Raw genomic sequence first — 144,179 nt, forward strand, 5'->3', positions numbered from 1 at the left:
TTCGTTCATACCCCCAACTTCCTGCATGGAAACTCTGGCGGATATCAAGTCGAATGACCTTGTTGCTTACGCACACCACAAATCAATGCCTGCGCTTAATTTAAGATGGGGCCGGAGAAAATTTTTTGTTCGAGACAACTACTAGTTGGCCTTAAAGCTAAAGTAAGCTCAAGACGAAAACGATACGTCTCGGCGGTCGGTCTGTATATACGCACGTCTGAATGCACGTATACACCGACCCGCGTAGTTGCATTTTCGACTCTACGAAGAGAAATAAGAAATAACAGTACTAAATAGATCCATCTACTTAATTCGCTCCAACCAGCCAATTTGTGGTGGAAATCTACCAAACAATTTACCCGATGTCAGTTTATATAGTTGCAAGAAGTCGACCCAAAGCGTCAAACGTACGAAAAAGGAAGTCTTTTGTAAGAACTACAAAGTGTCGTTGTGTATGTTTAGCTAGTATGACTGAATAAATCGTTTCTTTCGTTACCTTTCAAAAAATTCGGAGATAGACGCGCTGCCGAATTTAAATGCTCATACGTTTCCGCTAAATACGTCTGTCAGTGTTTTTATTGCCGCCTCTTACGGTGGCAATGCTCACTGAAACAGTTTCTATTTTTCTGGCCATTACGTGCAAACTCGTTTCGATGGTAACAACTACAATTTCAAGAAGCAGACACGAACGCTAATGTCCCCACGATTATTAATGTTCCTTCGACTGGTATTGCCAATTGCGCGCTTGTTATGTTTACAGTAAAGATATAGATATATAACGAGCCGTTGAAAATGGTTACGTTGGCCATCTTTTAGGTTCACGCCACAATTAGGGCTCGCACAATCGATTGCACCTAATAGTGACAATAGAACTCATAATTAGTGTAAATTCAAATATGAAAAGATGACCCTAAGAAAGGTTCGACCAACCACACCATCTGGTGCACAAGTAGAACTTGACAAAAAAAAAAGTTCGTCAATAGGATCGTCGAAAGCAGTTAAGGACATTTATACGAAGAACAGTCTACTGGGTCCTCTGTTTCGAGCCAAAAACGTTAAGTAACAGCAACGTCTTCCTGTATCGCCGTAAAAGCTAGGTGACACGTTGATTTTTGATGGACTGCTGTGGTAAAATATCAACAGACTAAGCGATAAACTGGAGACACTTCGAGAAGTGTCTAAACTTAGGATACTTCATATACTTTTTTCGTCTACACTAATTGTATACAATTTGTGATCGGCCAGGCGTAAAGCAGCAGCTCCTAGTCTCTATCCACCAAATGCTTGGTCCTTTAAACCACCGCGTCGAATTTTACATATTGGCGTGATCTTTTCTAGCTGATTCTTTTTTTTAAAAATGACACTTTTATATTTCTTTCGGTTCTTGTATAATTTTGTATATACACTTTTTATATAATTTTGTTTTTCATTCGTTGTTATTGGCCTGTTGATGGGGTTTACTTACGTGTGGTACCCGATTAGACGATATCCGTTAACACGTAACGTTCAGTGTTTTGTGAATTAGCGCACATACATGCCCTTATAACCATTGAAAGGCAAGAAGCTAAGCGAGCTATGATAAGAAGCGAGTTCATATGGGCAATATGATTAGAAGAATGTAGGATATCGGTTGAAGAACTTTGCTTGAAAAGTCTATGATTGATACGAAATTTGTGTGAGAATTGAAACGATGGATTAATCCAGCGAAAACTGAAAGCGGAACTAGTCCTAATAACTATTTAGCATCATTTGTTCTATTTACCGAGTCACGGCTAAAAAGCGTTCTAGAACTAACATGGCTGCTCACAAGCTATAATGTTCAGACCAGTAATCTGGTATACACTAACGGCGCATCCCGGTCTCGCAGCTTCATTAAACTGTCAAAACAAAATGCGACTAACGAAGGATCTGCAGATTCCAGGACTTTCACGTAGCTAGGCAAATAAAACGGCGAGACGGACCATCAATTCAACGTCATCAGCAGATAACATTTTTATTTACTTGCTCGTTCTCGGTGGCGTGTCAGGTATACGCCATTTGGGCTCGATGAACTGGCACAGTGTATACTAAATGTCCCTTATATATAGATTGATCGTATATCAATTCACTGTTCAGTACTGCCTTTTTTTTACGTTCCGATGCAAAATACTTGTAGCTAAAAACTCTGTCGAATTGACATGATTTCTCATGATATCTTACGCTTGCCAGGAAATAAGTAGTCCAGTTATGAACACAGTTGTTATATACTTTCAATGAGGTCATATGAGTAGTTCACAGTGAATCAAGCATGAGTTTTTTTAATACTGTACATCGAACCGACGTCTGCTTTGGTTTAGTAAACCTACCATAATTGAATTTCGATAGCAGGAACAGTCAATGAACTAAGAACGCACGAAATTCTCCTTCGATAATGCTGCCTGTTGGACCCATTGCGACATGAATTAAAACAGTGACCATATTGGTATAAGTATATATATATATATATATATATATATATATATATATATATATATATACAAATTTCCTTTCGATTTATCAAATATACCCTTGGTAGTTATGCACGCGCCACGTGAAGCCTACTATGATCCAAACATGCTGCATAGCTTTGGCAGAAGTATATCTCTTTTGTGCTCAACTATACACTCAGTTAACACGGGTGCAAAGTTAAACACACGGGCGCTAAACTTTTCGTAGACGTACTATTTGATCACGCTTTTATGACGTTTTCTACGAAGCTGCTGCACAAAGGCACTATAGCTGGCCACACTTCAATAGGGAACAGAGAACATACAATGATAAACCAAAATGAGAACTCGAGCTACCGTCACAAAGGTGGCAGATACATAGTGTCACGAAAAGACAACGTAAATTTAGACGGCCAGCCTATCCTTCTTTTTGCACTCCTACGCCGATGTGGGCGCTTGTCTCGCGTGGCAACTAAGCAACGTGTGTGAGTCAGCGGCGGTAGCTATAACGGCAATAACAGCTGAAGCAAGTACAGGCCAATAGTGCATCGTGTTTGTTTGTCTGTACTCTCCGATCTTGTCTCGTCATCGGCCTCTTCTGAAGAGGCCGCCACATGAAGCTGCCTTTATGACAAAGAACCCGTTATAGCAGAGCCCTTTAACCAAAAGAACCAAGTGCGTCAGAAGGAAAGCGAGAGCTAGGTCAAATGATTGGATGACAACCGCATAAATGGTACGTCGACGACTAGTGCGCTCCCTATTTAAGCGCCACTCCGTTTTACCAATAATTTGCGAACGGGATGGATATGCGTGATAAATAAGCCTATTTACTGATGTCGGCGAAGTGCTTAGACAAATCGAAATGTCATGAGCGCTTCAATGTTTCGTAGTGCCGGCGTTTGCGGTCGCAACCGATCGGTAAACCATACAGCCAGATCTGTTGAGTTATTAAAATAACAATAATAGAAATAAGAATCACTATTACTTCATTTAAACTACAGTTTATTTGTAAAAGCAGCTGTTGCAATCAAAACTACAACTTTCGTGAACTTAGTAGAGTAATATTGTTAATCACAAAGCTAAAAATTAAAACAATTACTGAGTAACACTAACGACAATAAACACTTTTCCATCTAAAAATATTGAAAAGAAATTTAGGTTTATTGAAACCAAGAAGTGCATAGTTTCCTACTGAAGTTTCAGGAAGCTCACTTTTTTTTTACCCCCATTTTTAATATCACTAAAACTACAGCGGTGCATTCCATTTTGTAACAGTTTTTCTTCTGTCGACAAAGACTTGTCCTTCGAAGGTCTGATGTCTTCGAACACGCTTCCGTTGGCGGCATAGACGTAACATCGTCGGGTCACATTTCTTCTATACGATTACATTTTATTTCCTCGTTTCATTGGAAAGCGTTAAAACTAAGGTCAACTGGCCTAAACCCTAACTTTTTTACCTTAATACCAAATACCGTCATTTGTGCTTAACTATAATCAGATTTGCTAATGACAAATATAAACAAAATAGGCGCATTACTATATTTACCATGGCGAGACTCCCGATCTACGCCTGATAGCCAGCCAGACAATGTATTCGCAAAATCTACCTAGCGACCTGCTTCGTTTTATAGTGGCCTGTTCCGGATTAGCTACTTTAGGCAGTGGGCTACTAGCTTTTGTTATGGCTAGCGCAGCTACTCTTGATAGTGCGCGCTGACGTACTTACTGATGGCATTAACGAGAGACGAAATAGGTTCAGAAGTGATGCCAGTTTCCGTTGGTATCGTTGCACATAGTATCCTTTGACATAGACGGACGAAAGCACAAACACATCTCGCTTAGGTAGACATGGCGGTGATTAGCACTCGTAGAGCATGTATGTAAAGCATCACCCCGCTTTAGCACTCCACAGCACGCACTGCTCGAGAATCTTTCTTCCGCACAGATGATCTGACCGGCGGCAATGTATTTCGTTTGTCTGAGCTAGGCAGTAGAGATTGTAGCGTAGAGTTGAAAATAGCGTATAGCCACATCGACTCACTGATTCTCACCGACGAAAAGAGCTATCGCACATGAAAACGGCATAGATGATGGTCTCTTAACGGCAGTTAATAGTCGTAATTGTAGTTTGCTTGCCTAGAACAACCTATTTGTCAGTTCGGCAACGGCTGACGTCATCTTAATAACTGTTTTTGTTTTTACTCTACCTAGCCTAGAGGAAAACATCACCACACGAAAAAGGCCAACGAATGTTGTCGCTCGCCGTGCAACTGTCCACAGCTTCACACCACTAATGCAAATGCAAAGACACTATCGGATGAGAAGTGAACGGCCGACGAAGGTGTGGCGCTTGATGAAGTGTCACTGTGGTCCGCTATTATTTTCTGTATGACGTGCGCTAACGACAACCTCACAAACTACTCGGCTAGCCATTTGCTTCTCGTACAACTTTTTTTCAAAGGTTTCTCAAAAGATCCGAGAATCGTCAGATGGTGTAGCACGGATGGAGTGATGGAGACAGCAGCAGCAGCAGCAGCAGCAACAACAGTATCCGTTGTGGTCGTTTCTTTTCCGGGTTATAACAATATTATTTCGTTAGTAGTACATATTACTAGTTACAGTATGAACAGCGTTGTTGTTGGATCGGTGGTAACAGCAGTGCCAGTGACCGTTATACTGAGAAAAAATTCTATTTATTATTAGTGGCGAACAATCGCCCGTCAATAACTGCTGACCGCTTTCGAACCGAAAAACAAGAAAGAAGTGATTTTGCCTTGTTCTTTTCAGCTGATCCTTTAGGCTTTCGTCTCATATCATGGCCACCACTCACTCACTCACTCACAGACAGACAGAGGCTATCCGTTCATTCATTAGCGCCCGGCCTTTCTGTACGTTGTCGGTCGTATTCCGCCGTGCGCTCTACCTTGCGTGAATCTTGTACTGCGGTTCCGCTGAAAAACCCAACTGTTTTATCTCTCCTCGTTCGCCGATGAACTTGTTCCACACACCCACTAGACGCATTCTATAATACAATACAATACACTTAGAATCATGTTAACAACAATCAACAGTGGTGGGATGATGATAATAATAGCTCAAACATTGGGGTACTGCCCCTTCTAGCTCTGTGGCACGACTAGGAGATCGCTACCAGCAACACCAGCGCCTCCACTAACCACCAGCAAAAACGACGACAAATACAGACAGGCTAAGAGTGACCATCACGGGGCGGCCCAGTTATGGATGAATGAGCACAGGCAACAAAACACGAACCGACTGTCTCTGCATATGTCTTTTCCTACGGTAGTGTACAACGAGCGATCGCTCTAGTAGCTGTGGTGCTGGCCACCGTCGTTACCGTCGCCGCCGCCGCCGCCGCCGCCGTCGCCGTCGCCGCCGCTGCCGCTGCCGCCGCCGCCGCCGCCGCCGTCATCATCGCAGCCATCGTCGTAGATGTCTCAGTTGTTTCTAGTTGTACGAATAGTAGCTTCAGTAGTTGCGGTAGAAACGATAGTATCGTGTTCGTAGTTGTAGTCGCAGCAGAAATTGCAGGCGACAGGGTCCGTTGAGTGGAGGCAACAACTGGATGATATGTCCAGTTGCCGCAGTTGCACCGACCCGTGTGAGGCAAGCAGCAGCACTCAGCCCCTTCCTTCTCTACTCCAGAAAGGCTCTCCGCTCCTCGACGACGATCGCGGACGACTGCGACTTCGTCTTCCTCATCGTCGTCGTAGTAGTTGGGAAAGAACGGCAGGAGCGGCACACGCTGACAAGCACAGCAGGGTCGCTAGGCCGAGCAGCGAACATCGCAGTTAGCCGGCAGCCCGGCAAGACACAGACGACATCGAATAAGAAACGACGGGGAGAGATGTAGAAGGAGGGACGGACCGATCGACTATAGCAGAGGCCTGTACTAATGCAGCTACTGCCGTGGTGCTCCTTTCCCTAAGCCTGCAACAGCAGTAATGGCAGCGGCGACGGAGCTGCCGGCTGCAGTAGCGGCCCCCGCGCCGTTTATTTCCTCGTGTGCTCGTTCTAGTGCGGTCTACTAGTAGAAGTAGTAGCATAGCTTGTTTCAGCCGCTATAACTGATGCTGAGAGCTGAGTAAGACCCAGCAGTAGTGACCGCCTCCTCTCTTCGAGTGCTCCCCCCAGCCGACATAGCGATGTACACAGCTTTCTATCGGTTTCGGCCTGCTGCGGTAATGCTGGTGCTCCGAGAGCATAAGGTACGAACAAACGGCTGCAGAGGCATACGCGCACGGCTGACCCGAGCTTTTCTACCTTTCCTTCTGGGCATGCGCGTCAAACAAGATCATCATAATCATTTCATTTTACCTCTCTTCATGTCGATATCCACACTTATAGGCACACGGATAGAGAGCTAGACATAGAGATAGGTACACGCGATATTGGGGAACCTTCAAGCAAGCTAACTCGACGGGAAGTACATCTACCCCTCAGCCACTGCCGCCGTGCACTTTCTCTCGCTTGCTTCACCACCAAACACTGCCATCGGTACACACAGTTGTCATGGAGCGCTGCTGAACCTCCACATTTTGACGCGCGGCCGCCAATCGACAGAACGAGGTCCGGTCGAACACAGCGACAGCGGTACGAACATCGAAACGCTAAAATCGCGCGGTCGAATCGAGATGGATCCATCATTTTCGAAAACCACGAAACTAAGATTATCCGGCTTTTTTCTACTAAACGTATTGAGGAATCGTGCAAAGCACGCATTCATGCCATTTTTATCTATCGGACGAAGCAGTACGAAACGTGCTGAATCACGATTTATTTAATTGAAGAAAGCTTACACTTCCTGTCTAAGATGGTCAGGTTCAGAACTGACACAGGATCAACATCAGCATCGATGGCGGGCGAGGAGGTGCTGTTTTGAATGTGTCGAACAGCTGATTCATTAAGGCCACAGTTTTTATGTGTATGCCTGTCGTAGGCAGAGCTGTAAGAGGAAGGGACAACATACAGATTTTGGGGTGTGTTCACTTATTCGTATGGGTGGCAGAATCGAATACTAAATTTCTAATACTATAATGTTCCGTCCAACTGATTTGCTATACATATTTATCGCACCTGATACTCTTCGAAACAACGACGTGTCTCTAAATGAAACGTATTATATTGATGGAATCAGCTGGCTGCAATCATGATGGTGACGACGGTTACAGTTTTAAACGATAAGTACTTATGTGAAAGTGACAAGCAAAAAAAGTCAGTTTTGTTGAATTCTGTGATGGGGCGGTATATAAACCTCGCACCGGTTAGGTCTTTCTGAATAAGCACGATGTCAACCCAGACAGGCAGGTACCGTTTGTACTTACGTTTAAGCGCAAATCATATGTAATAAGAAGATAGACTTATATTCGGGTGGCAGTAATGTGAGATCTGTAGTAATTAAATGTCATACATGTAACGCGATGTAAGAGGCTCAACTTGGCATTCAACTCGTGAAGTGTCGTGTAATGGACGTCCGCGAAGTTCACATTATACTTTATGTTGCATCTATTATATTTCTTCGCTTGAATTTCCTAATCTTTAATCCAGATGCTATTAATTGTCATTCATTTCAAATAGCATAACTATTGTTCCAAATTAATCTGTACCTTGACTCTTATTCAGCCTATTTCAACATAAGCCAGGGTCCCTGAAAACTGCGAATCCGCTCTGCCGTCTGCTTTGCATAAACAAGAAAATATGCTTTTTCCGTGATATATTTTCAGTCGCTTTTTTAAAATGCTCGTCAAATACGGGACGATTTTTTTAGGCGGCGTATCAATGCATAAGTAGTTTTCTTTTTCTCCCCAAATCCGCAAACTTTTTTTTTAATGCACCATGCCGAAGATTATAAAATTATTTGTCTGAGAAGGCTGGGATATAAGTAATACCGGCGAAATGGACAGCAATCTTTTGTTTATCACAAAATGCCAGTAATTTGTTGTTATAGTCAAGGCTCGAACTTTCCTATCGCTCTTGCAGAGGGTTATTGCCTTTCTTTGGAAGAAGATCTTTATAAACTTGAGTTCAAGTACTACAAAGCCCGGCAAAGCCCTCCCGATTTATCACAAGTACTCGACGTCGGAAAAGACGCGGCAAACTTCACATGGAGACAAATTGAAATCGGCGACAACGATTCGGGGATAAACTCTACTGTAAAGGTGAGTCGACTGTTGCAAAATGGAAATAATTATAATTGTTGATCGGGATTCTGATTGTTGTTATCAGAGTAGTATATGCCATGGTAGAAACAAAAATACTTTAATACGCTACTTTTTGATTATACATCCTTCAGTCGCAAACCATCTGAGCTGCGTATTTAAAGATTTAGAAACCGGTTTTATAATTTATGTCAAAGCGATACCTAAGTATATTCAGGTGCTGTTTTAAGCGAATGATATAGCTTGTTTAATTGTAACAATTTAGCTTATGATGTTGCGTGCCGAGAAAGTTAAGCATGCTGCCCGTATTAAGTAAATCTGAAAGATAATTAATTACCGAAACACTGATATCCTCGAAAGGAGTCCCAAGCAGATAGTGCTTATAACGCTGTTACAAATGCCCTTCAATAAATCCATATAGGTGTGCGAAGTGGTTAGTGTGCCGGGTCTTCTTCTGGTTCCTAAAGCATTTACACCAGAAGGTCTTCATCGATGGACTCACCGGTCTCTTTTGGATTTCCCTGAAAGGCCAAATGTAACCAATCTAGAAACTCTGCCGGCCTCCGTCACGAGACGCATAGGGGAGAGCAGGGTATTAAACGTACAGTTTTTTTTTTACCTATTTATTTTTAACCTTATAGTAATGCCTGATGACACCTATTTAGTTTTTCAAAGCTGTATCCTATAATGTACTAATGTGTAATGCAGTTGCCCCAAAATAAGTTATTGTATGCAACGGAGAAATTATATTCAAGGTCTCCATTCAAGAATGGTATCGAGCATGTTCAACCATTCTTAAGGCCCTGCACTACGTATAGTAAAAATCTATTTGTGTGAGCTAGGAAACCCCTACCCTCTAGCCCAGCATTAGATTGAGCATAATGAAATGATAAAAATAAGTTTACTGCCGCGCTTTTTAAAATACATTTCAGGTAGTTCTTGACGTCGAATTGCGCAAGAAGCTCCGCTGGACAACGCTGGGATATCATCACGACTGGAACTCGAAGGTACGAAAATGAAATTACATAATAGTGTATAATCTCATGTTTCAGTTCCTTTACACATCTGAGTCAGATTCAACAATAGCGTTATATTTGTGCTATTAGCAAAATGCAAGGAGACGCTTCCGATGCTTGCTATCGATTCTGAGGTCAGTACGCAGCATGAACAACTATATATTTCTTATAACCTAGTTAATGTGCTCTCTGCATTCCATTATGCTTTCATTCTATGCAATGTTTTCTCTTGATGTACGATAAAGAGGCGCAGGTTTCCTTGTAGCCATGGCCTTTTTATGAAAAAAGGATGCTTTTTAACTTTTTTTTTCTTCAAAAAAGGGAAAAAAAGGTTGTTATAGTTTATAATTACTTGCAAGTCACTGATATATTTCGACTAATATTTGATTCGGGTTTTATTATAATTATTATTATATTTCGAAAGCCTGCATTGAATCGTGTTCAAAAAACATACATGTCGCATTCTGTTCTATTTCCATGTTGTAGTGTTGGCATTGAATGCTAGCAGTAGGCAGCAATGTAAGTTAAATCACGCTTTTTAATTTTCTTATTTGACATGTTTCTGTAATTCCGGTGCGTAGGTTTTATATAAATGGTTACTTAGACACGATTCTCTCATTGACAGGTATACGACTTAGCGAATTATACCACTTTCCCATCGGATTTGGCACGCTGTGCGGCTGTCTTTGCTGAACAGGTGGCTGGGTACGCCTATGAATATCAGGCAGAGGCGGCAATAGTCAATTACTACCCTGTTGGTACCACCTTATCAGGTAACGGTTTATTCGTTGGTCAAAACGTTTATACGAACATAAAGGGCTATTACCTGAACACACATGTGGAAATACTATGTGATCGACTCTTCACGTGGTACTTTTCTGTTTTACTTTAAGCACATTTATGCTAATGCTAAATGGCACAGATGTATAATAAGGTGCTCTTAAAGCGCACATAATAATGTTACGATTCACTGCTACAATTAACAGCAGGTAAACAACAGCGTTCACATGGTTAAGATATGTACACGTGTGTATCGCTGAACATGAGAGCAGTATTTTTATGTATTGCTCTCAACAGAATGCCGACAGTTTGGAATAAGCGGTGATAAACAAAATTATCACATAAGTGACCCCCTAATAATCTACAATCGACTAATACAACGTTTCTATCCATTGTAAGCTTGTTCTCTCTGTTTGGCCTACTTTGTCAATATAGGTCACGTTGACCATTCGGAAGAAGATCTGTCTGCCCCGTTGGTATCCATCTCGCTCGGCTGCACGGCCATTTTCCTGATTGGGGGTACAGAGCGCTCAACTCGGCCTACGCCAATCTTCTTGCGACACGGAGATGTAGCTCTTATGACAGGGGCTTCCAGACTTGCATATCACGGCGTTCCAAGAGTGTTTATAGAAAAGGGATCGTTTCGAAACCGTCATTTTGATGATTCTTCCCAATGTCCTACTACAGGAAAATGGGAAACTGATGCGGAGCATACAAGTGATGAAGATGAACAATTAGATCAATCAGTAGAATGCAAGGAATCCATCTGCTTTTCATATTTAAAAAAAAACCGAATTAATATTAATATTCGACAAGTTCACAAACCCGACATCTAGCGACTCAAGTAGGGATTTGGTTTCAAACCTAGATGGTTCTCTAACTGCGTTTGATGTCGGGAACTACTTGTGGTTTTGCCACGTATTTGGTTATCAGGAACATACACCTTTTTAATCGTAAAGCAAACGTCTTGGTACAAACTTCAATGTCATGCAAACAAAGCAAACCTGCCTGTTAGACAATTGCTAGCGCCATACGTGGATATAGTTATCAAACGATGGAGAGTCTACCTCGGTAGCCCTAATATTAGATAGGACTCTGGCATATCACTCTTCTTTGATAACTCAGTAGGGTAGAACGTTGCTGAATTCCTTATACAGAAATACTGGAACGAACTTTGTCACGACAGATACGGTGTGCTTTATGTAAATCTAAGCACTTTTGTGTATAAAGTGACTCGGTAGTGACCAGTCTTAGACCCTGTATTGAGAAATTATTAGGTTAGGAACTTTACGATAAGCTAAGCTACTTGATGTCGGATTGCTGTTTATTTTTGCACATACTGTCGTTCAAGTTATGTAATGAAGTTGCTGCCCAATAATGTTTGCCGTTTTAGTTAAGTGAAATGGCCGCCATTTAGTGAGAAGGTAATGCCCATGCTTGTTCGTAACATCGGAACTAAACCTCTCAAGCAAATAAAAAAAAAAAAAAAACAATAAAATGAATGCTCACCGAGACTCGCATAACACAATAATAAATCATTCAATCATCATTGCTATCATATAAATTTTCTTCCAGTCATATCGAAATGCTGCTTTCAAATGCGTGTTATAGTTTAGATAATAAAAAAAATCACTTGCATTATCTGACCTACATATATGTTATCGTCATCTTATAAAGAGGCTAAAAATGTTTTGGCAGATTAGCAATTTTCACATAAATAATAAAATATAGTATACCTACAATTTTATTGTACTTGATAGAATGAAGTAAAATTTCCGATGTAATCTATTGGATGCATTAAACTGTTCGATTTTTACGTCCAGTATTGCTTTTAAGTATTATTTCGGATGGCTGACTTCTAGTACGATTAGGAAATTGATTTATGCACGGTTTCGAACTTCGATCATCTCACGTGTTCCTACGATTAGGAAGCAAAGATGTTACTCAGCACCGCCACGGGAACCTCTGGATTGACTTCCTGTTTGCTTAAGGAAGCAAAGATGTTACTCAGCACCGCCACGGGAACCTCTGGATTGACTTCCTCTTTGCTTAGACTCATTCCGCAAGTGTGTTCAACGTCAAACATCAGGCTTTTAAGTTCAGAGTCTTTTTGGGTTTGTCGTGCTTAATATAAACATCTAAGGGTAGTTCTGAATTTCCTAAACTGCTTGTTTGCACGCAAAACTGCGTACACATTAGAAAAAGGATTCTATGGGCGCTCTAATTGGAAGGACGTAGTTCGATATTGGGTGCCAGCATCATTGGGTCGCAGGTTGCGGACTAAAAAGGCAGACAAACGTTTTATGGTCCACTTGGCTCCCTCGAGTTATTTACCCTCGAGTATTTAACCCTTAGAAAAAAATAACGTTTGTCAATAATTCTGGGGAGTCTAGCCCGAGGTCAACAGCCCTTGCATCGTTCACGTGCTTGCGTAACACGTAGTAACATACTTGGGAGTAATTTTTTTTCGAATTCCAACAAGAAAGGGTGAATTAATGTTAATTTCGGGTAAAGTCTGTTGCTATACACATACATATAGACATAATACCAAGCAAAAACATTGCGACTTTGGGTTTGTACAAATAATTCTAGATCTTCAACTATAATGGAAAGAAACTTTTATTTCAATGCTGAAATATTGAACGTTGTAAATTCATTGTTATTATATACAATTATATTAGACCAGCATTTGCTCATATTTCAAAAAAATATCGGTAAGATATTTCGCGACATTGTTTTTTGTAGTTGTGATGCGCTAGTACTTTTTGAAAGCTAAGACCGTTTACGAATTGAATGTCGTTACGCTGGCTTTTCACAGTTGAGTTGTAATGACAGATGGGAACTTAGAAAATTCGAATGGTAAGCTCCATCTTATCTTAGACTTACAGCACAGGAAACAGCTCGCCTTATAAACCTCGTATTCGATGATGGTTTTATTGTTAAAAACACTCTGAGCCATTGGTTCAAATAGTTCTGGTATGTGAATTTTGAACACGATCATATAACTTTTCTCGAAGACACCTTATGAAGGCTAATAATGAGAAATTGAGTTATTTCTTAGTGCGCGGGTGTTATCACACACGTTCGTTCATTGTTAGACATTCCCAAGAGGAAACAAAGTGTTTCCACGTTTCGAACCCAGACCGCTACGCGTCCCTACTGTGCTACTCACTACGCCGCCACCGTGACAGGTTAAATATACCTATAAACACCATACTCGTCCACCTAATCGTCTATCACTATTGATCGAATCAATAAGTAGAATGGTTGGGCAAATGAGTGCAGTGTGATTTGACCGAGGATCAAAATCAAAAATAGATTATCATATTTTCAAAACTTTGACAACCTCTCTATAGAAAAAATTATCAAATCTCAACATGTCTAAGTTGCGTTTCGATATTGTAGACTCTTGTATCACGCAGGCTTTTACAGCGGTGAAATATATATATCATTCCAATGGCGGAGGGTTATAGATCATATTTCGATCGAAACTAAAGAAAAAGCTAAGCTAGTGGAAAATGTTTGCAAAGTTAGAGTTCACTATATCATATTTCCTACCAAACAGCATGCGATATTACTGCTATTTATTATTAATTAACTGAGTTGTGATAGGAATGGTTTCTTCTACGATCGCGCTTTAATTTCTTAGTCGAAGAGATAGTTCTCACACGATCATTAACTTTTCAAGGTTACGTCTGCCCTTAAGGGGATGAAGTTACGTCAATTTGATATAAATTTCATAATTAGATAGTTGCCAATAATGGTGTCATGGCGCTCTATGCTCTTGTAAGCAAGCAGGTTCTTACTGATTTTCACCGCTCTCTTTTTTCTAAGATTTTGGAGGCGCCCTCTGTAGGTATGTCGCCCTGTAAGGGCTACTCGCGTCAGCGTAGCGACGTAACATTAACGAAATCATTAATATTTTTTTTTTTTTCAATACATACTAAATAAACTTTAGTGGTCAACGTCTAAATAAATGCCATATGTGTGGTTTGTTACTCTTATTCCATCGAAATGAGTGGTTACTCAAATTTGTTCTGATTCAGGAGATACATTATCTTAAATTACGTTTTAGTCAAGCCACACAACTTAATACGAATTGGATTTACGTTGATTGTCTATGACTGTCTTGATATCCGATAAGGACATCAGACCGCAAGCACTCTCTAAGCCCACTAATATCTGGTATCGAGCATGACTGGAAAATGAATAATTACGCAATTGGCGAACCAGCAGCAACAGCCAGCACGAGGTGTTAAGATGTATTGTAAAACCTATTCTAACTTTTCTCTATGAGCACAGCGATTCCTTAATCACATTATGGTTGATCGGTTGAAACTATACTGTATTTGGCAGTGCTGAATATTTACACATTGTTATATCATGGCAGTTTAAATCAGGTGTCTCTCAATGCTGAAATGCAAACTTCGGAACTTCTGGTATATGACACCATCTAAATGATTTGCCATAATAAACTCAACTAGCATAAAATCTATACTATATCAAAATGCCTTTTCTATAAGAATTAAAGAAAATTAAATATTTTATTGAAAGAAAAGCTACCTAAAGTCTTCTGCTGACTCTCGTGACTGCGTCGATACGGTGACATTTTCCACTTCAAATGGTCTTCCGATCGTTTCGCCCGAGCTGACGAAAGCCGTCAGAAAGATATTTGCCACAGCGACAAGGAAAACACCGGTGAGAACAAGGTTATTCACCAACTCTGCTGGTCTTTGTTGTACTGCACGATTAATGTTGAATCTACAAGTTAAAAAGAATTGAAATTTATGAGACTAATATGTTAATATTCCATTCTAAAAGACCTGTTGCGGGCCGTTACCTTCTACTGAATATATTCCAGCTAAAGATTATTTTTCTCCTAAATTCGACTGTTAACTTGTTGAAAGAATTACTATGCGACAAACCTGCTATGCTAAATTTATGTGTTTAAATAACAAAGCAGAAGCTAATTGGTTCAAAACAACGGAATTCTTTTGAATAAATGCTCGTTACACATCGCAATTCTGAAAAACATTGGACACTAACACTCACGCGCTTTATTCACTTCAACGCATTCGTAGAAATGGCCAGAGACTAATCCAGATCCGCCTTTTATCCCTTTGCTCAACGTCATATACAAGGTAAATCATTTGGAGAAAGGCAAAGGAAGTGGGAATAAAATTTCGGAAAATTGACACTGTGACTGTAAAACGAAGGTAAGGATTGTTTAAAATGTAGGCTGCATAATTCTGACGACAGCGTCGATCTAGGTCGATCTACCGATTTAGGGTAATGAAGACAACTATAAACTGCGAGAGTGCACGACGAGAAATGTGTAGCGATAGAAACTACTAGAGATTGAAAATCAAGTGCTCAATATATTGCTGAAGCGTTAACATATAATGGCACGCAGATTTTGAATGCACGACGCGAAAAGTGTTCACCCGAACGAACTGTGGCGGTCAGTTGTATATGATTTTGGTGAATATGAGAAACTAAAAGAAACAGCTGGAGTTCCCAATAATACAGAAAATCAAATATCAGGATAATTGGAAGAGCGTTAAGTGGTCCTAGCTAGAACATCTAGAATTTACTCGTTCGCACAGTTGCCAATTCCAGCCTCTTGTTTAGGTTCTGTATGTCTACGCAATGTTTTGTACTGTCAAAAGTCGAAATGCTGCAATTCCTCACTGCTATCAAGGGCTTCCTTAGCTTAAATCTGCCTTATTAAGAGATCTTACTGTAAATAATCTATAATGTTTTACCTTCGTTATATAGCTGCAAGTGTTAGTTAAACTTCGCAGAGGGTTTTGGCTTTTTTGCCCTTCTCTTCACAAATTTGTCTGAGAAAAAAAGCAGGTGGGACAAACAGTTAATCTACATGCATACGTTTTCTCAAATGTATGGAAGCGAATGGGGTCATTGTATTATATGCAATATATGAATGTATGAGCCAACACCTTGACCCTACTAAATGAATATAGCCTTGCAAGCTTTTTAAGATTTCGTCTTGGATTTTCTATAAAAAAATTACTATCGGCTCAATTTTTGTTTTCTAAATATGTAGCCTATAATATTGCTACTTTGAAAAGTATGCTCTATTTTTCTAACTAATCACCTTCTGTTTCGTTAGTCAGGCAACTATGTATGATATAACTGAGTGACTGAAGCCTTTCGGAAGCCATCGGCGCGTCTCTACGCTAGCTATGGCTGAGCAGATAAATTTGCAGAATATATTAATACTAGAAGAAGAGTGCACCTTCCTTTGATGATGAGAAGAATGCCCACAGTGACTTGGAGAGTAAGAGCCGTGCCGACAGCAGAGAGGCAAATGAGATAGAAACGGTTGGCCCTAGGACCGTTTTGCAGGATGCTTCGGAGCTGAGATGCATTTGATGTGAGCAGCGCCAGGGTCAGCAGGCCTAAATTGCCAATAGTGACAAACGTTATCTTTGGATTCTATCAGTTTGGATGATCGTCTAGAAACGAGGGCGCATGTCTCTATCAGAAATTTGGTCATATATCCCTGGTGTAAAGTAAGGGTGGCTATTAGGTGAGCACGCGAGCGAAATTAGAATTAGAGACATTTATGTAACCTATATTCGCGCGCCAGGTCATAGCTAGCTTCTGTTTTCTTTTTTAATTCATTTATGCCTGTTTATGCAAGTCTTTATGTGCATAAAAAAAAACGTAAATTCAGCTTGAACGAAATTAATATCAACATCGTTTGATATCTGGACTGCACTTGCCTGTTTACAGTTCGTGTTATTGAGGGGGGTATGATTCTATGTTAATTATTAATTATTTTATTAATCTATTTAACCTTGTGAAATCGCATTTTTCGTTGAATAGAGGTTCATATCCATCCAGGAATGAGTGCCTGCGCCCGAAGAAGCCTCAGCTGCCAGCGAACGGTCCATGTCCAATCGAAGCTCGTCAGAGTTTATTCCGCCTCCGCCATCCAGACCGTTCTGAAAATGATTGTGAAAAATCCACTATTGTATTAATAAAGAAAATAATTTATTTATAGACGCCATATAGTAATGCATTGGATCGCGTAGTTACCGCGAATGTCTTACTCAGCAAATGAAAGAAGGACTATCGATATTTGTGAGATCTGCTCAATGAAACGAGTTCGCGGAATTTATTTACTTTTGATATCAGTATATTTTGTTATACACTAGCAAAAGGTAAAAGCTCATTAACGACAAATATACATACCGTTTTCTTTAGGTTTTTGACACTAAAATATTAGTTCTAGAGTACGGATGAATGCGTCGTTGTTCGTGGCTATTGTGTATTGCTGAATAATTGATTTTTAAGTAATGTTCTTCCGCAATTCAAGCTGTCTTAAATGGCAGATCATAGCTCGAGTTGAAAAAACGATTTGTGTTTGTTAATGCTAGGCAACATCGACGATACTGACAAGGAGCAACTCCGCCCCCTAGTTGTACTAATGGCACACAATAGTCGCTGTATGTAAATGCATATTAGTGGTGCCCACTATTTCGCAACACCTATATCGTATGAAGATATCTTAGTTCAACAAGGATCATTCGCACAAAGTAACAACGTGTGTCAATATGTTGTCAAATTGAATTTTTCTTTCTTTTTTTCCACCAGACTGTCACTGTTTTTATATGTAGAATTATGTTGCTTCTAAGTACACATATACAAGCCAAAGAAGTGTGTGGGCGACCCCGCTATCGAACTGTACGCAATATGGCCACTGGGCAGTCGGGCACAGAGAGCAACGTCACGCCTGGCAGCAGCAAACCTTCTGTTGCTGCTGATAACTGCGATATCTTCGAAACTCAACTAATATATTAAAATTCACTAAAGCGATCGAACTTTGTGAAACTGAAATTACTGAGTATCACCAAACTGGGGCAGAAGTACAATTTTGATCGTCATGGAAACGAAGATTCGGGTTGAAATCTTTTTTAGCGTCGCATTTCATGTTCTAAATGACTGATCTTAGAGTGTATAACGTAAATGCCTATTTTTTAATTCCCGCACATCCAATGAAAAACATGCCTTTGAATCTTTACAGGGAATAGGATAGGTTACGTGTTAAAATAGTCCAATTGTCAATAGCCTTTTGTTTTTATATGTAGAAACCTAATTATTGGGCCTATAAAACAGTACGTTAGAGTAAAGGTAATAATCATGTCTCATTGGGAGCAGATTTCGTGTAAATATATCCTTACAGGAAATCGGTTTATCGCAAGCACACCTGAGGATAAAATCAATATAGCCTAACAAAGTACCATATAACAATAATAAAGCGTTCTACGGAAGATAATCGGGCTGAAGAATTTCCACTTTAGCAAGTTGCACACAAACCGGTCACCGTAATCGAAAGGCTGTCATCTTAACGTCACGTAGATGAACTTACCTGAATATATTCGTCGGTAAACCTCACAAAAACTATTTGATGTTGCTTTTTCTTATCATGACTATCTACTAGATATAAATGTTAGTTCAGGTGAAATTTGGCAGTTGTTCACCCCATGTGTAATCCATGTTGTACTAGCAGGCTGGCACATCTATAGAAATCTCAGAACTAGACATGGCCTATTTCGCGCTAACTGGCTTTACATGCTTCATCTACGATATGTCGCTCCATCTTTGTTGCTCACGATCTAACGCTCAAATTCTTGCTGTTGTTACCGCAATCAACAGTTGAGCACTACTTACAGTACGGACTGGTCAGCCACTTCACTGCGCGGTTCTATAAGAAAAACTACGAGTCAGGTACATCGTTGCTGTACGCTTGTAAATGAATGTCCACCATCATCTAAGCAGCAGCAGCACTCACCTCATCCTTGTCGAAGATGAGTCGGTCGGGGCCTGGTGGCCTGTTCAGCTCGCGTAGCTCTTCAACTTCGAGTCCCAGAAGGTGTTTGTGCGATCGGTGGAATTTGGTGTCGAGCGAAGAGCACCTGCCAACGCTTTTGTTCATCGGCGTCACACACGGAATAAGCGGCGGCCGATCGAGTGAAGCGACGAACAAAACGTCCAAAGTAGCGTTAAGCGATTGAGGTCGCAACAGCAGTAATACAACGCGGCGGGACACCGCAGGACACGGGAACAAATAATGAGTAGCCACAAGACACCCAAGGACAATACAGACACAAACAATCGTAACGAGCTACAGTCACAATAACCGATAACGACACTTCACAGCCGCAAGAACAGTAAACAGGTAGGCAAACGTAAGGCCAGACAAGGACCGGCAGGCCGCGAGTGGGCCAGCGGAACTCAATGAATTCGACAGTTGTTGTAAGTTGATAGTTGATTCACAATTACCGATTACTAAGTTTAATTACCACTAGCAGTAACAAAATCGGAACAATGCTACTTATTGGAAATGCTTAATATTTTATGGTACCAGTTGTGTCCGACGACATCGTAATGTCGCATATTGAGAAAGAGTCCTGTGAAAGTCTTATGTGGTCATATCTGCGACGTTCGTTTACTTGCTAACTTCTAATACGGGATCCATAGAAACGTCTAATACCCTAAGAAAAATTATAATTATGGAGCTTTGCTTCGATGTGATATGGTGATCATTTGTCAAGGGTCATTGGGTCTTTAGCATCCATATATAGCACTTCAACTATATATAGTGTGAAACACAACCGTGCACGGATGGATTTGAATTTTTGCGTGTTTGTGCTGCGTGTATTCCACCTTAGTGACGCGGCAATTTTGACATAGCAAAGCGCAAGACACAGTGTTGATATCGTTTCGCGGAAATAATAACCCAGCGGAAAGTATTGTCACGCATCTTAATGCACGCATTTAGCTTTGGTTCAATAATGCCAATTCCGCCCAATTGACAACAGTGAATTTTTCAAGCGCAAAAATCAAGATTCAGATACGTTGTTATCTTTTTACTTAACGCTTTGTAAGCGTAAAATGAGCTTTACTAGACCACGTTCACACTGAGAATCGAAAGATTATACTGCAGCGCACAGATTAGGATAACTCACGTTGGATAAACGGCACGAAAAACAGAGTGTTCACGTCTACACACAAACACACTCCTACAGTTCGCACTGCAAACCATCGTTTGGCTCAAGGAAATCGCTCGTGAACGAAATAGAACTATGAAAGAATTGAGTGTAGCATAAGCAAACGTTCACTATTGCCGCTAAGCATTGGCTCTTCGTAGAGTGGCTAAATAGGCTTAAAGTGGTATTAGACAGGATATGATTGCTTGCAAATAACAAATGAAGGGTGCGTCAAAGTAAGAATCACTTTCCCCCGCAAAAATATTGACAAGAGACGAAATCAAGTTCTTATGGTGGCTTGGAATATCATTGTGCTTTCAATGTCTCCTTACCTGGATAATTGTCTTCTCAGCGGGGTGATTTGGGCGGCATTGAGAATGGATCCTCCCGGGTGCTCATGGTCCCTCGGGGCTGGGCTGGGCGCCATGATTCGCCCGATCGATACACCCTCGCCGCCTGCGATCTTGCACATGCGAGCCTCACGTGCCAAGCCAGAATTTCGTCGGTGCACGTGCGATGTGCCGCACTCCTTGCGTCTAGCCACCAAATATTGTACTCCTTGATCTCCACCTAACTTTATGAACAAGCCAAAACATCTGCAAATAGACGGTCTGAATGCTGCAGTTCGATGAAATTACGCGGAAGCAAGCTATAATGCTCACATGGTCCTCATACCGATCGTCTATAGAGTACCTCTTTATTTACCTAATTATTATGTATGAGCAATACATAGAATTCATTCCGCGATCTCCATACTAACTCCACTAACTTCAATCGCATAAACAACGTATCCGCCACATATAGCTATCCTTTTACACTCTGACTGGTTTATCACTAACATCAAAAACCATTCTGAAGTGAACTTCTGCCACAGTTTACAGCGAGTGTACTCTTCATGAAAGCTATTTTGGCCGAAGCAAATTCATAGTGTAGAGAAAACGTACGATTTCATGCTACTGTTTTGACCATATCGATCATTGAACGTCAGTCGCGACTGTTCTACTCTGAATTGTGAGCTGTAGTAAGTGTGTCTTATGTAAAATGCTGCGCTATCGAAGTACGTCACCGGACTGCCAAGACGACCGTTCGAAGACAAAGAGTCACCGAAGCAAGCCATCGCATGGCAGAGTCATCTTTCGTTCACCGAACCAGGCATTTTATTGTTTATCTGCTAACAATGTTTTCCTGCCCACACGGTGCACACACATCGACCCACTCGGCACGACCGTCAGCGACCCTTACCCATCCCGCTATATGCCAAGATACTCCGGCCCAGCTGATCTTAGTCGCAAAGATTAGACCGGTCAGTCATTCCTCGTTTCTTTATATCGCTGGCTTACGTCTTCTCGCCGGCCCTTTTCTGACTTAATGTTTCTGACCGATACGTGCCTCACATGTACCGAAAAAGACTTCGCCGCACCGAATTGGCAGCTACTGTGGCCTAGAGTGCTTTCGCTACTCGAAGTCGGACCAATGGAGAGCTTGTGCTGTCTTCCCTATGCGATGCTTCCACTACTATAAATAGTGATGAATAATGATGGGAACTTCAGTTGGCTGGCAGCAGCAGCGAACACGTACCACGATTACTTCATTCACAAAGGCATCTGCTATCACTACCATCTTAAGCAGTTACCTGTCTCTATAAAAACAAAATTAGTTTTCAACTGTAGATAACTGAATGGAGCCGCGGCTTACCTCTACGCTCCCATTTTATCACCGTCGGCATTATGCCTACCTCATATCAGTCAACAGCGATATGGCCTTTAGCATATGATATGTATATGCATATACGAAAGATCAGTGAGTCTCGGAACGCGCAGGAGAACGCCGCTTGCTATACGACGATATCCTGACAAAAACCTGATAGGCTAGTAAAAAGGAAACTGGCTAGAAATGCTTTATAACTATAAATTACGTCTGTTCTGAACTATTGTTTGTGAAGGATCATTCGAATTGGTCGGGCGTCACGATCTGGCTAACAACTAACACTTATACTGATTAAACGAAAGAAAAGACATTTTTCTAACTGTATGAGTAAGAATATCAATGAGCTTCAAGTTTTCATTGAGGCAATGCGTATACTTTTTACAGGTAAACTTTTATTTTTTTAATGCACTACATATATGGAATATTTAGTCAACAGCCAGACGAGCCCGCCGCAGCCGCTAACTTCACTTATACTGCGAGAAATATCGTACCGCGTTAGTGCATAGCTGAGGCGTGTTGGTAAAGTGGTATTGTGACAAACTAATTATCTTAGGCCAATATTCGATTTCAAACACAAAGAGAGCATAATAGCAAGCTAATGAGAACTTCGCGAAAAAAACGCGTCGGACTTCACACAATGCTATCCTAACGACGGTTCTCGAGTGGAAAAAACAGCTTTTCGATTTTGTCTTCATGTTACATGCCGAACATAAAAAATGCGTTGCCACTAGTGCTTTCGTTTGCTACTTCGTAGCTGGATTTGTACATAAATCTCATTGTGATTGCAGCAGATGTAATAAGCTTAACAAAAATGATGACATTGATTGCGCTGTCCGAGTCGTAACTATGAGATAAAATTATAGGTTCCATCACGACCTAAACTCTGGTGGAGTTAGATCGATGCTGATCATGTGAATAAGTTGCCAGTAGAGAACAGTTCGGTTACGAGAGCTGGTCTTGGTATTTAGAACTTAAGGTCAATGGCGTACGTTTATAGCGCCTCCATGTCGACAATATTTAAAGTAACACTTTCATTTTTGCTTCGTAAAGCTAACTAATTCTTACTGCTGTGCCTTCATATGCACAGACTCAGCTACAATTGACTCCTTGGCAAAAGGGAAGCAATGTTCTCCTTTAATAGAAAATCTGCATTTCAGAATGATGGCCAAACTTGACCAATAGACTCACTAAGCGTCGCAAATATGTTTACCTCATTTTGACTGTCCCTTAATTACATAGTAAGATAAACTTTCAAATTGTAATGCATGCACAGTCTTCGGGTGAGCCTATTTTCAGTAATGCGGATCCCGCGCACGTCTATGCCACGTACGTTTTACAAGTCAGAAATTCGCCTTTTTTCTCTTCTAGACTTCAAGTGATGTCAAGTCATGCAAAAACGAACTTGTCACGTGCTCAAAGAGATAGGGCTTTCATGTCATTAGTTCATTTGCAGTGGAAAATAAAATTACGCCATTGCATACGCCTCGTCCCCTGGCCACCAAGTGTTACTGATGGTCACCACTAATCACCGCGATGACAGCCGCAGCGAGCAGCGGGCGTCTCCGCTCTCTTCTTTTTCCCCATGCCCTATCCCAAGCAGAAAAAAATTTAACATCGTATCGTACTATCGTTGCTGCTGCTTCTTATTTACATTTTTGGTCTCCGCTTGTTTCCTTCTTAGGCTGGTGCCAGCGTCAGCAGCTGCTTCTGCTCTTGGTCAAATTGGTTGTTTGGCCGCCTAGGCTCCGAGCACCGTTCAGGGCGGTACGATGCTATGTCGACCTGAGTACACTGTCGTTGCCTTAGCAGTCGGCCATGAAACAGAGGCTACCAACAGCAGGACAGGGAAGATTCCTGATGTGTGCTGGACCTGCTAGCATCAGCGCGGTGGTCTTCTGTAAATGACGCGCATTGGGCGACGGTGAAGCAAGAACGCGGGAAGCACGCGCCGCAAAAGCAGAAGCAGCGGAAGCAGCCTGCCAATCAGCTGCGGCGTCATTTATCACTAGGCGAGAACGCAGACCGCCAGGATCAGTATACCCACTAGGCCCGTAGAATACTTGCCAACAGAGTGATCCGATAAAAACTCTCTCTGAGTTATCTGCACTATTCCACCGGCACTCAGGCTACGGAGCTACGAAATTTTATTTATGAAGAGCGATTATGTAAGAATAGTAATTATGTCAGAAGCATTTTATCCCAGCTTCGCAAACAGAGAAAGTCTCGTTTATTCAACGTAACCACCATTCCTCACGATTACAGCTCCAATTCAACTTCCGAACTACTCACAAGCTTTTCGTTTAAGCGATTCCAGGAGTAAGCGAATCGACGTTGTTGTATCGAGGCTTGTTGTTATTGGCTCTCACTCAATAGCGTTACTTATATACTAAAGGTTTCAGATCTGGGCCGCTCGCCAGCTATGTATTGATTCCACCATGTGCTCGTATGTTCAAGTAGCCGGTCCTACACTATTTGACTTGTACAAATCGATGCACGATTTTGTTAAAGGACGTATGATTCGACGGTCACCTGAGGTATCCACGGTTGCTTTGCTTAACACCTGGTCGATCATGCAGATATAACTTTTTAGTTATGCGCCCACCTTGCTGGAAGAAAAAAGCTGGTATAACGTCTCTTTCACTGGACGCTATCCTCAGAACATGAACTTCCCGTCAGAGAGAAATCAACGAGAGTTGACCAGCAAACAACACCGAATTTTATTGTTCTCAGAGAGCATATGTCTGACCTTCACGACATGTGACATCTACTTATGTGAGATGTAAATAATTTGTGACACCGAACGTTTACTCACGTTAAATTTCCTCACTAGAACCCCGTTTGAAACAGAGCTATCATTAGAAATGCACCTTTGGCTGGCAACAATCGACTTTGAAGTTCGCACTGTTTGTTTTTTTGCTGTCGTGGACTTTCTGTTGCGATGCGTTAATACTTGCTTCTGTTCCTTCTGAAAACGCATACGTTTTAGCTACACGGCAGACTGTCAATTCGGTACGGTCTAAAAAGTTCATTTTTTTGGTGGCGGTTTGTCTGACGCATACCGATTGGATCATTGCTGATCTTCCCTCGAACGACGCACTATTGTTCGCTACGATAAATTTACTTTTTTGTAGTAGAAATAATTAATTTTTGCCTGGTACTAGAAGTAGCCAATGAACGCATGCCTGTTACGGCAATCACATTTACTATAGAAGTCAAATACACTTAGCTACCGTAAGAAATTCTATAGGGGGTTGTTTGAATGAATGGGATATTACTTGAGTAGCGTCTCCGATGGCTTACGGGCCTTATTTGCTAGCCACTAGGCCATAAAATCCCGGAATAGCTTAGTGAGTAACGTACTTGCCCGCTAATCTTAGCGACACGTGGTCCAGATTTACACCTGAGCATAGACGCACAGTTCGTTCCGTGCTGAGAGCCAGTCAAGCTGATGGAGTGTTTAATGGCGATACCGGATGTAAAAGTCGAAACATGGAACCAAGGTCCATTGAGCGCAGGTGGACCTTAGCTCCGGTGCTTGCCTGGTTTTTGTTGTCGTCCTATTTAACGCATCTACGTCACTGGCAATGAATATGTATGATGTTCTGCCAGACGACTACGTATATCAAGACATGTAGGCAGTCTCAAGAGGTGCGCGTCAGGATCAGGTCATAGATAAGGTGGATTGACGCACTCTTCTTGATTGAATAGTAGAGCTGGAATAGGCAAACGATAACAATTGAATTTGCAACGAATTCAATCACTATCGTATTGTCGGTTGAATAATACTGTGTAATGTCGCTCTCTTACCGTTTTCACTGCGACTCCGCAGTCTATCGCCAAGCTCGCAAAACAATCTTCTTCGAGATGACAGTACAATTGCATTCATTGCTGCTAATCTTTTTCTCGCCTTTCGATGTCAGCGTCATTTTATGGTCTCATTGTTTCAATTCATACGAAACTATTATTAAGTAACGAATGTAGTCGATCATGATGCGGTGTGTTATGCTGCGATCCTTCGTTACTTGATTTTTTGCTTTTCTATCAATGCTTCACACATATTTACCATAGATATTGATACGGATTTAACACCATTCCCATCACCAAATTTTAAGCATGTTTTCTTATATACAGCAGTAGGCACTCGCACACGACGAGCTTTGCTACATGTTTTTCTCTGTAGACAGGGCTCTTCGTATAAATCTTGACAAGAGACAAGCTATAATAGCCGTTGGTCATCAGTAGCGCGTCCTGATCATTGGTGTCCATTTGCGACAATACCACGGCACATCTTTAACTGGCTTGATGGTTTCATAAGATATGGGCCTGTTGCATTTGTCGATGTTGACAAATGCAACAGGCCCATCTTCGGCTTGGGTTTGTTGACGGCTTCATTCTACCACTATTTTTTCCCTATTTAATACACTGTATACTAACGTTCTTTCCTGTATACTACGAGTTTAGATATTCTCGTCATATCCGAATCGTTCTGTCGATTTTTTCCGCTTCCTTAGTTGTCGTAGAACCATTATCTTTCTCTGCTTTATCTTGCGTCGTGTATTTTCGCCATCTAAGCAGTTCTATACAGGGCTTCTGCAAGCTAGATGTCAAAAAGGGACCGGGCGTGACGGTGGCTAAATGTGAACAGACCTTTTGAAAGAAAAATACGTTTGGGCTTAATGTTTATAACCAATCATACAGCAGACGAAATAGGGAGTGGATTTAGCCTGCCACAGTATGACTGCGATTCATAATCTTGATCCGTAAATGATTTTCTTGGAGGTGTAATTATCATCACTAATGTTTTGTTCGGTAATACAGCTAGGCGTGCATGCACACACGAACATAACGCTTTTATATGTTATGCATAGATGTATATATATCCATTGAGAATCTAGCACTATCATCAATCCTGAAATCACTTTTACTACAATTAACGATACGGCTTTTGCTCTAATTGCCATGGATACCGTCTTATCTTGTTTACCAACATTAACAGTGTCATGTTATCGTCTGTTAGCAGCCGATCTTAATATTTTTTTCATGGTGTTTCGTATCGGCAATAGCATAGCTCAGCTGCCTATCTGCAGCATGAATAGTTCGTAGGCAATTTTACTCATATTACTAATTATAGCAATACTCGAATGGTGTATTGACATTTTCTAACGCTTGAGGGCATTGTTCGTCTATTTTGCGGCTGTCCTATTATATTTTTTCCGTGTAAGGAAAAAAAAAGGAAATTTAGACGAAAGCACATGTTCTGTCTGTAGGCCGTATAAATGTGTGTATAACTAGGAGGGATATGCTTTTGAATGTAGATATAAGCTATTGTTGTATTTCATTTTTTTTTTTGTATATATTTATCTATCTCGACATTGATTAGAATTGAACATAATAATTACTAGTGCTGTAAATATCATGCTATGTCTCGACGCGATTTCTTTGCACGCTTTGGTTCAGCATCGTCATCATTATATCATATTAAGCCACCATTAAGCAAAGGTGATCGGTTATATGCACTTAACACTTATTTCCTTCCTCCGCTTTGTTCGGTGCGTTTATGACAGACGTTTGCACTATTTTAATGTGTTATGTAAATTTTCTCTGGGTGTGAAGACTGGCTTCGTCTTTGAAGCCAACATCGCTCTATTTTGCTCTTGTTTGTAATACAACAATAATGTACACATATAAAACATGTATATACATATATATATAAACATTGTTGTTTTTAATCGTCATAGATTATGCCTGTTAAACCCAAAAACTAAGAGTGCTAGCTTTCGTCTGTGAACGATTGCGATTAGAAAAAAAAATTTCTTGTGGTCCAACTGTCGAGGCAATCTGCTGTAGGCTAGCCATGTATTCATGGATTGATGATATACTATCATTGTGCCGTTCCAACTTGATGAATGTGATCAAAGTCCGGCTGGTAGCCATAAATACGATGGGTGACTACAGTGTTTTCCGAGATGAGGTGTGTTCCGAGATGTTGGAGCAGTGAAGACGTTAATGATGAAAGAGTGAAGCGTGTCTAGTGTTGTACTCACTTGTAGCCGGAACATAAGCGGAAAATACCAACGTAACATTCGATTCTATAACCTTGAACAAAGACATTGGTAGAGCTGTTGAACTACCGTGGATGTTCAATTCAGTTAATTAACAACAGCAACGACCGTCATTGTTTATTTATACTGTTTTCCAAACAATCATAAAATCGTATATGTTGAACTCACTAACTGAAATTTACGGATTGGGCTGTCTAACTGTCGATAATTATTTGGCTAACTATCGATAATTATTAGATTTTGATTTCGAGTACGAATTAAAAATACTGCTAACGCGTACAACAACCATCTATGTAGGAACGGGCAGGTAAAGATTAGCAAAGAAGCATATTGTACAAAGGCGCAAACGCAACACAGATTTGTTGTACCCGCGTTTTGGACTGAGGCGTTTTTCTCGATGCTCCAAAAAATCGTATAACTCGTTGAGCCTAGAGAACCTTTTTGCCTGCGCACGAAAGATAGGACGGAAAAGAGCGGAAAATCTTCGTCGTTACGTCGACAATGCACAGTTCAACGAAAGTAGAACCCTGACTACACGAAAGCTTGTCGATAATTTTCTATTTATATGCGTATGAGAGTGTAGAAAGAGGGACTTGGCAGGAGGTCTGAGTCGTGGGCAGCACTAGTTGTAGTTAGCAAGGTTACCCGCAATATACATGTTGACAGAAAGGAGGAGTCTCCCCTATGTATATCAACATTGCTACGACCCTAAGCCTCGTTGCTTCGGACAATGACGGTGGTAGCTCTAATTAACAAGTAGAATTGTTTTACTCTGATTTCTTCTATTCTCCGCTCCGCAGTTGCCTCGTGGCAAGGCGACTGAACAAGCAAAGGCAGTCCGTAGAAGATTCCTAGTTAGGAAAGTTAGCGCTAGTTAGAAAAGAGAACGATTTAGCTAACGACATAACGGCTACAGCACGCGCCACAAAAGATCCATGTGAAATTGCATGAGAAGTGAAAAAAAAATCGTTAAGCCCGATTGTCTCGGCTTTTCGTAGTAGTTGATGCAGACTTTCGCTGTGAACTGTTCTCCTCCCGAAACTCCAATTGACGAACTATTTGTTCGAGCCCATAAATGTGTAGAGTAAAATCTAAAAGTTTACAAACGAAAAGTTGCAAAGGTGATTCTCATACACCTAGCTGAAAGACAGCTGTTGTGCTATCGCAATGATAGAGTCGATAATCAAAGTAGGTTTTAGGATTTTTTCGTGACACGGTGTACTTCACCATCGTATCATGCTAATTAAGGCATCTTATAAAGTAGGTGGTGAAGTACGCGCGGAATTATTTCAGACAAACTAACATTATTCACGTGTGTGCAATGCAAACCGATCATAACGTAGCTGATGTCGGCGTAATGATTATCAAGCCCATAAATAGAGTCCGCCGTTCATCACAGCCAGCAATGCTAAGGTATATAGTATACTTTAATAATAATGAAGCATACTTTAATAAATATAAAGTATAAACATAAAGTATACTTTAATAAATATAAAGTATATAGTATACTGCCCCATTGTTAAGTTTAGTGTCCTGGAGATCCCGGCAAGGCTTCCTATAAAACGTACTCTCTATATAATAGTAAAACATAAAAAAAATTAGTAATGTAATATTAACCTTATGTCTAAATTGCACAAACTTCATCTTAAGTAGAATATAAGAATGAAATATTTCAAACATTCAGCACAGCAACCGTATGAATCACGTAATTAGTATGGACGAAACACGTTCTGACATATCGCTCTTAGTATCCTAGGTAGAAAGAAATCAAAATAACTGCTAATTTAATGATGACACATTTTAGTTCTATTAATAGCAATTCAAGTTGACCCACTGCTATCCGACACGATGCCCAGGAATTAAGGGCATTACAACTACTTTCTAAATAAGTGGACTCTCAAAAAGTCAGGGGTATTTGTACGGAGAGCAATGTTCGTTTTTGAGCTTTTGAGAACCTTCATAGAGCAAATTCACGTGCGGTCATCGTGGGTCGTCATCCGATCAGGGGAGTGAAAAAACCGACGTCGAAGGATATCAATAGGCTCAACTGTGGCGCATCGGTAAAATTCATCCCGGTAGTCAGCGTTCGTATCATTAGTCAAGTAAACTTTTTTCCGTATAAGGACAATCTCTCTGTGTTATTCGATTATTTGCTTGTGAAGCGGCATTTTCTCGTGAGAAAGGCTGATGCCGATACCGATTTCATGCCTCAGGATGAACTCAATTCATCATGGATTTGGAGAGATACATCCATGAGGAATAACAGCTGTACGCCATACTGAATTTGCTAATGAAGTACGTTCTAAATAAAACTTATTTTTCTAAGCTGCTAAACCAGATTTGCGAGCATGAGGTTGAGGATTCAATTTTTATCTAAGCTTTATGGACTATTTAAAATTGATCGATTTTTTGGTATTCGCAGATTTCGCGTTTGACTGTTTTTAACAAGGTCATATTCGCTCTGTGTCTAAAATGATTTTCGAAAGAGTAAATTACCAAAAAAATCATTTGTATGGCACAATCTGGCTTCACGGAAAAACGCTAACTGAGCCTGAATGATCGGAACTTAATTATCATAATGGCTCACAAGCGAATCCGCCTTTTGTGATATTGTTTTTCTAAAAAAATATCCGCTACACGATTGCCCTGATACACACACAGCATGCTCCAGCTTACGCCATTATGCGGCTATTAATGTTCCCCACTGTCAACCGATCTGAAGAGCTTCGGTGGTGGCTCGCATTCATTATCATATTTAGGCCATTGCGTTCATACCGTACCTTTAGCGTAAAAGAGTGGGATCTATCACCTACAAAATGTCCGAATCTAGTTATCGTTGGTTTTTTCATGATTCTCTTTCGTATGATCGACCAGTACAAAAAATACTCTAGACTAACAACGTTGCTCTCGTTCTAGATGTAGATCTGATCGACGTCTTACTCTGCTTCTTAAGTAATATAGAGGTGCACTACCTTCCAGCAATACATATAATTGAGAATTTTAAGACCATTTTAAAGTGTAGTATAGAAGCCAACTGCGCTCGTTAAAGCCCTGAATAATCTATCGAATATATTAGGTTGATTTGTGACCTCAGTAATGTGCGGATGGAGTCCTGCAAATAATCTGCCTAGTGAAAGCGTTTTCGAAACAAAGCATTAATACGCGGGCCTGCACAGAGTCTTCGCAACGTCCTTGGCGGATAGTTAACCTACCGAATTGGGCCTCTTGTTAGCCCTAACTTTTAACTGTCTACCATACAGACAGTCAAACAGCGAAATATTTAGTTATCGATTTTGTAACTATATAATTTCAGTATTAGCCTTGGAGGGGAAACGTAGAGAAGCCCAAACATACGTATTCAGAATAACGCGTTGACTCGTCGTACGTAACATGCAGTAAGCAAATTGCGTCATGCTGAATAGTGAGGGCGTGCTATTCATCACCTAACAGCCCTTTCAGAGCGAGGTAGATGAATGAGATCAACTATAATCTTCTCGAAAAAAACGCGCGTGGTCGTCTTCTGAGCGACAGGCACACAGCAATCAATGTTTAGCTTCGTATGCGGAAAACTCTTGGGTTTGTTGGGCAACTTATAGGCTATGAACGCTTCATTCTGAAAATTCCAGCGGTTACCAGCGGATGATTCGAGAATAATGCTACCGCCCTGTCATTTCGAGTGTAGAGGTCGGGCAATGACAGCCATAGGTTCGAGAAGAAAATCATACAAAAACTTTTACGGTTCGAGAAAACATCGTGCGTCAAGAAACGTTTGTATTACGATTTGCTAAGTTTCGTTCACTTAGAGTCCTTAGTTCTGGGAAAGTTCATTGCCGAATTTTCTGAAGGGCTCACTGAACTCTTTCCTGGACGATGCTAAAGATTATCCTTGGGAGATAGGCGGAACAAATGATCAGTAGCAAACATACTCTAACGCTAATGATAACAACAAGGTCAATTTCTAACGAATTGTTTAAAAAAATATTGCTTCACTGGTAATTCTCGGAGGAGGACAATTCATCTTGTTCCAACACGAATCGGTACATAAAATCCTTTATGAAGGCGTCTTTCGTCAGGAGAAAAGAAGAAGCTGTTTCTCCTTTTTTGAATGATACCGTCGGAACACTAGGGCCAGCCCATAACGTTGAAATCTTTAGTGGACGTTCCTGTGAAATCCTGAAGAAAGCGATGATATATCCGTCTACCAAACGGAAACAATCAGATGAATTTCACGCTTGCTATAGATAACGCCCCTCTGAGTCAGCGTACTTCAGCCGTTAGGCTCTTAGTCTAACCGTACGGGACTGTTGTGGTCAGGAGTATTTAACGACTACGTATTACTATGCGATGAACGCAATTTGACGCTCTAAACATTTTGGCAGTGAATTATTTCGGGAAGGGTAAAAATCGCAAAAAAAAACGGCGAATTCCATGAGTATAGCTCGATTTTGAGGGATTTATGAATACTCGAATGAAATAACTAGCAGTCAACAGAGATACAACAAATGCGTTTCAGGTGTGTATCTCCCGCTCTGTTGGAAAGTACCCATATGATTATATAAGACAACAATGATTACTATAATTTGAAGTCAGTAGTATTCACTGTGAGATCCTGGCAAACATAATTTTTTCAACTCTTTCTCTGGAAAAGCCATATTGTAAATATGAATTTAATTCAGCGGAGCGACTAGATATAACAGAGGTAGGTGATTACTATAATAATTATCATAAACGTACGCATTCCTTGTATGCCGTATATACTGCAAAGCTATCTGTTGCACATTGAGAGATTACATCCCAGGATAAAAATACACGGTTATGACGACACATAGATATCTGACCTATCACTAAAACCCTTATCGCGTCGCAGCTAATAAACAGATATCTGGGAAAGAGGTGGACTGTGAAAGAATGTGCTTGTGTCTCAATGCTTGCGTACAAGCAGCGTTTAAGGTGGAGTATGCGGTGCACTTCACATTGTCATTGAATCTAATTATCCAGCTTCTTGGTTTGCATTGGAAACCCTGCAAGGATCATTCGTACCCAATCATGGGGTCCCATAAGTGCCTCTCTCAGTAGACGATTCGAATTGCCAAGGTTCTGGATGGGTCCTTTTGCAAGTCTGACAAAAATAGGATAGGGGTTAGCATTTGTAAGTTGAGCAGCTAATGTGAGATTTACACTGGCCGTAAGTCGTGCGGTCACGCGTCATTGTCCTCGCCTTCGGAAGCTGAAATAGAGAGGCAACTAAATCGGACGTGGGTCTTGGTGATGGATAACGCGAGGGTGGGGCGAGGCTACACGGCTAGCAATGTGAGCTTCGATATGATAGGGCTCGTAAAAGACTCCCAGTTTAGCGGCGACGGGACCCAGTAGAACAGCACCGGTGGGCTTGGCTGAGCTTATGGCAGTAGCGGGTAACAGAAAGGAAAAACGCAGTGAAGGAAATGTGACGGGGGCGAGCAAGCCAAAGGCTGTCTAGAAATAGGAGGCTTAGTTGTCTGCTTGTCTGCGACTAGCGCTGCTTGCTATTGATGCTCTTATCCACAGCGGTCTTCCTCAGTCCAGCTCTAATGTGCTGATGTTGTTCAGGCCATAGGGACGTCACGAATAGGCGACAACTGTATGTGACCTACTATATCCTTCTATAGATATGAGGAGGCTGATGTTTGTAGACGTCGACAGTTATAGCACGTTAACGATCGCATGACACCTCGTATGCTGTCACAGGGTGACGTGGGATAAAGAATTTCACCCGTGTCTAGAACTATGGAGATGTGTCGTCCTTTTTGCTCTGATATCTACGGAGTACGGAGTCACCCGTACGGAAATAGAGGGTAGCTTCTACGAATTGATAAATCAGTATTTCACTAACTCAATGGAAGCCATTTTTCTGTTAAATTGATTTATAGATGCATTGCAATGTTTCGCAATATATTGGGCTCGCGCTGTGCGTTGCTGCTAAATCATAGTCTGTTCTTCATAGGATATCGAATTATTCAATACAATGTCTTGTTGGATGACTTACTAACAAAAATTCTTAGAAGATAAAAACACATGACACAGTACACATACATGCGCATGTAGGAAAAGTATAAGCGTGATTAGTTGATGTGTATAGTGTATCGGTTTTGTTAAAGGAGATCTTTAGTTCTAGGGCATCGTGCACCGTGCATCGGGCTATTACCTACAGTTAGTGGTACTTATTTTCTTATTTGCTACTACTTGGACACCGCAGAATCAAATGGCAATTTTCCGAAAATCGACTAGTTCAGGTTTCTCAATGGCCAGCAAGTTACCACGGGATCGATGTCGTGTGCTAATGAAAACGATGTCCTAATGTTCTTCAGCGTCATCTCGCTAAGGACATCGTGTCGTTGTGGTCGTAATTGTCGACTGTTAGGTAGGGGCTGTCGGTGATCGATAACGAAAGAATGAACATAAACTATCAGCAAACGCTCGTCTCACACGGCACAACGGCATTCAGCATAGACGAGTCCCGTGGCGAACACTAATGAGAAGGAACAATATAGGACCCAACAATCCAAGAAGGATATCTCATAAATAATGAAGTCGTCATTGCTCAACGTGTCGGGGAACTTACATTGGTAACCATCGGTGCCAAATGCGGGACTGATTAGAAAATTGCGACATCGTTCAAACAATATCTTCTTGTGATGTATTCGATCAAGTACATCGTTTGGTTCTCCTAATCTTGGAAACGTTGATGTTATCCTTCGAGCGTTGTGTAGCAGGAAACTGAAATCCTTGATAGAAACGTTGTTATCTGTAGTAAGCTTGCGTTAAATATGTTCGCCATACATCTATTTATCATCAGAGTAATTAAAAATAGGACCAAAGCACATAACATAATAACTCTTAATTAAACAAGAAAATGGTAAACAGGAAAGAAAAAGAACGGTTGAAAAACACGTATATTAATCGGCGGCTACCACTGGCTATATTCTGTGACCTCGTCTTATCCGATGTTTGCACACTCTAACAGTACACCTGTCGTAAACGATCGACGAGACTCGATGAACGTTTATCAACAATGAAAAACCTAGAACATATGCAATATCTGATTTTTAAAAAAATGCCATTAAAAAGCGTCTTAATATATATATATATATATATATATATATATATATATATATTAAAAAAATAAAAAGCAATATCGCTATGACTTCTGTATCTCAAGCTGTCTTGTCGCCTGCGTAGTGTTCAGCTACGGTAAAACGCGTGGCCGTCTGTCGAAGAACTCTACTGGCATATTTGTCATTTCCATATTGCCCAGCTAGATTAATCTGGTTGAATATTTACTATTTACTGCATCAGTATTTGCGGTATAATGGTAGTTGGCAGCAGTCACCTATTCAAGTTTACCTGTCTAATATGTATCTGGTTCTCTTGGTTCGTCTGTGTGCGTGTGCATTAGCATTTGCCGTCCTATCCGAGAATTAGCCTCCGGCAACCGTTAGTTAAAGCGAGCATAGGTTGGCGGGCCATCCTCTCAGGACAAGTGTTGAATGATGCCTCCTATTCGGTGCCTGAAGCGTTACCACGAATGTGCGATCGGAGGGAAAGAAAAACGAAGCCTATAATTGGAACGAAAAGAGAATGTGAGTAAACTAGCTCGTCCCGATTGTTGCGTCAGACATTCCAGCAAGACATCAATAGATCGTAACTTGCTCACAAGAGGGGGAATGCTTAGTTGAGAAGCTCGATATTCCGTTCGGTTCTGGCCTAAAGACAAGTCGTAGGGTGATCGATGCTAACCAACAAAATAGAAAGTTGCGGCTATAAGGGCAAAGAATAAGCTTACGGTTAATTTATTTTGGACCAGATCAAAGAGTTGTTTGCCAAATTAGAAACCATTTTGTGAAAGAGGATTTTGACAGCTGATTTGCCTCCAACAATTAGGTGACTGTCTGTGTGTGTGTGCCAATTTTCCACGTTTGCAAATTTTTTCTATTTTTCTTTGTATTAGGCAACCGAGCTTTCCTTTTAAGATAGCATGTCGCAAAACAACAGGTTACACTTTGTACCGCCAGTTTTGCCCTGCTCCCATCTTCACAGGCCTGGGTAAGCTGCAGAAACGCAACAACTCGAGAGAAGCTCGGTGAGCCTTTCGTCTAGACACTTCCCTTCGAGTTGTTGCGTGTTGTAATGTTGTTGCATAGCATTGCATTGCTCAGTAACAAGCTTTGCGTGGCAATGGCTTCTTGTGCATCCACGGCGCGTCTTTGTTACGTTGTAATTGAAAGACTCATTTATCAAGAACTTTTTCCCAGTAGCACTTTACCATCCGAGGACTCAGTTGGTATCCTATCCTGTGTCAGGACATACAACATTGTACCTACCGGATGCCTTTGAGGCTCTACGAACCTTCGCGGTAAACGACTGCACTCGCGACGAACAGCAGGAAAATACTAGAGAACTTGCAAGACACCGGCGTTTTGGTTGTCCCCGTTTCGACTTTTGCTTGCGATCTTGAAGCGTGGAAAATTGTATACTAGATATGTGGATGCGATGCTGCTAAATTTACGTGAGAAGACGGATAATAAAGTTGAAGGAGCAAGTGCGACAGGAGTTGTATTGTCAACTTCTATATGGATTATTAAGTAGATTCCCACACGTGAGCGTCTGTTTCTACCGAACATGTCATCCGACTGCACGGGCATTACTGTTTTCGGAACATAAACAGCATGTAAATGGGAACGTGTTGATGTGTGACCTGGCCTACCCATGTAGAATCATCATTTCATGATCGGATATCATAACCCTGAATGGGCTTGGCCAATTGATGACAACAACATTAGTTTAGAAAGCGAAAAAGTTATTGCGTATCAAGGTATTTGTAGGCCAATTATACACCTTTTCTTTTTAACAAAGGACTAATGCTAATTCCTGACGGTGGGCTCTTTTCAAGAATATTTCTTTCAATTATTATATAACTATATAATAAAATATAAAAAAGAAAATATTATATATAAAAAATAACAGATATTAGCTGACTAGGCAAATTATTATGCACATATCAGCTGAGCGTTGATATGACGTTCTATCGGTTGATCCGAAGCCTACATTTATCTACAATTTTATATTTACATTCTTTATTTATATAATTAAATATATTATTCTTATATTTACAATTATTATACTACTAGATTTATGTAGCGCACTTGTGCTAAGATATTTGTCACCATAACAGCTGTACAGCCAGTAAAAATCCTGTTACCATTTAGCTCGAATTATCAGGTGGCTATTAAGCAGCATTCGTCTAATTACGTAAATAGGTGAGCTTTTTGCTTTAGGGTCCACCGTGTGCATGTTGACATTTTCCGTGTACAGGGACATTTCCCTTCATCTGAAGAACGGTATTTATTTCAGGTTTAGTCTTTTGATAAGCTCAGGTAAGATCCGATTTCTTTCCACTTCGGATTTCATCTATATTTTTATTTACGCGTGAGGAACGTGATATCCGTACAAATAAGCTATCAAGAGTTCTTCGACTAAGAATATAATTTTATCGATAATAAATAATTGTAGTTTTAAAAATATGTGTTTAGCTTTGATCAATGCACAGCTTGATAAGACTGAAGTGTTTTGTCCAGTGCATCTTGAGTGCACTTTGTCGCTCTATTCGAACACAGATAGCGTGGAATAGATATAATATGTAGAGTAATAATATATCGAAGCTTTTTAGAAACCGTCGGAAAAGGTTCATCGTGCTTGTCATGATATATGGACAAAGCGATATTGTTAGAGGGCACCCCAGAGGGCAAGAAGTTCTAGCACTGTCTGATCCGATCGATAGAGCCATCCAGTTCACTTGGATTGAATGCTTCTTATGAAAGTAGATGTATAAAGGAAAGTTTCTATACCGTATGTTCGGCTTGGGACCTGTTGAGCCATTTGCGGTTTTTGCCTAACGATGATGTGATCTACAAAGTCGACGAGAACATCTTCCATGGATCTGGAAGAGCTCGTAACCGCAGTCACTGAAACACTGAAATGTTAACAAGGTTTGTTTTTTATATTTACAGTAGTTAGAAGAAGCCAGTTGGTCTTTTTTGCTTTGTCAAAGCTACCTACGATGTGTAGAAGCTCCTAGAAGTAGAAGATCCTAAAATACTTGCTTCTATATATTCTCCTATTGTCTGGTCTGTATTGTCTATACCGGTACGTCTTGATCTATCAAGTGTGTACGCGATCAGACGGGACCAACCTAAAAGGATTTGGTTGTTCAGTCGCTTACGAGAGTTTGTTTGTAGAGACAAGTGCGTAAAGGATCCTCAAATATTCTGTAAAAAAACAAAGTAAAACATTCACTGATGTCCATCGAAGCTCACACTTCTTAATACTTTTGCCTTCCCTCTGACCACGTTTCCCTTCTAAAATGCAAAATAAACACGAGCGTTGTGTATAAAGCACTTTAAACAAACAAAGATTGTATTTAAAATGAACACAAATACAATAGCTTATAGTTAAATATGCTTTATTCATATCGTTTGGCTGCTATATAAGAAATATTATCATATAATGTCGCGTTTTCGGCATTTTTACTGCTCTCCATGGCGAAAAGTTCCATAATGAAGCTTTTGAGATAAGTTTTGTATTGTAAAAATAAAAAAAAATGTCGGTTTAGACTAAATGTGGGCAAACCGACGATGTTATTGGTATGTACGTTAGTGTGTAAAAAGCATTTTTTTAACAATTTTTAATACTAATTCAGTTTATAATGTTTTGTTAAACATGTAAACAAATATTTGTAAACCGTTATTTGCACATAAGACGCGACCTAAAGCGACCGCGTTCGCCCATTAAAAATTTTGAAATTCATTACGCAAGAAGAAAAGAGTGTTGATTAAAAGGAGTCAATCAAAAGGATATATATATTTGAAACTCTTGTTTTTTTTTTTGGCTTCCGGAAAGCTAGAAACGTCAGCGAAATAATGCATGATAAAAGCTGTTGAAAGTTCTAGCAGGAAGTAGAAGGCACAAAACAATGTAACAAAGCTACAGTTGACCTTTAGCGCGACAGCAAATAGCATGGGGATTTTCTGATCCCTTCCTATACATACACTGACAGGAACAGCTAGTTAAGGACACACATAAGGTCATTTTACTTATAAGAGATGTTGAGAGTGAATTTCTGTCTTATTAGTGTCGTCCTTGTTCCACATGATCTTTGGAAAGAAAGCCTTTAATTACGATAACGGCGGGGTAGATGAAATGTCAATGAAGTAAGTTCTCGCAGGTTGTTCGTCAAAGGCAAAAGGTATACTGTAGAACAGCAAAAGGGTCGTCTGCTCCGAATATGAACTGACGGCATAAAAACGACAGCTACCAGCTAGAGGGCTATCAACTCCTTGGAAGGTCGCCAATTCGATCTGTAAGCCAGACTACCCCTGAAATATTCTCCAGGATCTCTAATGCACCTTAAAGGTGACGGCCAGATAAATCAATTTAGCAGTAATGTGAAAAAAGTGAAGGTAATACCATGACGATTATATCAACAAGTTGGCAGGTAAACTATTAGAACAAAGACGCATACTTTGGATAATTAATTAAAATAGGATAAAAATTAAGAAGTAACTGCGGCTGTACATTACAGTACTTTTGCACTAAATAAAACAGGTAGATTCAATAAAAACAATAATGTGAAAAAGGTGCTTTCAGCATATTTATACGCGTTGTATATTCGGAATTTGCTTGTGCGTAGCTACCCGATCCATCATTTTTCTCGGGATCCGTTCCGCTCTTCGGCGTCGCTTACATCGCTTATGCGATGTGAAAACCTGCAGCTGGCTTGAGCGCCGTAATACGGTGTAGCAAATGAAGTAGCTCGGAGACGAGGTGCCTGTCGCTACCGGTGTCTGTAACTGCGGCTCGGTTATAAGATCGGAGCTCATGGCACTGCTTACTTTGCACGGTTCACGCAGTAGAAACTCATGTCGAGCACCACGCTACCGATAAACTTCAGTCTGGAGTGCTATGCTTTGCCATGTCATGCCATAGGGCTCGTCGTTTTTTCCCTAGCACAATCACGCGAGCTTTATAGGCCGGGGTGCGGCGTACGTTGAGAACGACGACGTCCCTTTCCGACAGTGACGACAGAGCGGCCTGCAGGGAGGAAGGACAAAAAATAGGAACAAGCTGTAGCAACCAGTACGAGTAGGGTTGGTAGCGGAAGGAAAAACGCTTTTCGTCAGCGGACCGTTCCCCTTTTTCCTTCTTCTAGCCTTCAGGCAAAAATACCATGTAGTTGGTTCGGTCACAGCTGCCTGACTTGCTCGGGCTGATGCAATGCCTAGGGCGAGTTTTGGTATGGCATGGTATGCAGGCTCGAGCGAGGACTCAATGGATGGAGCCTGCTGTAATTACGAAGTTTAGAGACTGGGTTTTCCCTCAGCTTTTCTATACAGTGGTAATGGTGCCTCCTGCGGTGGCGACGACGTCCATTGCTAACCCCAATACACACATATACATAGATATAAGCTTTAGGCAAATATTCTCGTCTGAGCCTCGGCCAGCACAGATTCCGCAAGGTAAGAACACAAGCAGAGGTAGTCTTGTGCCACCGTTTGTTCGCTGCGGATAGCGGACTGCTCTAACGAAGTCTTTTGTTACCAGACTGGATATTAGGCCTGCCCGTGATATAATACGTAGCAGACACTCGTAGATATGTTGCATGCTTGGCCCGATGGAAATCCACTATATCGTGGCAAACTAGATTAGCTATTAGGTGGCGTCACTCTGCAAACAAGCAAGTTGATAGACGGCCTTATATAGAAGAAGGTGCAAAGGAACGTACATTGCAAAGTGCAATGCTATCAAATTTTCATAGTCTTTAATCAACCCGATCAGAAATCTAGTGCAGTTCATGTGACTGGATTCTTTTCTCTGACTCAATTTTAAAAGGTGGAGCTATCTGAAGCAACTAAATATTTCCCTCGCGCTTGATCCAAGTTGTGTTAAATCATAAAAAAGCAAAATGACCCAGGTCGTTCTTCTTCCACGGCTTCTCCTGTCTAAAAGTTACGCTTTCAGAAGCAAACTGAAAGCAAGTTATGTTTAATGTTTTATGTTAGACTACATAACCACCTTAAGGGCTCTGAGGAGTATTGCATTCCAAGCTCGTACGCAACCGGAAGCCATTGATGTTAAATCTGCAGAAAGATTAGAAAAAAATTATTTGGCCTCAAAGTCCAACTCAGTTCAGTAGATGTCCGTACCACACTATTTGGACCGCATGTTGTTGTCAACAATGTTTTGAATAGAATGTTGACGAATTTATTAACGGAATGTATTATTCACCCAGAAAAATTTTGTCTACATATGCACTGTCAATAAGGACACTCAGATCAACCGTGGATTGTTGATTGTAAAAAAAAGAAGGACGCGTAACTACAGCGGCCACACGAGCTTCAGTGCGCTAAAATCGACTTGTTAGAATGGTGAGCAGATTCTTAATGTTTTTCCTTACTTCCTTCCGAAGAGAACATGACTTGTTGGTGTATGCATATAAGGTCCATGTAAAAGTTGACGTCTCAGTGTGCAACAAAACCCCACGTGTACCCATAGTAAACGAATCATTATATTTCACCTGCTTGCCAGTGAATTATCAATAAGCATTATATTTCCTGGCTATAGTCTCAGCCATTTTAATAGAGGAAAATATTTTTTATTAACTGTGTTAAATGACTCACCTCTTTGCAGAAAATCACTAGTGGCTTATATAACCCCACCTCTGCCCCATATAATTCCACTCATTGAGGCTATATAGGCCCACAATATAGCTATGGTAAACTGACATTTTCCTGAAAGGAAATCAGTTGTGGTAAGCCCACTTAGTCGGTCACATAGTAGAACAGTAGCGAGTACACTGAACTACTTATTTCTGATTTGCGCCGCCAATTGTTTCGGACGATGACGCTTTGGACGATATAGCCTCACTTTGTCCTGCTTCTATAAGTGACAAAAATGGCCCGTAACTAGGCCTGGTGCTCAAACGGAAAAGTTATCTGTTCCAGAACAGAAATGACGCGCATAAACAACCTTCTTCTTAAAGTTTATAGGATAGTATTCTGTTCAGTGAGTAGGGGAGTAACGTCTACTTCGCCGTGTCGTAATTTTTATATACGAGCATTTCGACAAAGTTCACCGCTGAGCTAGGATGGAGAAAGTTATCGAATAAATTCGATTCTATCCTTCTCTAATTCTTCATTTTGATCACCTGACTCGAAACTTACAGCTGAATTATACTAATTAAAACATGATTTATACAAATATATCTCTCTATATTTCTGTTTAAGTTTGTTTTTTATCACACAACAGAAGTAAGTTTTCGATCAGTTCAGGATCATGTCCTGTAACAATAAAGACTTCCCGAATATATTTGTATGACGTTCAATGTTGCTAGCTTTTTCCTTCATTTATCGACTAATAGGACGATTCATAGCAAAGTTATACATATTGCAAAATTTATTTGAGACATTTATTTCACTATACTGCTAAGCGATCTAAACGTACTCAGTAGGCATATTAATGAATGAGCTCTAGTACCCACAGGCCATCGGCCTCTTGTCTTATTTCCATTCCTTCAATGGCTCGTTGCATACAAGTACACAGAACATACGTACATATACAATCCATATCAATGTATCGAAAATAGGTTAATACATGATTTGCCTGACGCCTGATATTAAACCTAATCGCTGCTCTCTGTAAGCGACGTTTACATAATCAACATAGAATTAAATTCGATTCGTTTGCTATTGCCTTTAAATGCACAGACCCATCTCAAAAATTAACTGGGTTTCGGTACATGTTTCAAGCCATATAAATAACCCCAGTTTAGTTTCGAGCTACTCATCACGGTGTCGAAATTTAAGACAGTTGTCAGATGATAGCGTTTTAGTTACGGATAAGAATACTCTACGGGTAAGAAAGCCGTGTGTGCAAGTTGTAGTTCCTAATAGTAGTTATTGTCACAGCACTTTCAACATATCCGATCGCAATCAAAACGCGTAATCGCCGTGGACGATTCAGTCGATATCATTTGATCGGACATCTGGCCAGACATAAAGAGCTGAGTAGTAGTATCGATTCCTTGAGGAACTGTGATTGCTCGATGAGGCGATTTGACACCACCAGTGTTTACAAAACTCTATTTTTAGTAGACATTGTAAAGATAAATTACCGTCGTTCTGCATTGTGACCGTTGTGTTTTCTTGTCTGTCTCGTGGGTCGTTGGCTAACGATTCCAGAAAAGGTCGAATCGAGGACGAGATAATCAGCAAGGAGGACTAAAGAAAGAACGATGTCTCTTGCGGCCAAACATTATTTCATCTCGATGGTCCTTCAATGAGAGAACGGACCCAGCATGAAAGGACCGTAGAAAGCCAGACGGATAAGGTCAAGGGAAAGATATTTCAATTTGGCTTTTGCTTCGTTTCGAGGAAGTTGCTTCGTTTTAGCTAGAAAACAAAGCAACTTCCTCTACCGCAAAAGCGGTGGACGCATCCCAACTAGCGTACTGTTCCTTCGTCGTTAACCTTCTTCTTTACCGCACTCATTCCGCAGATCAATTAGCGCTATTCGGCAATGGTCAGTATAAAATCACATCCTGGACAGAAACTCGTAATTGCTTCTGCGCATAGTGCAAGCAAGACCGAAGATAAATTGAAAAAAGTGATGGCAAATGCGGTGACGACCCAGGCGTATATTAATCATTTGAACTTTTGTTAAAACTCAATAATAAAATACATTGGCTAAATGGAAACACATAATAGATGCCCAACGAACAAAAAGGTCCAACCAGCCTATCGGTCCAAGTGCTCTGCACGCGACAAATTATATTGGTGGGTTCACTTCCGTTACGTATGCTTCGTTGGCTCATATCGTAATATTAGTAGGGACTCTGCCAAGGTTTTATTCGGAAAAAGCAATAAACCTTATTTGTAAAAGTCATGTTATTTAATATTTATATAATTAATATATGGTTACTAGCCAGGCTTCTGCTCTAAGGACCAACGTATCCAAAACAAACGTCAGTCCTACATTACAATAGAATGTTGCATTGCCAACCCTCTTAAGAGTTGTGTAAGTAACATTGGCACCTTTTCTAATTATTGTGCACGTGTCAACGCGTGTCAACGCTGTTCCGCTATCTTGAAGTATTCATATTAGTGGACCTCGCCTTATCGTTTCAATTCTACCAGGCTAGTGAAATAACTTTTCGTGGTCCTTTGCCGCCGAAAAGAGCTCGTCAGTCAATCTGCTTCTTGAGTGAAAGTTGCTCCTTTCAGGGCAGACCTATTCGATTGCAGCCTTTTCATGACTGGATATGTCGCGGAGGACACAAGGGGACTGGGCCAGCGCAAATTCAATGGGAGGGCCAGTTTAGAGCTAACCAAAAGACAGCGGGGCACAAATGAATCCAATTTGGCATAAGTTCACTTTAAGCTGCCGCAAGTGAATTGCCATAGACGTTGTCCCGACTCATCCCATCTGTTACACTGCGAGCCGGAAGCCAAAGGCAGGATATCGTCTAAATCCGTACCAAGGCAGGGTTTTCACAGAGCTTGCCCCTTTGCGTTGGCCTTAAGATACGCAACGAAAAATACCACATGGTTAGCTAAATAGCTTCTTTCAGAGACGCATGCAGGGGAAACGTGTTTTGCAGTAGTGTCTAATCATCACATCTGTGTGCGAAAAACCCTATTTACTAAAAACTAAATAGAAACAATGTTCAGTATGTAACGTTGCCAGTATGGGTGAGCGAGTTGAAGCTTGCTACGCGAGCAATATGTGTACTAAATAGCATCTTACGGTAGCAAAATAAGCTATCCTTTAATACTGCAACAAAATCTTTCCGTCACGAGAGTGTTCGGCGGTACTTCGTCGAATCAACAGTTGGCTTAAAAAGGCAATCTCAAACCCTTACCATTGTGAAGATGGCCGAAATGGCAGGTTTATGACGCTTGCAGTTCCCCTTTGAACTAACGGTTGGCTAAAATAGGACCAACAGATTTGTCGTAAACTCACTTTGCCGTCGGCTCTTTCTGGGTTGCCTTAGTGCCATTGAATGGAGGGTCTTGATACAGCGGTTCGTATCGCTAGTAGAGCGGCTGTCGCGTCAGCAACAGCTGCGAGATTGACGTATAATAATCCAGCATTAGGTTGATTTATAGAGCTACTCTCTTCTGTTCTCCTGCGACTTTTGCTAGGCTGTGTCAAGACTTGAGAGCTAGGCAAGTGAATGGCAAATGTTCGACGATACTAAAACTCTTCTTTATTATATTCGAGCTAAGAATAACGACAGGTAGAGAAAGAAACACGATTTCCGAATTTCGAAGCAGGGCTATGTTAAGCATTAATACCACAAGCCATCTGTGGGGTCTGTTACACGAAATAATGGCCCAGGTTTATACGATAGCTGTGTTACCATGTGAGCATAGTGTGACTAAATGCACAATAGCTAAGGGCCATTGCAATTTGTGTCTAAGAGGAATAGTGTTTCTACGAACGTTTTTTGTCGTTTGAAATAAACGGTCATACTTTCTACACTGCTCGCCCGAGGAACCGTTGTGGAAGTATCCCAAGACGCTGCCCTTCAAATGTTCCGTGTTCATAATACAGACTTTGGATATGTAACTATTCGCGTTATATACGTGTAATACTCCTAACAATTATGTTCTATTCTATGTTAGATCAAAATTTGTTTTATATACAGCTGTAATAATATTGTTACAAACATATTTAACATCGCTTCACAAAATTTACCTAACAAAACACTCAAATACTAACTTTGTAAACTGTGTACCTCCGAATGAACCTATCTACTCAATAAGTTGTGCAATTCGGCAGAGAATTTGGTGGTAAATCGGACAGGGAGAAACGTTTTTGCAACGCGAGGTGCTTTCGCTGATTTCGAAGGGAGCGATCGAACTACGAACGTCTCCAAATGGGAAATAACGTGTAGAAGCTAAAACACCTGCCTGACGGAAGAATACAGCAGGCGCTGATAGAAAGATCAAAGAGCTAAGTAGACTTCTAATGTTAGGGCGAAAGCGAAGGTAATACACGAAGGCCTGGGTACTGCTTCGCCGAAATGACGAATACCTCACGCCCTGTGTCCCTCAGTATTTTTCTATCCAGCTCTTATATGCGGGCGCTTGTTCACCCGAAGACGACCATCACTGACAGTAACTGACCGACTAGAAAGGCCATCTGCCTGTAGTGATAGTGTTGGTAGTAGGTCCTGTTCATGAACGTCACTAGGCCAGACGAGTGTCCTGCCAGTTCTTACCTTTGATTACCGTCGGCTTGGCTCTTCAACGTTTTGTACACCCTTTAGCAACAGAAAAATGATAGACTTGAAAAATATATGTCCACTTGTATAGACTGTTTAGTAGATTGCCTCTAACATTGCCTAGGCAGAATCAGTGCAAAAAAATCAGTTATACTAAATAGCTATACAGCTCAGGCGAGAACAAAGCAACGCCGTTACGCAGACGGTTCATAGCTATGCCTCATGGTATGATGGGCGTACAAAACTGCTGCCAAACAAAGTTGTTCATATTGGAATAGGTGGACGCTGTTGTTGTATCAGTGGTTCTCATTACACATTGTAGTTTTGCTAAGCTGACTTTCTTATTGTGATTATTCGACAAAATGTTTATACCCGAAGGCAGTCACCATCTGACGTTAAGATTCGCCCTAAACCGATATTATCAGCTCTAAAAATCTAAAATCACTCGAAAATAAATACTGTTCTTGGAAAAATGTATCTGATCCAGCCAAAAAACAAGCCAAATTGAGTCATCGTGCACAGATTATTTGTAGATTCCGTGCTCATTTATGATTATCGATACACTGTATAATGAGCTTTGAGGGGTACACAATAGCAAAATCAATAACGTAACCATAGCGAGACATAGAGGAAGACGCCGATAACGAGAAATCGTTTTTATCTGAAACTTAGGCTGGCAAATTTCTACGCTAATATATCATTGTTAGTTGAAAAAGGCTCGATTTCAAATGCCGGCAAGCCTCAAGCTTCACTGTGAGTCGGACAGAAATACCAGCGGCGCTCAGCCGCTCGACAGAAGGGTCCGACAAAAAACACGTTCACGGATCCGAGGTACGAATGCGTCCAACAGATTGATTTTACTTAGCCAGGGGACTTAGAAAGCTGCTAGGACTACACGGGTGGGCTCGCGCACAGGCGTTGGCGCGCGGGGGCTACCAAAATGGAATCACTTACTAGCCTAGTTGCTGGGCAACAAGCCAAGTTTGTTTTGTTCTAAGAGACAATCAAAATAAGCGAAATTAGAAAATTCAAACTGAGACTGCTTGTCGAATTGCCCGCGTATGAATAAAGGAAAAAAATTAGCTTCCTACTCCGACGAATGTAGCAATCGTGAATATAGCATTGTGGCAGTGAGCGGTGCAAGCTTGTGTATTACGATTAGCATACGCCTAAAAAGTCAACTGGTACAGAATTCTTGGATTTTCGTTTTGGAACATTGAAATGATAAATCTGCGAGATGAACGGGATGTCCATGTTTCGAACTGCTGTGCGTCTCCTGCGTTCTCCTGTATAATATTTACTATATCCACAATGCGCCGCAACTACAATAGTAAGATAAGCTTACGTTTGCAATCACGTTTTATTAGACGTAATATAATGAGTCTGGTCACTCTGTGCGTACGTGTCTATTACGAAACGTACTGATAGTAAATCAAAATTGCTAAATATCGATAGTAAAAAAAGTAGCTATGTCCTGTCAACAGAAGGATAAAGCATATATTAAGCGCAGGCACTTAGGAATGGACAAGCGAAGCTACAGGCTAGAGAATCCACTGCGTCCACCATTGGAAAACACTGTTGCCATTGCCTTTTTCCTTGTTATCAGCCTGTGTCATCTTCCTAATCGAGCTGTACATCTGAGAGCTGTGCTCAACTGCCTGCAAATGTAGCGAACGAGATCTTCTTGAATGCAGAACAGACAAAATGGAACTAGCTGAGAGCCGCCGGTTCGGGCGAAAAAGCAGCCGGTAACTATTTTCTTCATAGACGTTTTTTCCGCCTTATTTTTGTGAACGGACGGTAACGAACCTCTCCTGAGATGAGAACGAGGCCTTAGGGACGGAATTAGTTGTGATAACGTAGGCAATCGACATCTACATCTTCCTTTTGCTTTCAGGTTTTCTCCTACGAGAAAAGAAAAGCGTAGCAAGCAAATGGGCAAAATGGAAGAAAAAAAACACACTAGAAGTGACTAAAGGTAAAACGTAACAATAAGACAGAAGAAAGACCGAAAAACGCGATGGAAACAAAAATCACTCATACAAACTGTGGTTGTTATTTCATACGGAGAATTTTTGCAAATACGGTAGAATAAGGGGTGGGGGGTGAAGGGAGGAATATGGGTATTGAGTGGCGAACATAGCGCTGAGTCTCATGTATTAATGAAAAAATGTACAATAGAATAAACGAGGAGGTAGCGCAATAGTAGGCGTTCCTTTGCAAGCGCTAGTTATCATCCAGTATTAGCTATTTATAATCTTTTCATATCAAATGCGTATAATATGAAGAGCATCATATAATCAAACAATCAAGGGCAATCGAGCGTGCTATCAGTTGCGTCGATAAGTATTTATCGATAGCCGTATAAAGCTATCTGCAGGCGCTGCTCACGCTTTTGCTTTGCGAGTTATCATTTGTTCCCTAAACATACTGCGGTCCGGCCAGATATTTATTTATAGACTTTTTGGTAGTATTCTCATTTAATAATAATTTCAATTTATTTTCTGAGTATCGACAAGCTTACAGTTTTACATAGGAACTATGCCTATTATACTCTCTAAAGGTGTTGTTTGCACGACGCACGTTTTCGTCTCCTGCCAACGGGGTGCTGCAACGCACTCTGTCAGACGAAACCGATAGGTTTTCAACTTGATCAGTATGTTGTAGTTATTACAACCCAGGAAAAGAGCCAAATGAGTAATTCTGGTGGCGTTGATTTAAACCGTTTATGTCATGTTGGCTAACCATAAAATAGTATGACCCCCCTTAATGAAATGCTTCCCATCTCAGCCTCCATAGAGGGAATATAGGTGGGTTGTTATTGAAGGGTTGCCATTCACTGGTAGCATACGTTCGTGCCGGCCTCTATATATTTCTGGCGCCTATCCTGCATTCATAGCATATATAGAAAATGATACTTATTTGAACATTGATACGTTTAGGTGAGGCACAAAATCCATTACGTTTCCGACTATACACACATAGATTCTTTTAGGCCATTTCACACAATATATGGGTCATCGTGCATTTTCTGAGAACACCAAAATCTGTGATGTTTTTACTGTGATCAATATTGCCCCCTCTTTAGACTTCTGAGGCACCTCGTCCGATTGATTTGATAATTCAATTATAATGAGCTTCAGTGAAGTCGCTTTTACTATTTTGTGCTCGAACGTAATCTTTTGACAAATGTCGAGCAAAACTAGCACGATTATCTTAGAAATATGGATGCCTTCAGTGTTGTACACCTCAACAAATAACGCGAATGTCAGTGAATAATGGCGAGTGTTCAAACGATTTCTGGCCAATAGACTATTTTCACTGCTAATGCGAAATAGGACATAATTCGATCCTGGTTGCACCTTCTCTGCGCACACGACATGTATCGAGTCCTTAAATTTTCTCACACTTGTTATAAAAAGTCGACTCAACAGGTGAAAACAGAGTTTATAAAAGGACTATCCAGTACGCCATTGCATTGAATAACACTGAATATCGCACGGAAAAGAGAATCCGGTTCAAGCTTCTGTATCGTCGACGCGGTCGGATACCTTTGCAATGGGTTCGTCATAGTTAGCGTATATGGGCGTAAAGGTCCGAAAGGAAGTTTTTTTATTTAGCTTAATTATTGATTACGAAAGTAACCTTTGATTTATTTGATTTGACTTATTTGACCTATTGATTTGACTGAAACTTTTCAAACAAAAAAAAAAGTTCAGACTTACCAAACGAAACATTTAATTCTGGTCAAGTTAGCTAAAGATTATTATAAGCCAAGGTTTTTGCGTTAAGTGAAACTAACATAAAGGCATTGCCTTACTGGCCACATCAAATAGGTTGAGCAAGAAGGTCAATATTTTTAACGCCCAAAACATGAGTGAGGTCAAAGTGCATACAAGGCTCCAAGTGTTTCAAGCCTAAAATCCGCTGCTGCCCTTGCATTAGGCCTAGCTTTGAATTTAAAGTATCTTATATGTTTCGAAGTTTTATAAGAAGACGCCTTGCTGTTGCCAATATACACCGATTAGATGCAAATATGCTTAGTCCTTTTAACCCGCAGCTAAAACTCACTGCTGTTTCAAACAATGTTCGCTTTCAATGACTGATTTAGCTCGATAATTTTGATCAATGATTGACATGAAAGAAAGGGAATAATTCAAATAGTACTTCCTGCACTTCTCGGATCGAAGCGAAAATTAAAAAATCTTTTCAACAATTGGATCTAAGAAGTACAGACAATTTTTTTAGTTGAAGATGACTAGAACGCAATGCGTATCAATCTGCAAAGGATTCTCGTCCAATGGGAGTTTTTGTGCCAATTTCTATTAATTGTCTGTTTGCTTTAACATCAAAACGAATCCTCTTTGAATTGTGGTTTATTCAGTTCGAGCGTTTCTTTGTGGGATATATGCAATATTTTCGCTCCAAACAGGTTTATATTATGCATAGTATATTTGTTTACATAGATCAATATTGTAAAGGAGAAAACTGGTCTGGTTTTCTGCTGGACTGATATACTGACCGATTGAAAAGGAATCTTTGGGCTGTTTGGCAGCAACAAAGAGCAATCCAACCTCGTTCGAAACTCATTTATTTCCCTGTGCCACATGGTTCCACACAAAAGAGCCAAGAAAAAAAAGGATGCAAAGAAGCATTAACTCATCTGAAGGACTCAATTGACAGTTAATATATAGTTCCTTCCTAGAACTACTGTTAATTACCGTAGCAATGAGCTGTATGTATTGGAAACGGCTTCTCGAACCATTTTGATCAATTTTCGGGCCATTTTAATCTGAACTCTATTGGGCATCTTCCGTTTATCTCATAGTGTTTTTTTCCAGATATTTTACAGGCCGCGTGAAAACTGGCAATAACGTAAACATTAGATTTCGGGACCTAAAAAGTTCTAAACTTTGCTGGGAGTAAATTCGGTGCGGAAAGACTAGATGGTAACTGACCTCCGCTCAGATCACGAAAACGGCGCAGTGTTTTATGGGCCATGACGAATTCGTTACTTTGTGCTAGGACGTACTGGCTTTCCTCTGCAGCGGCAGATAAAGGCATACGTAGAGCATCAAAGTTTTCCTCAATTTTAACGTACCGCCTTGTGAATTAGCATTTTGATCAAGTGTACTCGTATGTTTATTAATCTACTCACATGCTGCACTATCTCATTTTCTTCGTTCTTCCGAAAGAATGAACACCTGTCTTCATGGGCTGGGATGCCTATGGGATTCCTGTAAGACATGTAAACTTGGCTAGCTAAGAGTAGGTGGGCACGCTTCAAGTGTTAACCTCCAGATAGACCGAGGAAGGGTGACGTTAATCTCTGCGGGATTATCATTGGGTCAGGACGATAAAAAGGAAAACCTTTTCTGCTTAGTTTACCGAAAACAGACATTGTGCTCTAGAGCATGGCAGAGTACGGACACTCTAAGAACTATGAAGTACAAGATTTGGACGAAAGCGTGTTATATATCGTCTCTCAAGCAAAGAGCAAGCAACAAGCTTATGGCCAAGAAGGTTTAAATCCAACCCTCGTCAATAATTTGTACGACGCAAATATATAACTTGTGATATAATGGATATTGATACCGTGCGTCATTTGGTTCTAGCCTGGTTTCTACTCATATTATCGCCACTTCTATGAAACAATGTATTCCTATGGTTCCTTTTTATCCTACTTTACTCTATTAGTACCAAATTAACCGTTTGTTCCTAACATATGATCCGTACGCAAAAGAAAAGAAAGTCAACTGTAGCGGATAAATCGATGAAAGACCTTGTCCGTTGGGCTACATGGACGCAATCGCCCCTATCCCCTTAGGTAATGATAGCAAAAATTGTCGTTGAGTTATACCGCACCCATCGTTAATGGACTTTCCATTTCTAGTTGCAAAACGTTAATTATACAACAATATATTCGTACAATTCAGGTACATACAAACCACATCCACTCTGACAAGTGAAGATAGCATAGATGATTTGAAGTCAGTCCCAATAAGTAACTTAGCTGCGAAAATCACCCCCTATTCGACTGTTAGATGTTAGGCGTTAATTGGAATTGAACGATATATTTACAAGTAACAATGTGTATGGGAGATGGGATCTGTGCCAAGATACATACTACGGAGATCAGAACTATCATGAAGCTTAGTATGATTTATGGTCTTGAATCATCTTCATTTTAATGCACATTAAATGGTTTCTCCGGCACGAAACCGTACCGGTTGTTGCCACGTGTCAATCCTGTGGCCCACTATGGTTTTGTTCCTGTTGAATATGTATCATTTCAAATGTATCAAGATTGACCTTTAAGCTTAAATAATCAAACTCTACGGTAATTATCTAGATGTTCAATCGAAACTAAGTAACGTATTTTACATTTTTAGGTTTATTATGCGCTAAATCTATATACAACCGTAGCGATTTGGCTACCTCCCGAAGACACAATTGACTACTAGGAGCTATTTTAAAAATGCATTATTAACGATGTCCAGTTTGGCATCAATGCGTGATTTTTACTTTTCTATATTTATATAGTTTTTACTTCTTATACTGACCGATCCGTGGAGAACTCCAACTATAGGACATGTAGTCACTTCGTTGACTACCTTGTAGAGATTTCGTACACCAGCAACAGATACATTTCTATTTATCGCGGGTCACCTTTGCCGTGAAGTCATTCAGAGTATTCGTCGTACATTTCTTCTTCTTCATGTTCAAGTAGAAGAAACTTATCGAGTTCACGTCCGGTACGGTTGGTAAGCATTGCTTCCAATGGCTGGCTTTCAGCACAAAACAAACCGTCTCGATGTCGGGCTTCGAGCGTGTCTTTGAGTTAAATAGGCACTTAAATGAGTAATACAATAACACCATGCCACCGCGAGAACTCATTATGTTTAAATAGCTTTCATTTACCTACATAAGTTATAAAAATTAAAGATAAACAATACGACCCCGAGCAGCATTGTTATTATTGCTCTTGGGGTTACATATTTCTACGACAGTTGTGATCGTGCGTCTCAATGGAGGTCAGCGACGGGTGGGTACTTTAGTTGGTGGTAACAGTTCTAGGTGGAGGCACCGGTCTCATTGCTTTCCATTCGATGAACAACAAAAACAAACCGAATCCATATAGACATGCTTGTACCAGTCCAAAGATCTGAAAAAATTGCAAAACCAAAATACGCATCAAGTTAACATGATGTCCATACAAGTCTAAAAGTAAGTTGCAGTGAAAACAATACCAAATAAACATATTGCTACGAACTACTTTAGCATCTGACATATGACCAGAACTCTATTACAACATTAATGACGTTCCACGTCCGATTCGCAATTGATTCCGTCATTTGTCAGGACAGAAAACAATGTCCAATGACAACAAATGTCCCCGGTTAGGGACATTTGTTGATTTCTCAGAGAAGGACATATATATATATATATGAGTGGTTACCGTCACAACTGTCAAGAAAACACGCTGTGGTCGTTCATTTGAGGAAGGTTCATCTAGGTAGAGCGGCCATTCTGGTATAAAGTACACGATTTAAAAGTAAGTGAATAATTCCGATATGAATAGCCTATATATGATTATCGTTGTTATCAGAATTCGTCGAAGAGGACCTTGATGGCATTGAATGGATTTTCAATAATTTACCTCGCTGATGGTGAATATGAAAATGGTGAATGTGATTTACGCACTCCTCAGCGCTCCTCTGTGAATCCGCAGTTCCCTTAGAACTGAACGGAAACATACCGCCCAACTAGAAACAACGAAGGCGTTTGGGGAAGGCGGTATCGAAGGGCGCTCAGTGACGGAACAGTGTCTTTTTTGCAACAAGAATAATGTCTACGGTAGTATGAGGTTAGCTTGATAAGATCAGAATTTCCAACAAAGTTCTCTGCAGTGGCTAATTTAACCTACCGTTGCACGAGGACCCTGCTTCACGGTTCGTCTCTACCTGCTCCTTTTACAGGTACTTCCCCTTTTTCTTCATACTATTTCTATTCAACTCGGTCTGATATGGAGTGGATAACTCCTATACAGCTCTACAACTTGGGGCACCATTAGGTTGTAAATATCAACATTAGGTTGAATGTAAACAAAACTTAGTGCCAAGCAATTAAGACAGTGTACAGATGAGCTCAATGAAACGACACCTTTTTTTGCCAGTCAGATTCGGAACGGGACTTTTGTCATCGTAAAGATGGGCGTACGCACGGCACTAACAAGCAGCTTGATGATGACGATGATGCTCGGTATCAGCGAATAGATCAATGAAACTAATTACCATTTAGTTATTGATCGTCCACTGGTGTTACGGTTGTCAAGATACCAGATTAGCAAGGTTTGTATTCCCGTAATTTTTAATTGCCATGCTGCTATATCATAAATCAGGCCTGCCCTTTGCCTTTTAGTGTCTATGTTCCGCCCTTAGGTATTTAGCTCAGCTTACTCCGGCAGCGATGTATTGGTCGCGAATAGTCCTGTAGTCCCTTCCAGGCCAGTCGTAAGAACTGATGTCAGCTAGAAGAACAATTGATGCTAAGGCGAAGCACACCGCTGCAATGGCGGTATAAATAAGTTCCTAAAATAGATTATCAGATAATATAATAATCGGTTATATTTCAAATGAATAATAAGTGTTCAATTGGAAAGTATATTTGATAATTAAGAAAAATCAGTACACGTAGAAAAAAATTGATGTTTTTTCAAGGGTGCTTATATTCGGTTACGTTCAAGTCATCGAATCACTAGATCGACATTATTACAACTTTTTATTCATTAGAGCTTCTTAAATTTTCCATCAGCATTTATTGAAACTTCGTTCCATCAAAAGTGGTTCTACTAAAAGATTCTATATGAGGCAAAATAACTCAGGCGGTTTGGCAGGCATCGTGTAGCAGTAAATAAACGTTGTCAGCATGTCAGCCAGTTGCTTCTTAACCTACCCCTGTAAGCCATCGAATCTGATAGAGTGCTCGATCCACGCCCAGCACAATGATGATGCATAGAAGAATTGTCAAAATATAGCAGGTCGCCGTGACGAATAGAAAAAGGCGTGCGCAACCTGTTAGTGCGGGCGTCGAGCAGCCCAAACAGACCATCCCCATAACCTGAAATTAACAAACATAAGACAAGAACAGAATTTCACTGGCAAGTTTCTAGTGGACACGTCCAGAAAGGTATGGGTCTATTTCGTGTCATCAAGTATATAGATAAGGCTTTAAATATGTCAGTTAATAAAAGTGAGTTGAAGATGACTTTTGCTATCTCCAAATCTTGCTGTCGTGTAGTCTTCCATCTGTGCTACCAGAAATATGGCCATCTGTCACGTTAAAGGGGAATTTGTCCGAAAAAGCATAGATGATAACATGGGCCAGCTAAAACCGTTCGTCCAATATATTGGCACAGCACACAATCATAGTACGAGTCCATTGCTCCTCTCTTTGTTGCTGAGCGATTCGCCCCCATCGTGCAATGGGACACGTAAAAATGTTGTTTAATGCTGACAATCTTGTGGTCTTCAGAAAGGGCTGGCTTCTTGTCTAGGGATCTCTTGCAAGGCTGTCGTTACAGATAAGGTGGAACTGGCGGTCTGCTCAGGCAAGACGGAGATCGAAAGTTCCGTCATGGGAACTTCATGTAATTTTAGCTAGAATTTCAGATCGAGCCTTTCCAGAGCATGCTATTGACAGTTTACAAAGACTAATAGTAGTTATGCATACTGCCTCTTTTCTTACGGATGGTATTGGCCTTGCACGAAATTTAGGTGGCCGTGGTAGCATTTCCCGAAGTCCAAGCAGTTTGGGGACACCTTTTGTTGGCGCAACTCGAAAAGCTGACCGAATCAAACCTACATTTCCAAAATATGTAATCTCATTACTCATCGTTGAAGAGGTATATTTGCTTCTTACGTGATACACTGCTGTTTGTAGAGGATCTGAGACGCGGATTCAAACTTCGCACTATCCCTGCTTATCTGAAATTCATTAGTACATGGGATAGATCGATTCCGACCTGCTAGCTAGACTAGGGCGATAATCAATAAAGCCTGAAGAAGGGTAACTATGACTAACTGGCATATAATAGTTTCGCGTTTTGCAGTACGTGCGTTTCACCACATTCTGTATGGTATACTGGGTTTTCAATTGCCAGATGCTACGTCCGAGGCGTGGCGGAATATGCCTCCGACAGCACGCGGCGCAGTGCACTGCATTACTCAAACTATGCGGCCCGTTAATTTTAAAATATTCAATTCGCACCTTCATATAATACAGTTGTATATTTGTACACATATAACAACAGTCTTTTTTCGAAAATAGTAAATGTTTGCTCTTTATCAAAAGTGGGTTTATGTATGTATAGGGAATTGCTAAAGAGAGGCATGGGATGTCGATTTGTGCAGTTAACGAGGTAAATTCATTTCCACTGACGCAAGCGACCTCCGCCTTGGGTTTTTCGCTGCATCTTCCCGTAGAAAAAACTATTGATATAATTAGTCTACTAGGCGACTTACAAGTCGTGTTTGTCGACAAAAACCCATATATCCATTGAATAGCAACTCCGCTTACAAGATCATATAGATCACCCTTGAAGAGCTACGAGTTGTCCGACGCGCTGTACCAATTCAGTGCACTTTCGATTTGTGAAAAATCTAAATCTAGAGAAAATAGTTTGCCGCAATACCTGGCTATGAAAATCTAAAACAGACCCATTCTTTTTTGCTCCGAAGGTCCGATAGGCGTTCAGTATTCTGGTGCTGTTGGAGACCCAATAGTGTCACCTCTGAAAAGCTGGCACAAAGTATATTTCGCATATTTTTATTTTAGTGCACCTATTCGTAGGACACAGCTAAGGACATCGTTCTTAGTGTCGTCTTAGCGTCGAACAGCGCCAAATCGTACCACAGAACCTTCCAGTGGAAAGCACTATGTAGTTTCCAGATATAAAATCATTCAGAAAGTGTCTTTATACAAAAATATAGTCAGTAAGTAAAAGCCGGTCTATATAAACCAGCAATGTTATTCCACTTCACAGAGAATCCAATTCTGTTGTGCAGTCACTATCGATAAATGGCTTCGAGCGTGTAAATAGTTTGGGCATAGTCTTCACACTATTACTATAACCTATAATCTTTCCATTGTGTAAATAGGCCGTACATTAGTATCTGCTAAGAGACGCAAAAATTTTTTCGAATTGGGCTGGGGAGCTTGAGAACATCTATTCGTGTACCCTTGAGGTCAACAAAATAGGCCTGTCCTAACACAAAGCACGTAAAGGTGTCTTTTTTTCTTTCGAAATGTATTCAGTATTGTGTACGTCCAAACGAAATCAAGGGCTGATACTCTATTACTTTGTTTGCTTGTTCTTTTCTGTAAGTGGCAGGTCACGTTAGCAGTGCATAGGCAGTGTTTCTTTTGATGGTTCCAAGTGTTTGTTCATTTGAGATCTTTAATTCTAGAATAAATATTATCTATCTATTCTTTATTATGTCTTCTGTTTCGTGTTATTCCTACGACGCGTCCCCAGTGATACTCTCGAGAACGCCTTCTTAATGATGCTAACAATTAGAAGGGTAATCAATAGAATCTTTTATTTTTCGCCCGCCTTTGCTAATATCTCTCAAAATGGTGCTGTGTATTTATACGTGTCTCTTGTTTAAACGGATTGTCATCTAACAGAGAAGGTAAACATCTTTGTTGCTGACAAAAAAAAATTGTATATTTGTTATCGTATTCCCGTTCAAAAAATGGCATGTATGGAATCAGTTGTCTTCCACAAGTATAATGCATTTAAGTCAACAAACCTATTCATCCGTATGACGTACGTTTTTGCTGAGATCCGCCGTAACAGCGACCGCCGTAATAGAAACGTGCTTAATTCATACTGTCGGCTGACTATCTTTGTTAATAATACGAAAATTCTTCATACTGCTTCTAACTAATTTGTAATCTCCGATCTTCATGGCAATTGTCATTCATGACTGTTATTTCCGGTGAGTTTTTTCCGTCCTTATTTGTGTGCTGTTATTACTCGGCAACTTTGACAGTCACTCTTCACTTAATTATTTTGCAGCAGTCCTTAGGATGCTTCCTGCCATCCCTACATATGTTTCAATGGTTCAGCAAAGAGGGGGGTGCGATCAACGTGGCATTCGTTTCGTGATCATATGACTGTAAAATTAAGGTCCTTAATTCGACTTCGGCTACGGCTTCCGCTAGCGTTTCGCTCACGAGTGGGAGGCGCTGTTGGCTTCGTCGCTCGAGCCCACCACCATTCATAGTACACAAATGCATACGTGCTCTTTTCAGACGCTAACACTATGCTACAAGGCATAGAAACAAGGGAAAAAGCTCTGCTTGGTATGATATGGCCTTACGATGCTGACATTGTTGTAAACGTGAAACGCTGATGTATTCACGTTCGCGCTACACTGATTGATCTGAAAGCTGAAAACCAAGATCTTTCCAAGGCTCCTTTGTCACTATTTCTCTTCACTCACCTTCTGCGCATATCGAAAGAAGTCTGATTGTTAGAACGAAGAACTACTGCGGCTCCAAAATTCGCCAGTCAAACTAATACGAGACAAATCGAACGTGCATGGTTTATTCATGTCGATACCGCTAACGGCCAACTTTGCCGGAACAGGGCCGAGTTCGACGTATGACATAGCGATAATTGTTTCAAGTCCCACAAGCTAGTCAGACTTCTTGTACAAATGGTCATGCTTATTACTGAATCACGTATTGGTTTCAATATCAGAAAAAGAAAGAAAACATTACGTATATCGTAGATAGAAATAACCATGTAGAACAATAGTTGTACGTTTGTCGTCGAGGGTACCAACCGAATAGGGGTATATGAAAGGAGCGGCAAGTGATAATTAATAGCTTAATATGTCAAATAACATTTTCTTAGACTTCTGACTTGAGCGCTCGTTTTTACGGAAGTTATTACGGAAGCATGACGTTCGACGTACTTTCTAAAGGATTTTTCAAGTTCAACACAGTGATTCGCGTAGAAAATCGAAACATAATTATCATATCAAATATTACCTGCGCAGATAACTTTCACTGATTGTTTAGACAAAGTTAGAAGAGAAATTAGAGCAGTTAGCATTAAAGGCAGACAAGTTCAGTTTTTAAACGTTTCGTGAAGTGCGAGCAACCTAGAGGGAATTCAAACGTTATTGTGCAGAACAAAGTTGTAAGGACTTAGGTTTAAGGATCGCTGCCGAACTGCCCTATCGCATTCGGATCTACTTGTTGGCCATTACACTTAACGTTTAATTAAATTAGGCCATTACACTTAACGTTTAATTAAATTAGGCCATCACACTTTTACGTTTAGAAAAATTAGTTTGTAGTAGCCATACACATGTATCCGGCATAGTACCGTTGTATTGAGGTATGTCTAGAGATTTCTCTGCTAGCCCACAAGGCAAACTTTTACTGACACTATTGGATGATCCAATAGCCCGTCATGAAAAATACGAGGAACGTTTCGTGACGCAAACCTTGCGTTGTCACCTCACTTTTTCCTATGCATTGATCAGATTAATAGCAGGGTCTACCCGTAGGGCAGGAACGGTTGCTCTAAGCTTGGTAGAAAGTTCCCACAGGTCAGACCGGCACGACCCTGAACGCTGTGACCTTTATGCTTTGCCGGACATGGTTGTTCTCTAGGATTGTTCCTTTTCAATGTGTGCGAACGCGTGCGGTAGGCATAAATATATCTAAGGTGCACCTGTAATTGGTGTTCTTACTAAATGAGAAATTGAAGCTATATTCCTGGTGAGACGACGTCATAACTCCATTTCATAAGGTGGATTAGTTTGATCTATTGTAGTCTGATTCTTTGCTAGGATTAAATCGTTGAATATCAAAACAAAAAAAAACTGAGCATTTTTCACAAAGCCAGGTTTTAGACTTAAACGTAAGGCGTATGCTAGTTTTATTTTCAGATATTTCGTCTGACCTATTATGAAACATTATCGTACCTCTCATATCAAGCATCAATTTCGCTATACCTGAGACTCAAGTCCGTCTCTTTGTGTGTAAGAAGAAAACAGAACAGAAACAGTGCCGGTTATACATTTGGCAAGCATTCGTAATGTGAGAGACTTAGAGTAAACTCTAAAGTATGTCATTGTAGCGATAGGGTTCGTATCTCCATGCAGAAGGTCCTTCTAAACTTTTTATTGCGGGGCGTCCTAGGTACGCACTGAAATGAATTATTATATTACGCACTGAATGGAAATTAGATATTTGGTTAATGAGCCTAGGTACTTCGTAGCTAAAGAAGCAGAGTTTGTCAGGCAGTTGCCAGCCAGTAGACACTACTTAGGAATAACCCTTGTCCCTGAAGAATGACAAAACTGATCTAAAGGCAGGCAAATACCGACGATACGGAAATACCGAAGATGCTGCGAGTGGAAGATGACTTTACATATATAATAGGTAATCGGAAAAGTACTGACCCTTTTTAAGTCGAAGTTGAAGCAAGTATTTTGGTATTTTAGAGCGATTTCACTGAGCTACATATACACTATTTTAATTGATGATTCTCTGCCATTTACCCCGTGACACCATAGTTTCATTCCCGTGAAACTTCCGTGGTTTCCGTGGCATACCTCTATTGAGACTAAATTAAGATTAATGAGGAAGTCCTAAAGACACAGACGATCGTCTGCAAGAGGAAGATCCGGGCTGCACAAGAGATGCATTTTTTTCCAAGAGGAAGATGTCTTGTTGTAATTGTAGTAGTTGGTAACGTCAGAGGCCCGAATCCATCATTTTAGCCAGGTCTTCCAATCTCACCTAGGCGGAACAGTATCACTGCATTACTTAACGGGCTTTGACAGGGAGACTCTGTTGACATCGCCGTGTACGAGGCCACAATTGCCGGAATCGGAACGTGTCGTTAGTTATCCAACCAAGACACAAAGTATTCATTTGCAACAAACCATTAATCCTTTCAGTCAGGTTAAATATACGATAGGACTTGTCGATTCCACTAACCTTTGATTGATTTATCAAATGGCAAATTTCATTCATTGAGAAAATTGACTTCGGGCTATACCAACCAGTCCGTCGTTTATGGGAGTATTTTGAGAGTTGGCAAAACTAATCACGAAATATAATATCACTACTTGTCCTCTCCGGCATATTAGTGTACTAGTAAATAAAACGTTATTTTATCTGGCCCAAAATGGAGAACGTTGGACAAAAACGAAATGCCCAACAAAAAAAAAGGAACGTGTAAATCGCCGCATTATTCGATCACTGCTAAAACGTTTGTTAAACAACATATTAGCTATCGGCATCTGAAGGTCATCTAGATCAGCTTCAATGAGCAACAATTTCTCTTGCCTCAAGAAGCAACTGTTTCGAATTTATCGAGTTTGTATTATCCATTTATAGCGCGTTATCGTAGCATGGAGCTGGTTGATCATTTGGTTCACTTACTACCGCAATCGGGTCTTACAATACGGTAAAATGCCATTATATCATATGATATATATGCCCACTAGATTTCACTGGACTATCCACCGGTCACAATCGACCGGATCGAATCAGGCGATACACCTAAAAAAGCGGACGGATAGTACAAAACCGATTTCGGGCTAGCCTGAATGCGATAACTGATCTTTTTTTCCAAGAAGAATTATTTTCAGAAGAATTATTAATTTTTCAGCCGGCCTTTCATGAGGTGGGTCTCGTTTAGATGATTTGGATGTAGAAAGTTGCTAACAGCAGACGGCTGTGAACACGGGAACAGCTTGCTGCCTAGCCCTTTCCCAGGCCGTTACTTAGGAGGGAGTCCGTCCATTCATGGCTTTTCAGCTTCTACTACGCAGGCCTCAATGATTCCCTTGAGCTAATGCATCCCAGCAACAAGGCCGTAATACACCTAATAGATAGCAAAGTTTCCTATCGTTTGTCGGTTTTGCTGGCTGCTAATCTTACTGCCACAGCCATTTTCTCTGGAGTAAATACATTGTCATTAATAGATTGATGAAATCAATGTAAAGTATCGCTCTACATTGGTATGAAGCTATGAAACGCATCTCCTACATTGTAGATTATCGACCGCCTTTCTGCGAAATCATAATCCTTGTTGGTTGTGCGAATATCGACCCTTTAGCCATCCAGGCAACTTTTGCTTATACTAAATGGCTAACATTTTTAAGGTGCCCCGAGGCCGACTTTTTGCGAACTAACAGTTCTGTAGGCAATACTTCTCATTTGGACAAATGAGACGAATCGGTGGGATGAGTCTCTTGATTTGAAAATACATCGAAAGGTTCAATACCACATTCTCTGTTGTTACCGTACAGTTTTTTATTGCGTGACTTTCTCGATCATCAACAATGCTTAGTTGTTTGAGAGCAATCGTATACTTTTCTACTGGAGTGATCTTCTGTAACTGTATTGGCAAAAGCAATACCTTTTCATTAGGAACAGGAAAAAGCCAGAATCTCCCAAGACCCAACTTTGGTAGAACTGGTTTGTGTATAATCACCCGACCAATTAAACAAATGCAACCAGCTTCTCCATTTATTCACAAAAAGCGAATACATATTCGTACCAATAATAGAAAAAAATCGAACAATCTGGGTTCGTTAACCCATACTGCACGTTGATAATGCCTAACTGAAGCCACAACAAAATCGTTATTCTCCCGGTGTCTTAGCAGCACCTTTCGGCTGTGATTTGGTTGGTTCAAAACTTTTTGTGACTTTTTATTAATGCCAATGATTCTTATGTATCATACTTGCAGCATCAATTGCTGTTGTTCTGTGAGTTCAAGGCTGGCTCTACCGCAAGCTACTACGGATGAACCAGCCGGAACTACCAATGAAATGAACTTAAAATTGCCTGGTAGCCCCCTATTTGTCTTATTATGTCGAAACTACCACTCGCTCGACGGCAGTGTACACGATGCTACAGTCATGCATTCATCTATTACTACTACGGCCTTGGAATTGCGGCAGCCATTGCGCTGCAACCACTGCCGTCGGAGCAGGCCGTGATGGATGCCGCTGTGCTCTGGAAAGGCGGCACAAGCAAACGGGAGAGGCACTGCGGTTTTCTGGATCGACCAGTAGCCGATCACGCAGACAGGCAGACAGACAGACCCACAAACAGGGAGACAATAGTAGCTAATCGCTTGCTGTTTGCTTGGTTGATCCATTAGGCGCTCATCTATGTGGCCACATATGTATATGCCAACGTGCGTACTGCATGTAATGTAATACAATAGATGTAATCTAACGTTACGATAATGGTTACTTTATTAAGTCAGCTTGGTGCCCGGTCTGGATGCACATATTTACCAGGACACATTGTAACGGCCATAAATATCGGTTCATTATTCGAAACGCAACGGTTCGCAATACTTTTGATAGGAATGATGTTGTGGTCAGACATTTGACATGACCATCGCGACAGAGGTCCTGCATGAGAATTAAATTAGTCGAGGACGGCTGCTGTGCGCAAATATATATTGGGTTCGGACAAGTATTAGTTGTGTCTTACGTTTGAAATGAAGCATATTATATATGCGTTGTGGCGGTTATTTTGGCTGTTCTCGGCGATGGCTGTAAACAAGCAACGATCGCAGTTCGAGAAAATAGACCTTTTCATTGAATGCAAGCGGTGGTATCGGATATATGTTGGGAGTGCATCGCGGGTGCAATGTTGTACATAACAGTGTCATGGTACGGTTACCAGTCGCTATTCAGTAGGAACGTAGGGCATTTTGTGGGGGCTGGAACTTATAATGATTACTCGATTTGACAGACCATCATTACCAGTTATATCAATTCAGCCGCTATACAGTATGAAATTTTCCTGTATCAGTCTCCTGATACATTTCTCACAAGAATGTAAATCATTAATAAGACCTTTGTCGTCTCGTTGTTTACCTATTTGTCTGAAATGATACATTTAGTGCACACTAAAGGATTGGCAATGCTATTGGTGGAACACCTTATTAGATTTCCAGGTCAATGTTAATACATTAGCCCAGTGCGAAAGTGAACGTTACGAAACCAGGCGTTCGCACATAGGTGTCAAGGATGTCGCCATAAGAACCCTAAGGGGTCGTCTGCTGGGAATCATAGCGGCGGCGGCGGCGACGGCGGCGTGTGATAAAATCAAGCCGACCTTTGCCTTCGCAGCATTTTGCAGTCTATGGAAACAACCTGGAGAAGTTTAAGACTGTCTGTCGTTTAGCATTATTTTCTGTATGTATTACGTTGCGTTGAATATTGCTATCGCTAATACATCAAGCCACAACATCGACGATTGTACTGATAACGAAATTGTCTTAGAACATAGATAACCTTCTAAGCAGCATTTGACGGGTGGACAACGATAGCCACACGCGGTTGGCGGGGTAAATTTTAGCGGTCTATTATCAATTACGTTGGTCTTTTTCAAATTTAAAAAAAAAATTATTTCTTCAAAAATCTTATAAACAGTTCGGATCGGGTCAAAAACACGTTCTACGTTAAATACCTACATTTTTAATCTTTAACAACACGCGCCGTACAGTAAGATACTGCGAATAGAATCGAAATAGCTGTGACAATATCCCGCATTTATAATAAACTGCGTGTCACGATACATAGGTTATGTGTTCTTATATATTATTATAGGGATTATTTTTAATAACTTTATTGACTGTCTCTTGCGTTACAAGTTTAGATGTTTCTGTTCGTGAATTTAGTACTACCGTCAAGCATTGCTTTGGACGGCTGGCTTTCCAGCACGACACGAAGTATAGCTAGACCCAGTTTTATGTAACGTTATTCTATGCAGTTCAACAAGCAGAACGCATAGCGAGCCAACGTAGTGTATTTATAGCTACACACAGTATAGTCTATGTAAATCCGTCCCTTGCGACTGCCGAAGCCTTACACAGTATGTGATGACAAACAGAGAATGCATACGTGCGTTCTTCACTGGAACAAAAGTGATCGAGTCTGCACCTGCCAAATTTACTCTTTACGCCCGCTACCCAACAAGCATATCGGCATGTGTTTCTACATGCCTCGCGTTTGGGTCGCGTTTGGTCGCGAAGGGGTAAGCAGCTAGCGATATTTTGCAACAGGGAAGCAAATTTGATGCCGGCAAATTGAGTACTCGCAATTTACAGAGGAGACTACTAGTTTCAAGCAAGCGCCAGTCAACAACTCAACCTTTATGCAGGGTCGGCCCCATTTGCACGTTGAAGCATACACCATGCGTCCTTTGTTGAAACAAATGTTCCCCTCCAGAAACTCGGTAAAAATACAGTATTGAATTTAACCAAGCCTGAAAGACTAATTGTCGTGTTTGACTCATTTGAACGATATGCGTTCTACGAATTGTCGTATATTGGTTCCAAGAATACCGTCATACGTGTAAAAAGTATGCCTATAGGGCTTCTCTGTCTTCCGATTAACGCGCTTTAGCTGGGTTTATCGTCATTGTTTATTATGGGTGTATTCAGTTGCTGTTCCTAAGCTGTCAAAAGAGTAGGCATAGAGAAGTGGCAGACTACACTCTCTAAGTTGCATGGGTCAATCTTTTAACAGCAAGTCCTTACGTACTGTCTATTTATAAGATATTGTTGTCAGGTGGTAGATCAAATGTTTTTTTAGAAGTCCATTAAAAAAACTTACAATCTGAAGAATCTTCAGTACTCCAGGACAGGTCTTAAAGTAGCCAGGATTGAGCTTTAGTCCCTCCCCAACTGGAATAGGTTCAGCTTTGAGTGTTGCCGTCAAGCGACCAGATCTCGAAGTATTTACTTCTGTCCGATAGTCCATTGGCGGCCCCTGGGGTGGGGATTGTGGTTCTTCATAGGGGTTGTACGTGCCGTCACGGTGAGAGCCTGCTCGGTAAGGATCTTCATGTGGCCGGCTGTAGGCTGGTTCCTGCCTAGAGCCGCTTAAGACAACTTCACGCGACGTCGCATAGATCGGCGCAGGTCCGATATACGTCGGCTCTAGTCGAACTCCATACGGTGGGTCGGACGGCCGACCATAAGGCCCATCCAAACTATTTCTGTTAATGTTTCGTGAATTTATTTGAGGCTGCTCGTACGTGCGCTCCCCGTATCCGCCTCGTCTGGGATCTCTGTCATAGCCACCGCCCCCACCACTATACGGTGCTTCGAAGGGCACTTGATAGCGACGATCCATTGTCACTCAGAACACTCAATTGCTAGCCTGTGGATCACGCGTTCACTTGCATTAGTCAGCCTAAAAGCTTCCTTCCACTAACACGAATAGAGGTCTATTTGACGCCAAAAGTTGTCTTTGTTTAATACTTTACATATTCCATTGTACCATTCTTAGGAAAACTCGCGCACTACACACTAGAAAAGAGAGAAGGTTATTTCTGCTTGTTTGTTGCAACAATTACGTTACAATTCTTTGGTTGGTTTGCTACGACAAAGCATCGGCCTAATGTAAGCTTGAATCACTGCAGCACTTGGCGCTAGTCGTCTGAACACTTGCTATACAAGAGCCTGCGTCTTCTATAATTCTTCCGTTTGTCAGTTTTCAGCATTCGCCTTCACAACAGTCGCGTTTGATATATGCTGCTGCCGCGCAGTCGCTGACGGCTCTCGCTTTGCTGACTAAATATGTTCATGCCGTGGTAGGTTACCAATGCTGGTGAAGACGCAATACGCGACTGTCCGCCATCTGGTGACAAAAAAGTGAAGCTTGCGCGCGTATCTTCGCTGGCCGCTATATCCACTATATCAGCAGCCAAGTTGTAACCGCTTTTGGCGGTGGCGACCGCTGTTTCTGCAGCGATGTAGCGGTACCAATAGCGGTGGCGTGAGTCTTGATCGATGGGTCTGCGAAGTACAGTTCCGATTTAATTTCGTAATAGAATTTGGTTTCATACTTTTTAAGCTACCGGGTCCCTCGCTGGTCGTGCCTTTGTGGTATTTGTATGTGAGCTTGAACAATATGATTATTATAAACCTGAAATGAATTTCTACCAGTGTATTTTAATTTTTACAAGTAGTTTATAACTTGGCTGCATTAAAGTTAGCTAGATAACTGAATTGGTGTTTGTTACCATGGAAAAAGGCATATTAAGCTGCTCTGTGGCCATTGAACAGTTTCTGTAGCAGTTCTTTAGCGCTTTCAGACGTTTACGGGTTAAAATGAACCTAGTCAGTTGAAAAAAGAAGGCTAAGTAGAAACACCATAAATAGCCCGTTCAATGCGTACCACATAGCGGTACTTTATCTAGTATGCCTAAAAATTAAGTTGCTTCATGGAAGGTAATTCAGAAACATTAATAAGGGCCTTACACAGAGTGATCCTGTATCAAACTCTAATTAGCATGTGGTCGTGTTACAGGCCAGTTAAGTGATTTATTCACATTATTGGTAGATTAGGCTCTACGATATCTCTGGATATGCTCCATTTTACACAGTATCACAATAGTCGTATCGTCCGCCTGCAGGGGTAGTGGCATATCTCGCGAGAAGTTTTGTCTCCCGCAAATTGTCTTATATCATTTGATGACGACATGCTTCAGTTGTCATAGGACAAAAATTTAATAAGAAACAAAACAAATAATGCAAAAATTAGATAAAGATGAATCAACGATCTGCATCTGAATTTAGCCTATTAGTTATTACTATTGCCTAATATGATAAGGAACGACACTGTAGTAAGTAGAAACTACTAATGTTTATTTACATGGCAAATATTCTGATTATAATCCTGACATATATGTATACATTTAGTAAAAGTTGGAATATTGCAGTACTTCACCAGATGCAACTTCTTATAATGCTCTTTTGTATGCTGAAGGTCAGCACAGTCATTTCTATATACTTATATAGTATATATATCGATATAGAATAGAAATGACTATGGTAAATGAGTTCAGATGCAGTTGAAGCCTTGAAGCTTAATGAAAGGAAAAATATCGAGCATTCTCCGGTATCAATACGTCATGCGATCAGGTTCTTCTCCGTTAAAGTATACGTCTGTTTGTAAAACCGTATTTTTCTTTGGTCATTTTATGTACAACGGAGCGATAATAGCATTAGTAATGACAATAATAAATAACAGATTCGAGCAGTTATACTCATACAACCATTAATGGTAGTAGTACGGAAGGACCCCATGTGTGTAGCCACAGCGTTAGAAGTACGCTGGAGACTGCTTTCTCTACAAGGATCAACAGTTCTCTTTATATCTTTCGTTTAATGGGTGCCGAAAATCGTTTCGATGAGTCAGCTAATAAATTCAACAAGTGCTTGTGCCGATAGCTTCATTTACTTAAAATTATGTACTTGAAAGTAAGTATGTCAGCTTAAAATACAAGATATCTTCTTTCTGCGTCTTCTTTTCTTCCCTACATGTATATTTCACATATACTAGAAAACTCGGCTTTCCATTTGATAATCTAGAACCTATTTTCCCTTGACAATACGTGTCTTGATTCATACCTGTAGTTGCTTTCCTCGATCATTATATTAAACAGTGCCGAAATACTGTATAAGTTGGCTAGCATAACAGAATTGGGCAAGAACCTTAGATAGATAACGTCTAGATAACGTCTTCTTGGATATAGCACATTTTAAAAAGCTCCACAAAATGGCCAGACGAAATCGGTAGTCAATGTGTATCAATAATTTAAGATGGCTACGATAACACGGCATTTATAACGGATAACATTATATATTCCCCTAACTCTCTCCTTAAACTCGGCAATCATTGGTATTTAAGGAGTTCGTCATTTCTGTATCCTGCGAGAGGGCACTCAGACCTCGTCGAAGTCCTCTCTCGCGGTCCAACTCTCGCTGGCGCGACGTCCTTTCGGCTTGTTCCTGTACGTCCTTTCTAGAAGACCGGGCGTAATCATACGTAAAACCTCCGATGAGTCCACCAAGCAAAGGCCCAATCCAGTACACCTGCAGGAAACAATGATGAGACATTTCAATTCTCAACGGAGATCATTTCAATTTACATTCATTTCCGTGCTAAGAGTCGCTGGGTCTACAGTAAACATTTATGCTAATTGTATCCGTCTGTTTTTAATCAACTTCCAATATATTCCAATATATTAATTAATAATATTATAAAATACCTTGGTCGGACCATGGTACCCGCAACTAAACAGTATCTCACTTTTTCAAAATGACGTAATACCACTTTCAGGTACGCGTCTTTAATCCCTTGAGGGAAAACATGCTATACGGGGCATGTAGTGCAGGCTTAGAGGATAAATTTGTTTTTCCCAAATTTTCTCAGCTACAATTCAGTTGTGAATCAGAAAAAGCTGTAATTCAACTCTATCAAACCAACCAGTTAGCTCCTATTTTGAACGCTTACAAATTAAATGAATTAAGTATGGAACTAGTTCTGTCTCTGCATACATTGTTTTGTATTATAGTTTGTTCTAATGAACGGCTTATTCTTTACACTAACGTGTATAACTTGTGGAAAACTAGGCTACAGGTTCATTTAATTATCAGTGTGACATTTAATGGTCAGGATTTATGGCACCTGTCCATAAAAATTAGCGTCTACATTTTACGTTTCGATTTTTTCAACTTGGGTCTCACATGTGTGCTCGATGAAAAGATACGTATCATACTTCCGAATGAAACAATGCCTCAAAAGAACTGTTTACTCGGTTCTTATTTTCACATAAACCTTACAACCATTGATCATTCAGCAGGCCCATTTTTGCTAGCTTTCAAGTCAGCAGGACAAAAAATGATCAAGCTCAGTCGCAAATCAACTTGTTAATTATACGTCAATTGTGTATAGCTTGTGAAATATAGTCGGCACTGCGTAAATGCGTGTTTTTGCATCGTACCACGCTTCTAACCGTATATAATCCGATCTTTGCGTTTGCATCTGATCTTTTCTCAACCGTAACAACCATTACAAATCGTCCGACAAGGTTAGTTGATTAAAACAGCTACTTTCAATCCGTGTCCGTGCCTTACCAAAAAAGGAAGAGTCGACAGTGGCTATGAAGTGATCTTCTACGAAATCATAGCCTCGGAAGCAGGGTCGAGCCATCCAGTGGGCCGATTCCTTGTGGATAGCCTCTCGGGCCATCCGCCTATTGGATAGCATGCGAATGGTAATTGGCTCCCCACGGAGAGGAGGAAATTTGTGCAGCTTGTTATTATTGTACTAACGCTCCGACCTATCCTGCACGGCCTCGGCTGATACAAGCACATATGCTGACGTGGGTTGAATTGAGCACAGACATCGCGACCCACACTATCTCATGATCATTACATAGTACGGTATGTAGGTGGTGAGGGTAGCAACTTGTCCCACGGCATGTTTCTTCTGCCGACGAAACAACTCTTATTCTCTGACAGCCATCTAGGGATTGTTGCGTTCTACCAACTTACACATAGTTGCGGCCTCACTTCTGGACAACTGAATGTTCTGGCTCCAGCAGCCCATGAGTGGCCGTCTAGTGGAAGCCCTGCATCCATAGCTATTCGTCCTGGCTAATTAGGCACCTTATTTCTCCCGACCCTCGCCGTTCGTACCATCGTAGTTGGCTCTCGCAAAGGATTATGCGGCCTGACACAGACTCCTACTGACGTTGAGCAGGGACGTCCAAGTATCCGAACTTTTCCGGCGTACTAGTTTACAGTAGAGGTGGTAACCTTGTTATTAAGTAATTCTATTAGATGAATCTAGATTTCAACAAATTCGTTGGATACATATTTTGTAGGTTATGGGCGCTATTAGTTGACTTAATTCTATTTAAGTCATACGCCACACTGCTTCTAAAAAGGAAATAAGGATCATTCAACTAGATTCTATAAACGAGGTTAACACTTAATTCAGTTTCTCCGAAGAGCAAAAAAATTGAAATTTTTATTGAATTACTGAGGGTACTGAATGAGATTTTAGAACAAACGGCAAGTTTTTGCTGTATGAGAGCTTTAGTATAATCGACATTGTACAATTAACCTGCAAAGCAGCATTTCTTGGACCATTAGAATTTAGTGTGTGTATTGTACTTCATGGCCTTCGCAAAAAATCCTGCCTTCAAAGGCCATTTGGGAGAGCTAGTATAAAAGTAGGACTAGGAAAACTAGAAATAGGAAAAACGCAAGATTAACGAAGATTAAGAATCTCAAAGATAAATTTCAGGAAATTACGCATGTTGTGTTGTAATGGCTATCTTTTGGCCTTTGCAGATTCACTGGCTACGCAGCTCCACTCACCTCCGCGTATAAGCCATTTACCATTGAAGCGGGGAATGATCCTAGTAGCAAGGCATTTATTGGCCATGTCAGCAATGAATATAGCCCAGTCGCGTTACTTAAGATTCCTCTCGAAAAGTTCCATTGAGGTTTTAGCATCCCTATGGATAGAGAAACAAAACACCCTTCCTGCTAATATCGTGCCAATCGAAAGCTTACCGTACAATAACATTAAAACAGTTTCCAGTTTGACGATAGTGTCAATGGGTTTGCCGTGCGTAGAATGCAACGTCGTGCCTTGAGTGTATGTTTTTGAACTGTGCATCTGCTCGAAATAGTCAGCAACGCCATAAGATTAAGATAGACCGGAAGCCAAATCTAATGAAGTCTATGAATATTGGAAGCTGTGACAATGGTAGATAAGTAATGAGTTTGCACGTTACTGATGCTCTCATCCCATCAAATGCACCGCTCTCTCAATTTGAATGTCGATCGTCGGTACTTACCCAATGATTGGTCCAGTTTCTCGCTACTAAAACCTGCCCTAAAGCTCTTACAGGGTTCAATCCCACGCCAGTGTGCGAAAACTGAAACGTAGAATAGAAAGGACAGTTTAGAGCTAACTATAGAAGAATGGTAGACCTGATGCAAATTACACGCCCTGATTCGGTTCTATTTACTTATTTCTTATTAAGTTTTGCAAGTACGTCCTTCCATTAACACGCATGATTACGCGACAAATGCTATATAGAATATAGGTGCTTCATGTAAATACATTAGGTTGTTAGAGCTAGAGTACTGATTCTCCATCGTTGAGAATATCCTAAATTTTTAACATAAACAGTCCCCTCGATTAAGGTTTGAAGTATACCCTTTCGTTATCCCGGTGTCAGAATCAGACGTCCCTTTAGAAGCGACTCAAAAGGGACCGTGAAGGCTGCGCTAAGTCATAATGCTGATCTAGTGATGCATAACAAGGGAACACGTCGGGGGTGGTAAGGCAACTAAAGTCCATGAACATTTCTGTATCAGTAGGCGTGGATTTTTAACATGATTCTTACGTGCGTATCTTCTTTTCATCGGCAACGCAAAATAAAAAAAATATTGAAGACTTCTTAACTAAAAGATGACTGTTATATGCACTCGTCTTGTTATAGATAGGGGTAGCTGTATTGTTTTGGGGTTAACATTTGCTTGTCTAAGGTTATCGCCTAAATTTGCACAGTTTGTGAGAACGGCTGAGTCCATGGTGGGTGGCACCCTGCTGACAGTACGACCTTTCTGTCATCTTGATCTCACACCTTTCGTTAAGATATAAATAGGTTATGCTTCACGCTTCTGTAGGCTTTATGACTTCGGCCCAGGCAAATTTGATCCAAAAGCATTATGTTAGCTACGCTAGCCACTAGCTGCATTGACTTTCTTGTCTGACCACGCAACAATTACTCGCTGAATTGAAGTTCCTTTGCAGGGTCGAGTTATGCGGGTAGGAGAAATTTCCTCAAAGGAGTGAAAGTCTGTAGGTAATGCGTAAAAGGCAATGAACGGGCTTCTGTGGTACCGAAATTGAGTTTTCACGCCACAGTGCTACTTTCATTGCTTCAACCAACCAGAAGGACGTGAAAGGGGTTCCGCTGAGAATACCAGCAAACCCCCAACTGAGCCAAAAACAAGTCCCTGTGTTGCCTCGCATTAGTATGATGCGATGTATACGGGCCTGCTTTGAAACTGCTGCTAGTGCTATAGGAAAACATCTAGCTATAAGTTTGCGTCCGTATGGCAGTTCGTAAGAATATAAGCGGGTGTAAAATTTAAACGAAACGCTACATGGTACAGAATGCTGATAGGCCTGCTCCTGCTGGCGTCCTCCGCAGGCTTTCTGCGCTGTTTTCACGCTGATACCATTTGTGTGCCTTTCTTTTACGGCTTTCCTTCGAGCGACTTTGGAACGCCTCTGGAACAAAAGTCTAGGTAGTACGAGGCACGGCGGCAATGGGCCGAGAGGTCGTCATCCACAGAAATGGCGGGACAGGAGAACCGGCACGGGAGAAGGACAAAATGAGTCAAGAGCATTGTTGGACGCAAAGGCCACGGGTCGACTGCGGTCAAAGGTATCAAGAAGAAATCGGAAGTAACAATACAACTTCACGAATGAGCTGTTGGTAAAAGGGGGAAGCACAACAGACGAATAAAAGGAACCGAAGTGGTTGACCTCAGGCAAATTCGAAAATTAGATCAAGGACCAGCCCAGAAAGAGGGATCAAGTTTGACTCTAGGTAGGACGCCTTTTATGTATAATTTCTGTGCGTCTGCTTCTAACTACTTCAGCTTATCGGCCTTGCTATAACACTGCAAGAGGTAAGTTTTATCTCTGCGGTTCTAGAATGCCAAGTTCTTACCACGCCCAAACCTGCTACGGCGGCTATACAGGGGTGAGAACCGAAACTATAGTTTTCCATTGTTTGTCGTTTGGTCTCGTTCTTCATGGATTTTATTAATGTGCTTCTTAGGAATCTTGTTTTTTCTTACTCGTACTCGTTTTTTCGGTTCTTCGTAAACTTGAACTTGTTACTCTCGTTGTCTTATCCCCAGCGAAAGATTCAGATTCCTTCTTTTTGTCTTTCATTCAATGCAGGTCACATTCTGGCAGTTAACCGTGTGCACCTTTAACTAGGGCTTGTAGCTTAATGAAACTCTTGTTAGTTTATAGGGCACTGCCGCACAAACGTTGAGCCATTGCTACGCACTGCTCAGCTAATATCTATTCACATGAGTTCTAGAAACTTAAAATATTCAATGGTGGGGAAATTTGACAGATTTATTCATTGGACCGAACAATTTCACCGTTGACCCACGAGCAGATACGATACAAAATCCGTGTGTGCTTTTTCAGTCCATTAGTTCGCTTTTCGATAAAGAACGTTCATTACAGCCGTGCACGGATTAGCTTCGTACGAATCTTCTTGTCGTCAGCGGACTCATTATCATTTGTCAGCACCTGAAATAGTTCTACTGGCGGACACTACAATACAAATGCCAAAAGCAAATGGGTTTCCAGCACATTAGTCTTGGAATGGTACTATTATCCATCTAGCGTCCGTTACACACTTCAGCCCATTGCGTTTTAGATTTTTTATCGTACAGGCTTGTGAAGATCTTGGATATTGCTGCTACTGCTGCATAGTCTTCTTTTCAATCCTAATTCCGAACAACGTACCTAGAGATGTGTGAGGGTGCTTACATGTACATAAGTGTATGATACGCGTCAACCTCCACTAGTAATCTTGTCGGTCATCAGTGGCGCTTCATCCGCGTAAGCATACATTTAGCCCTGTCGATCGTACCGCTAATAACGGACGAAGCTCGCTTATTGATGTATCTCGCAAACACCCACAGACATATGTATACCGACGGACAGGCGACTGAGCGGTACGAGGAGACAGCTTCTGTCTATGTGACGGACGAACTACTGAAAGAATGGGCCACGCCATTTGCTCCAAGAGAAGTATATAAATTCGACTCAACCGTTCGAATCTACTAATATAGAAAAAGAGTTGGCAGACTTCCTGTTCTCGGCATACCGTTCTAAGGTAGCACCATTGGCCGGGTAAGTTGCAATGGGTCTGGAAGCCACAAATTGGCAGTGGCGGAATAGTGGACATTAGCCTTCTTCTTCGCAGGCTACCAGATTTACAACATAACGATTGTGTCTTCGGCGTGTTACGGTGTAAGCTGAATTGTCTTTGTACCTGAGCGAGCGATATGCACCATATTACGAACCCGAAGGATCGGGTCGAAAAAGACAGGGATAAGTACGAGACAAGATAGCGAATGCTGAAGCGAATTTCTTCTGCGGGCTTTTCTTCACGCTAACTGCGTTCTCAGCAGGTGTTCTGCAATGCTATGCGTTGCCCCTATTTTCCTTTTCTATTCGTTGCGTCCGTTTATTCTCAGCACTGGTAATTCGCAAGTTTCCCATGCCCAAACTCCTATAACGTCTATCATACACACTGTCAAACGCCAACCAGGTAGGGCCTTGAGAGGAAGAGTCAAATTATCCGCAGAACTGGTAAATGAAATTGAAAATCATATAGTGTTCTTCAACGACTTCTGGTTGCTGGTTGCTTCTGGTTACTTCACAACGGTGAATACTAAGTATGAACAAGGCCGGCTAAACTCTCGTTTGTTGGCAAAACTACGACTTTTGTACAAAAGGGTTTACGGTCACTCTTATATTAATCTACTGTGAGTCGACGATTCTTGTCTAGGAACGATATTTCGGTTCGCCAGGCAACTCAAAAAAAAAATACCCTTTAGGTTCAGGCATACGTCGCGAGCCGCAAAGCAAAGGCCCTGGCACGTACTATGACAGACAGGACAAGCCAAAGGCAGAGGTGTCAGACCACGTCGTCTTGTGTGTTCTGTGATACGTTTCTAGGGGCTTCCTTCGACGTCCTGTACGTGGGCCGAATTCCGAATGACAACATTTTAACCTTCAGGAGCAGTGTTGGCTTTCGTGTTTCTTTTACTGAACGTGTAGGATTATGAGAGTATGAATATATATGTTGAAGGAGACCTGAGAGTCACTTCTTCAAGTGTCACCAACTATACGTGCTGTACAACCTGAAAAAATAAAGTTATATGTATGTGTGTATATATATATATACATGTATGCAGTCCAGGCACACTTGGTGTTGACGGTAAGCATACCGACTTGTTAAATATGAAGACCAATGTGAGCAATGAATGGGGAAGCATCTATTTAATGTTGAATAACGAAACTTAGGCTACCATTTTTGGTCTCCGACGAAAAACTATTGTGTGCTCGCGTGATAAAACGTATTTGTACGTATGGTCTAGTGATAACCAGTTGAAGCACTACCATTTGCGCGACACATTTATCTGTACCTGCTAAACAGTAAACACGGTAAATCGCGACCGATACAATGAGCTCGGATCATAAATTTTTTTTCTTACTTTTGCGTTGGATAAAAGATATGAAACCTTGTTTGCTTGATCTTCTAAGAGCCGCATAATGCGATTCGCAGCTCTATCCACCCGTTTGAAGATCGTTCACAGTTTACCCTTAAGACTTACATCCATGTGTACCATAATAGTGCTGTCCTCTTCTAGGACATTACAAGGCACATATGGGAAAAGCACTATGAACTAGCATACAGGCATTTTAAAAGTAGTAATTTGTACTAATTCTTTTGAATACAAAGTCCACAGAGCCAGACGCGTCTCTGCTCCATATATTTTTCTCTACGCCGGAACGAAAGGATTTTTAAAAATAATTATTCACGGCGTTCAGTGGTCATTAGCCATTTTGTCAGTGTCCTACAAAAACATATTACTAATTCAACATAAAGCTCTGTCTTTTGTCAAAATAAAATAATAGACATAGTATGGTAATTGTAGTATACGATACGCAGGCCGCTTTGTAGTAAAATGAACAGTAAAAATTCGGTATCGCATAAATAAGTGGAATTTTCAAAACAAATTTATTTGATTCTTATCAGCATTATACGACATTATATAGCCATTGAATACGAACGATGTAAGCTTCCAATGTGAGGGACATTTTCGTAGGGGCATTTTGCGATTATACATTGTTACCCGTTTTTGACCCTCAAATATAAACGAGCACTTTATGCTTCTCAAGCAGTACAGACGAAAAAATTAGCCTTATATACACTAGAAAATTAGGTAAGTCATGTCAATTAAAGCGACCCGCAGAAGAAGGTGTTCAGGTATCGCATATTGAAAAGGTTTCGCAACGAATAAATGCCTTTGACTCGTCTGTGAATGCAGTGTGCCGCCAACAACAGTAGGTCGAAATGCTACATGTACATATATGGAGCACAGCACAGTCTGAACCTCGTTAGTAATAAGGTCACGACTTCGGCCGAGATCGGCTGTCGCGTTGCCCAAACCTGGCAGAGCCGTCGGACTCCATCGGGGCTCCTTCGCCAGCTGGGAAGAAATAAGCGTTACGTTTGCCGCAGCAGACCGGAGCAAGTTCAGTTCATTCCATGTACATTCCTGAACAGACAGAGACGCATGGTCACGTAGCAGGAATTAATTGAACGGAGCCTTCCGCCGGATGAGGGACAATGACAGGAAGTCGACCAATGTGAATGGTTTCTATATGACAGTCGACACGAGGTTGACCAGGTAAATTCAAATGGACAGTGTAAACGCTGTTAGTACTTTTTTTTTGCTGTCCAAAGACGGGCAGCAGCGGGTTCGTTAGATGCTGCAATAAATGATCGTTCGGTAATGATCTAAGATACAAACGTTGTTTAGTTTCAAGGTACCATTTCGGCCAACCGCTTATGTTAGGCAAAAACAAGATCCGACGACGGTGTTAGAGAATATATGTTTACTTTCGTAATTATTACGTATGACAACCGTTATGGAAGAAATGACTTCCAGGAACGTTTTTATATAGGAAAAACGAAAGAGAGCTGAGGCACTTTATTGCGTTATCATTTTCAATATATTTTCACTTATGCTACTAGCTAGCAACTCTCCTGCATATATTATTTCCTGTACTCACATGCTGTTTAGCTTTTTCTTCAAGGATCTTCTTTCATTCGTCTGTTATCTTTACTACTTCATATTTTTTCTAAGATTTTAATGTGTAAGTTTCATCTAAGCATATTGTCTCTTATATATAGGTATTTCCATGAAAGTGTGAACCCTAGTTAACGTTGTGTAACTATAGCAGCTGCAGCCACTAAAGCCAGAGTTCCTATTGTCCTCAGTCCTTCGACGGCAAGGACGTACGTATTGTACCTGATACCATATCGAAAGGCCGTTTGTTTGGCGGATGTCGTTATCTGGGCAAACCTAAGTTTGTCCGTACACTGCGTCCCTAAATGGAAGGCAATTATTACCCTCCTTTTCTCCTGTTATTCCTTATCACCCCATTTCGATAGCCATCCGAACCTCACAATTCGTTGGTTTCGCTTGGCATCCAACCAACCATAATTTTCTCTCTCTCGCCAGATGGGCCACCAGCTGGCGAACAAGGAACCTTGACGGTCCAGACAGTAGGAAACTTTAAGCACTTCATTGTCAAACTGAGCTTTTTTATTTTGTATTAGAACGATACTTTCTATCCTTTCGGTGTTTGTACGGTATGAAAATGCGTTGGAAAGCCGGCTGATCACTAATCGGCTATGATATAGTACAGGCCTATTGTCTAGATTTCCTCTAGGGACCTGCGTGGTGCTTTCTGTGGTTCGAAAGCCTCATGAGCTTCCTTTCTCGACAGTATAATCTATCGTATGGCGAGTTTAAAGCAAATCGGAAACCATCCTTCTTTCAATGCCGATCCTTGTATGTTCTTTTACTACGAACATAAAATAAGTGCTCTAGTCGAATGTCCTTCCTGCGAAATCAATTAACGCTCTGCAGAACGTTCTTAACATTTCTATGCTGGTACATGCTTTACATGTTCTGTCAGCGTCCGGCCTTTTGCCCACAGCTTTTATTACCTAAAAATACCCTCACGGGTGAAGCATTATCGATGCAGCGGTTTGCTTAGGAGACCCTGTAATCGTCAAATCTCACTGAACAGAGTCTACTAACGTTCGTACAATACCAATAAGGAACAACGGAAAGATACGATTTAGCACGCTCTGCGCGCACACAAAGTAAATCTCAAGCACCTGCCACCAATGCTACTTATTTTTCAGCTATTTTCATCATTTTTATGTTCATGTCATGCCGCACACCCGGGCTGCCATCCATAATATATAACCCCAACCCCAAAAGCTAGCTCTCAGCTAGCACAAACTCGGCAAAAATATCGGTTGAACGGGGTATTGCTTGGCTATCATTAGTTAACGGGTGCTTGGTACAGAGTCAATTCAGTACCAAATCGAGTAAGTACGATCGCTAGATACAGCATCCAAGCATTTAACACCATATAATACTTGTTTCGTATAGATGTATCAAAGTTGTCACATTTTAGTATGGGGGCAGGTGTCTACATTAAAAAAGATTACAAAAGCGCTTGGTTCTTATTTAAAAACATCACATCGGCCCTTTTATTAACGATTGCAAACATTTTTATTTGGAATTATCGTTATAATTTCTGTGTCAGGAGTTTTCTAATGCTTGTTGAACACGGAGCATTAGATAACAAGACGTATTTCGATGCATTCTCTGTTTGAAGGGACAGGCAGGACGTAGATAATGCTTGCTGTACGCTGGGATATAAAAACATATGGACGTATGGTTATATCGATAAGAATAGATAAATGCTCGGCAAAGAAAGAGGACAGTCATACCTAATACGCATTGTATCACTCAGACTCTGCTCTCGTTGGTTCCTAATCGTCAAACCGGCCGAGTGGCCAACGTCACCGATGTGTTCTGCAATATTCGATGCTGATTATCCACCTTTACAATGCTGAGACGTAGTAGATGTGGTTTTTCATTATGGAACTTTATTCACGCTCCTGTATACTATGGCTGCTGTGAAATGCTGCTATCAAGCATTCTCTGGCATTATATCGCTTCGCGCCATTAGACATAATCGAGGAAAGGGAGCAGGCTACTGGGCTGAGGTTGGTTCCGAATCGCTAATCTGTGTACAGCTGTGTTGGAATCCTCAAATTAAAAACAAAGGCAAACCATAACGAATGACTCTTGTCAATTTTTCTCTATAAGTTCTTTCGACGGTTACCCTATTAACACGTACAAATTGACCAACGCGTATCAGGAAATCAATGTGAACACATAGCTGTAGGTGGAAGGCAATGTAAGCGGCACTCTAACGTGTAGGGTTCGATAAGAATGGGTTACATTGCTTTTGAAGGGCGGGAAAGGAAAAGCGCATAAACGTACTTAAAACAGAAGAACAATGAAGAGATATAGAAAGATGTTAGCAAAAGAGACGTATTTTTCATAGTTCGTAGTATATCGTATCAATCCGGTTTATGGACATGGTTGCATCAACTCGACATTCGCAATGATGTAATATCGGGGATCGTACAGGAAGAGCTGCTAGAACGGAAGGGCAAAATAGAGAATGATCTGGTGAAGCGTTGTAGTCGGGCATCGTGTCAGGGCCTTAGATGAAAAACCTTAAGAAGGGATTTAAGGATCACAGTTTCATAAGCAAATAAGCTTTGCCTTTCGAGAGACATGTGGAGGAGACTTCCTCACTTGTCTTTCGTACATATACAGTCAGCTAAATACTCTGTGGATGAGATAGATGATGCAGGTTTCTTAACTCAAAACGAATCGTGGTTTATGTGCTTATACTAGAAGGTAACGTATTCACGTAACGCAGTGGTAGATGGGAAAGAAAAACTGCAACAGTGGATAGCTTAATCGGTAGGCCTTTATGCATATGTGTCTGCGTAGTTTTGGCGGTGGTACGCCACATGTTATCATTAATGGTAATATCACATCGCCAGTATGCATACTGCGAAGATAAGTAACGCTATCATTAAAAACAGCGACAAGAACTGGGGTATACGCGTTTGGCCAGAGCTTATTTTTTAATAATAGAATTAGTATGAAAACTAAACTTGAGTTTTTGAAACTGGAGCTAGTCATACGCATATATTTGAGGTAAATTGCAAATACAGACTGGCTTAAAATTCAATATGCCCCTCATTGGGTTCCTTTTTTCCAAATGCGAAACTATTGTCAAATGGATTATCTCAGGTTGATGCAAAAGCATACTTTGTAATTCAGTTATGTGTCATGCCTTTTCCGGGTCATACGCGAGTAGCTCAATTAGAAGTAACTTATAACTGTAAACCGCTAGGGGCCTGCTCGCGTCCTGTGCGAAGTATGACTGACCCTTCTTTTGTGGTTCGTGCTACTAGCCACCATAACGCCTCCCCCAGGGGAATAGACTGTGAATAAAAGCTGCACTAAAATTGCGTATTTAAAAGCTACTAAGAGACCAAGTGATGTAAGTAAAACATCGGAGTATCGAAGGCAAATTGAACATTCGGGCCGCTTTTAAAATGGTCTGACTGGCCAGCGCCTCGACAAAATTAAGTTGCCTCGAGCTGCCTACCACAAAGAGTACCGAGCACAACACCTTTGCAGACAATGATTGACTTTTGAACTGGCCTGATCTCCCGCTTCCTCTTGTTGTCTCCGCTTCACTTCTTCGGGAAGGCAGCAAAATAGTATCCTGAGTGCAGCAGCAAGGAATTAAAAACAAAGCTTAAAGGAGAATGCGAAATGGAAAGCTGCAAGCTGTTCGGCTCAACACACAGCTACATAAAATATTCATTTGGCTCGTCTATGTCCTTTCTGAAATTTACTTGCCTTTTCATACTTTTTCGTCCATCTGGTACCATTTGGTGGTTTTAAGTTTGGTTGCCTTACTTACTTACTTTTCTTTAAGCACCTAATTATGTATTGGCTAAGCCATTTCATAAGTCTGGTGAAAAAATCCCAATCTAGCCAGGTCCACCTCAGCAGGACTTCTCAGTGGAAACAAGTCCTTCCGAGGGCCCGTTCACGCAGTAGGAATAGTTGACGGCGTCAAAAAACGCTCTCAAACATCACAACTTTGCGTAGGCGAAACTTGTTCGTGTCAATTAGGTTTTGTAGCCTTAACGACAAGTTCCTCATAATGATAGAATTCGACAAACGGGATATTGAAATGAACTTCGTGAAATCGATCGAAAAAAAAAGGGAAAGCGAAGCCAGTGCAGTTGGTGGGATTTGAGGTAATAACTGTTTAAAAAAATCTACTCATAAATGGAAGTATCGAACGGCTCGATTATTGTCTGCTATTTACGTTTAATTTTTGAACCTAGCTGCTTTGTTTGCGTAGGCCTTTTTTTACACCTTAAAATTGATTAAAAAACACTGCAATGACAATAGGTTTTTGTGTCCTTCAAAATCAACCAACTTGCTAAACAACTATTTTTTACCGACCCGCAATTGTTAAGTGTGTGTTATGTTTTCTATGGACTATAATAAAACCTCATTATTTATTTGACATAAATCTTCTTCAGCTTTTAGCCACTTATCTAAAAAAAAATAATAGTATTAATCAGAAGTGAACCTTCTAGCATGCGCTGAGATAGCGATTCAATACTGGCTTGAAAAGTTTTGGTTGCTACTAACATTCATGTATTCTCATAAATAAGTATTATGATTCAGGTAACTAAGTGAAAGTTCTTTCGTAAGATAATATATTCTTTTCAAATATAGGTAGTTTTATAAGCTTATACGAGCAATCGCGGTCCATTAAATAATTTCTGATTTTAAAAAGCTGTTATTGTGGAGGTCGTCTCTTATCCACTTGACCCACGTTCATTCAGCCTGATTCGGAGCATTACGTTCCTTCTGTCATCAATAACCCTTGCAAGCGGAACCGTTAGCGGACCACTACTTTCAAGCTTTTAAATGGGTCATGAAAATAGTTATAGCATTTTTGTCTCTCCACTCCTGACCGTAGCGATGCCAACTAGCGCGTCTGTCGATGACATGAAAAAAAACCGATTCGGCCTTAAGGCTGAGTGTCCTCCTTTCGGGGAGGGACAGAAGCTGCTGCTACCGCTGCTGCTGCTGCCCCATTTAGAACCAGAACCGAAGAACTGTTATGCGTCGAGATTATAACTAGACATTCAGCCATGGCAAAAAAACTACGGGTAGCTTTCATGCTGCAATAGGGTACGCACAAGAGTCAGCTTAAACAGATTAATATCGATTAGCTGCACAGCTTTCGGAACCCTGACTGGCTTGTTCCTCTAAGGCCTGTCGACCGGGTCTCTTAATCAAAGGGCGGGCTTTTTCTGGCCCGGAACGTTTGATGACGGACACGAATTTCGAAAGCTGTAGAATTAATCGCTTCTTGCCCCCAAGACTTTCTCGGTTTGTAGAAATTCAACAGGAAAAACGGACTGGGTAGCACAATCTCGACAAGCACAATGCTTAATGCAGATAATCATGACGTCAATGGGGTGCACATGGAAAAGCAGCAGAAAAAGCTTTACTGGACAGGGGCTATAAGCATGCGCCGTTGTGTGGCTGGTAGAAACAATTGATTTTTTCGAATAGAGATGTGAATAAGAACAGTTTTAATTATAAAATCAATCATACAGGATAGCAAACAAAGTCCAACAGCAGCACCTAAAGTAGTTTCCTATTGTCCTTTTGCGGCCGCGACAATGAAACGTTCGATAATTACGTCAAACTATGTAGCATTTGTAAAAAAACAATGGACACGATATATATATATATATGTATGCTTGCACATCTGCCGTATTTTGGGACTATGGCTCATGTAGGATTAGAACAAGATTCGAGGATTAAAGCTTGTAACAAGTAGTTTTGAGCTTTGCCTAATAAACATACTTAAATCCCTTCAACTTGCTATAAAAACAAAGTGTTTTTTAACAATTCAGTACATGAATGTTATAGTTATGAAAAAAATAGAAACAGAAAACAAGAAACTACAAACGAATTAAAAGTGTACAAAATATACGGGGATCGAAATATAAATTTAAATAACCCAGCAGAATCCAAAAAATGGCTTCACTTTTTCTAACTTCCGGTTATACAGCATACCACGTTATTATTCCGGGAAGTCTTTCATATTGTAGGAAAAATTACTGGAACTCATAGCACATAGCTTTAAGCTCCTCTCTTTATGTATGTATCCAAAAGAGCGCAATTACAGACATTTTAATTCTTAAACTATATTTTAAAGTCACCTAAAAACAATAAATTGTATAATACAATTTTGTTTTGCAAAGAAATTCAAAGAGAAATTAAGATATGGGTAGTTACACATTTTGCCAGTTACCCGAATCTGTCTAGTATTCCCTTTTCAAATTCCAGTTTTTCTCTCATTAATATGCGACGATAATTTCCTGGCGATTCATCTCGTTCCTCACGCATCCACTAGGGGTTACTTAGGTGGCGTATAGCCTCATATTTGGGTTATTCAATGTGTGACACTATGGGCGGTCCTATGTCAAGTACTGCCCCTAACCCTTGGATTCAAACCTATTAGACCGATTGGCACCAACTTAATGACTTTGCCATATCGAGAGATAGTTTGGTGAGAAAACGCTTACTCTGTATTTTTATATGAACTATCATTATTAGTATTAAATTTTATCTCACATTTCATGAAAAAAAATACGTTTAATAGGTTGGTAGTCGCTGAGACTTCGCTGCCGTAAACATACAGGGTAACTAGGATCTAAACGAACCGTTTGTATTTCTTATTGGTCGTCCCATATACCAGGTCCGTCTGGTAAAGCCGTCCCGCCGTAGACTATTTTTATCGAAAGTTTACGGCTCTACCGAATTTATGTGAATTCTCTTGCCTATTGCTAATAGAAATTGTACCGACTAAGCCCGCTAGGGTCCATAGGCAGTACAAGAATGGCGAGTCGGTGTCTACCGTAAGTTATTTTCTGGTAGGTAAATTCTATGCATTTCTTAGGCTTCCTGTTATCATTGTACTTTTGATCCACCCTAGCAGTTAATTTTGCATCACATTGAAAATAATAACATGATTCATCAGACGTTTCTTCTATTCAGCTCTCTACCGTCTGTTTGCTTCCATAGGCTAATAAAAAAAAAATTAGCTTTTCTTTAACCTCTATAACCCCGTTGTAATTTCATTGTTGTGAATTGAACTTTGTCTCAAGTTTAGGGTTCAGAAAGCTCATATCTATTCGGTACTTCGTTGCTTGCTGAAGTTAACAATGATTGCAGATGTCCAAAAGTCGCGGCCTGTTTAGCGAAAGCTCTATGACCGAGAATACTGCGCAAAGCTAGTGCGTTAAGTTTAAAGCCAACATCTGGGCCCTAGAAAATGCCTTCCTGCTTGGCCATATGCAGATGGTAAATGCGGTAGATGGCAACCAATTCGTTAATTGGCTAAGAAGATAGGCTGCATCATTCGCTATAGAAGTTTGCCAAAAGCAAGAGCTTGGGTGACTCGTAAATTGGGTAAAGGGCACGCGCGCTTCTCATTTTCTCAACAAATCCGGACAGATTACAGTTTCCAATGCAGATTTAATATGGACGATGAGCTGTGGTATCTCTACGTACGTCGATAGGAGGCAAAAAAGGAAACGGGAAGCTTCTGGATATATGTCTGTTATTTAGATACGCATCAGAAAAAAAAACATGATTCGTGACTGGTGGGACTGAAACAATCTTATACATTAGATGTAATGCTTTAGAAAAATGGGATGGTCAACAAAATCCGTATATGGCTTATTTACAGCGAATAAATGAAGGTATCAAGCAGTAAAAACCCCATAGGCAAAGCAAAGTCTTCTTTACGATAATACCAGGTACACTTGGCAAAGGTCGTTGAAACTGCGCAGCAGAAGATTCACCGGCAGGTTTTTTTTTTGCATCCGCCAGTTTCGGTAACTTAATATTTTTTTTTAATCACTGAAAATTTTATTGATAGTAGTACATTTAATAATAAAAAAAAAAACTCAAAAAATTGCCCGCCAAGTACTTTAACACTACACCTGAAAATTTCGGGCTTCACGGGATAAAGAAATTGGTTGATAGATACGCAAAGAGTGTCGGTGAATAAATAAATTCGTTGTTAGAACTTGGCCTACGTTTTCAGTACATGAGAAAACTGCCATTTCTTTTCAAGCAAGCTAATAATGATTGAAACTAATCAAGTGCTACAAGTATATGACTTTGGTTTTGCAGTTCGAGATGTATCATGTCAAATAAATACCGACAGTTTATCCTCTATAAAATAATTTGGCGACGAACTACTTTTTTTTTTTTTTATTTTTGTAAGCCATTGTTGTCCTCATTGCTGTGAAAAGTAATAATGAATACTGTTTGTACTTAATACAATTAACACGGTGGACCATTATAATATTTTACTGTATAGTATATTCTCTAACAACCCAACTTGCACAAAACTATCAGACTATCATTGACCTCATCCCTGATCCTATCCAAGCATCCCACTCTTAAACTTTAGCTATTTTTCCTTTTTCTATCTCTATATATATATATATACTTTCTTTTTAAAATAAAACAATTCAATGGCACAAAAGTACCACTCATGGAAATTTCGAGCTGCGTTTTTGCTTTGTCACTTTCTGCTGGGCAGTGGTTAGTACAATATTTGCAGTTTTTTTGTTGCCCAGATTTCACATTGTCGACTAACGACAAACCCACCCGTAACGAGACCGCTGTAGCGACGTTTCTCCTCCTCGTCATCTCTACTTTCCTCTTCATCAGAGAAACTCAAAGGAATATATTTCCATAGACGGAAGTGAACACGTAGCGCAATACAGTATACTAAGGAGGGTGCGCTATTATCATATATATCAGAGGAATGAAGGGCAAGCATAGTTAGAGGCATGATGATATAAGTAAAAGTTCAGGTTCCGTCTGACTTTGATCGAGTGTGCTTGTCACAGCAAACGACTTGCTTCTTTCTCTGCCTAGTAGGGAAGATGAATCTAAACAGGACGTACTCAGGGCAACACACAGGAATACCGCCCGCATCCCTAGAGAATGGAAGACTTTGCAAGGCATTCCTAGTATATGTATTCTTCGTGGTGATAAATTATTTCAATGTAGGTCACACGAGACAGCTTAGGTCTACGGTTCGGTTGTTAAGAATCCGTTTCGGATCAGTTTATGTTCAGCGTACAGAAGCAAAAGAGTCTAGATTTAAAAAAAAGAACAGTTTGTAGTACGTAAAAGGCTAAACTTGTCCAAAAAAGTAAAATCACAGTAATACATATTATGATTTCGTGATGAGGTGGTAACATACTTAGACAATCGTTGAGACGTTGTCTTACAGTTTTCCGAAAAAGCATTTGTTCGAATTTAAATCCTCCCGCCGCTGGTCCCCACGTAAATGAATTGCTATTGTATCTTAATGCTGGCTTATCATTTAATATGATGATTTGTTCTTTACTTGAACTTCTTGAAGGCTACCCATCTAGAGAGGAACTTGAGTGACTCAACTTCTCCTACTACGGGAAATTATGAATAGGTACGAAAACACAGCGGCTATTTTTTAGGACTAATTTTGTTTCGTGATCGTGAGATGCTATCTGATCTAGCCTTTCGAGAAGGCTCATTTCGTATTCATATTCTATTCAGAGCAGGTTGCACGGCGATTTCGAAATGATCCAAAGGCAAGGATTAGAGTCCGGTTCTTGCAAATCGATTGTGTTGAATTCGGAAGATACGAAGCGCAATTCATTATAGCAATCCAATAAGGTATCAAGAATATATTGTTTTTCGTGAAAAAGGAAAACCGTTCAGGCGCTCACCGAACGATAGTCAAAAAACCGTCATGGACGTCGAAAAGGTCATTTAAAAATATATCGCTCTCCTCTTGGATGATACGCCTTGTTCGTTCTGCCTAAATGGATGATAAAGTGATTGCATACAAATATCCCTGTCGTTTAGAAAATAGAAAAAAGTGTTTTCTTTTCTTTTATAGACGAAATTTATGATAGGCTGCTTATATATGGCTTATAAATATCATCAAAGCCTACTGTTGTCCTAATTTAATGAGCTATAGCAAAACGCGTGTTCTGTCACAAAGATATTAAGGCACACCCTAAATAAATTTTATTATTGGATTAGGATTAGTCTAGCACCAACGTTGTTTTCCTATTTCTGAAGACCTCAGACACTTGAATAAGTTACTGTGAGAACCTGCGCTTGAAGTCAAAACAGAAATTAGGAGCTTCGATTTTTTCGGTAGTACTTTAGATTTTTGCAAGCTATGCCGAATAAACGTTCATCATAGAAAATAAAATTGACCTTCAGGATACACGTGTTGATTAGTCAACGTGTCAAGCCGAGTACATATTAACGGTACGTTTCTCCACGCAATAGCAATTACAATATTCTTTTTGAAAAATACTTTGTGCATCGACATTGATCCCATAAGCCTACCACGAAACTCGAACCGTTAACTTCCGGTGGAGTGACCCGAGACATAAGCCTCTAATAGTTTAAATAACAATGGTTATGCATCGTCATGCATGCTGCACGTACGCAATGTGATTAGAACTTCTCTGTTCTACATTGATACTTACCGAAAAAAGTGTAGCAGCCCCGTACGCAAGTCCGACCGGAAACGCTTGGAACTTCATTAAACCACTCTCAACATCGTCATCAGAGGTGAGAACGGTGAGGACCACTACAAATGATCCAAGGAACTCAACAGCAAATACCTGGCTAAGATGTAGTTTCGTTTCTATTAAGGGCTGATTTCCTTCGCTTTGAAGAGCGAAGACTAACAAGCTACCTAATACGGCGCCAAACGCCTGTGCCAGGACGCTAGCAAACAATTTAAGAAGTGATGAACGACCGACCAGGCATCGCGGGATGCTGACAGCTGGATTAAAAGCTGCTCCTTGAAGCGTGTAAGTGAGCAGGGCAGCGCTTGCCCCGACTGCCAAACTTTGTCGAACATCCACTTCACCTGTTGATGGGCTGGTCACAACAATTAGTAGAAGTGTAGCTAGAAATTCCGACCAAACTGCCGCCCAAAACTTTCGTGTGCGAATTTCTACTTTCGCTTTTGGCGGATCATCCGGGAGAGAATCGATATAGCGTAGCATCTCTTCCACGGGCGACTTCACAGCGGTTGGGCCGTTATTACGGACAATCGAACACATTTTTTCACATTCAAAATGTGAAAGTTATTAAAATTTTCATAATGCATGTAATTGTCTCAACAAGTAAGCACCAAGCAATGTCTATTTTCTCGACGGTGCGTAATCCTTCTATGGGGTTTGCAACTTCTTCGTCACACATTTTCATACAAACAGACGTATAGATACATCTGCGCTCACTAGAGACCACAAGTTCTATTGTGCATACAGCAAGCGCGTAGCGCCTTTACCTCAAAACCCTTTATCACTAACTAGTTGCACTTCACCCACTAGTATTGTCTAAGCAATAACAAAATACGTCAATGCCGCAGTTCAGCCATCAGACGCATACAGAACGTATTAATATGATTTTCCTTCTTCTTACAATTTTCGTCCAGTGCGAAGTGGACTACAGTAAGACGCGCTATCCGCTGCTTCCGCGTTGTCATGATCGTTATTGACGTCTTTGCGCGGCCAGGTGGGTTCAGGTTTTCCGCACAGTGGCACGTTCATCGTACAGCACAACTGCCGACGGACGACAGAGGCCGCGACGCACGCCTCGTGCGGTTCTTTCTAATGCTGCTCCAGCTTCCACTTGCGATCGCGTTCTGTTTAATGCTGCATGCGGTTCCGTCAGACTTCTTGTGCGCCATAGGTGGAGTTAGGCCCTCACCCTCGACGTCAGGTCTCTCACCTCGGCGAGGGTTGGAGACCAAGGCGACGCCACGCTGCACAACCAGGCAGCCAGTAAAGGGCGGCTGGACATAGAAGGGCAATTCTTGGAGATCTTATATAATAGGTTATATACTTGTAATTGCCTACAACCAACTGAGTGGTATCTTGCAAAGGCAACGATCTACGTCCCTCTCTTTTTTTGTCGCTTGTTTGGACCAGAGTGGAGATCGAAAAAATGCCAGCATTGAACCATCCGCTCGTCTTCGCTGTTCGTTTCCGATCTTCTGCTGTGTTTTCATTTACTGCCGTCTTTGATAAGCTAATAGACTGCCGGCAGATTAATCGTTCACGACGAACTCTTAACGGGTCGTCGTGTAATAAGAAAGAAAATGGCACGATGACAGTGATTTACGAGGCCACAGCTTGGAGCGCTGGAACATGAACTAATGGACTGGCAGCAATATACATCTTTTTTTTTTTTAATAAATGGAACACCTAGATCTGGATATACTATTTTGCACAAACATTTCTTCGATTTTTTTGCATGTGCTAGAAATGTCATCTCTGGCAGTCGTAGTTATTCACAGCTTCAATCCGGGACCTAAACTACTTGCTAGTTATCTTCAGAATATTCTTCTTTATTTTGCAAAGAGTTCTCTAACAAACTAGTTGATGTGTCGCACTAGTACGCTACGCAAAAATTGCAATAGTATTAAATCTTTCGGTGATAGTAGGCTAAGTGTCCCCAAAAGTGCAAAGTTTCAGAACGACCAAAGGTTCAAAAAACGTTTTGGTCCGAAAGTTCGAAAACGGTTGACCTTATGGTGTAGAGCCAATTGGCAATTGATATTCCTCTCCCCAAAACGGTTGTTAATTAGTGTATCAAAAATTCAGATGTATCAAAAATGGCTTTTTGACTAGTTTAGAATCATTTTCAAACTGGAACGCTATTAAAAATCTTCTGGTTTGCCTCATGGGAGTCTTCCCTAAATTTTTCAGAAATCGCATAAAAACTGGCAATAGCGTAGACTGCTGATTACGGGCAAAAAGTCAAGTTTCTAATTTGGTGAAGCTTTGTTTCGCGCTGGAGGATCAGATAATAATTGATCTGGGCTCAAATTCCCAATTCAAAAATGATTTTTGCCACCATGAATTTATTGCTCTGTTTTTACTATCAAAAATAACGGTTTCACCGAGCAGCGCTATCCGAACTACCTATCTGAGTGCCCTACCCCGTACGCACTAGGCCCAGGTAGTTCGTTGTGAAAAAAAAAACATGATCTCATGCACAATTTGGTTAACCCTACGTTGTAATAATCAACTGGGAAGTCACCAGGTTAGCGGCAGGAGAAATAGGGCAAAAATCGTAAATATTTTTTCGGCTTTCTCGTCGGCAGAATTACCTTACAGTATGATTAGATCTTGTGTCTACAATCGAAATTCATTCTGTATATTAATATATGGTTATATATAAATAAAACTATGACCTTTATCCCTTAAATTTGAACGTGCTATATTCTAACAATCGACATCACCAAAAAAAAAAGCTATTGGAAGCATATAGAAGCTTGTATCGAAATATAATTTTGGTTTGACAAACGTGTTATTTGTAATGTTAGAAGCTAACGGACACTGACACGATGTTAAAAAGTACATGTTAATAAATTTGTTTATACAATTACAGCATGATACCTGAGCCAAACATGATCACACAGCAATAATAACGTTATTAAATAATTTATTATTGAATCACGAGGCAAAGTATATTCAAGTCTTTATATTTTTACATTATAGACTCTGTCGCGTCGTTAACACAACAAAGTATTCAGAGTGGCGCTCATGTCATAACGGAGTCTGTTATGATAAGTTTGACCTTGAGTGCAGCGCCAATCATATGGCTTCGATATGTAGTAGATATTTTAAATCCTATTTATATTCACGTTCTTACTTCTTATCGACTCACTTCTCATACATATTAATTTAATTTCAGTATAGCATTTCCTAAAAAGCACTTCGTATATGAAACAGTACTTGTTATACCACGTCAAATGGTTTTTCCAGACGAAATAAATAGCTTTGTTTCCTCCAGTCGTTACGGTCGCTTGACGCAATCCTATAGTCATGTGTATGACAGATGTATGTCGATTGTTTTGTGTAACCTTCGGGATCATTCGGGTCGACTCACAACTTCTAGCAGTCAGCTGGCTTGCATAAATTTAGGCGAGTGTTATTTGCAAGCGGTTCAAAAGTGGGGGAACTCGAATGAAACGTAGCGACGATTTTCAGTTCCCTGAGGTTGAGGTCCTTGAGACTGAGCATGTGCAGGTTGTGGCTTCTGTTCAGGCTGAGCATTAAGTACACGGTCAATGATGTGCACGACTCCATTGTTAGCCGTTAGGTCTTTGTCTTCAGCGCGTGCACCTCCAAAATACACGTGACCACGTAGTGACCTTTGAGCGGACACGGATTTCCCATCTAGATTTCTGTGTTCCTGCACAGCAAAGGCGCTGTTATAGTTAACACCTGCTGAGCACAGCATATCGGTAAGGATGTGCGTTTTCACAAGAGCTTCGACGCCATCGCCCTTCTCTAGAGCCTCCATTTCATCGCGCGTTAGCTTTTTGAAGGCCTCGTCAGTGGGAGCCAGAACAGTGAAAGGACCCGTATTCTCTTTAAGTTGACTTTCGAGACCGGCTTTTGTGACCAGCTTGCGGAACACCTGCAGGTTCTTGTTGTTCTCAATAAGGGTCCAAATTGACGTTTCGGGTTGACGAAGCACCTTATCGACAAAATAAATAGAGCCACCACAGACGTCAATGGGCCGACTGACAATACGTGCACACTGAGCACTATACGTCGCATCATCAAAGTTGTTATTACGAGAATAGACGTTAACACGAATCTGCGCCTTTTCAAGCTGCGAATTCATGATCATATTATTAAATAAGGACTTTAGGCCAACTTTACTCTCAGTTGTATGGTATAGAAATAGAGCCTGAATTTTTTGTTCGGCCTTCATCGAATCCCACTCTTTAAGCGACACATCCTTGATTGCTTCCTCTGTAGGAGCAAAGAAGGTAAAGTTTTTCAATCCGTTAAGACGCTCGGTAAGTTCGTTGCTATCAATGAGATGGACGAGATCAATGAGCTTGTGAGCTTTAAGGGTATCGAGGAGGGATTTGCTTGTCTGCGAAAGCATGACGTTTTTGAGTGCATGCACGACTCCGTTAGTTGCGATGATGTCTTTCTCTTCAATTTCGACGCCCTCCGCAGTAACGCGACCATCCGGACTCTTCTGCAACATGATTGGTACTCGTAGGACATTGCGGACACGGGCTTGTTGCGGTACAGCTGATGTGCAGATTGTGTGAGGCACTATGTGTCCTTGAAGCAGTTGATCCACGCAACCTATAACACAGTATGTGTTGTTATATATGCTAGCAAAAAAAAGCACTCATCGACATTTATTGCTCGCCATTCGAAATTAATTATGAGAATAAATGGAAGAACTTTTGAGAGCCGTATATACTGAGCCCTATTTCAACCAGAGACGTCATAAAATACCCCTAGACTATCGGGGATTGTGCGTGACGCAGAAGGATCAAACGAGTACAGAAGAAGGCTTTCCCGACCAACAGCAATCAATAAACAGCGGAGTTACTTGACTTCGTATAATCATCGCTTACCCTCTCCTTTTTTCCACATTTCTAGGGTCTCAGCATCAATACCCTTGAAGGCGTCTTCGGTGGGTGCAAATACTGTATAATGAGCTTCCTGGTCATCAAGTTTGTCTACCAGCTCGCTCATGCCAAGAACTGTAATATATAAACGATAGCGTTCATATAAAAATATAGCTATAGGATTTACAACCACTTTCAATTCAGAATATTGAAGCTAATCTCCAGTATCGCAATAGAATGACTTCAAATTCATGTGTCACTTAAGGTTAATGTAGTGAATAGTTAACCCTAATTATATCAGACCTTATCGGGTAACAAGCCAGCCAAAATGTAAGAAACTGTAAATATTAATGAGCCAGGTAATGCAGAAATTGTTTATCCTACCTGGCGAAGTCTAGATTTATAGCAAATTCTACTTCTATCTGTTCCACAGTAACAATTCTATAGGAAAGAATCACAATCTCGCCCTTCATTTATTCATATACATTATGTGGCATGTATTAATGACGTACCTTGGACGAACGGCTCCTGGGTCATTCCACGGAGATCTTGCCGTCCGTATTACGGCGTCGACAAACACTGCCGACCTGTTCCTATATATAACAATAACATTTTGTGTATCAAAAGATGAACTTACTTTCGCTAAAGGTGGAAAATCGAGGGTCGCTGCTAAGTACTTCTTTAACGGTTTTCGTTGGGATAGGCAGGAAGCCATCAACGACATGAATTACTCCGTTTTTGTGGAAGTTATCAGCCGCAACAATGGGCACGCAGTTAGCTGTGAGCACCTAAACATGATATATGGCGATTAATGATAGCATCATGATCAGGACATTTTCGCCTAATTAGCTAGCTGTTAGCTGCTGTTTTTGACCGGCATCCTATTTTGCGTGAGGGTTAAACGAAGTCGAAACCAACTAAGTCAAGCTTCGTTCGCAACAAAAAATTAATCCACATCTAATTTTTAATAAAAACTGCTACAATAAATACGTAAGCTTATAATGTTTCCACCATATCCTATGACGCTCCGTGAACGTTACAATCCTGTAGTGTTTTCGACGTTCGATTTAGCACTTTATTATATACTTGAATCGAAGCAATTAAAAACGATTGGGGCGTGTCATTTAAAGTAATACCTTGTGAGGATTGTAGAATTCATTAAATCGAATAGAGCTCTTGTCGTCGAGTGTTGCAATTTTTTGTTCGTCGACCAGATCAGCCAGTTGGAAGTATCCCTCGAGCATATGCGCGCTGGCCATATCTGCTGAGCTTACCTCGTTCTCCCCTTCGCCGTTTCCACCTTCAGCTTTCTGTAATTTCATATAAACATCTCGAACTAAGGTACCACTGTCATTATCATCAATGAAGCGGGTCCTCAACGCTAGCGCATATTACTGTACTTTGACGTAGCCATTGTAGGCAAAGGCCGTACGCCGTAGCCGAAACGGAGATTCCTCATGACTGGATTCTAAAACGTGTTTCATATTATCCCTGAATCGAGCTAGATATAAGCAGCAACGATATAGCGATCATCTTGCCGTTCTTATAGTATTCTATCATACACATATATCATTGAAGACTTTGAAGTCAAGTCTTTAGGCGACGCCACGTCCTTCAAAGCCAACGTTTTCATCTACATATACTAGGTTAGTTCGCTGGGTTAGAATACACTAGGTTTGTAAACGCTAAACATTTTATACTAACCTTCGCTTCGAGTTTCTTAATGGCATTGTTGGTAGGCGCGAACACGGTTACGTTTACGTCTGAACCGCTCCGCTTGGTAACTTTTGAATCGTCTACAAATTTCCCAAATTCTGTGGTGCCAATAATTTTTAGTGCCTCACTTAGGTCCTATAAGAGGGACGAAATAGCATTAGTATTGTCTAAGTCAGGGAAGCAAGCGTTTGAATTACGGCTGGTAGAGAATGGGAGTTAAGCTTTGCTTTATTACGGTTGATGAAAGTATTGCTAGAGTCACCTGTGGTGACTTGACGACTGAATAACATTATTATTATTACTACACCGAGTGCCATTGGAAAGCTAAGAAATAGGAAATTTTTATTGAAAATGTCATTCTAAAGACATAGCCAAGCACAAAACTTCTATTAAAGAAATGTTTGTCTCTTTTTGCTCAACTGGACCGGATAACCTCAAACCAATACAACATACTGGCAAACTAAAAGCGTATCATATTTGTACCAGGGAATGAAACAGGTAAAGAAGGAAATCAGCTTCTTATTTCTTACGCCCAACAATGATTCGGCAATTGATGGAAACATTTATATTGCGCCTATTGCATAACAGTGAGTTGGGAGCTCGTCACCTACGACATATTTAATAACGATACGGTCTTTTCTTTGATTTGTACAGTTTACATCAACTACTAGGCCTATCGAGATGAAAAATCGAAACTGTTGTGATAAAGTAGGACCCGAAGGCATAATTTGGCAGTTTTTCGTGAGTAAAAAAAAGGGCCTGGTAGGTAAGGGTCGTTGTTGTTCGTGTCATGTGTTTTCCGCAAATGGATACCGGCTATCACAATCCGTCAACTTTCAATTCCATAGCTTACAGACGTAAAGAGAGCTTTATTATCTCATTGCTGGTTAAGACGTGGTACTCGGTGTCGTACGATAATATCTGGACGCACAGCTACATCAGCTTCACGGGAAGCAGCAAATGTTTAGCATCTTCTAGTAAAGAGTTTCACTACCCGAAAAGGCATCATCTCGCATTTAACAAAGATGCTTATTTCCCACAAAAATAGGTTACGTTGGCCAATTGAAGCTTCGTAGCACTTCACGGTGCACCTTCGATCTTCAACGAAAAGTTAATATGTTTTTCTTAACTTTCCAGTGATCTATTGTGAAAGAAAAAAAGGCCAAGTTCATCTCAAGTCAGCGAAATTTCTGGAAGAATGAGTACCTTGCATTTCGTAAATATAACTGCAATTCAACACCAACCAGTTCCAGGAGATTAAAAAAGGGGTAATGACTGCTAATCGATGATTGGCTTTTTTTATTCCCTATACAATATTGCTCTTTGTTGCATATATAGTATTCAATAGGTCTCATCTGTCCAGACCACCCCAGCTTCCAGATGGCAAATCCCAGGGTTTACGACAACAAACCAAACAGCGGTTCAAATCATTGTCGACTTTGTCAATGTGACAGACCAAAAATTGCATCTGATACGTAAGCTATCCCACAGAACGGTGTTATTTAGGTTACGTCAGTCTCGGAGGACGTTCAGATACATTGTCTGATGAACGAAATATCGTTGTGGTCGACGAACCATAAATTCTTATTAAAAATATGGGACGCAAAACATGACCGAGAGGCATCGCCTCAGGCCGCTGCAACGGCAGTCAACGGAACGTCATAACTGTTGGTAATAGGCACGCACACACGCATATACACTCTGCTATAATAAGAGCAAAAGCAACATGTAGGTTTGCGTCGAGAGTCCACTCCAGTTGCTTTCAAGGGTAACGACAGCAACACCTGTGATAAGCGTTTTTGCTTTAGCTATCTGTATTTACTCACTGTCAGCCCTCCAAAAAACGTGTCCCGTCACGGCATGATACAAGACTGACAATCACGTGAGACGTATTGAAAGACTGACATGACACATAGTTGTGCATTGCCATTTTACCTATTCGTCTATATATATATATATATATATATATTTATATAACGTAACCGATAACGAGTGTCGAAATACTGACTGCACTTAAATCCAGGACACAAAGACGATGATGCAAGGGCGATATGAGCAAATGGCAATAACGGAAAAAAAGACATCGATAGAATAACAGGAGGCGCTCGCAGTGAGAACATTCTGATAATTAGAGATTCACTCGACTGATTTTAATCAATACCCATATTCTATCCCACACTAATTTAGTAATAAATACGTATGGGCACGAACGACCGGTCGGTCTTAAATTATAAAACATCACAAATCAATAATTCATTTTGATTTCTCATACGCTAAGACATGAAAAGATCTCAAGACAAGAACGGTCCCCTACTTTATACTTATTTTCGTTTCGATTTACCCTTGAAATGGCCGCACTAACGAACCGTAAATTTCGATTTCTCAACTAAATTCAAAAGAACCCAGAAGCTTTTCTGTGATGCATCTTGTCAGGGCTTTCAAGCTCTCGACAGGAAGAAGAATGGCACAAGAGAACACAGTGCGCTGCGGGAGGCTTCGACTAAAAAGAAGCCATTTCGCATTGAATAGAAATCAAAGAGTATCGTCAACGTTGTGCTTTTCTGACACGCGTAGAACGATAGAACTACATTCTGCCACAATTACACGTATCTCTTTTTACATTCACTGAACTACAGTGCTGATGCATCAGGTCGACAACGGCTCTCGAGTCAAAGGCCTTGCCTCCCAATGGCTCCCACTTGAGCAGCTCCGTTCAGCGGACTGACTTCAACCTACTTTATATTGGTATTATTAGCCGGCTGTTGTTGTTAGCTGATTGTGGATGCAATCCATTTTGTGGACTTTGGTATGGTTCTTGTTGCCATCGTGGATTATCTTCGTAGTGTTTTGCTAGCGTTTGCCGCACGCTAGCGCTTGTTAGCTCAGTAGGCGCAAAGCGAGCGACGTTACGCCCGCTGCGTTTGACGGTCCTAGAGCTAAAGATACTTCTGCCAGATATATCGAAAGACACACTAACAGACACTTCACCGGCAACCGATAACACACACATGCACAAACAATGTACGACGTCGATAACCCCCATCCCCCTTATCCCCACGACGGCTAAGGTGGGGCGTTGACCAAACAGTCGCTTAACGGATCCAGCTTTGACGTACCTGTCGTCTATCTATATAGCTGTGAGTCGCTTGGGTACCTTTTCAAATCCTTCATAAAAAAGAGGCTAATTCTATGCCAAAATGGCCAAAGAGATGACTCAGATCAGACGATGCCGAGCATTTCCGTTCGGATATTGTTTAAAGAAGAGTAACGTAATAATTACAACATTCGCATAAGCAGAGCGAAAATGGTAACTAATTATAGGGCTTGTCTTACTTCGAATCCTAAATCGCTGAGGGGCGGAACGCGTTTAGAAATAGCGGCCTTTTGTGGATCGAACAATAAGTAAAAAAAGTTACGAAAGTGTGGATAGGATTTGCCACATGTGTCCCTGTGCGAATAGAAAATGTATCATGTTTTACGTAACATAGATGTAACTTGTATGATGAAATTATAATACTGGTAGATTAATAGAAATTAGGTTGACTGAGACAAAAATAAAAACGCGTAATGACAACAAATATTAAAGGTATCGTTAAACTGACTACGAGCATCGTCGTTCATTGTAGTAAAAGGAGTCGAGTGAAGTCTAGCGTATTCGGAGGCTGAGGGTCGTTTTGAAAGGGAAGTTCCATTAACTTGCAGAAAGTGAAGTATGAAAATAACAAATATTCTTTTTTCTGCCATTTAGTAGAAAAACAAACAGTACAGCAAAGAACAAAGAAAACTGTATATTCGGTATTTATAAATGCGTTTTCATTATGGGACAGTTCGCTGATAACTAGGGCCGTAAATTCAGTCAATAGTACGGGCTGGAATAATTATCGCTATAAGCTAGTTTTTTTAATAAAATATTGTACTTTGAACTACATAATAAACTTGAATTTTAAACGAGCAAAAGTTAGTTGAACCGTTTCGCCGTTCTCTATGATTCTTGGAGTCACTTACTTTGAGGTCAGCTTCAATACACCCTGGCCCATCCTGACGGCGTGTAAATCCATGACAGCAAGTGTACTTCTCAATGACATTTTTGCTTTCGTTTGCAGTGCGGATCTGTTGTCGTCATTGAACAAAAAGGTGAAAATCTAGATATAAACCGCGAGTATGTATATATTGTATTGCTTACAGGGATATTACAATCAAAGTTAGTCGAATTGCCCGCTCTAAGTTTCATTATTGTCGGATGGATGAAGCCAGCCAAGGTTGGTTACCTAAAAGTTCAGGATCATCACCGACCAATACCCCCCAAATTTGGCATCATATTGGAAAAAAGCTGAGGAATGCTTGAGCTTTAAGACTATCCATTCATCTGTTTATGACAATCGTAGAACAGCCTACCGTAATCGGATGGGGAATCTCTCCTCAAAGGTCGATCGGAATTCTCAAACCGGCCACCACAGACACTACTGTAGTCGTGAATTCGATTTATTTGAACACGATTACACCCATTAATGGGTGTGTAAAAATCTCGTACACCTAAGTGATGCGAGTAATGGACCTAATAAAGGCAAAGGCAAATATCCTACCTTGGTGATACAGGTGTGAGTCGTTGGTGATTCTGAGCACTGAGTCGACTGAAGGGAAAACAAGAGGTTCTCAGGAGAAATACCTTCGACTTCTTCCTCCTTTTTTGTCATACAGACGTTTGAGCTGAAACAAAGTGGGCACTTCTGTGAAGGTTTCATGAATCGTTAACCTTAACCATCAAGCGCATAGAGCCTTACCTAAGCAAAAACAATAATATTACGTCTAATGTCGATGTCTTTATTTTGTTGTTTAAAAATTAACCAGGATAAATGATTTACAATGCCAACGTTAGCGGCCGCTAACATGGTCGATTAGGTTTAATTACCTGTATAATCTCCTCTTTCCTCTAACCTTGATCGCCATTCGAACTTCGGCTAGACGTATGGAGCTAGTGGGAAATAGACGCAGACAGGCTACGGAACCATCATAAGTGTCCAGACAAGAATATCAGCCAGCTAGTTATATAACGGTGCAGATTTGTATTCGAAGCACGCCATATTTAGCGGACGAGCAAATTTCGAACTGGCCTATCCATTTTAATAGCGTGAGCTTTCTTGGTAAAAAAAATCCGACCGGACATTGTATCCCCAGCATCGCTTACCAGCGGTCAGTAAGAGGTCCACAGGGCTCGAGCGACGGCATCAGCCTTAAGGTCTATCTGTCGATTATATTCCGACTCGCTTATACTATATTATAATTTACGACTTACGGTCGAATAGGATAACAAGAGTGGACATAGACAGTGACACAGCAGATTATTTACTGTATCAAGGCGAAATATATATACGTGTATATGTCTTTTATGTAGACGTATGATAACTCTCTCGGTTCGGTAAATTATATCCTTGGCGGAGACTAGTCTGTGTACATCTGAGCAAATCCGTATACTTTATAGTACAGACGCTTGCCTACGCGGCGATTGTTCCACACGACGCGTATTGCCGTTATTGTTGTGTTCTCTATGCATCGTTTCTACAGCTGAATAGCCGAATGGAAATCAAATCTTGTGGATCCATCCCAACGGTGATAAGCCGATCTTATAGCCTAGTTCCGGGGCGGTGATTCATTTTGACGAGTAAATTATGTACAAATGTATGTGCACAGCATGCTAATTCAGTAGTGAGTCACCGATGTAAATATCCCGCCTGTCGCCCAGAGAATTCAATCGAAGTATCTATATATTCAGTAGATTCGGCTTTCCTGCCTTCTGGTCTATCCGCCTCTCTTCACATAGAAGATATTAAAAGTGAACGTCATTCTGCGTGTGGGCTTATCTGCTAATTCTTCCCGTCTGTAAACATTGTCACAATCACCCTTAATATGGTGATAGAACGGGTTGCCCTTGGACACCAATTTCGTTTTACGCGCGCGTAACAGTTGCTGGTGTTCTTTTTGCGGTGGATGTTAATGGCTAACAATAAAGGCAGCCCGTCCGTAGCGTCTCATCATGCGAGCAATAACAACAGTAATGACTAACAAATATAAATGGACCGTGCGAATACTTCTAGTGCCATTGACCAGACAGAGCGAAAATAAAGATGTCCTCTTTCACCTTTGGTCCCATCTCCTTAGCATTCCCCATTTAGACAGGCATCTTCAGAAGAGTTCTTCAACTAAATCAAAGATGTTTACAGGATAGATAAATGACCGGCTTCAACTGTTATCGAAGAGTTAGCATCGTTTCTAAGTTTTAGTTAGCAGCAATACGTTTTACTCTGCAGCTAAACACAGTACAAAATGGGCAAACCGTTGGGTATGATGATTACGCGCCATTGACTTACGATGACAATTATTCAAGCCAACACGCCTCCTACACGGCTTTAGCAACGAAACGTCGGTGAGAGCCTGAACTATGACTCTATAGGCGTCTAGTCCGAGCAAAGATTTAATAGAAAAAAGTAATAGAGAATGCTATAAATTATAAAGTTAACATGTGTGCGTGTGATACATCGGCAAACAAGCTCACAGCAGAGCCAGGCTTTGTTGTCGTACATTTGACACATTCAACATTTGACAGCTGAAACGAAGTTCAGCCACCTTCAAAGTAGTACGACACAACTTACAACGTTTCTTCTCCTAGCTGCTACGCTGGCCATATAAGTCCCCTTTCATTATCATTCGGGCCAAATTACTTCAGCTTCAAAGCACGTTCCTACGAATCTGCTGAAATTCAAAAATAGGTCGTCTGTATTCACGAAAATTAGCTATCTAGATAGACTGGCTTCACGTTGAAATGAAGTGAATCACTATATTTCCAGTAAATAGCATGATACCAGATTTGCTTTGAAGTTTACACTGTTCAAGCAACCCAAAAATTAAGCTTTAGATATACTAGCTCCGAGTGTGAAAGGAGTGGCCCATCGCTGAGAGACGTATTCCTATTGTGTCTCGTTCGTCCTAGGCAGGTGAAATTTTTTTTTCTTTAATTATCTCTATACCTATTCGTCGAAGAGTAGCATGGTAGTTATCTGATCGTCCGGGCATATAAAATGATCGTGTCATATTGAAAATGATTCATCACAACCATGGCTACAAAATGTAAAAAAAACGTTTTCTGCGTGAATTTTACAAGCGAATTAAGAATTCCATTCCGCCTGATTCGTTGTGTTACGGTATATAGAAATCAATCTCCATACGACGCAAATAGACTAGGTCCCCTTCGAGGTTATAGTATCATGCAATATATATATAGGAAAAAACATATAAAAAATGACGGTTAATCACGGTCAATTACGGTTAAAATGCTCCAAGCAGCTGAACGCCACGAATTAGGAGCTGTATTTTAGCGCTAGGAGACACGCCCAGATTGAACTAGTTCAATTTAGCTAAAAAACACACATAAAAAGTTCAGTATCATTTCTAGTACGTACGACTGAGTCACAGGCGTAGAGAAATGCTACAGTGTTTACTATTCGTAAAGTTTGCTTTCAACTCTAAATAGACTTTACTTATTAACGTTCAAAGGTTTATCAACCTCAATAAATAACAACTAACTTTACCTATAAAAATTGTGACTCAAATTTAACGAAATATCATAATGACCTCACTGGATCTAACGAAGCTTCTGAGATGCTGTGTCCTACGCTCTGAGAGTATATGCACACATATATATATATAGAAAACGGTAAAGGAAGAACTGGCCTCTCTCGAGCCATCGTCCTTAATCTACGAGCAACAACGACAGTGGAGACAGACCGATTTCACTGATGCAGCATTCATTATACGCGAGTCGATACAAGGCTGGCTACGACCCAAAGCGGAGACGCTCAAAAAAAGCAACTGGCCGACCACCAACTTAGGAGTCCGCTGCTAACTTAAAGATCGCTCGCTGGAATCGGCTAGCACTATGCCGAAGAGGGCTCTAGCGCCTTAGAAACAATAATAATTGTGACAGTGGTAATAGACAGTTGCCGTTCGTTGTTGTTTTGTTGCTTTCGGTCTAAGTCGAAGCGTTAGGCCCATTTTTGTCTGGCTTGAATCACCATTATCAGCAGCATTCATAAAACAAAGTGCTCTTCGGACAGAAGCAGTGCCAAAAGCGTACGGTGACTAACCGTTCGTCTGCGGTACGCAACGCTATAGTGGTCCGATTCTGCGGCTTTAACCAGAATCGAAAAATTTCTGAAATGTCCTAAGCAGCTTTTGTTCCTCTAGGCGGACTGTAGCTCCTTAGCTGCTATCTCAATGTGCGTGCCGCCAAGGGTGCAATTAGGGACAGATTCGGGTATGAGGGTAGATTTGCGCAATAGAAGATGGTGGCGTACAAGCAGACGACCGACGCCAAATGGATGTTTTCTAAAGACGCATCGCATCAGATGAATAAGATCAGTTCTTTTTCCCGCGTTGGGCTTTTGTCGAGGATCAGCCATGTAGCGAAGTATTGAGCGTCCATTTGTGCCTGTGACACCAAATGACGGAACTCGACCCGACCCACATTGAAATGACTCTGATTTGTGCGATTCCAACATCCGTATGCTTCTATCTGACGGTAACGGCCTTCTGAACTTTCCGGCAATCTAATGCATCCTCATAGCAAACAAGCTGAATAAGTGTTGGCATTGACTGGTTCATTGCAATGCCTGAGTATCTCTTGAAATTTACGTCACATGACTGTGCTTGCCAGGGTAATTTGGGTTAGTTGAATAGAGCGGTCTATCTGGGTTGTATTAAGACCTATCGATGAATTAAGAACAGCCCACAGGTTGTAGGAACTTGAAACACCGCTAAAATTCTACTAGCAAGATTGAGGCCTTGGCCGTAAATAAAAATTTTTCTATTTGACTATAATAGTCAGCTTCGTATAGCAGATAAATGAACTAAAACACTGAAGATATATTTAGGGTGTTATAGAGACTGGACGGTTGACTAAAAAATTAACGATACTATTAGTACCTCAAATCTACAAGGCTGTGTTCGAGATTTATTACTGGACATCTGTTGGCTGATAGGATACCATTTGAATGTACCGTTCGTCTATATCTGTGATTAGTCTGACCTTGTATCAATCCCTTTGCAGATATTCGACGCGAGATCGTTACTATATCTATCTATGATATTATGATAAAGTAACATTTTCCTATCGGTAGTAGCTTTTCTCGACTGACGACGGCGAGAAAATAGCGCCTCCTTAGTGAGAAACAATGAATGAGTAAAATACTCGAACGTTACCACAAACTAGTAATATTTACCTTGTTCTCTATCGGCGTGAAGTGAAGTATTTTGTGGTATAGAAGGTATCTTGGCACAAATCTATAGGCATCAAGGGCCCGCTCATAGCTTAAAAACCCTTCGACTATCTCAACTAACATTATAGATGCATAATAGAATTGAAATAATTTTGTACATACAACACATTCATGTACGAGTGAAGTCTATATGGGGCAAATAGGGTGCTTGAAGATAGGCCCTGTTAGCGATTTCGGTAACGTTCCCTCTGTCCATTTCTAAAGAATAAACTTATAACACATTGATTGATTGACTGACTGACTGATTGGTAACACAATGATAATAATAATAATAATAATTTTGCCCTTCTTACCCTTTCCACCAAGGCTGTTGATTTCCGTAGGGAGCAACAGCGAACATTCCATCGACGCTAAAAGGGGTTAAATCACCTCGATTTGGTACACCAACGCGATTGAAAAAAGAATCAAAAGGCGTTTGACGACGATTTCTGTAAACAAAAAAACAAGAGATTAATAACACGTAATTAACAATTTTTTTGCTACCTTTCGGCAAATCTCCTATGTAATTCGGCTCGAAGTTCTATGACACGCTCCTTTTCGCGTAGACAATCGATGATCGTAACATAACAAACATTTTTGAGCCTTTTCATATTTGTTGAAAATTGGAGAATCATAGCTAAGTTAGGGAAAAGCGTATGACTAACTTTCGGTTAGCGAGGTATCGTTATTTTTCCTTCCCTAGTAGAGCACTGATGCGAATAGGCTTTTGTTTGTAAGATCTATAAAATTCCCTTTGTTTCCCCATACCTATTTTAAGGGCTTGACGCGGATTCTCGCAGTTATGAGGGTTGCTACAGTCGTTTTAGTTATAGTAAAATATTTTTACCCTAAGTATAGTTTCGTAGTGCCCGCTCGACAGTCCGATCCGCTCGTAAATTGTTTCTCAAATTAACTGAGTATCACTTAGTAGTTTTACGCCATACCTCTTCTGTGTGATAACATCAATGTTATCCATGAAGCCGTGAAAGTAGAAATTAACCAAGGAGTATAACGGCCTTCCTCGAATTCCTCAACCGTGAAATGCTAGAGCTTCAGAGCCAGCTTGGCCTGTGGGCAAAACTCTAATCAGAAGGGTATAGATTGGCTTTCAAACGAATGTTTTCTTACTCGTACCAATTTTGCTTATTAGTGATTTTCGCGATTGTTGACTCGTTTAATGGATCGTGTACTCGTTTGTGTGTGCGTCAGGCCAGATGACAGGGGCTGAGTTGACTATCTCGAACAGCAGCAGCAGCAGCAGCACCATTCAACCAGCTCCGTAGACAGGTATTGGCGCAGCAGCATATCGTTACTGGGTGGAAATTTGCCAAAAATTTTCTATATGCCATCGTCGCAAATAACAGCGTAACAAATGAACAACTCACTGTCGTTTTTAAGCGACCTTCGAATAGAATCAACGTTTCATAACGCAATAGATCCTGACTTCCGTTCACAAATAGGCAAAGAGCGGAGATGTTTTACACGATCACAGCTTTCGTCGGTGAGCAACATTGAGACTGTCAGTGGGCGAGCGCGAAGCGCCTGCCAATGACCCATACAGGAGGAAAACGTAAATCCTAATCATCTTCAGTGTTTTTTGTACGAATACAACCACAACAACAAAAACAGCGGTGGTGCGTCACTGCAATTGGAGGGCAGCAACCATAGCGTCAACGAAGCGATAGTTGGGTAACTACACTCAACAATATAATTTGGCGCGTACGAAGAGGTACAGAAGAGATTAGTGAAATATAATGGCCATTGTACCGATGTAAAAAAGGAAAAATATATGTTAAAGTATAAGTACAGACCATCTGGCTGCAACTAAATGGTTAAGAATGATAACACGCCAGCTTGCCTTGCTACATAAAGCAGTAAAGATTGCGAAGAGACGCTTCAAAAGAAAGGCTATCCTACCAACAACGGGGACGATGCGCTGCTTGCTTGCGAAAATGATGGTAATTTTTCTTTTTTTTTTGTTTTGTTTTTCGCCAAAATTATGCTATTAGAGCCGAGCCAAAAATTGCGATTAGTCAGAAGTTAAGGCTCATAATTTGCGTTCATTTATGTATCAGCAAGTTCACCAAGAAAGGTTACTCTGAGCACAGATACGACTATATGCGTTTTTTGTAGGTCCAAATTGGAGATAATTGCAACTGTTGGTGCACATTGGTATAGTTATTCAAAACAGTCAGCAAGTCACAATACCAGAGTCTGAAAATAAACGTTAGGTTTCCCAGAAATCAGATCATTTGTGGGAGTTATATTTGAAAAACCAATTTTATTGGTGGCTCTAGGTAGAGGGGTTCGCGGTGGGATACGCTTTCTAGTCAATTCGAGTTGGCCAAATACCGCCTAGGCCCGACAATCGCTAGTTGACAGGTTCATACATCTGCTATAGGCACGCGTGAATAGATATGGAAAAAGTGTCGTAAACCCATTCAGTTGCAGGCATTTTGCACGTAATATAGTAATCCATTTAATAAATAACAGCGGTTACGGCAGAAATCTGTCTTCAATCCATCTGTACAGTAAAACTCGATGTTATAAGATGGTTTATTTCTTTTTCTCTTTTTACCTTCGCAGATGCTATTTGGCAATTGCTTAAAGCATTCGTTCAACGGTGGCTTTGGTCGAAAATCTATTTACTTCGAGTAAAGCGATAGAACCGCACGACTTTGGATATCATTAGCTATGAAGTAGGCACCCGTCGTAACGACATAGGCAATTCTAATAGTAATTGTTCCGCTTACGAAGTGCAGCAACAAATATACTGCTTCAGCCTTCATTTCAAAGAATGCATAATTTTTTTTATATACCACAGGTCTGTTCGGTGTTTATCGCTAGAACCAGTCAGGCCCCACGTCAAGGTCTCAAATAAATTACACACGATATTGGGTACGATAGCCTGTAAAATGCACGCAAATTTTAATCACTAAGCATTCTCATATACCGGACAAAAACACAAAAAATATGCCTAAACGTGTCGACGAAAAACTGTACATATGAACGAAAAAGAAGATACCAAGAAGATATTGCCAATATCAAGAAGATATTGCCATTTGAATTTTCGATCAGAACTAACGCAACTGTGGAAGATATAATGATTAATTTTACGTACACGATGTTCCAATGCCGAATCTCAGTTGGCGTTCTAAATTATTTACCGCAGGTATACTCTTATCTTCCGCTTTGTTAAGGTCCATCTTTATTCAAAAAAAATTTTTTCCAAAAACAACTTGTATATAATAGGGAAAAAGTCCGGCATTCGTCGACTTGATGGACGTCACCTGCGCAGAAAAACAGAAACTCAAACGTCAACATATGCAACCGAGTTACGTCCCTCATGACCAGTCATCTGGCCGAAGTTGCATATTGGATTCCTTGTCCCATTGCAAAAGGTTGTATTCCCTAGACCAAGATATGGCCAGCGAAAAGATACATTTACGAAATCTAGCCCTTTGCTGGTATTACGTAAACTAAAGGTGCTTTGTTTCGAGCAAAACATCTCGGCCTTTTGTAGTGCTGCGTAATAGGTTAGACAGACCTACCCGTCGTCTTACGACACCACCTTACGACTTGTACTAATAGAGAATAATTGGCCTTAGACGGCGTTTGGAGCAATTACCAGTTTGACGAGATAATTGAAGTCACGCGTGTATGCGTGTCCTATACTGCGCACGATAAGTGTCATTTCGCATCGAATCAGATATGGCCTTTTTCTCTTCGCTGCGAATTTATATAAATATATATGGTATGGGTAAATAAGTATTGCACGGGCGGAAGTTGTCCGTGTCATTTTTGAACTTATCCAATTCAAGTCTCATCCTACCCAACTTTTAAGCAGAAAAAACAATGCTGTTATCGAAATGTTAGATAAAAATCCTAACCGAAATGAAATAGCCAAAAGAACTAAAGTTTATATATCAACAACTAGAACTAGCGGAACCAGATTTAAACAGCCGATAGATGGCTCTACACACTCGTTGGAAAGTGCTAATCGTTATAGAGATTCTACTGCTTATTTTATACTAAAAATTTTATACGTGCGACAGTTCTAAAGTTCCCAGGATCGGATTAAGTACCGCTGTAGTAGGTAAACGATACCGAGTTCGGGCTGCTAGCAAACTACTTATTCTCAGCTTACGTCGTACGCCATGATCTAAGTGCGTCATATATCCGTCCGATTTAGCCGAAGGAAGGTAGTGTTGTTAGTAAACGCACAACGGTCCGCTTGCATGTCGTCGTCTACGTGCAATGAAAACACTACATACGCGGCAAGCATTAGCTGTACACGTTATTAAGGCTGAACTCTGCAAGCGCATCCTCTTCATCCGTTTCATAAAAATATGGCCTTGGGTCATCAATTTCGCTTGAAATTTCTTTATTTAGATAGGTTTATGGGGATCGAATAACCGGCTTGTAGCAAGAAAAGAGACTTCAGAGATGCTTCGGCCAAGACTGCTAAGCGATTGACTCTGCACGGGACTCTGTATCTTCTCAAAAGAAAACATCGTCTTAAGCGGAAAGCATTTTTATAGTAAACATATGGTAATAAAAGGATTAATCTGTACATCTGCAGGAACGAAGTGTCTATTCGCCAATATTCTACTTACAGAGACCTCTTCTGCAGTTTTCTGCAGGATTTGCCCATATTTAGCGATACGATTCTAGAGGCAGCCCAGCTTTTTATATCGTATTATGAAAAATTTGACAAAAGTTAGACGTGGAAAACTACGTGCTTACCATGTGGATGGACAGAATTCCAAGCGTTACCTTTTTCCGAAACGGATATAGTTACCACGCCTAACGGATACTGCTGTGACTTAGCTGGCGTAGCTAAGCACTCACGTAAATGGTTCCAGCCTTTAACAAAACGATTACTTTTAACTATTTTTCTAGGTGGTCGGTGGACACCACAATTGTCACGGGTTATCGGGGCTTCAAGCAACATTGACGCAAAAGCGGTTTAGGCGTGTCAGAATATGATATGCCCAGGTAACTTTCATACTTACAACCTCAGAACGATTTTTCCGCTTTCCGCCACTCATCCAAAGCGAGTGAAGACTTTGACTCTCGACATCGGATCGTGTCAACTAATGATACCGGCAACAACCGTCTGAATGTTTATGGAACGGCTGTTTGTTTCCCATAGATAAATATGTTGCAAAGCGCAGAACGAAGCGCAGTTTAAATCTCCGGTCTGGTTAAGGCAATTGTATCAGACTACACCTCCAAAGCTCATTTTCTATGCTTGCCAACATCAATGACCTATAAAAATCGCTGATCGAATTCGCTTCTTACTATCTCCACTTTAGTTTCTGTTGCTTTATTACAAAGCTTCAATGGGAAAGATTGAAAGCCAGAACGCATCAAAACGATCCAAAGGTCCACTAGACGATGGAAACGGTTTCGTGATGGCGTTCAGAGAGGACTCAGCTGTGCAACGTTATATGGGTACATGGTGCGGCATGTACCCATACAACGTTACATAACAAAGTAACGTATGATTATGTATATCGATGCGGGTTCCCGACGTCCGGCCCGCATCCATGCGCGAAAAAATTGTGTGCTCTAGATTGACAGTTGGTGGAACGACACCAGTTTCAACAACAGCAACAACGCCACTCAAATTCTGGCCAACGACGGCGGAAGCGAATCGCATAAAAAGACCGAGAAAAAGGTCGAAAGCGAATTAAAGAGCTGCTATTGCCTGTCCGATTCGACTTTTCTGTCGACCGTCCGCGATTCCTCTCCGTGGCGATCTGGAAGGGCCAATCATAGTTACGTTTTACCGAGATGGGCTTTCTGGAAAAGAGCGATCAACTTCGCGCAACGCCCCGCGTGTGCTTCAAGCGTTGGCCGGGGCTTGGCTTTTGCTGATAATGGCGTTTGCTCGACGACTTTCAGTTTATACTCGCAGCTGCTGACTGCAGGACCCTCGTGTTTGAAGTTGAATGACGTAACCTAATAAACAACAGTCCCGATTTTCGGCACCAATCATCGACCGGAACTGGCAGCCAAAAAAAAAAGACAAAAAGACCTAGGGAGAATGACGAAGCCTGGAAATAGAAATAATCAAGGTGGTGGTAATACAAATTAAGAAAAAGCTCGCCAAATGTAAAAAGCCTGGTTGTGATTGTTCAGACGTTTATATATTTTTTGAAATGTTTATTTTTGGAATGTAGTAACACATTTTTTTGAGCATTTTCCCGTTTTTGCTTGTAACCTGCATATTACCCCGCAGTGACTGCAGGCAGTTGATGATTACACGTTGTCAATTAGAAATGGACAAATAATTCTATTATATATTCTAACAAAATATACACAATGTGTCTCTTCCAATAGGAAAAATTCATTATGTAGATTTTATTGGGAAAATTCTGCCACCCGCAATATACCATGTAATATACATTTGTCATAGACAACTGTGCTGGGTTGAAGATAAACTAGAAACAACACAATTGCTCATTTATGAGCAGTACGCTGAGTTTTTGCAATGTACGCAAGCGTCGCCTACACATTTACGTGGTGGATAACTTCACCGGGTTTGAACTATACACGCATCTGACGTACTTTACAATGAAGTTCGTATGTTTCTATTATTAAGCTAGATATGGAACTTTTAAAGGGTGCAGCCTGGACCCAAGGATGCAAACACAGTGCCAGAGAAAAACGTTGTTACGTTTTTAATGAACACATATCTGAATTAACTCGTCATAAATTCTCACTGGGGTTAACTAATCGTGCGGTGTGTCATACGCACTGTGAATGAGCACTATGACCTTTCTAAATCTGAGCTGGGGTTGTTAAACATAATTTTCCAATTAAAATGAATATTTATAAATGTATTTGTGTTGTACGATGAATTAGGACGAACTCTATTCCCTCGTTTCTCAGCACACTTGTTTTCATCGACGTCGTCTTGGTGAAGGTAGGTTTATCGCGTTTTATCTAAACACCCCTTATAAACTCAGCGTAATCACCATATCAGTAATGCCGACGTTTTTTCGTACAGATCTACTATAATATGACAGCAAAAAAAAAAAAAGCGTCACTTCGTCATGTGACATAGTAAAGATAGTAGGGTAGTCTTTTACAGGTTTTCAAGAAGGATCCTTTGTACCTGAGCTACATGAATTAAGAGCTATGCCTAACTGGACGCTGACTCACTTACGTGCTGTCTGTACAAATGTAGAACGAAGCCATCTGAAATTTACGAAAGGAGCTTCAGCCGCACTACAGAAAATAATAACAATATTACTCAAGCCGATGAACAATTTACCAGTTGTATATAACAACAAAAAATAAACAAACAAAAGTCCGGCGTGTTATTCGTTGCTTTCTCTTCCAATGCATCTTATTCCAGAGCCCTGCGACCTCACCATCTAAATATGGGAATATCGTCTACAAGAATCTTCGAATGATCGTTCTGCTATGTCTAAAATACGGGATATATTGAATATAATATCCTGGTATAATATAATATATAATATAAACTGGATAATTGTATTCATTTTCATTTTATAAAGCTTTCCACTCAAAAACTTATTTAGATTTAATTCCATTTGCAGCAAGTAGCACAAAACCGGCAAGTCTCGATTTTTTTTTTTTTAGACAAATCAAGACCTATTATAAACAGGATGTACTTACTACTCGTGTCTCTTGAGTATCCCTCAGACCTACTTCATAATCTCAGTTTTGCGACCTTTTGGAGTTTCGGACTTGAAAGTGTTTAAGTATAAAGCGGTCTTTTTTAGTTTACTCGCATAAGGAGATAGCGCTGTCTACCAGGACACTACTAAAGATTAAACAAGTATTCAATTTCCCTAATTTCAAAGTCGTTCAAGAGACCCTGTCCCATTTAAAGGCCAAAACGAATAGAAATAAATCTGATATCACTAGACAATCGCCAAGTTCATTATATCAAGGGATTACGAAATATTAATTAGAATTCAACTAGGGCATTGAAGTATAAGTTTATCGCATCCCATAAATAATGTACCCTTTAAGAGTCACAGGGTACATACTTGTAGTGATATTTGTACATCTCAAGCCATTACCGAACCTTGAACAGCCCCCCCACAGCTTTCAGAACTATTGGAAATTTTAGAAAACATATCGAGCGAATAAGCTTCTGGTGAAGTCCCAGCGATCAGAAGATTAACTCTGTCATATTTGATATCTCAACTTGCTTTCTTAAAATATTGTGGTTTATAGAAACTCGCTCAATAGATCATCAATAGAAATCTTGTGTTTGATTATGATTTTTCAACAATGTTTCTGAAGATAAAGGTTATGGCTGGCTTGGTATCGACCGACGCTAACGCCTACAATCTTGCGTTGATACTGGTAGAGCTTCGCGACTGTGATGGACAGCTATTCATTATGAAGGAAGCTGTTTCTAACCTAGCGTTAATTAACTTTACTTTCCGTTGCAGACTGATTATATATTTAGGTTCAAAAATTATACGTTTATCAAAACGTTTTCAAATTCAGCCATGTCCTACAGAAAATCTAATATCGACACACTATGAGCTAGCTCGTACTGGCTCTTAATTTGCACACTGAAAAGGCGTATACAGACATTTTCTCCCTTCCTACTAGCAAAATAGTTTAAAACAGATTTAAAAAAAAAAAAACAATAAACAAAATAACACAGCACCATTAAATCGGATACGTTTTTCTTTTGAACATACATCTTTTGTACAAACTCGATTAGTTAAACATTAAAGATTCCTATAGTGTAACATACGAATTATACCTATTTCTCTGTAACCGTTACTGTTAAGCCCCATAATACTGATGAGTTTTTTTTTTTTCTATCAAAACTCTTACACTTAGAGAATATTCTTCCTGCGGGCATTTGTTATAGTAGCTCGAGGTCCCATATGAAATGTCTGCGATTTCGCAGAAACCTTAACACTAACCCGTTCGTTAGAGGAAAAATAAATCTATAGAAAATCCTAGATAGGAAAAGTTACCTCGTATAGTTTATTACATTGTTAGGTAACCATTCTAATAGCTATTATAATTTGCTTATGTTAGCACTAGTCAACTGTAGCTTCTTCTGCAGAACTGCAAAGCTGTAGAAATCGTAGCAACAATATAATAGGTAACATACCTGTTCACATCAGGCCTTTGATTTTTCCTATTATCCGTCCTGTTCTGCGCGACAACAAGGACCGTTCCAAGCAGAACGACACCCAACCACTTCATTTTCAATCACTATTCTGTTGGCTTCTTTTTTTTCTGTTAGCCTATTATTGGTTCCTATAAAGCACTGCTCTAGGATAGTCTGGAATAGTTGTATGGCTATGTAATCGAAACGTTCTCGGTATCGGCCTATGGCCAAACTTCACCGACCCTGCTTTACGTCGCGTTCCTGTCGGGGGATATCGACGCGACGTGAAGATGCGCTCTTATAGGGAGGAAGATGCGCGACTCATCTTTGGGTGAGGGTGGCGCAAGCATCATGGGGCGAAGGGTGAATGGGGTGAGTGTGGTGAGTACTGCTACGGAGGCAACAGACTGTTTTGGTTAACAGAAACGACTGGTCCATGCCAATAAGTTGAGATGATCAAGGCATTGCCACCAGACCAGATTTGTAGCATGCGATCGCTGCAGTTTCACGACTATCATTTGTTTGCCACTTACTTGGGGTTTCGAAGAAAAAGAGATTTATTTACAGTAGAAAATGACTATATAGAAATACGGTATGGGATATAGAATCGACAGACAGCTCGGCGAGTAATGTTTATTCATTATAGAATGATGACAGCATTGAATAAATGTATCCCCTCTCATTGAGAAGAGCTCTCACCGGCAGCAGTAACCGTCTGATTGACGCCGGCACATAAGAAGACTCTATGTATAAGATATATAGAAGATCCATGTGGAACTGCTTCGAAGCCAAACAAAATACAATACTTGACTACTTATAGTGAAATTAGGGGCAAATTGCCGAGCGAATTGTCGAGAGTAAGCAGTTGTTGACCTAGACTTATTTATTGCGGTTATTATATTGTGGATGCCATTACATTGCTGCAGTGTTTACGAATTTTTCTACGAAAATTTCATAAAATTTATATGGCACTGTTAGAAAGGATTTATAAGGTTTTCGACGTTTAATCATCCTTCGCAAATGCGCTCAGTATTAGACTTCAGTATAACATATAAAAAAATCATAAGGAAGGACTATTTCCTTAGAGAAATAGCTTTAGGTGTGCTAAAACTAATTGTTAATTGTTAATAAACTATTGTTGGGTTCACCTAATCGAGATTGTCCGATTAACGTACAAGAGTTTTACAATGGCATCATGAGCCAAAAATCGCTGCGTATGCATCAGCTAGATTTTAAACAGGGTAAGTTATTTTTTGCCAATATTAATTGTTTGCCGCCTTACCGTTGGCATACGAAAAAAAAATTACATTCATTATATAGTATTTTTGTATCATTAGCGGAACATAACGCAGCGACCGTTCGTTCTTCTCTGATCCCCTCTGTCCAGAGGGTAGTCCGTACATAGGTGCAGCTGACACCTATAGAATTAGATTGGGGCGTTCGGAACTACACTTTGGCTTTGGTGCGTAGATAAAGCGTTTGCGGTATCGTTCTCTTCACGTCGTCATCGATCACGTCGGCTGCTGCTGTTTAGGTTGTCTACAGAATCAGACCAACATTTCGTTTAGAGCTTCAGTACGGCTCAGCAGATAGCTGACCATTTGACCCTTATATCATGTCCTATAAACCAATCGCCGTATTTGGGCGGTTGATCGAATTTGATGTAATTAAATAGAATTACTGGACCTATTGGGAAACACTTTGGGAAATTTCCCTTAAGTTCATTTAAGACACAAAGGTTACCGGCTAATGTTGATAAAATCTACGCTTATATGCGATCTTTTAGTTCGCCCTCAACGCTCTGGGGCAACGAGAATAAGACAAGTGAAAAACTCTAATGTCGTTGTAAACCTAAACCAAAAACCATATTTGAAACATATTGCAAAACATTAACTAGTCACCCTCTAACTTACTTCCTTCTAAATTCTACCGTGATTGTACAAGGGGCTACTTCAGTATGGGTTGGCCTTTAGCATTAGTTAGAGGGGCGAAGTCGAGAAGACAGTTCTTCGGAACTTCAAGAACTTCTTTTTGCTTTCCTTGCCGGACCTGTAGCTACGCGCACACCTCGCTGATGTTTTCAAAATGTTTAGTTACTGAAAGCTAATGTTACTCATTCTCATATTCAATCACATGATACGAGAGGCATTGAATGTAAACGCCGGTCTTTTGAACCGTATTGTCTACTTAACGTTACTAGCAGCTTCCTTTATGTCCACAAAACGTTTAATGGGTTCGGCTGCATAACTGATATAGCAAATAATTGTTTTTAGTTTGCCAGCTCATCTATGGCACAAGCTGGTCATCTTTGACACACGTAGTAGCAACGTGGATTTGGCCGAAATAGAGTGGCCGTGGCCACTCTATTTCGAACTGACTAGGGTTATCCCGTAGAGTTAAAAAACGTAACTGTAGCTTTGCAAGCAAACGAAAAGTTCACAGCCACATACGTCCAGTTGAGCTTTTCAGTATTTCGACAAGAAATTTACCGCTGCAAGTGTTTGACGTTATTTCTGAAGTGTCCCTAGGAACAACAGAGATTTGACTTGATGGTAAATTTGGGCACCAATTATAAAACTATCGCCACGATTCACCAGCCGGATAGCAGACGACAAATTTATCTATACAACTATCGAGGCCCATCCATGTTTTCGATCAAGTATCATAATGCACAATTTTCAGGTAAACTTTTCTGTCGGAATTTTATCTTTATTAATGATGCCTGGGAACGAGCATGGGATGAGCACTTACACACTGAAGTACTACTTACGTTAATGATTCATTACACACGAACATTTATCGACGTCTCGGGTGGGGATCGTCTATTCTCAGTTGTATAGACGTTCTCAAGAAACTGAAGTGGACACAAGTTCGAGTACTAACAAATGGACACAAACTTGACAGAAAATACGAACGTGTCAAGTTATGTGTGCGGCTACATCAATGTAACTGACGCAAGTTAGGCGCAGCTGAACAGAACAACCAGCGACTTCCGTGGGGTGGTACTTGGCCATAAGAAACCCCAATAGAAAAAGTAAGTGTCCTAGTCTTAAAGTGAATGCGGACGTTCCAACGCAAAACGGTAACTAGTGTCTGTTAATCGTTCCGCTCGTTTCGAAGGCGTGATATCATCTATCGTCGTGTCTGAACGGTTGTTCGTTATTGGCACAAGCGACATCTCGTTGTGACGTTCCGGCGGAAAGATCTACGTGCCGTTCTGCTAAGCGATCACTGAAAATCAACTTAGGCCAATATCACAGCTATGCAAAATCAGCTAACAAGGCGGTATAAACGATGCAAGGAACCTGTATCGATCGCCCAATTGCCCAAATCATACTGATATTAAGTCTAGCATACCGTCGATATGTGACAGCGTATCATAATTACGTCGTATAAAAAATTACGATACTTATTATCGATGGTTACGTTGAAAATTGCTGGACAGCGCCTCCCGAATCCTGATCTCATCTTCACCATTCCTGAATCGGGACGAGTATAAATAATCAGATACGACGCAGAAATATGGGCAGAACGATGACGAATGATCCAACTCGTCGATCCAACAAAACGCATTACCGTCCTCGTCATCGGCATTTTCACCGTACTAAATGATGGAAACAGTTAAACCGATGAGATATTTCGAATATTTTATAGGACAAACATTACGTAGGTACATCGCAGTAAAATGAGAATATACTTTTGTAATTTATGAAACAAATTCCTTACTGTCCCTGTTAGATAGATAGGTAGATATATAAGCGAATTAGTAGTATATTATTGACTCGTTCCGTAACTACTTCCGGAAACTGGTAGCAATTTTCCCTTAGTATTGATGGTGATATATGCCAATAAGTGGGGTAGTATACATAGATAGCGTCGCGGTTTACGCTGCTACGCAGTGATTTAACTAAGTAAATCTAATTAAGCTTATAAAACGCTACAAAACGAAGCCAATAACAAGACACCCCAAACAATTTGTAATTTCAGTTTTTTTTACTCTCATATAAATTCGTTTTTAACTACCAGTCCAGTCAACTAGACTCTCTAAAATATGTCACGTTTCTAGTGATCACTACTAGCCTTTTTCACTCATAGTTGCACAATTGTGCCAGCTACACCCTTTGCTTTGTTGCTACTATTTTTAGTATATTAGTATTTTATATTACACACCGCTGATCTAATCTTCGGCATGTTATAAACCTCAGCTAGAAGATTATAAATGTTATTCTAAAGCTAACTAGCCAATATTCATAGCATTCGGGAAAGGAAGACCAGCAATTACTGTGAGTTATTATTTAAAGGAGAAGAATTTTTTCGTTTAGAATAATACAAGCGTACGGAACGGCATACGAAAGGCTGAGCACGGATGCAGTCACGCGCCAGGCATAATTGAATGCCATTCCTACAAGAAACCTTCGAGCTGCTTCATAGAACATCACCCTGAATATCAATGAGTCGATGGATGGACACGGACGTAAAAATCATTTGCTTTCCAACCGAGCTTCTCACTGGGCATGAAAATCTTCAGACGTACCTAGAAGGGGTCGGGAAAATTTTAGTTTTCATACTGCGTGCACTGCAGGGCCGGGGAGCAAGGTGATGCCATGCATATGTTATCAGCACAGCTCTCTACGCTGTCATTAGCAAAGGCCAGTCAAGACCACACAGAGCGACCCAAAAAACATGAACCCTCTATACAGGTGGGTTCAAGAGAGGGTGTCAACGTTAGTAAGAATACTTCAGCGGCACAATTTCTCACACCAATCTAGAAACTGTTTACCCCGCCTAGTAGCGATAATTACCGTTTCGCCTATTTTAGTATAAAAAAAAAAGTTAATTCTCACGGCTTTGGGGTGAAGTTTTAGCCTAAGCTGTATTGAGTAGTCGAAAGTTTACTTCGCTCGATTTTGCCAACTAGACAGCGTCCTAAATCAGAGTTAAGCTAACAATGCTGCTATTTTACTGGGACCGGCCACTGTTGGCTATACTAATTTTCCCTCGGTTTAGCGTTTTCTGTTACCGTTTGTTTTTATCATATTTGAAAATAATTCTCGTTTACGAGAACGAACCATTTGCCCTGTAATACGACGGTGCTCAGTGAGCCGTTTACTTCCTCAGATCACGCTGATTCTTCGAATCCGTCGAATATTGTAACGCCGTTATTCATTAGACATTTCAAGAGACGCTCGAATCATTCTGGGTGACAGACTATTCCGGCCGGACAATGCAACCGTTATGCAATTCAGATTAATTTCCAGCATTCAGACCAAATACGTCACGCAAAAAAAGGACGCTTTTACCGTTACGGCAACGCTGCCGTGTATACCGAAACATCATTTGTCAGTCGGAAGCTTCGTACAATGGTACCATAGACCAAACGGCATTGGCAAAAATATCTCGCTACTGGTCAATCATCTGTGATTAACCAGTGACAGAGAATGATGATGCCACCAAAGCATAGCTTGCAATACGTATCTCATAGACGATGGATGGCAAAACAAGCAAGCCAACGCTGTCGCTAAAGACGAAAATAAGTTTGACCCTTTTTCAGTAACACTCCGGTCCAATAATATCTAGCCGTAGAACAGTCGTAAACTTCTGTTATATTTCGAAGTTCTATAACACTTCGTTTTCCTCATCAACGCTACAAGCAGGTGAATTTTCAATTTCAACTATCATGCACTATCTGCACGTGCTAATGTAGCTTATCCATCTTACGATCATTTAATTCTGCTGTGATCGTTATAGAGCGTACATGATGACGAGGAACGAGAAAACCCCTAGGAAAAAATCAATAGCCCTGATGTTTACCAGAAGTTGCGCGACGGCGTTACATGAGTTAGTAACCGAAAATGGAGACATTAACGTAAGTGATTTTTAGAAAACTCATTGAACATTTTGACAAGTTACGAGAAAAAAGTCGAAGCGACGCAGGGGAGCGTTTAGTAACCGAAACCAATCGAAATTGACGCAGTCATAGAGGCACACAATTCCACAAACGTGGAACCAACGAGCGCGACTGATCACGATATTAAATGATTTGTTAGAGGCATCGATAGATCACGCTGGATCCAACGACACATACGAACTCAGTCCTCATTTGCAGCTCGCATACGTTAGATCGATATTCGAAAACGCTAACCGATTTTGTTGAATACCCTTGGCACGACGATAACAGACGCATGACAGGGCCCACCATACTGGAGAAGAATCCTGTACGCTTCTCAAACGTATCGCAGTGATACAAACGCCATAAAGATGTACTTTTTTACAGGCACTTGTTACGCTAAAATTGTTTTATCAGATGAAGCAGCTAAAAAGGGTACCTATGAGAATCACGACATCATGATTCCAGGATCTAAACTGGTGTTAGGCACACGTTTCAATATGGCCAGGGAAGCGTTCAGCAGAGGAGCTGATTGTAGAGACCTGACCATAGTCCTTCGAATCTTGGAAACGTGTGAGGGCGATAAAATAGCACTTCCGCTGACCGATCAACATGATACCATGAGAAGCAATGAGCGGGCTGAACATGTGGTAGCCATGCACATGGCAGAAGGACAACGCCAGGCGAAATGTACACGCAAATCTAAGGTTAAGGAGCAACGCAAGAATTGCGGATGTAAGCATGCGGTAAGAAAATGTGCGGCATAAACCAGATTGTAATCTATGCAATAAGAGAAATCACTTTAGTTGCATGGCCAGGTTAAGAAAAGAACCAAAACACGACGTCAGGGTGGTACAGGAAGGCCAGTCGGAAGAGCACTAAAAGTTACTCAAAAAACGATCTCTTCCAGACTAAAACGATAAGCCGAATGATGGAACAAAAGCTGCATGTCAACTTGCTTTGGTCGGACACCAATGCAAAGCAGCCCTTCTCTACGCAAGAATAACGTACGATGTCATGGCCCTGAAGGCATGCAAGAGGTTGAAGCGTTACATGGAGCAATCTCACATAGGTTACACATGTGTCGAACTAAAGTTATTTCAGGTATCCGGCGAGGTAGAGAACGTAAAGGGAATGGTGAATTGAAACAAATATCGATTTGACACACTCGTAGATGCCTACGATGACACCTTCGCCACTGAAAATCTATATCAAGAACCGTACAAGGCCTCCATAGAAGCCACTCCGAGCCCATTCATAGAGGTTATAGCAAATCATATCAATGATCTAACACGTCAATGAGCCATTGAGAGGATAAATTATCCGTCGAAATAGGTCTTCAACCTCGTAACCGTTCACCGCCCCGAATGTAAGTTGCGAATTGTTTTAGACCTGTATGCATGAAGTTGTCTAAAAATTTAGATATCCAATACTCATTTCTAATGATACCCTGTATCGTCTCAGGAAAGCAAAAGCGTTCTTGGTACCTGAAGCCAAAGATTATATTAAATAGTTTTAAAATGCGGACAGTAAGGACCACACAATATTCCGGTTGCCCACAGGTCGTCATTAATACTGTAGATCCCCCCCCCCCCCCCCAAGGATAGTTTCTGCGCTAGGTTATCAGATCCGCCAGGTTCAGGCTGCTGATAGCCTCAAAAATGTCGCGGTGCTTGCGAATGATATGATTGCATGGCGACAAAAAAAAAGCAGCACAGAAGGAGCTCGTCAAGTAAAACTCTAATTTAGCAATACCAAAGTTTGTCTAAAAGTATCGGAAGTTAAGTTTATGGGCCATAACATTAGCATAGAGGGAATAAAGGTAGATCGTGGAAAGATAAGGTCTATATCAGAGATGCCATTACCTAAAAATGTCAAAGGAATAATGAGCTTGGCAGAATGGATCAACTATATGCTTTCATCTGTTTTTAACCTGTCTTAAATTACAGAGTCATTATGCATCCTAACGCGACATCAGTATCAGTTTTCCTGCCCAAGCTTTTCCAGCAGCAACGAGCTTTTAGTAACTCAGGGAGGAACATGTAAGGACACCAACACCAGCCTGCTTCGACAAGAATAAACCAATTTTAATATAGACAGACAGTTTTAGGTTAGAAAGTGTACTCCTGCAAGATCGTGGACTTCTCATTCGTTAGCAAGAGCTGACTAAAGGTATCCGCTACTCGTGAAAACACCTAGTCACCCTGATAATATGCAAAGTAGTTCGGTAGTTTTATATATGTTATGACTGAAGTAACAGGGCACGCACCACTAGAAAGAACGCTTGTGAAGTTCGTACATACTGGGGATACGGGATGAACTTCCAGTTGCTCCAGGGCTGATGTACTACGATCATACAGCACTAATACCACGGAATTTCAAAAATTCCGAAATTATGCGCCAGATAGATAAATTATACTTGATTTATGATACTACGCGTCGCCACGTCAAAAGCACGATGTATTGGCATGGAATCAGCCACGAATTACAGATTTGAGTGGAACGATGTGACGCGCGTGAAACCTAGCGAGCAGGTTAATGTTCTAAAGCACTATTAAGCCATATAATTTCCAGAGGTGATGACAAGTAAATCAGTGAGGTATTTTAATTTAGGAAAAGAAGGTCTGCCTGGTCACAATAGAAAGTTGCAGTGTCTTCATTGAATAGATTTTCTGTTAAGTGGTGGCAGCTTTCTTGTGCACACGGCACCTAATTTGGTCAGGTAATGTGTGTGGGACTCCAGGCCTACGCCCTGAAGCATAGCTTTCGTGATAACCCAAACCCACAAACAAACAGCTCTCCTCTACAGAAATATATGTACATGTGTAAGTGTTTGCTGGCAGAAAATATAGACGACCGGAAAAGCCAAGGTTAGGTCTGCATTTGTTCTCACTTTTGCCGGAAGCGAAAAGGAAAAGAAAGGAAGAAAGCAATAGGCGAAGGGATAGAGTATAGAACAGAGAGCTCATAGCACTACGTTCGATATATCCACTAGGCATCTGGATTCCTTTCTTTTAAGAGTGTCATTTACAAACCGCCGCATCACGAGCCAGTTTTGTTTATATTCTGACATCGCGAGGATCCGTTGCCCAATATCGAAGAGGGTCTCCACCTTAAGACCCCTTAAGGTTACAAAAGGCAACAAGTGTATACAATGCGATCCTTAGCTTCCTCATTCCAAGATCTGACGGCTCCATCAGGTGACTTACCGATACGAAGCTGATAGTCTCTAAAAATTCCTTTCCGCTGGGTATTTGTGTCAGGCCGAACATAAGTCGTCCATGCCCTGTCATGATTTATTTAGCTACATTCGTAATCAGTCCTCTTGAAATTTTCGCTGTTATCACCTGACCCACCCTGCAACGAACCTTTCCGCTATTTTTGCTTTCAATATCCTCCTTACGCCACAATATTAGCGACAAATCACACAAAGAAGCATAACGCAATCGTACACACTTCGCTTATTAAACGTAACAGTAGTGCAGAACCACAACTGCAGTAATCTGGCGAAACGTTGTAGAAAACGATAAACTACAATTTATAGCAAACAGATACCTACTATCCCAAGTTAAAGCCACAAAGGGCATCCCTACGTTTCAACATAGACAAGCTAATATCAAATGATGACGGTGAAGCCAAGCTTATCGGTAACCGACCAATGAGGGGCCGAAAAAGTCGTAAGCGACATGAGAGAATTATAAACAAAAACAGAAAAAAAAGGTATCCTGTCATAAAATCACCTGCGAAAGTGATATTATGCCTGGGCTATCTTAATAATATTTTAATAACGCAGCAGCATCTACAATACTAATGTTGCAATGTAATTCACTATATTGTAGCTTAGATAGATCTACCGAAGATAGATCTATTTGCGCGACAGTGTAGAGATTCTCGACAGCCAAATACGTGGCAGAAGTGCTATTGTTCTTAGTCACCGTTAAATTACCCGATCGCACACATTGTCCCGGTGGGAAACGGCAGTCTCGTTGATATCCCTGTACATTAGCACAGCGATATACTGATGACAGAGCGACTTAACCCATGTATGATACATGCTAGACCATCGCCTACTGGGTCTTATCCATCCCTAAAACTGGACACTTTAAGGTAGTCAAAAAACGTATGACCTGGTTTAATCGTTCAACTCTCTAGCCTATCCAAGGATTACGTTTGAGTTTTGGCATCCTCTTAATTGAACCACGCTCTAAATTCAAGTGGATTTATACGCCGGTGGTTTAGTAGTGCAATAACAGCGTATCTTTTTTCCCTTATCGTTCATAGTCGAGCATTCGGCTACCGCATTATTCGAGTTGTAAGCGAGAAGTGGCTCAACATTTGAAATAACGACACCTTAGCAAAAAACTTGCATGCCTTAAAGTTACCTTTATTTTTCTGTTATCATTAATTTTCATGCAGGAACGAATTGATAAGAATAATAATCAACCGACTTAGGAATTATTACGGTTAACGGTGCCGTTGTTTGGTTCCTTTCGCCCCATTGTGATGACGCCTTAATATCACCTACGATTATTCAATGCTACCGCTGTTCATATGTTTTGAGGAGGTCCTTATTTGAGGAAACAGAGGTGCGCTCTTTAGAAATTGTGGTATCTCAGTGATGCGGTTGGGACCTGCTCAAGCGAATACCGCGAAGGGCTGACGAAGTTTGAACGCTCTTGGGTCGCGGACTTCAAGTCTTGTTCCGAGCTGTTGAATTCCTTCCCTGGTATGTGCTTATTGAATAGATCGGTAGTAGGCCTAAGTAAGTCCTCCTCAGTATGATTTAAGTTTTGAGGAAGCTTATTTGGGTCTCGTTCAGTCTGCTGATTTAAGTTTTGTGGATGCGGATTGGTTTGCGTTCCAGTGTCTTGGACATGTTGCCGAGCAGGCTCAGGAAAAGGAAATGACCTCGGAATAGGTGACGGTTTATAAAGAGGCGGATTTTTCTTTATCGCACTTTCATTTTTGTCGTCGTTCTCTTCTTTGGACTCACGACTTTTCTCACGAAGTTCAATTTCTTTTTCATTAAGCTGCAGGGGTTCAGGTCGCCTACGGTTTGCGCTTATAAAGGATGCCATCGGGTATCTTGGCGGAATGACGCTGTCAGACGGTCGCGTAGAAGGTGGTAGTGGGAACACCTTCTACAATTAGGAAATCAAAAATAATTAGTGTTGAGTTACATTTAGACTGAGACAGTTTCTAAAATTAAAAAAAAACTTTTTAACGCTTGACACACTATATTCTAAAGAAACGAACCGCAATCTCGTCATTCAGAGATTTAATTAAGCTTTGCTAAATAATCAAGCTATCACCTAATCTTAAATTGTGGATGTCGACGAATCAGATTGAAGCGCCACCGACATTGGATTGAGCCCATTGAAAAGTGCGAGAGGCCAATATGCGACTATAAGGCCAAAAAGTACAGAAGAATCGAAATGGAGATGAAAGCACGAGCATTGACAGTACGACAATGAAAAATGTAAGGCCTGGTTTACCGTAGGGCTTTTGGTTTCGGGTACTTTGCCAGTATAGTAGGGCACGTGCGTAGTTCGGCTGTGTACTGAAGAGCTGATTCTTTCATAAACAGGCAGGTGAGGTTTCTGTTTGACTGTTGGAGCTGGTTGAGGGACGTCATCATCGTCGCCATCTTCAATCGATTGCGCCTGAAGTGGAGAATAAGCTGGCGTGTTATAAGCACGCGCGGGCCGGTAGTCTATTTTGCCCGGAGGTGCTGGCGCTTGGAAGGCGTTGTCTGATCGTCCTGATCCTGGATATAGTGAGAAGGAAGCATTTGGTTTCGGTATTTAGATGTTGAGAATAAACAAAATAAATCGCAGTGATTGCGGCAAAATTCCAAAGCCTTTTTGGTATATCAAAACCACCGTTCGCAGAACCGTGCATCTAAGCATAAAGAACAAAACTATACAAAATAGTAAATAATATAATTGCTAGTTAATGAATATACTCTAATAACCATACGTTAGAACCAATGTATCGTCTCATGGAACCGAGATAAAATCTGTATGCTATCTGTGCTACATTAGACGCCTAAATACATCTTTCCTTTCATGATGAGCAAAGGCCACATGAAAAAAAAGAATATGTCTTTACGCAGTAGCATTTTATAAACTCAATACAGAGCCTCGATATTCAAAAAACGTACGATACTAGCTGTTATTTCCGCCTGGAAATGCTATGCACTATTGCCCAAGTCGCCGAGTTCATGGAACTTACGAGTTTTTGGCCCCATCCAGAACTAACCATCACACCTATCTTCCACCCGCAGGAACTTCTTCCATTATAATTAAGCGTTTGAAAGATTACTGTCTACTCTCCTACTGATATATTGAACATAGTTGCCTATTTTAAAATCTCCAAGCAGCACTAATGCAGGGATTTGAATGCGCTTCTTTGCGTTGTCTGTACGGCCCAGTCTAGCCACAGGCCGCATCCTTCTACGATGGTATCGTAGAGGATACTCAGTCTACTTTTACTAAGTGTTACAGATCGCACAACACTTAGTCCATTAGAATTTTCAGAGGCGACAAAAGCTGTGGCTTCTGTTCGGCAAAAAAACAACCTCTGCATACTGCTACAGGATGGAGCAGTATGCAGCTAGCAATATTCTAGTGTACTCAGGCACGCGTTTAGCTCTGACACGCGCTATTCGGTTGGCCCTTTACTTACCAGGGAAGTTAAAGTACGAGGTGACGATAGCATTTCCCGTGGGCACCCGACCGAAGTGAGCTTGGGTGTCGTGATGATGGTGGTGATCATATCGGGTATCGTCGTAAAAAGCTTCTGTTGCTTTGCGATTTGTCGAAACTTTATCGTCGACCGATTGCGTATGAGTTCGCGCTGTCTGTAGAATTTTTGTGATATTATGTTAGAGTTCATTCATGTTCCATTTACATGCCGTACCTTTTCGTCTCGTTCAACGGGGTCGATATGCCGATTTTTCTAAAAGGATAGCCATCATGACAATCTGAACTAGGTGATTAAATTGATGTTCGGTTTTTCACAGGAACGACAGCACAATAGAATGCTTTGACGTGTTTAATAGGATAACTATGCAGCGTATGCTCCTGCGAAGCTGAATGTTTTACCTTTGCCGGGTAGTAGTCTGTATGAGTATGGGCCTGCGTTGATCCCGGATAATGGGTAGTAACGTGGTCATGGTGTTCGTAGTCGACTGTGCGATGCACAATGTCCGGTGGCTGATAGATGGTTTTCGTCGTCCGCAGAACTTCAATTGGGGGATGGTGGTGAACGTGAGTGCGGACAACGGGCGCGACATGATGTGTAACGTGCGAGTGTGCCTGCTCCCTAGCCGAATGCTGTGCATCATGGAGAATGTGGTGGACATCTGTCGAACGAAAATTCTGCAACGAAGAGCAGTTCTGCGGGGATGTAAGCTAAGTTTAACGACGTAATCTACCTTTTTCAAGCGTTGTAAAGATAAAGAGGCGCGATCATCGACCAACGTTTAAGTTACCAGAAACATTATTTAGCTTCATACTAACTTGCGGAACTAATTTGGGCAATGTGTCGCAGTGAGGTGATAAAACAGTCAAGTGAACCAAACTGAATGCTCACGTGCGATGCAGGGTAATACTGTGTGCTAATCCTGTCCTGAGGGGGAGGTGGAGGAGGTAGATAAGGTTGTTTCTGTCGTCTTCTCACAGTACCATAGCTGAGAGCCTCCTGAACGACCAGGAGAGCTACACTGGCAACAAAAAGCTGCCTCATGGCAGCTCAATTTGGCGATTCACAGAACGCGCTCACAGCTATCGATAGATTCGATGTAAAGGACAATCCGCGGTACGCAACACTGGAAAATAAACGGCGCAGAGTACGGCGTCGAACGCACCGCAACAATGAACACGATACAGGCTGTAATGGCGAACAAACACACAGGAGATCTGACTTCACCCAAAACTGCACTGGTGGAGCCGAAGCCAGCAGCGCCGTTAAATAGTTCGATGTTAGAGGGCGAGGATGAAGTTGGAGTAGATGATCTTCATCGATGCCGATGATACTCGTGATGACAGTTGTTTACGTGAGGAGTTGCCGTCGTCACTGCCTTCGGTATCGCGAAAGCATCTAGCTATCAACGCATAGTCCCACTTGCGCACACACCCGCATACACGTTCATCTATACTGACGTATCCGCTGATAGATTTGGCATTGAGCTTTTTCGCGGATTCGTCGAGTGTCTCCGGTTTATGTCTGCGTATGCTACAGGCTGGTGTTTACGGAACCGGAGGGCGCGGCTTAACTTGCGAGCATTACCTCTGCTGAGCTGCTACGCAGCTTCTTCTGCCCCAGTGTGACAGAACAGTGGTGGAAGATCACAATCAAAGGTGATATGGTCGCTATGCGCGGCAGCCTGTTTGCAGAAGTATCTTGGTACTTTTGAGCCGTGTGACGATCAAGATCTTAATAGTGACTTAAGATCGGCAAGTCAACTAGACCATCCGACCAACAATCGTATCCGCAGTATCACGGCCCCTAATCATTTCTAAAGTTAAGTACCCAGAGGAGTATGTAGCTAGATTGACATTAGTCTGAGAAACTCACTGACTGATTATTTTTCTATTTCTTTTCCAGTCAGATGGGAGGAGCTTCTAACATGAATTATAATTGACCTGCCTTCAATAAATTACCTGTCGAGTAAAGAATCAACGTTCTACGATGAAACGCTCAGATATCACTGTGTATTGAATCATCAAAATGCCGCTTACAATTAATCACTACATTTATCGCTGTTCAATTTATGCGGTGTTTTTGGCCTGCGATAGCCGCAAAAGAATGTCAGAACAACTACTCACTCGTAAACTTCCAATCCCTGTTGCAATACACGCATGCAAATTCGGTCGCCCAAAAGGGGCAAGCGTGCCCGCCGCAGTTACGCAATTTGCACCGTTCTCTGCCCCATCTGTTACGATACAAAAAATATTCTAGAACTCTACCCTTTTAGATGTAGTAGCAACGTAACGCAGTAAATTCTGCCGTGCATTTTTGACCGAGAAAAACAAAAAGTATATCGTTTTCGTTGTATGGCATATAATACGTGGGACGATATAAGGCCAGTTCCAGATCAGTACGAGAGATGAATTTCTAATCTTAATTTTGCGTATAGGTATTGCAAACTTATTAACCAATTATATAGGTGATAGTCGTCAAGAAAAGCCTTTGTTCAAGCTCTAGCTGAGGAAACTGTGGTATCAACATTAAGGCTGATTAGTCAAAGATTAACTATTAAATAGGTCAAAATATACAGCATAGCTTGTCTTTGTTAAGGGCGCAATATCATGCAGTATTCAATTGGATAACTTGAATCGTAAGTGCGCTGTAGCACCGAATTTCGGATGGTCGGTCAGAGTTATAAAAGACGTGCAGGTTATGGCTTGTGTTTGAGTGTTTGATGAGCAATTGTTATTATAAAGACAATTTAAAACACTATTTTGCACTTAAATGATGTACCTGCTACGGTCTACTACGTATGACCAAAGCGCCTCTCGTTGAGAGCGTTGTCATGGTAACCACACAAACATGTGACCATCGCTGGTTTCAATTACCGCGTAAATATATAGTTATTATGCCATCGATACCATAATCATATGCATATTGGAGAAATCCCAGTTAGATCCAGCCCACGCCAGCTAAACCTTTTTGTAAGGACACGTCGTTGATGCCGTGTTTTATGAAAACTTGTTTACACAGTAAAGGTTTTAAAAACAGTGGACGCATATATAGCGCATCCGACGATTTACATCAGGGACATAGGTAAGTGTTAATTGAAAACACCTAATTTGCAAGGATTGCGTTCATCTATTAATGAAAAACTGAAAGATGACACGGTCTCACATATGGGCCACTGTATTGCATCACTGATGAGCCCGGACGCGAGATCTGATTAGCGGTGTTCGAACTTCAACGACACCCGTTGTCAATAGCAAAAAACACGCTTTCGCTAAGACATTCTAATCAAGGTTTACCTTGGCCATTTACAGAAATCCCGTTGTTTGCTAGAGCCGCTAATGGTAGAGATAAATTACCCCACGCTTTCAGACAGAGGGGAAACGCCTTGAAAATACAATAAAGCTTCTTACACAAATATTTTCAGATGTGTTGATTGCTCAGTAAGACGTCGTGTGGCGTTTGTTATCCCATTATAGCGTTAAAAAAAAAAACATCATAAAATGCATTACCTTAGTGCTCGTTTAGAAAAACTGTCGGCTTTAGATCCCAGAAATAGCCGAGGTATAGCAGGAACTACGGTAAAAAAAAACCATCAAAATACCTTCTCGCGTATGACATTTAGGATAAAGGCTAGCTTACTATTATAGATCATTTCTACATGAAAGTCGAAATCCGAACATACAGTGATTTCCAAAAGACATCGAGATTTTTGGCTAGGCCTATAGAACTTAACATTGCTGATTGTAAACTATAACTTTAGTGGTTTCGGACAATCGGGATAGTATACATTTGAGGGGTATGGTTTTAGGTGTGTTGATATAAGCCTTGCCACAAGAGTATCTCGCAACTTTTGTACTTTATCGTTTAGTATCAAGGTTCAATTTGCGACAGAAATAAACCAGCCAAAAAAATTATGGAAATTAGAAATATATATTGAGAAGAGATGGGTTGATACAAACATTGCAGTGTTGATTGTAGTTATGCAATAGAACTTCAAGCTGGATCCCCTTTCAGCAACATCTGTTCAAACTGCATGGCCAAGGTTCTACGGATCATAACGTGTAGCATAAACTGGATGATTTGTTGAAATGATCTATATCAATGCCTTTTTAAAAAGTTCAGAATTACCCATAATGCCCCTCAAAGCTTTCACGACCTATCAATGTTCATGGTAAGATTTTACTCAAATATGTAACTCAGCTTCACACTTCGTTATCTTTACATATTTTTCTATATCTAAGGTTGCGTTATAGGCCACTGACAAGTATATGTTCAATCACAAAAGACGAGGACGTAGGCGGCAATTTAAATTTTTGCGATCAAGACTAACAAAATTACTTCCAACATTATCTTCCGGCCAATATTGCTTCGTCATAAAAAGAATAGTCGTCATTTACAAAAAGCAAACGCCATTTACAAAGCTTTGCAAAAGTAACCAAAGCAACGTCATATTCATCGGCACATTTCGATTTTCCTTCCTGGTAGACTTCGACTTTTGCAATATGTCCAAAATTTGTATAGTGAATAGCATATATAACGTATCACGTGAGTTACTATCAATATAACCAAAAGTAGACGAGTTGCATGGAAAGCTGATCTGGAAGTCCTAGAGAAAATGATTTCCGACGAACGAAGCTGCCTATTTTGTTGTAGTACCCAATGGCTTACGGAGTCAAACTCGCGTATAACCTCTAGATGTAGGCCACAACCTCAATAGAAGGGGATTGAATCGATCCACGTATTTTCAACCTACAGTATTTACTGGCCTCGCTTTCATTATCGTTATAGATTTCTCGAACCTCGATTTCACCGGCTTGTTTTTTGTCGGTTTTGACTCGTACTCCGTGATCTACTCTTTAGACGAGGATAGTCTTCGTTTTTCACGCGAAAACTCGTGTCTAGTTAATCAGCTACGTGAAGGAGACCTTTATCAATTACAAACTCTGCCTTGTCAGCTCGATCTCGTACGTTTTAAAGCTTCTCAGATCTGCGCCCTCTGTCCCGGTTGTGTCCCACAATTAGAAAAAGGGCCCATGAGAACAACTGAAACAGCCTAACCAAAGCAATCGTCTATAGATGATTTGCTGTAAAATTATGCACAGATTTGAGTTTAGTTTTTGTATATCACATACATATATATAAATATATGTATGTAGATGTTTGCCACGTCGTATTTTTTGAGCAATAAAGCCATTTTCCACAAACAATCTTGAGAACTCAAGGTAACTTGTCCGTTTCCTTTTCCATGAAGCGGAACGTAGTATTACATTTAAACCTACATTTTCCATGTGCCCCTAACGAGTCATAAAAAAAGAAATGACCTTAAAGGTCTTCACACTGCGTTCGCCTAGAGAAGGAAAGTTATCCCTAACAAATCGTGCCCCCTGATTGCCCAGTCAGTCTGTTGAACGCAATGTCTAGTCTTAGGTGATGTCTAAAGCTGAAAGGAAAACTTAAATCTTTTTCGTGCACGATGTTTCATATTTATTTTAACACAGCGGTCTCCCTATTCCTATTCTCTTCTACCCTTTGTCGTCTAAGCAAAACGACGCGTGCAGATCATACCCTCGCAGCTGTATTGTCCATCTTAGCTCGATTCGTTCGGCTAGTTACTAGGATTAAAACGAAGTTTAACTAGGTATCTGTTGGTATTGTGTGGTGGCTTGAGTTTTTTGTGCAATTTTGGTAGGAGGTGTCTTCTTTTTAAATCATCCAGATTAGGAAATTTGAATGCTCATATCGATGTTTCTTGCATTTGCTACAATTCCTCTTTAATTTGTTCCAACTAGACCTGGCTTTTATACTTAAGTCTGCACTTTGCCGCGTCGAACTCAACGGTACATCGCTGCTACAACAGCCTTTCTCGTTCTCGCAACGATTGAAACTGGTAAAAAGTTCGGAATGTGCATGAACTCGTTGGAAATCCTTGGGACGTATGGTAGATCTCTTGTCATTACTAGGTTTACTCATCCTTTTGGACGCGCGACTCAAGCACGATTCTCATAGATATGCTATATCCTACAAATGGGAAATACATAGTTTATGTGGAGCACAAAACGAAGTGATTGGCACGATTCCCTTTCCTCATAATGATAATAATCTATGATATTTATGCAGGATGGTGTATTATTTGTGTGTATATGATGATTATGATATTCGTTTTCTATTAAAATGTTGAATTATAATTGGCTGCTTAATGGTCTTCTTGACTGGTCTTGATTATAAGACCATGTATGGGGACGTCTAGGTCTCGGTTCTTCAGAAGATGAGCATTGTTTGTTTAGGACCAGTGACCAATAGGGCAGATAACCCATGTTGCAATGTGCAGGCTGCGAGCCGTAACACGTTGAAAGGAAGGAACTTGCCAGCCTCATCTTTCATTTCATCGCTGACTAGACATTGGTATAAATAAGACAGTGATGACTGATAGTGTTCTCGTACGAGGAAGTAGTCTGTCTCACTCAAGCTCGCTGTTTCTAACGTTCAAGTGGCTGTACTGGACGATATGCGTACGGTCCACTGCAAAATTTTCCCTTGAATAGAAAGAACATCGGCTCCTAACGTGCTGGACAGATTCATTGTAGCAGTTTGGATTTCCTAGAGTCAATCCGAAATTTTCTTTTTCAGTACAAATAGAAACGAGTAGAAGGTTTCAGTGTTCTACGAAAGCCTGAAATACTGCTTGCTCTATTTTCTTTTTCAGTACAAATAGAAACGAGTAGAAGGTTTCAGTGTTCTACGAAAGCCTGAAATACTGCTTGCTCTAACTTCCGTATCCGATTATACTCTCGTTGTTAATAATCTTTTTCAAAGAATATATCTTAGCCATTTTTATAGCAACGGTTGTGCTATTGCTTACGTATGTAGTGGATGGCTAGATATGAATGAGCACTGTTTGAAATAACCTACAAAACATTAAGCATCACTTGCCATCGTTTAATGATAGCAATGAATGCATTGCATCCCCTATAATCATTCAAGCATACCATGTTAAAAACAATCTGCTCTTTTTTTTCCTACATAACCGTAGCGTTTTTTAAGCGGCAGTCAGTGAATGTCCACTGTATCCGCCTCGTCAGAGCCGACTGTAATGTACGTTGGTGATTGATTGTATTGATATAATGTGTGTATAATACCATTTTTATATGTATCGAATAGGTGTGTTTACGCAGAACTTTGACGCAGCCGAATGTTAGAGATGAAAAATTGTATATCAATAGTAAGCTCATAAGCTCATTTTAACTATTTATATTGTACTTTTTTATTTCTATTTTTCTCATTGTGAGATAGCCTCGAGTATTCCTAACTTTAGTATGCCTGTCTTTTTTTTTTTTTTTGCTCTGTTTGCTGGTCCCAAAATCACCCTCGTTTGGCTATTTGGGCCAAAACTCGAAATTGCATATAATTTCGGTCAGAGCTGTGACCGCAATTGGATTTCGGCAAAAAGTTGAAAATGAATGTATATAGATTGTAGTCAACATGGAGCTTGAACGCTGAAAAAGTATTGAAGCATTATAAACTACGCTGTTCTTCTATACAAAATTCAAATCCGCCAGCGTTTCACATACATTTTCTAGAAAAAAAAAAAAAAAAAGATCATTGCAAAAACTATGCGTGTGAAAAGGTTAAGATTAGAGCTTAATTAGCTAATTCGAAGAGTTTCAATAGTTTTATTGATCAATAAGCACCGCACAAAGGGGCCTTACTGCCAGGGGACTCTCCATGTAAACTACGAAATAGCGCACCGATTGAAATCAATGGATATGAAAATCCACCACAAAAACACAAGCTGATCCTAAAATATTTGTAAAATTGTATACCATTTACAATTATTGTTCCCTAATAACAGTGGTTATAAATGACCAGATAGTAGAAAGGTTCAATCAGATACCAGTCGCGCCAAAAAGAAAATCAAGTAAGTAATAGTAGCTATCACTTAGTGTCACTTACGTACACATAAAAGTTCTTATATCATGCGAAAAAGTTTAGGGACATGATGTCTAACTATTACTCATTTTTCCCAACTGCGCCTAATTTGCTTAGAGCTATCCGTGGGTTCTGGGAGTAATTTTGTTTAATAATTCTATTGAACGTTCTTAACTTCCCGTCTGATAACTGTCAAATAATCATGGCATCGATATGGCATGTTGGTGAATTAGGTATCTTGTAAACTACAACTACGGCCTGTATATCTGTCCACTCGAGTGCACCGAAAACACAGAGGTTGATCATTCGTATCATGCTCATCTCGTTAGAAGAGTTTCGAGTCCCCAACGGCCCATTGCAATTTTTGTCAATTCAGTGGGGTTTAGTGCATGCAGACGTTTGGAATTAAAATGTCTGTGTACTCGAAATCGGAAACATGTGTTACAATTTCTCTCGGATCACCACATTTTCAAGCAAGTTTTATCATGCTGACTCAGCATTTATGGTGGAACATAAAGGTCCGACCTTCGCGCACCGGTTTCGAGGACTGCCACGGACTCCTTTCGAGTCGCTGAATGTTTTGAGCTTTACATCTGGTACCATTGTTCACCATTCCATCAGACGGCTATTTCCCAGCACGAAACGAAGTGAGTCTACGTCCGGATTCGAACATGTCGTTGAGACTAGCACACAAACATAGTCTCATTGAACCGCTAGCAGTAGTTAACCGCTCTAAATACTGAGTAGTTAACCGCTCTAAATACTGGCTAACAGGCCAAGTTCCGGTTCGCCCAAATATCATTTACTATTAACATTGTGCTATTTCGTAAGTAAGTAATCTTATACCCAATCGTAGTACATTTTGACCTTTAGGCAAGTAGGACACGTGTTACGTACGACAAAGTACAATTTCATCCTGTTTATTACTAATCTCGATTTATTGACACATACATTGATTAAACAGGGATTCAGTCGTACGAATATATAGAGTCACAGATCTTAAATAAATATAATTATAATCGTAAATATAATTATAAAATTATTATTTCTAAACGTTCTTTTTAGTTAAAAAAAAAACTGAGTTTGCGAGTTAATAAACTGACCTCTGCAGTAACTCTGCAATATGAACACGTCCCTATATTAGCGGTGAAATCTTTTGACTGCATACACAGTGATCATATAGGGTTATTTCTGTTAGTAAGCTTACGACCATCGTACGTTGTAGTTGTTAACATCATAATAATAATTGGGTAGTGAAGTATCGCCGCTGTTTCTCTCTGGTGGCTGTCCGCCCGTTCGAATGAACGGATCGAAATCGCTGTCAGACTGCACCTCAACAGCGAGTGTAGACTGATGATCCTGACGCCCGTATACAACAACACTGACAAACCACCTTTGTCGTCTGCTCATGGCCAAGTTAGAAATAGGCTTCCTACCATCACAACGTTTTTCTGCTAGTAAAGGCTATCGTCGAAAGCAAGGAAAAATTCCAGCGGGCAGACCGATGACTACCATTTGGTAGCGGTGTTATAAAACACTTGCCTGATCGGTAAGACATGTATGAAAGCTAAATCTATGAGTTAGCATGCACGTACTATTGAAGAAATATCAATTGACCTGGTGTGCTGATCCCTGTCGGACGCCGTTTGTAATTAGGGTGACCATATATAGTCGCACGAACGATTTCATACCGTCCCTACGGGGACACATACACGTGAAAGCAAAACCAATCAAGGCGAAACGCCTTGCAATGGGGATGTAGAAATCCCTACAGCTTCAACTGAAATAATTGCCGCCCTGACGGGCGGCTTTATAAAGTTGAAAAGGCTGGGTGGTTCCAGCTAGGGCCTATTAGGCCCAAATTTTGCTAAAAATTTGCTTGGAAAACAGTCCAAGGTATAGGTGTCCTCGAATCGCGCTCTTTCATTCAAATATAATTACCCTCACTATATATAATACACCAATGGTGTAAAAGAAGTGCAACAAAAGAAAAAAGGACACAATATTCTCTCATTGCCCAAAAATACTGTTTCTTTCAATTTTTAGATTCATATCATCAGTTCAAAATACTCCTTTTTCTCTCATTTCCGTAATGTTTTTTCCCGCGCCAGCTTCTAAAAACGTGTATAGAAGATGTCCGGCAGCAACCAGCGGACTTTCGATTTTCCGAAACTGACGAACTTTTACACAGCGTACATATAAATATCAAAAGTTAAATTATATCGGCGAGCCAAACGATAAAGCTTTTTAATATACTGAAAACATTACAAAAATGTATGTTTTTATCAAATTTCTTCATATTCAAATTCGCAGTTTATCTTGCATCTATAGATCATATTAATTTTATGTCCTACAAAGATTCGCCAAGGAAAAACTAACTATGAATTGTGAAAAAGGCCTACTTCTTACCTACCTACCTACTTACCTACCTACTGTGGCAGATGAATACGGGAACCTGCTGCGAGGCACAAAAAAGAGAACGTCTAGGGTATGCGCGCTATAACCATGACAACATATTCTAGCAGTTAGGCAGTAGTTTACCGACGTAAAATTAACATCACCTTAAGTGATAAATTGAAAAATTATGTACAAGATAAACATTACGGACAGTGAGGTAAATTCTTGACAAAAATGGACTTCCAAGTATCTGGATGTCGTTGATGCGAATTGTCACTACACACCTAACTACCATTATTGGTCCATAAACATGTCTTCAAAAGGTCGAACATTGAAAAATGTCCGATAACGAGTTAATAAAACGAGTCAACTAGGTATATTTGTTTATTCAAACTTCAAGTTTTCTATCTACAACTTTCTGTAGTCCCATGTAACTTAATTTTTCCCTGTTGAAATTCCACGTTATAACGTAAAGCAATGGAGAAGGATCTCGACATTTTCAATTCTGACACAAAAGTACCACAGGAGCCATATCGCACGATTTATAAATTATACTACTTGAATAATAATAATAATAAAAATACACTGGCGTGTTATTAAGTTACAAATAGAATAATTAGTGTTTCAAGAGTGTCATAGTTGAACATCGTATCCTTGTTTTTTTTTTCTTTTTACGTTTCTCTATATCCTTTTTTATTAATTATTTGTTGTTGTTATTTAACTCACTTTGATTTTCTACCGAAGCATCACGTCTGTATGACAAAGTAAGCATTTTACCAACGAGTTCCTGTTGTAAGCTGAGGATGGCTCAAAAACTTTTAAGGAACTTCCGAGTTTTTAGGATAATGTCAGACATTCGCGTGGACCAACGTAGAAATCTGGGTTACAACAAAGGAGAACAACAGTAAATTCCGATAACGGCTACCTTGAAAGTACATGCTACGGTGTTTTGCTCGAATAAAAGAAAATATATAGTATTTTTAAATCAGTATGAAGATGTAGTTATTTATTGAGTTGGCTAGTTGAGAACGCTATGTAGACACCACATGATCGGACCCTTGTTAACAAGACATAATTATACTGAACACACATTTCGGTGTTCAATCTTGATAGCAGAAAGCAATAAGCATAACTGAAGAAGTTGACTTTGAACGTGGCTATGTGTGCCATAAATAACGTAACTAACTTAATGTTGATTTACTTTGAAGATGTTTAGAGAAGACATATCACTAATCTGAATTTATTTCTAACGCCAACATCGCTGTATTTACTTATTTATTATTTATCCTTTAGACATATAATGTCGTATTGCCCATGCTTGTTTCCTTAATCAAGCCAAATGTTAGTACGGCTGTTGGGCTGAGTTAAGGGGTAGCCAAATGAGTCCAGCGACCCCGTTAATCCGATGGTCTAATCTATTAAGGATCACAGCGGCCAGGCCAAGCTCATTAGCGTCGATTCAAGCAGCGGATGAGAATAGGCAAACTTAAACCGTGTCATGTAGTGCAAAAGAAGGTCGACGCTGGGATCTCTCTAAATTCAGAGACAGTCGTCTTGCGGATGTCAAAAGGTTTATGTTCAATAGGTTGCATGCGCCCAGAATTTTGTTATGTTTTAGGCACACACCTTATTACTAGAACCCATCCACATAATTATTTTCACTCGTAGAATGGCTAGGAGACTGGTCTACGTTTTGACTTTTGAATAATGACCTTCAGCTATTTGATCTGCCCTTGGAAAAAAACTAGTTCGGTGGCTCGATCGGAAAATTATAATTAAGAATGCGATGCCACTCTAAGGTGGTTATCCTCTATATTTTGAGCTCTATATCCAGTGTCGCCGGTGTTAATCATTGCGTCAGACAACTGGCTCTATGTCCGGGAACCTAGACCATAATGTGGGTCTTTAAGGTTAGCAGAAGGTGGCCATCCTATCTTTTTTAATTCCACCAACACTTATACCGTACAACACGTATGCGGCGCTTTTCAGTAGGTCGGATAACGTTAGAATATCGCCTACTGAAAAACCATTAAAGCAAAAAGTAACCGGCTTTCCCTATAGAGTTTTTTTTTTTCTCACATAGTTATAATAAGATGATGTTTACTTGTGTCTTCCGTTTAGATTAAAAAAAAAGTCACTTTGGTCGGGATGGAATTAGATCTCGACTCGAGACTACTGAAAATTTTTAAAATTTCTCTGCATGGCTGGTAAAACGTGACGGTTTTCCTCGATTAGTATAAGGGGCAAATTTAATGTGGTTAAAAAACTTTACGTTCTACTTTTGCCAAATCTCCAATTAAAACACGCGGGGCTTTCGTAGAGCGTTTAAAAGGGTCAGATTGAGCCTGAGGAAAATTCCTGTGATCAAAAGTTTACGCTGCTAGAAATGCAAACTCTATATTATGTACAACTAACTAATGTTTAGTACGTCCTTTCAGATCCGTGGCCTTAATAGTCGGTATGTTTTCATGTCGTTGACTTATACCTCAAGAGCCAGCAATCCTTCTAGTGGGCCAAAACCTCTGTTCTTATAAAAATGATTTATTATAAATATAATTGTGATTCTTACCTAATAAGATGGATACATCTGTGGTATTAAGAATATTAAAGTAATTATTAAATGGCCAGCTAAATTTTTTCTTGCTGACGAATGTTACTCATTGATTAGCTAGAGAGGCTTAAACTTCTTCAAAAAAATATATACTTCGCGCAACAAATTTCTGAACATTGGCCAAAAGAAAAGCTTGATAGCCATATAATACTAATTGATATAATCGCCCAGGTACCGCATCTACCTTTAAGGCCAAAAAAGGGTTTTTCACGAACGAATGACATTAGCCGATGAAGATGATCGAACACCGATTTTATAAGGCATATATGTATCTAATAATGGAAAACTTCTTGTTCTTATATCGGATCTCTCAAATCTAAAAGAAATGTACTCCACATCAAGCTCTGTAGATCTGATCAAATCAGTATCATTGATGACCAATTACCTTAACACATAATTGATCCAAAAGAAACTTTTATTAAATACAATAAATGCAATCTCGGAATAGCAACAAAAATTAAAAATGGGCTTGAAGTTCATGCAACGTATCTAAGCTAGCTAAACTTCAGCACGCAGCGAACTTATCGTTTCTGCTGGCAGATAAGTATAGCATAAAGTTTATGGTCCACCATCTAAATTAGGCGACCAGTGATCGGCTGTAGGGCGATCATAAGGAAAACTGCTATTGATCTATCTCTGTTCACAACTTTTTTGAAATGTCGTATTACTATTTTCATTTGACTTATAGCTATGTAACAGCTTCACTTCCTTCTCGATATCGACGATCAGTATTTTCCAGGGCTTGTTGCAATGCAACACCATACGCCACATAAGACATATTAAATTACTACACGTTCCAGTCTGGCTTACCGAATCAAAATCAATCAATCAATCAATCAAGATACTAGCAAATATTTCGGAACTCACAAGATAGTCCATAGTAAATCGATCTGTCTGAACACTGAAGTATTAAGCAAACAAAACAAGCAAATAAATAAACAGAACAAGCGCAAAAAAGTAAGGATAATACGTAATGACCTAATTATAGTTGGTGAGGCGTGTAGTAAGGTACATATGAGCTGTGTACAAATAGCAGAAGTAATGGCCATAAACGATTCTTACTATTTTAAGCCTTTTTGCTAACTCGAGCTTCTATGGCATTTAAGGACGTACAAGGCGATATAAAATGTTCCTAAACCCCAACAATCCATTTACCAGTTCGTTGGGCTTTTGTTTTGGGTAACGTATGTATAGCGTAACTCTTATAATTTTTGCTTTCGGTAAACCTGTTACAAAATCTTGGATTTAAGGAATACTTCTGTTTTTCACAGCCAGCGAACGGCTTCTAGCACTGCGTCATGCACATGTAAAGCGTCCCTGTTCAAGCTGGGATGACTGATCTTCAATAGGATTTAGCATAAATGACCGCAGCGATTGCCTCACGATGCGATATCTGTATTTCGATGCTATTCTCGAATTGCTGGGTTCTACTTCTTCGATAGTGGGGGGTTACCGCACTGCAATGCATGATGTTTCATCTCGCAGAATTAAGCACGAGGTAAAGAGTGTGCTTCCTCTACACTCTGCTCTGAGGGTTCCTTGCTTTCTAACGCAAGGAAGGGGCAATCCTTCTAAAAGGATTGCTTCTAGGTGAGTGTCGGATATTAAAAATCAAACATTTCCATATGACTGTTTATGTGCGTACATTAGCTGTCTAGCTGGATTACGCGGTGAGCAAAAGCTATGCTTATTATATTGAAATGGTAAAAAAAATGGACCTGCCGTGGATGGGGACTGCTTCAATACCATTTCCGACAATGGGTCGAAGAGCACGTTTTTTCTGAAAATGTTGTTTTTTTACACCAGATCACATATCAAGTTCGCCCGCATTTTATATGTGGGAAACATTATTTATCAGCCAAGAAATGTACAGATCAAATCTACAGCCTAAGAGTTCTGAAGAAATTGCAGCTACGATTTATGGTACGACAAATATACGCAGAGTATAATGATTCCATGTAGAGAGAGAGTCCCGAAACATTTAGATTTAAAGGAGATACACAAAACTCTTCTTGCGAGGTAAGTTGTAGACTGTTGTTAGCTTATTGCATATTTATCTTTTGCAAAAGTACGGACTCAGGACTTCACGGAAACACTCATATGAGTTTAAAAAAACGATCCCTTTATAGAACCTCACTTTCTGAGTCTGCTTTGAGTTTCAGGTTTAAGGCCTTATTACGGTCCTAGCCAATTTTGAATGAGGTCCTAGCTACTCGACTTTAACGAATGAAGAAATAAGCTTGGCCAACAGTGTGTTTTCTGTCTCTTAATCATTCTGTTTGCATTTCTAATACCTGTTACCTTAAATTATCCACGTGCGATTTAGGTAAGGGATTTAAAAGCATCACAGGCTCCTTCGTCACCTCACGATGTTAGTGTTAGTCTAATCGGCCGTTCGGACGCGCATCTCGCATGAGTATATATTTCAGCACGCAGACTCCTTTGCAAATCCTGCAATATCACATGGCCGCAAATTTACATCATAACTTTAGGGAAGTTTGCCGTAAATGCTATTTTCCTGATGCCTCAGTCGAGGCTAATTTCCGCCTGCGAAAGAGTCAGCGACCGGCACAAGAGTTATGATAAAACTGACTGCCCAAAAATTCAGTCTCAAAATTGGCATTATTTACTACCTTTATACAATTTGTGTTCAAGTCAATTTCCGCTACCTTGTATTGCGGCGCTCTGGGCCCTGAATTATAGGGTGAATCTAGTTATCAACTAATTTTTTTAGTAAAAATATACCTACATAGATGTCTCTAGGTCTTAGCAGTGTACGATACGAGGGTTAAATCATTCTTTAAAAATACAGCCGAGTTGAGTAAGGACAAATGGGACTATATTTGAAAGAACACAACGGAAGTGTCTCCCATAGAATTTTGTCTACGGTTTCCGGAACTTACGCCAAAAGCCTTTCATCTGCCAGGGCTATTAAGCATGTGCCCGTTCCAGCGATCTAGAGAGGGACAATAATCAAGAGCACATCATAAGCCATCTACCCAAATAGCAAGTTCTGTTTCGCCTGAGATCTCAGCGCACTTCGCGCGATTCGGCCAGTGAGACGTGTGCAAATGACAGTGCGCTCCGTTGGTAATGGTATCAACTATCGCATCCTCTGGGCTTCAGGTCGCCCACAAAAAACCCAAAAGCACCTATGGGCCAAAGACTGATGAACCGATGATTACTGATGGATTGGATAGTGATATTGACTTAGTCAAGTACTCAAAAGATGATATCAGCTCAACATATTTCAAGACTGACGTTGTGTGGCAAAACGTAGTGGCTTTTATAACGCTTCACGTGCTTTCCGTTTATGGTTTAGTGGCTTACGGACGGGAACTTGGTATGTTATCCTCCTGCATTGACGACTGTACCTATGGCACCTATATACGGAATATATATCGGAATAATTCTAGATTATTCACTGCTCGTTAAAATAGTTAGTGAATAGAAGGACCCCATATTTTGTCAAAAATTTCATTAATTTCTCAATTAATAGGTATCTTTTACATGCTGTATGCCGGCCAGGATTGTGTGTGTCAACATTGAAAGTACTGAATTTTGCTCTGTTTCGTTCGTTGTCATTTATATAGTGTTCATATGAGCCAGGAACACTATTAGGTCTTGCTGTGCGCATTAGCACTGCCATATATACCATATGATAACTAATTGATTTTAATAAACAAATGTAAACAGCGTATGGACTGGGATAAACTTGGATGGCTAAAAAAGTCTACGGTTTGTCTTCAGTAAAGTGTACGCGAGATAGCTTGCGAAGATTGGTTCTTGAAGAGACGCCGCAGCACCTAAAAACGGAGCTGCGGGTAGTTTCTCGTCTTCAAATTAAGGGGTTATTAGAGGGCCTGCTTTGGATTGGGCCTATATGTTGCAGACACATTCGAGCTATAGGCCGGAAAACAAGCAAGAACTTGCCAATCTTGTGCATATACATTTTTCTGTTATGAATCTATGACATTTTCAAGCACGAAGACCCCAAAGCATTCGAATGTTTAAGGCGATCGATATTTTGCATCGAAGGGTCAACAAAGTATTCTAATCGTATACGACCTTTCGTTCTACCGATATTAGACAATGTCAAAAAATAAGCCCGTTCCAATTTAACCTACTTTTCAAGTGTACACCCTTCGTCACTCTGACGGGAAGGGCATATGAACAAAACTTCCAATGAATCGACTGCAGTAGATCATGGGGCCGATATACTGAAGGACAGCTCACGATAGCGCCATCTGATAGGTACAAGTCAATAAAGCGAACCTAAAAAATATAATATATATGTATATATATATATATATTTTTTTAGAATATTTCTAGAATGCATTTTTCTATTGAGGTGATGAACACATAAGTATTTTAGCGAGAATTGTTGCCTAATTAAATTCATTTATATATATATATATTAGTTCGTTGACGGCACCCGCCTCCAGCGGGTAGCTAAGTATTGCTAGATACTTCCAATTACAAAATGTGCGCTTCTCTTCGGAGTAATATAATTTCGGCTTTTCTAGGAGTAATTATTTCACAGTTGTCTGCCATTTAGTTAGAACGTCTGATGCATACCGCAGCAGCAGGCAACGGTGTATTATTCACTGTTATATGTGTTAAAGCAGTTAAATTGCAGGAAGTTGAAATGAAACTTCGACAGAGTTTCAGCGAACTTACGATTGTGGTAGCGTAAAAGCTTTAGCGTAGAATAAGGGCTTTTCGTTACAACCAAGAATCGATCGTAGCAGAAAATA

At 40.6% G+C, this 144,179-nt stretch overlaps 7 protein-coding genes across 16 annotated transcripts in view; 2 read left to right on the forward strand and 5 right to left on the reverse strand.

Annotated features, from left to right (window-relative positions):
- Window positions 1-7,420: 7,420 nt before the first annotated feature.
- On the forward strand, window positions 7,421-12,182 carry AlkB (alpha-ketoglutarate-dependent dioxygenase AlkB). 2 transcript variants are annotated; one of them, XM_022838587.2, is made up of 6 exons: window positions 7,421-7,789; window positions 8,466-8,644; window positions 9,066-9,245; window positions 9,577-9,651; window positions 10,286-10,433; window positions 10,876-12,182. In XM_022838587.2, the coding sequence occupies exons 1-6, from the start codon at window positions 7,774-7,776 to the stop codon at window positions 11,274-11,276; spliced, it is 999 nt and encodes a 332-aa protein (XP_022694322.1). In that variant the 5' UTR covers window positions 7,421-7,773; the 3' UTR covers window positions 11,277-12,182. The 2 variants fall into 2 exon arrangements, with proteins under 2 accessions (XP_022694322.1, XP_022694332.1); XM_022838597.2 differs by having other exon boundaries at window positions 7,422-7,789; window positions 9,066-9,236.
- An 853-nt stretch (window positions 12,183-13,035) lies between these two features.
- Window positions 13,036-21,577, reverse strand: LOC111263413 (uncharacterized). Of its 5 annotated transcripts, none has more exons than XM_022838498.2 (7): window positions 21,404-21,576; window positions 20,792-21,055; window positions 19,262-19,394; window positions 17,264-17,411; window positions 16,700-16,862; window positions 16,206-16,283; window positions 15,099-15,201 (listed from the first exon to the last, which is right to left on the reverse strand). In XM_022838498.2, the coding sequence occupies exons 1-6, from the start codon at window positions 21,574-21,576 to the stop codon at window positions 16,232-16,234; spliced, it is 933 nt and encodes a 310-aa protein (XP_022694233.1). In that variant the 3' UTR covers window positions 15,099-15,201; window positions 16,206-16,231. The 5 variants fall into 5 exon arrangements, with proteins under 5 accessions (XP_022694185.2, XP_022694279.1, XP_022694242.2 ...); XM_022838488.2 differs by lacking the exon at window positions 15,099-15,201 and adding an exon at window positions 15,557-15,643 and having other exon boundaries at window positions 21,404-21,577; XM_022838450.2 differs by lacking the exon at window positions 16,206-16,283 and having other exon boundaries at window positions 13,036-15,201; window positions 21,404-21,563.
- Window positions 21,578-52,923: 31,346 nt separating this feature from the next.
- Window positions 52,924-67,204, reverse strand: LOC111263471 (uncharacterized). The gene is made up of 4 exons (XM_022838573.2): window positions 66,227-67,204; window positions 55,503-55,667; window positions 55,007-55,138; window positions 52,924-53,712 (listed from the first exon to the last, which is right to left on the reverse strand). The coding sequence occupies exons 1-4, from the start codon at window positions 66,746-66,748 to the stop codon at window positions 53,602-53,604; spliced, it is 930 nt and encodes a 309-aa protein (XP_022694308.1). The 5' UTR covers window positions 66,749-67,204; the 3' UTR covers window positions 52,924-53,601.
- Window positions 67,205-68,244: 1,040 nt separating this feature from the next.
- Window positions 68,245-89,997, reverse strand: LOC111263402 (lens fiber major intrinsic protein). 2 transcript variants are annotated; one of them, XR_002682207.2, is made up of 4 exons: window positions 88,833-89,997; window positions 72,276-72,356; window positions 70,540-71,199; window positions 69,406-69,495 (listed from the first exon to the last, which is right to left on the reverse strand). XR_002682207.2 is itself a non-coding variant. In XM_022838439.2 (3 exons), exons 1-3 carry the CDS (start codon window positions 89,415-89,417, stop codon window positions 69,283-69,285), a joined length of 879 nt encoding a protein of 292 aa, XP_022694174.1. In that variant the 5' UTR covers window positions 89,418-89,997; the 3' UTR covers window positions 68,245-69,282. The 2 variants fall into 2 exon arrangements, 1 of the variants encoding a protein (XP_022694174.1); XM_022838439.2 differs by lacking the exon at window positions 70,540-71,199 and having other exon boundaries at window positions 68,245-69,495.
- A 1,792-nt stretch (window positions 89,998-91,789) lies between these two features.
- LOC111263393 (transforming growth factor-beta-induced protein ig-h3) lies at window positions 91,790-114,180 on the reverse strand. The gene is made up of 9 exons (XM_022838426.2): window positions 113,897-114,180; window positions 105,087-105,221; window positions 100,048-100,171; window positions 99,470-99,574; window positions 95,453-95,599; window positions 94,885-95,058; window positions 94,386-94,536; window positions 93,755-93,883; window positions 91,790-93,476 (listed from the first exon to the last, which is right to left on the reverse strand). The coding sequence occupies exons 1-9, from the start codon at window positions 113,989-113,991 to the stop codon at window positions 92,311-92,313; spliced, it is 2,226 nt and encodes a 741-aa protein (XP_022694161.1). The 5' UTR covers window positions 113,992-114,180; the 3' UTR covers window positions 91,790-92,310.
- A 9,962-nt stretch (window positions 114,181-124,142) lies between these two features.
- Window positions 124,143-135,126, reverse strand: LOC111263366 (uncharacterized). 4 transcript variants are annotated; one of them, XM_022838399.2, is made up of 5 exons: window positions 134,940-135,126; window positions 126,890-127,165; window positions 126,471-126,645; window positions 125,279-125,550; window positions 124,143-124,924 (listed from the first exon to the last, which is right to left on the reverse strand). In XM_022838399.2, exons 1-5 carry the CDS (start codon window positions 135,015-135,017, stop codon window positions 124,379-124,381), a joined length of 1,347 nt encoding a protein of 448 aa, XP_022694134.1. In that variant the 5' UTR covers window positions 135,018-135,126; the 3' UTR covers window positions 124,143-124,378. The 4 variants fall into 4 exon arrangements, with proteins under 4 accessions (XP_022694134.1, XP_022694124.1, XP_022694115.1 ...); XM_022838389.2 differs by having other exon boundaries at window positions 126,890-127,183; XM_022838380.2 differs by lacking the exon at window positions 134,940-135,126 and adding an exon at window positions 127,380-128,458.
- A 7,145-nt stretch (window positions 135,127-142,271) lies between these two features.
- The window catches only part of LOC111263382 (acyl-CoA desaturase 1), a 5,182-nt gene continuing 3,274 nt past the window's right edge, over window positions 142,272-144,179 (forward strand). Inside the window, exon 1 of the mRNA XM_022838407.2 lies at window positions 142,272-142,765. Within this exon, the coding sequence (XP_022694142.1) occupies window positions 142,516-142,765 (250 nt within the window). The 5' untranslated portion in view covers window positions 142,272-142,515. The remainder of the gene's footprint in view (window positions 142,766-144,179) is intronic.

The sequence above is a fragment of the Varroa jacobsoni genome, unplaced genomic scaffold (assembly GCF_002532875.2).
Source record: "Varroa jacobsoni isolate VJ856 unplaced genomic scaffold, vjacob_1.0 scaffold_78, whole genome shotgun sequence".
Classification (NCBI taxonomy): domain Eukaryota; kingdom Metazoa; phylum Arthropoda; class Arachnida; order Mesostigmata; family Varroidae; genus Varroa; species Varroa jacobsoni.

Excerpts from the sequence above, each read along its gene's own strand:
- LOC111263366 (XM_022838372.2), bottom strand. The coding sequence starts at position 127,532 with ATGAGGCAGCTTTTTGTTGCCAGTGTAGCTCTCCTGGTCGTTCAGGAG. Across the intron at positions 126,646-126,889 it reads CAGACTACTACCCGGCAAAG|ACAGCGCGAACTCATACGCA; the intron begins GTAAAACATTCA and ends AAAATTCTACAG. Across the intron at positions 124,925-125,278 it reads CCGAAACCAAAAGCCCTACG|AAGGTGTTCCCACTACCACC; the intron begins GTAAACCAGGCC and ends TCCTAATTGTAG.
- LOC111263471 (XM_022838573.2), bottom strand. The coding sequence starts at position 66,748 with ATGGATCGTCGCTATCAAGTGCCCTTCGAAGCACCGTATAGTGGTGGG. Across the intron at positions 55,668-66,226 it reads TACTGAAGATTCTTCAGATT|GTTATGGGGATGGTCTGTTT; the intron begins GTAAGTTTTTTT and ends TGTTAATTTCAG. Across the intron at positions 53,713-55,006 it reads ACCAATACATCGCTGCCGGA|ATCTTTGGACTGGTACAAGC; the intron begins GTAAGCTGAGCT and ends CAATTTTTTCAG.
- LOC111263402 (XM_022838439.2), bottom strand. The coding sequence starts at position 89,417 with ATGTGTTCGATTGTCCGTAATAACGGCCCAACCGCTGTGAAGTCGCCC. Across the intron at positions 72,357-88,832 it reads GGGCTGCTACACTTTTTTCG|TTTTCGCACACTGGCGTGGG; the intron begins GTAAGTATCAAT and ends TCTACGTTTCAG. Across the intron at positions 69,496-72,275 it reads GAAACTGGACCAATCATTGG|GTGTACTGGATTGGGCCTTT; the intron begins GTAAGTACCGAC and ends TGTTTCCTGCAG.
- LOC111263393 (XM_022838426.2), bottom strand. The coding sequence starts at position 113,991 with ATGAAGTGGTTGGGTGTCGTTCTGCTTGGAACGGTCCTTGTTGTCGCG. Across the intron at positions 105,222-113,896 it reads CAAAGGCCTGATGTGAACAG|AAATCGTCGTCAAACGCCTT; the intron begins GTATGTTACCTA and ends TTTTGTTTACAG. Across the intron at positions 99,575-100,047 it reads CTCACACCTGTATCACCAAG|ATCCGCACTGCAAACGAAAG; the intron begins GTAGGATATTTG and ends TGACGACAACAG.
- AlkB (XM_022838587.2), top strand. Across the intron at positions 8,645-9,065 it reads GGATAAACTCTACTGTAAAG|GTGTGCGAAGTGGTTAGTGT; the intron begins GTGAGTCGACTG and ends AAATCCATATAG. Across the intron at positions 9,652-10,285 it reads ATCACGACTGGAACTCGAAG|GTATACGACTTAGCGAATTA; the intron begins GTACGAAAATGA and ends TCTCATTGACAG.
- LOC111263413 (XM_022838498.2), bottom strand. The coding sequence starts at position 21,576 with ATGGCTTGCTTCGGTGACTCTTTGTCTTCGAACGGTCGTCTTGGCAGT. Across the intron at positions 19,395-20,791 it reads CTGAGAAGACAATTATCCAG|CGTTGGCAGGTGCTCTTCGC; the intron begins GTAAGGAGACAT and ends GATGAACAAAAG. Across the intron at positions 17,412-19,261 it reads TCATCTTCGACAAGGATGAG|AACGGTCTGGATGGCGGAGG; the intron begins GTGAGTGCTGCT and ends AATCATTTTCAG.